The sequence below is a fragment of the Chamaea fasciata genome, unplaced genomic scaffold, assembly GCF_029207755.1.
Source record: "Chamaea fasciata isolate MVZ Bird 193981 ecotype frontalis unplaced genomic scaffold, bChaFas1.0.hap1 SCAF_15, whole genome shotgun sequence".
Lineage (NCBI taxonomy): Eukaryota > Metazoa > Chordata > Aves > Passeriformes > Sylviidae > Chamaea > Chamaea fasciata.
The window spans coordinates 17,487,761-17,626,454 of NW_027094100.1; the positions used below are offsets into that span (position 1 = coordinate 17,487,761).

The 138,694-nt window shown below is 49.8% G+C and overlaps 3 protein-coding genes and 2 non-coding genes across 11 annotated transcripts; all 5 read left to right on the forward strand.

The window, feature by feature from the left end:
* The first annotated feature begins 1,480 nt into the window (after window positions 1-1,480).
* On the forward strand, window positions 1,481-23,569 carry HSPA9 (heat shock protein family A (Hsp70) member 9). Of its 2 annotated transcripts, none has more exons than XM_066196895.1 (17): window positions 1,481-1,876; window positions 3,116-3,174; window positions 4,723-4,810; window positions 4,888-5,069; window positions 5,709-5,833; window positions 7,589-7,662; window positions 7,748-7,854; window positions 8,639-8,801; window positions 9,433-9,525; window positions 11,138-11,347; window positions 13,616-13,843; window positions 14,628-14,732; window positions 15,879-15,996; window positions 18,285-18,379; window positions 20,003-20,095; window positions 21,898-22,038; window positions 22,803-23,569. In XM_066196895.1, exons 1-17 carry the CDS (start codon window positions 1,796-1,798, stop codon window positions 22,860-22,862), a joined length of 2,022 nt encoding a protein of 673 aa, XP_066052992.1. In that variant the 5' UTR covers window positions 1,481-1,795; the 3' UTR covers window positions 22,863-23,569. The 2 variants fall into 2 exon arrangements, with proteins under 2 accessions (XP_066052992.1, XP_066052991.1); XM_066196894.1 differs by having other exon boundaries at window positions 1,741-1,867.
* Window positions 14,093-14,164, forward strand: LOC136297610 (small nucleolar RNA SNORD63). The gene has a single exon (XR_010723199.1). It is a non-coding gene; the product is annotated as a small nucleolar RNA SNORD63 (small nucleolar RNA).
* Window positions 15,224-15,292, forward strand: LOC136297611 (small nucleolar RNA SNORD63). Its single transcript, XR_010723200.1, has one exon. It is a non-coding gene; the product is annotated as a small nucleolar RNA SNORD63 (small nucleolar RNA).
* Window positions 23,570-24,796: 1,227 nt separating the features above from the next.
* On the forward strand, window positions 24,797-50,694 carry ETF1 (eukaryotic translation termination factor 1). Its single transcript, XM_066197107.1, has 10 exons — window positions 24,797-25,067; window positions 38,816-38,991; window positions 39,744-39,883; window positions 43,107-43,245; window positions 44,141-44,331; window positions 44,814-44,943; window positions 45,308-45,463; window positions 46,031-46,095; window positions 47,203-47,350; window positions 48,665-50,694. Exons 1-10 carry the CDS (start codon window positions 24,982-24,984, stop codon window positions 48,745-48,747), a joined length of 1,314 nt encoding a protein of 437 aa, XP_066053204.1. The 5' UTR covers window positions 24,797-24,981; the 3' UTR covers window positions 48,748-50,694.
* Window positions 50,695-59,799: 9,105 nt separating this feature from the next.
* FBXW11 (F-box and WD repeat domain containing 11) lies at window positions 59,800-116,727 on the forward strand. Of its 6 annotated transcripts, none has more exons than XM_066197005.1 (15): window positions 59,819-59,893; window positions 67,977-68,056; window positions 70,418-70,525; window positions 92,947-93,009; window positions 94,040-94,265; window positions 97,454-97,640; window positions 98,439-98,529; window positions 105,785-105,922; window positions 106,468-106,586; window positions 107,101-107,350; window positions 108,418-108,536; window positions 109,051-109,161; window positions 109,682-109,760; window positions 111,196-111,384; window positions 114,360-116,727. In XM_066197005.1, the coding sequence occupies exons 4-14, from the start codon at window positions 92,959-92,961 to the stop codon at window positions 111,355-111,357; spliced, it is 1,533 nt and encodes a 510-aa protein (XP_066053102.1). In that variant the 5' UTR covers window positions 59,819-59,893; window positions 67,977-68,056; window positions 70,418-70,525; window positions 92,947-92,958; the 3' UTR covers window positions 111,358-111,384; window positions 114,360-116,727. The 6 variants fall into 6 exon arrangements, with proteins under 6 accessions (XP_066053100.1, XP_066053102.1, XP_066053099.1 ...); XM_066197002.1 differs by lacking the exon at window positions 70,418-70,525 and adding an exon at window positions 75,496-75,597; XM_066197004.1 differs by lacking the exon at window positions 70,418-70,525.
* Window positions 116,728-138,694: the final 21,967 nt, after the last annotated feature.

The window sequence follows — 138,694 nt, forward strand, 5'->3', positions numbered from 1 at the left end:
TTCGTCGCTGCCTTGCCGTGGCTTGGGAGTTGCCAGTGCCCGGAATGAAGCTGTCACTCTCCCGGCGTGTGACTCAGAGCCGGCTGGAAGCAGCGCTAGCACGGCCGGCTGCTGCCCCTGCCTGGCCACGGGAGAAGCTGGCACGGGCAGCCTCTTGCCAGAGTGCGGGTGGCCCGTGCAGGACTCGGGTTTACATCGGCAGAGATGCCCAAGGGATGGGCTCAGGCTGTTGCGAGCCAAGGGGACACTCTGGCGATCATGCGGCAGCACTAATCCTGCCCAGTTACAGCAGCTGGGACTGACCGGCTGGGACTGAGAAGCTCAGGCCGTCAGAGATCCAGCATTCCAGGAGCCTCCCGTGCCTCTGATGGCCTCCAACCCTGCAAGACCCTCCCTGCTTTCCACCGCCTCCCTCCCTCGGAGAACCTCCCCGGCGCTGAGACGCCGCCTCCCTCCCAGCAGCTTGCCAGAGTGTCCATTTCTGCCGAGAGCCCCCAGCCCTTCAAGATCTCGCGCCTGCCGAGACCCGTCCTTCACTCCCAGTTCCTGCCTGCCTCCCAAAGAGTCGCTCCTGGAGGCCTCGATCCCTCCCGGCCTCTCCGGAAGCCCTTCTGGCTTCTGGACACTGAGGAAGCCCTGGACAGCTCTTCCTGCTCCCTTGGAGATCAGCATAATCCCATGGACAAGGACAGCACCAGCACGTCCCAGAGCATTGACACGGCCAGGGAAAGCCGCGCAGCAGAAACCGGAGCCCAGCTGGAGCCAGAGAAGCCTTCCCAGGAGTCAGGTGGCAGAGCCACAAGTATCCTGCAGCCACTGGTGTCCACCACAGGCCGCCCAGGATGCTGTGCCTGAGCCAGCCAGGGACAGCCCGAGCTCGGTGCCACAGACGGTCCCCAGGAGACCATGGAGCTTCCATGATCTCCAGGAGGCTCGGCCGAGACGGGCCCCGGACCCCAGGCGGGTGGTCACAGTCCTAGGAGAGCCCTTCTGGGATAGGTGTTAAATACATTAGGATTCCCCCAAAGAGCTGTCTGAGTGTCCCTGCGGAGAGAGGGCTCCTGTCTTGCCAGCAACAGGCTCAGTGCTGGGTTTGGCTTCGGGCTGGGAATGCTGTGGAATTCTGGACTACTTGGTTCGGTTAAAAGTCCTGTTTCTCCTGTGGGGCTGAGCAAGTACCAGTTGCAAGCCTCACAGGTATTTTTCCCAAGCGCACCCGGGTGCACAGCCCTTTCGAATTCTCCGGCTGACAGAGGTGTGGGGCTGAGCTGCGCGCTGCAGGTTCCTGTGCCGGGTGCGCCCGAGCGCTCCCAGCCCGCCGGCCCGGCCACGCCGAGGGGCCGGAACCCGACGGCGCATGCGCGGCAAGGGGCGGGACGGCCCCGGAGCATTGGCGCTCCGTGCGATCTGCGCGTGCGCAGAACGCGGCCTGACGCAAGGCCGCTGCAATCGTCCTGCGTTTTATCCTGTCCGACCTTGAGTGCACGGCCCCCGCAGGACCAGGGCTGTCACCTACTGCGCCGGTGTTTGCTGCGCCGCCTCGCTGCCTTCGTACCGCTCCGGCAAGCGCCTGCCGGTACAGCGACACTCTGTGTCGGTGTCGGGAAGCCGGCGTGCAGCTGCACCGCCGGTGCCGGTGTCCGTGCGAGGCGCCGAAAGCGAGCGGCGGCATCAGGCATTATTGGGGCAGCCTGCGGCGGGGGTCCTTCGGCGCGTCTCGGCCCCCCCGCGGCCCACGTGGGTGGAGGTTTCCAGAATAGCCGCGGCCCCGCGCGCCCCGACCGCCGCCGCCGCCATGCTGAGCGCGAGCCGCCTGCCCCTGCTGCTGCCGCGCGCCGCGCCCGCGCCGCCCGCGCGCCCCGCGCAGGTCAGTTCGGTCAGTTCCCTGAGGGGCCGGGCGGCGGGGCCCGCGGGCCGGGAGCCTGCCGGGGGAGGACACTGCGGGGCTCCGGGGGAGCGGGGCCCTGCGGGCCGGGAGCCTGCCGGGGGAGGACACTGCGGGGCTCCGGGGGGAGCGGGGCCCTGCGGGCCGGGAGCCTGCCGGGGGAGGACACTGCGGGGCTCCGGGGGGAGCGGGGCCCTGCGGGCCGGGAGCCTGCCGGGGGAGGACACTGCGGGGCTCCGGGGGAGCGGGGCCCTGCGGGCCGGGAGCCTGCCGGGGGAGGACACTGCGGGGCTCCGAGGGCGGCGGAGGGCGCTGCCCGCGGCCGACTCCGGGCCCGGGCCGCGGCTCCTCAGTGTTCGGATTTTGTTAAGAGAAGGCTGATGTGGGTGCGGGCCGATGCGGCCCTGGGGGGTGTAGAGGAGCCTGTTTTACGTGTTTGAGTCTGTTTTGTGTTAAGGAGGTTTGTAGTAAGGTCGCTTGATCCTTCACCATCCGTGTGATGGTGACCGCGGGGATCAGGCTGGCGAGGGCCCGTGGAGGCGATTTAGGGACAGGCGGGTACCGCCAACCCCTCCGCGCTGTGCTGGCCCTGCTTTATCGCAGCCTGAGCCACCCATGCACTGTGCCTGGGCCTTACGGCTTTAAATATCAGCAAAATAGTCATGACTCGGTCCCCTTCGCGCTAAGATACCTCGTTACGGGTTCGTTCTTGATCAGAAAGAGGGATAATGCTTCCCGAACTCTTCCGGATGCTGCTTTGCACGTGCTGAGGGGCGGCCAGGCTGGGGCGTATCTGGAGTTGTGCAGCAAAATCTCAGCTGCATGTTCCTCAAGGGATGCAGTGGGGCATTTGTTGCTGAGCAGGCACAGAGCTCTGAGAAATGGGGTTAATGTTTATCTGCTGCTGTCCGTGGAACGCAGAAAGTTCAGTGTTGACTTATTGAGATGTCTTTTGCCACAGATTAACCTGTATGAGGGAAATACCTCCGTTCTAGTCATAGAAATTAGGGTTATGGCAGATTAATTAGTGCAGTAATTGGGAGGGGGAGGTTATGTCAGTCTGAGTCTTGCTCACGTTTTTCATTTCTTTGCAGTTAAGTTTTTACAGGGGGTATTTTATTCTTTATTAGGACAGTGTTGCTTCAGACATTGTCTGCTTCTGAAAGCCTTGGTTTGAAGACCTCCTGATGTTTTAAACTGAATTCTCATTAGTGTGTCTCTGTTTTACAGACGTTTTGGAATGGCCTCAGCCAGAATGTTCTCAGAGCAGCATCCAGCAGGAAATATGCGTAAGTGTTCCTTGAGTGATCATGTTTGGCTGTTGGTGTTTATATTTATTTTCTTCCTGATCCCAGAACTGGTTATTGGAGCCAGGGGTTGGGTAACAGAGCCAAACCAGCAGAATAAAACTGGAACCTCTGCCTGTAACTTTTCTAAGGCTGTTTCTTTATTTCTTGTTTCTCTCCAGGGGAGCTTTGAGAATTGCTGTTCCCTGCTGCTCCCCACACCAGCAGTGCCCACAAAACTTGGATTTTGCTGAGATTTGTTTGGTTAAAATCAGCCAAACAAAAAGTAATCCAAACACTGATGGAACAAATTGTTTTACACCGACATGAAATGAGTGATGCCTGGATCCATTCCCCGGCAGATAAAGTTCATTTTAAACACGCATTTGAATCACTCATTTTCCTTGCTGCAGGATAATGGGAGAAGGGAGCAGCTGCTTGTGTGGCTTACTCGGATGTTTGTGGCTGATGCTGATTCAGGCCCTGGGCTGGGAAAATCTGTTTGTGTTGGGAAAGCTGGGTCTGTCTGGTACAGCTGAATGTTCCAAGCTCACTGCTTTGTTATTGGAACTGTAGTTAGAGCCCCTGGCAGCCTGGGCACAGAGAAGGTGACGTTCCTGGAAATAAACGCAGTCCTGCTCTGCTGCAGAATGCCTTCTCCATCTCAGAACGTGGCTTTGTTTGTGAGCAAAGTTGTGCACAAGCAGTTCTCTGAGCTTCAGAAGGGATTATGCACTCTTCCCAGAGGGGAGGAGGGAGTTCAAATTTTTCTTGTATGGGAACTACTCCTGTTTTTCAGGATTAAATTCACCTGTTGCTCCTGAGGATCAGGAAGGTGGTTTGCTTTGGCTCTGGTCCAGAGCACCCTGCATAGGCCAAGTGATTTACCACTGTGAATTCTTCTCCACACGCTAAGCAGTGATAAATAAACAAATGCAATTTATTAGTTTTTAAACTCCAGGTGAATGTTTTCAAACGAATTTGAGCACCAGGGTTGCCCAGACCAGCTGGGGCTGCCCCTGGATCCCAGGAAATGTCCAAGGCCAGGTTGAATATTGGGACCTGGAGCCGCCTGGCATGGTGGAAGGTGTCCTTGCCCATGGCAAGGGGGTGGCACTGGATGAGCTTTAAGGTCCCTTCCAACCCAAACCAGTCTGGGATTCTGTGATCAAAAGTAATCCTAAACAACTCCTGTAGGAAGAGTTGTCTGTAGGGACAGAGTTAGTTACAACTTCTATACCAGACTCTTAAGAGTTGTTGAGAAGATATAAATACATATATGTAGTGAAGACATTCTGGGGAAGAATAATATTTTATAAGCATAATTTTAACAAGCAAGGGTTTACTTGTAAGTGGTCTGGTTCAGAACAGAGGCACAAGCTTAAATTGTAGTGTAGGAGTCAGAAAACACCTTAGGTCAGGATACAGCTTGGATTTGGTTCAATGTTTTATGCAAAATCGCTTTGTCCTGTCTTTTAGACCGAACATTTTTTTGCTATGTAATTGTTTTCCTTTAATGGTTATTTTACTTTCCCCTGCTGCGCTCTCCAGCTCAGAAGCAATCAAAGGGGCCGTTATTGGCATCGACCTGGGTACCACCAACTCCTGCGTGGCCGTTATGGAAGGGAAGCAAGCGAAAGTGAGTAAACCAGGAGTGTTACACACGGACTGTCCCCGGAGCGGGTGTGTGGGTGTCACAGCTCCCTTTGTCCCCAGGTGCTGGAGAACTCGGAGGGTGCCCGGACCACGCCGTCGGTGGTGGCGTTCACGGCCGAGGGCGAGCGCCTGGTGGGGATGCCGGCCAAGCGCCAGGCGGTCACCAACCCCCACAACACCTTCTACGCCACCAAGCGCCTCATCGGCCGCCGCTTTGACGACTCCGAAGTGAAGAAGGACATGTGAGTGAGGGGAAGGTGCCACTGCCAGCCGCAGGGTGGCAAATGCCACGGGGTAGCGTGACCTGCCCTGGGGGAAGTTGTTGTGCCCTCAGCTCTCAAGGTTGCAGTGCTGCTGCCTGAGGGCCAGGCTGTGTTTAGCTGCATTCGTTGTTGATCGCATTAAGGTTTCCAGAGAAGAAGAAAAAAGGCTTGCTGGTGCTTGCAGTGCAGACTTCTCTAATTCTTGAGGGTGTTTGCAGTCAAAGCTGTGTGATCATACCTCAGGCCTGTGATTAAATGAAGTGTCTGATTAAAGCAGCAGAGAACAATGCAGTGTGTATGCTCTGCAGGGCTGGTGCATAGGCATGAGTCCTGTCTGTGCATTTGGTGACTTAATTCTCCTTTTTTGAGACCTTAAATAGGATGTAATATATATTTTTCTGACTTATCTCAAGCACTAATAGGGTTGGTATATGTACATTGTTTGAATTGTATAAGTGTTGGCAGCAGCAACTGTAACTTCTGGGACTCTGGATCTGGGGCTGCTGCTGGTGAGTTCAGTGTTCTTTGTTTAGAACTTACACATATTCATCTGCTGATACTGATGGTAACGGGTTTGTACTGCTGCAGAAACTGAGTGTGAATTCTCATGGTTTTCAGTAAGAACGTCCCGTTTAAGATTGTCCGTGCCTCCAATGGGGATGCCTGGGTGGAGGCTCATGGGAAGCTCTATTCCCCCAGCCAGATCGGTGCCTTTGTCCTCATGAAGATGAAGGAGACTGCAGGTTGGTACAGCTTGTTCTTTGCTGTCTCTGTGCTTTATGCATGGAAGTGCTGCAGCCAGAATGGTGCTTTTGTGGTACCAAACCCTTGCAGAGCAGGGCTGTGGATGGGGGAAGGGAACAGGGTGGGCTCCTAGAAAACCTCAAGGAATATCAGTGTCTGCCTCAGTCTTGGATCTTTGGGAAAATATCAGTGCTTTACTTAAAAGATACTCGTACCAGAATTGGTTGCTGATTGAGTTGATTCTGATTTTAATTGAATTCACACTTACTCAGAAGGGGGAGCTCCATTTTCTTGGAAGCTGCAGTCGTTGTGCCTCCCTGGCTGCAGCTGAGCACAGGCTGGGGCAGCCAGGCTTGGAGTGGCTTTGTTCCTGTCAGCTGCTGGGTATGTGGCACAGAGAGAGTGAGGGAGTGTTCAAGGGACCCCATTGTTGGGTCCTAATAGCTAATTAGCCAGTGGTGACTTCAGGTCTGCACTGGGGAAAGTACCCATTGGCCTGGAGAAATGTTCTTCTTTTTCTCAGTTCCTAAAGTGGTTTCTGGGGAAACTGAATGTAGTACAGAGGGAACAGTCAGTAGTGCCTTCTGCACCCTCACTTTTGTCCAGTGAGTGTGAGGAGGGCAGGACTGAAGCTTCATCCAAAGGTTATTTTACTTTCTGTGTTAGGTCCTGGGCACTTGCTAAAGCTCCACCCAGTAGTAAAATACAAGTATGTGGTGTGTGAGCGTCTAGAGGTGGTAGATCTGACTTAGAGAGCGATGTTCCTCTGCCTTAAGCAGGGTTCTCCTTCCTGGAGGAGTGTTGGCTTTTGGCCTGGGTGCTACATGACTTCAGCTGTGGCTTTGCAGGCAGCAGAGAGCAGTGCAGCGTGTAAGCTGTGTGTAAGCTCTGTGTAAGGTGGCTGTGTAGCCGTGAGTCCTGTCTGTGCATCCTCACTGCATCGTGCACATTTGTATTTTTAGCAGGTCTCAATGTGCATTTGATGACTTCCCTTTTTTTTTTTTGAGACCTTAGAATAGGGTGTAATAAATTTTTCTGATTTGCTGTCTCAAACACTTATAAAGTTGGTATATGTACGTTGTTTATACTGTCCAAGTGTATGCAACAGCAGATTCTATAAATGGGATGAAAATGAGTAACTTCTGGGTGCATCACATGTAGAACAATGCAGTACAGCTTCAGTCTCACTCTGAAAAGACAAGCTCTCAGATAAATTCGTTACAGTGGCATCCAGTCACTGATGGAGTTGCAGAGGTGCATTGCTGTGCTGCTAGAAGTCTACAAACTGTTCTGTGTTTTGTGGAAGGGCTGGAATTCTGCACAGCTCCCTCTGCATCTTCCCAGAAAACAGCAAGCCTGTCTTCTGTTAGTTAAGAGAAATAATTTCGAACTAGGTACTAATGGAGCAAGACTATTTACAAAAGCATGTAGTGGTGGGACAGGCTGGGCTAGATTCAAAGAGACAGTGGGTTTAGGTTAGACATTAGGAGGAAGTTCTTCCTGTGAGAGTGGGCAGGCCCTGGCACAGGGTGCCCGGAGAAGCTGTGGCTGCCCCTGGATCCCTGGAAGTGTCCAAGGCCAGGTTGGACATTGGGGCTTGGAGCAGCCTGGGACAGTGGAAGGTGTCCCTGCCCATGGCAGGGAGTGGAGTGGGATGGGCTTTAAGGTCCCTTCCCACCCACTGTGTCATTCTGTGAGTGATAACTTGGTGTTTTTACAAGGGTAACTTCTGTTTTGTCTCCTTTTTCTTCCAGAAAACTACCTGGGACATGCAGCAAAGAACGCCGTGATCACGGTCCCTGCTTACTTTAACGATTCTCAGAGACAGGTACTCGTCAAGCTGGGAGATTTTGGGGCTCATCAATTGCATTCAGTTTCTCTCAGCAGTCAGCACTCTCCCTGTTCCTCCTCAGGCTACCAAAGACGCCGGGCAGATCGCTGGCTTGAACGTTCTGAGGGTGATTAATGAACCCACAGCAGCTGCGCTTGCCTATGGGCTGGACAAGTCTGAAGACAAAGTGTAAGTGCCTGTGCATAACACCAACCTTCTGAAATAAACCTGCTGGGATTGGCCTCCTCCGCTTCCTGGAGCTCTAAGCACTGCTTGGAGCTCTGCCAAGGTGGACTCAGAGCTGTGGTGAGAGCTCTGTAATGTCACCTCTGTTCTCTGCCAGCCAACTTTGTTAAAGAGAGAGAGTTCATAACTTGCAGCTACAACTTAATTATCCAACCTGAGTGTCCATTTAATTACCTTACCGACTGGTGGCAGGGGTGGGTGTGGCTGAGGACAGCTGGGTACCAGAGGTGCTGATGGGCAGCAGGGGAGCTGTGCTCAGCTGTGCCAGCTGTCCATGGCTTGCAGCTCCCCTGCCTGCATTCAGCTCTTTGTTGCTGTCAGGGATGGTTACAGAAGTGCAGGCTTTTGTTAGATGTTATTTCTGAGGTAGTGATAATGCTGGGAAAGCCTCACATTATGGAAAAAAAAAAAAATTCATAATTCTGGTGTCCTTGCTCTTGTCATTGGATGTGAGAGTGTCTGGTTTTGGAGAGGCAAGAGCTGTCATCTCTGGAAAAAAATGGGCAAAGTCAGGCTTTGTGCAGCACATCTTCCAGGGACCCCCCACGTGGACTCTGAGTGCTCAGGGGATATAGACATTTTGAGATTGTTCAGTGCTGTCTTTAGAGAGGCTTTGAACTTGTGTGGGCAAGAGTGTGAGTTCTGCTCCTCATCTCTTGAGGAGAGGGAGTTCTGAGTCACTCGCCTTTGTCTAGGAAGTAACATTGTCCTGCCTGTCTTCCTGCAGCATTGCAGTCTATGACTTGGGTGGTGGCACTTTTGATATCTCTGTGTTGGAAATCCAGAAGGGAGTCTTTGAGGTGAAGTCTACCAATGGTGACACTTTCTTGGGTGGAGAAGATTTTGACCAGGCTTTGCTACAGTATATTGTGAAGGAGTTCAAGAGAGAGGTAAGGTGTCACTTGAGAGCACAGTCCTGTGTTACGCTGCTTTTCAACCTTGCTTCTGTAGAAGAATGAGAATTCTCTTGAGTTCTTAGGACTTGATTTGTTACCTCTGGCACAGCTGGAATTTAAGAGGATTAGACACTGCTTAGCCTGGCTTCCACTTCTTACACTTGTTTTCTTGAAGTGGAATATTCCTTTCCTGGGAGACAGGGAATGGCAGAACTTATGCCTTTTTTCTCTCTGGTGTAGCAGGACTGTACACAGTCTGCTTACTTTTAAAAGTAAATATCTGTGATGTAATTGAATGTGACAGGGCAAATGCAAACAAGGGTTGCTGGGAGGAAGCTGCAATGTAATTCCAACTCCTTTGCTAATTCAGTCCTGTCTTATTCTCTGCTGCAGCAGCCTTTCCAAGCTTCAGTCTGTACCTCACTGTATGATCACTCGCAGAGCAGAGAGGGCCGGCAGATTGGAAATGCTGACTACCCCTGCCAGCAGGGAGAGAGCAGCACAGTGCACATGGCAGTCTGCTCTAGAAATAGCTTCTCAGTCAAGAGCTCTGAGAAGGTGAACTGCAGGGAGGTGACCCCTGAGCAGGTGCTGAGAATCTGTTAACCCTGTTTTTGTCACTCAGACGGGAGTTGACCTGACTAAAGACAACATGGCCCTTCAGAGGGTGAGAGAAGCATCAGAGAAAGCCAAGTGTGAGCTTTCGTCATCAGTGCAGGTACGTGCCTGGATCCAGAGCGTCCGCTACAACACTGCAAGACACTGAGTTCTGCACTGGGTTTATTTACAAAGCTCTCTGACACTGTGATTTCTTCTGTGTAACCCAGTGGCATCACTGGCACAGCAGGTCACTGAGCAGGGTGGGCTTTTAGAGCACAGGGAGCTGCTGGAAACTGAGTTGTTGGGTGCTGGGTTTTGCCCTTTTTCTGGCACCTCATCTTCTGATCTTGCAGGAAGTCTGATCTTGTTCCCAACCTGTTCTGTGCTTCAAAAGTGTGATGGGTGTCAGGGAATTGAGCTAGTGCTGCTGGGTTACTAGAACCACTTACAGCTCTGTGCAGGCAGTTCCAAAACCTTGGTGCTACTCATTCCACTGAAACAGCTAATTTGTTTAGTAATTCCTATACAGAATCTTGACTTATTTGCCTATAGATGAGTTGTCTGGACAATGGGCAGCAGCCACCCTCCCTCCTTTTTTTCCATCAGCTTTGTATATTAATGCAGTCAAGTGTGTCTTTTATTCATTACTGAATAAGGAACTGGAGAAACAGCAAGTTGGGAGTGTAATAGTCCTGGCTAAGTGAAATTAAGGTCAATTATATAGTAATTGAAATGGGGAGATCTGCCAAGTTCTAGGTTCTGAATAAGCATCTTTAATTTTATCTGATGGTGGTCTTTTTGCTGGCCAGTGGATAGCTTGTAGCAAGGAGCTGAGGGCAGTCACAATGGCTGCATAGTTCTGCCAGAGACATAGCAAGCTCTGTTTTATGAGTTCAAGAGCTGGCAAATGCAGTTTGTTCATACGAGGAAAGACTGAATTCCTTAACTCTTCAGCAGTGAAGTGAAAACAACTTGCTTTTGGTCCCATTTTCCCCTAATACTTTCGTCTGTGCTGTGTATAAAGTGAGTGCACACCTCTAGTCAGCAGCATAGCTTAAATTCTTCTGTAAACTCAATCTCTAGAGTTTAAAGGACTAATGTTTTAATTGCTTTGGATTGTAGTGTCTCCTGATGTTAGCATGACTCAGCACTTGAATCAGATGATTTCAGTGTAAGATTTGCTTTAAAAATCTGGCATGTGACAAACAGCCCTAAGAAGTGGGGATTATGGTCCCTTTCTCTAATTCACTTTGTGTTAAAGGGCAGCAGAGTGGCTGTTGAACATGAGCTGTTGGCATTTAGAGAACAGCCAGGAGGGAAGGAAATACCTTCAAGGAGTTTACCTGGTGTGGGATGTGAGTCAGTTGGCAGAATCTTTGGAACTCTGCAGATGGTCTTTCTTCTGGGTTGTGCTGAAGGAACAGCACTAAGGCTGTCACTTCCAGTGTTTCTGCTCTCACTTCCTGGCTGTGACAAATTGTTTTGCGCAACAATGAAAGACCTTGAGGTAACGCAGTATTAAAATTGGGGCTTAACAGTAGTAACCATGAGGTGTGGAACAAAATAATTGTCTTCTTTCTGAAATGTCAAACATAAAAGTGTGCCTGCTGCCACTTAAACTGGGCTGGAGGGTGAACAGGCATGCAGATTCCTCATACAGGCTAAACAGAACCTGTAAGCTGATGTAGAGCCCATTCCTCGTTTTCCCTGAGCCTGTTTCCGTGCTACAGACTGACATCAACCTGCCCTACCTGACCATGGACGCCTCCGGACCAAAGCACTTGAACATGAAGCTGAGTCGGGCGCAGTTCGAGGGCATCGTGGCTGACCTGATCAAGAGGACAGTGGCCCCCTGCCAGAAAGCCATGCAGGATGCTGAAGTCAGCAAGAGTGACATTGGGGAAGTCATCCTCGTTGGTGGCATGACCAGAATGCCAAAGGTATGAGCTCAGGGCCTGTTCAGGCAGGGCTGGCACACCAGCCCTGTGCTTGCTGTTTGGGGGATTGGAACAGAGGAACTGGGAGTGCTCAGAGCAGACTCAGTGTGAGGATCCCATGGGAGCACTGCCCAGGACCTCTCGTTCTGTTTGCTTAGCTCAGCTGGGCCCTGGGGGCTGGAGCTGCACTTTGCAGAGTCAAGGGGGATGTGCTGGGAGGCGAAAGTCCAGCTGCAGCCTGACATTCTGGTGTGCACTGGACACGAGCAGCATTGCTGAGAAGTGTGGGGCATTGCCTCTTGTTGAGGACTTAGTCTTGTAAAGGTACATTTCAGTGACAGCCACTTGTCAGCAATCTTTGCCTTCCAAGGGATTTCCAGCACGTCCAGCTGTGAAGAACCTGCATGAGCAGAACCTCTCTGGTACCTGCTGGTTGTGTGTACCACAGAGCTACCTGTGGCAGGCCCGTTTACCTGCCTCTTCCAGACACTCCTTGTGTAAAGCCTGGCCCTTACATTCTGTGGAGATAAGCACAGCAGGTAGCTCTAAAGCCTGCTGTGCTGACATGCACAGTTTTGCAGATAAATGCTGTCTGCAGGTGATGTACTGCTCCTGTTCCAGCCATGCCTACTGCTGCTCTTCCATCCCAGAGCTGAACAGGGATGTTTGCAGTTCCCTCCAAGGGTACAGCCTGGCCTTTCCTGCAGAGAGCACCAAAATCTCTTTCCAGAGGGATCACTCAGGCATGGACTATTTGTTGCTTTGTGATTTGCAGGTCCCCTCTAGGACAGTAGTTGTGCATGGTCCTGCTTGGGGTTAATTTGGGGTTTGGTGGGAGGGTTTTTCCTCCCTATATTAATGAGCCTGGTTGCTGGAGGTGATACTGGTGCGAGCAGAAGGTCACCTGGGCAGGGGACCCAGAGCAGTAAGATAAACAGAAGCTCCTGCTCTGGCCAAAGCTCAGGTGGAGTAACTTTGCTGTATGTTCCCAAAGTCCTTGTTGTTCCAGCTGGATAAAGGAAAAATGGTGTGCTTACCTATGTATAAAGTGATGACAGACACAAAACCTTTCCTGAAACGTTATATATCCTTTAGGGGTGGAAGACAGAACTCTTAAAGATTGATTTTTATTTTTCCTTCTTCCCCTCATAACCCCCAGCATGTGTGGCTTTGAGCTGACAGAATGCTTTCCTGAGTACCTATAGTTACAGCTCTGCCTCTGAAATTGGTGCCAGTGTGTTGTACACAGCCAGGCCTTCTCTTGGGTACCTTGTTCTGCTCTCTTCCCCCTGCTCGGAGGGAATGTGGCATCTCTGGAGCTCTCCCATGGCCGGTACTCCGGGAGATGGACCGTGGGTGGTTACAAGTATTGTTTTGTACTGTAAAATACACCTCCAGAGCAAAGACTTGCATTTAATTACATGTTCACACACTGAGTCCTCCTCTGTAATGAGCACTCTGGGCAGGTGTCTCTTGGCTGCAGTGCTCGGTTGGGTGTATGCTTCCAGCCATTTTCCAGGCACATCCCACTCACCTGTGCTGGTATGCCTAACACCTGTACTTGGAGAGGAGACCCAGCCCCACAGCCTTCCCTTGTAGGACAGAGGAGGGCAGTTCTGAGCTGTGCTCTGGGGCAGGCCCTCAGTGCATTCCTGTCTGGATGCTTGAGCAGGAAATCTGTTTGGATTAAGAGCACAGTCCTTGGGAATGGGCCGAGCAGTGCAGAGGTGACAGCAGAGCTTGGTGTGTGGGCAAAGCGCATCTCCTCTGCTGAAGCAGCCCACTAAATAAAGAGTTGGAAAATACTGTTCTTTATACAATTCCCTTTTTTTTCTCTTTACTGCACACAAACAGCATGAACTGTGCTGCTGGATTTTTTACCTTCCCTGTGCTCCTCCACAGCTGTACTGTCCTTGACAGCTGTGTCCTGCTCAGTGTTGGCTTGCACAGTTCCCAGGGGGCAGTCCTTGATTCCCAGATAAGCCTGGAATGATCCCCTGGGAACGTGGCTAGGCTATGTGAAGGCACTGATGGGAGCTGCCTTGCAGCTGGCACACAGAGCCTCTGGAGAAGGGGCTGTCTGGGCTGGAATGAGGGCATCCAGTGCTGTGCAGGAGGGTGGACAGTGGGGGAGCAGGCACAGATCTGAGGCTCAGTGTTTCTGTCTCAGGCTTCCATGGCAGCATCAGCATAAGGACACAGAGCTAAGCCAAGGCTGCTATGGCCGTGGTGGTTCCCTCATGGATGAGCTTGTGCTGTGTCTCCACTCAGGTGCAGCAGACTGTGCAGGAATTGTTTGGCCGTGCTCCGAGCAAAGCGGTCAATCCTGATGAGGCTGTGGCCATTGGAGCAGCTATCCAAGGTGGGGTGTTGGCTGGCGATGTGACAGATGTGCTGCTGCTGGATGTAACTCCCCTCTCCCTGGGCATTGAGACCCTGGGAGGTGTCTTCACAAAGCTCATCAACAGGAATACCACCATCCCCACTAAGAAGAGCCAGGTAAGAGTTGATTCTGGCTGGGTAGGACTTTGCTGGTGCTCTCAGACAACTCAGGAAAGGCCACCCAGAGCATCCCAGTAGATAGTTTTGCCTCCTCATCTGACAAGAGAAGCAGTGGAGAAATCAGATTTAACGTCAGCCACTGAGTATGTCTGATTGTTGGTGTGCCCAAGAAGGGAGGGCAGTTGAGTTAATGATGCCAAGATAAGCCAGGATGTTTGTGACCTAGTGAGGGTTGTTGCAGTGTGTGTGCCATGATGTCAATTGTCAACACATCATTCTGAAGAAGGATTGTGTGGAGCCTTGCTGGGACTGAGCACCACGCCTGTGTGACAGCCCTTGCTTGGCTGAGTGCCTGGGAAGGGGTTATCTTTCCTCTGCATTGTAGTGTCCTGGTGACTTGGGTGTGATCCTTTCCTTCCCTTGGCCCTGTCTGGGCCTGCTGCTGTGTGCTCCCTCTGATAACACCTGAGCTGCCTGGGGCGTGGGCTGCAGCCTGCTGCTTCACAGGAGATGTTCTGGGGTGTGGTGGCTGCCGTGGAGCCTTCTGCTCCCATGGAGGGCCAGTTTTTGTGTCCCCAGGTACAGGGGACAAGACAAGAGTGAGCGTGGCTCTTGCTAGCCTTGATGCCCTGGAGTTTTGTCAGGGGAACATGAGAACAACACGCATTTCATGATTTTCCCTTCCAAGTAGCTTCCTTTTATTCCTTGTTCAGTCAGCTTGTAACTGTAGATGTTTGTGTTCTAATTAGCTGTACAGTAACTTCCTGTTCCTTTTCCATAGGTGTTTTCTACAGCTGCTGATGGGCAAACACAAGTGGAGATCAAAGTGTGCCAGGGAGAGAGAGAGATGGCCAGTGACAACAAATTACTTGGCCAGTTCACATTGGTACGTTGGCTTCTCTATTCCTGCTCTTAGAGTTGACCTTCTTGGAGACATTCTTCGTGTCAGCTGCCCCCTGAAGGCAGTGTTGAGGGGGAGTCATCTCCCAGAAGACATCTGACCCCTTTGTAGTACAAAAGCAGCCTCCAAAGGCACAGCCTGGCCTGGGGCAGCCTTTCTGTGGCTGAGGACCAGCTGGCATTGAAGATGGAGCCCAGAGTTTCTGAGCACTCCCGTGTGGCACTGGGGCTACTGCAGCTTTAGGGCCTGGTCACCAGGAAGGGCTCTTTGGGTATAAAAACACCTGTGCATATCAGTACCTAATCTGAATGCTGGCCTCTCCTCTGGTGTAGCAAAGGTGGGACCTGGAGCAGCTCCAGGATACCTGCAGTCCCCAGGGGAGCCTATTCCAGCCTAGAGAGACCCTGGGAGCGGAATCAGTGTGAGCCAAGGTACCTCAGGGTGTTAGTTTGTTGCTCGTTGGGATTGCAGTGTGTGTGCCATGATGTTAAACTGTCAACACATCATTCTGAAGAATTGTGTGGAGACTTTGTGAACTGAGCCCACATGCCCTGCTCCCTGGGCAACACATGTGCTCCAGGATTGCTGGGAGCAGAGGGGGGCTGCTCAACCAGCTCCCTGAGCAAAATGGGTTTGGTCAGTGCTGGCAAAGTTTGGCCCTGTTCAACTGTTCAAGTTTGTGTGGGCTTCCTAGGAAGAGCCCTGCAGAAAGGAAGGGCTTTGCCTTTCTTCTGTACTTTTGAAGGAAGCTGTGCTGCCTCTCACTGTCTTAAAATGCTTCCCCAGAGGTGTCCAGTGAAATTTGTGTTCAGAAGTGAGGAAATAGAGCATCCTGCCCCAGCTATGGAAGAGGGGCTTGTGTGGCAAAAAAGCAGAACTTGTACCACCTTGGAACCAAACCTAGGGGTTCTCTTGTGGTTTCTGTGCACTTGTCCAGGGCAGAAACCTGCATCCTGTTAAATTTGTCAAGGTACCGGTGCACAAGATGATGCCAACAGGTACTTAAGGTCTCAGCTCTGAGGGCTGGTTAGTGGTTCATTCAGTATCAGATCCCCAGGGTGATGTGCCCAGCCCTCGTCCCCTGAGCTCTGTCCCTGTGGGAGCTGATGACCAACTCTTGTCCTTGCTCAGGTTGGGATCCCTCCGGCACCGCGGGGAGTGCCCCAGATCGAGGTCACCTTTGACATCGACGCCAACGGCATCGTGCACGTGTCAGCGAAGGACAAGGGCACCGGGCGGGAGCAGCAGAGTGAGTGCGCTGGGCTGGACAGGGAGGGGAACAGGGGTTGCTGAGGGTGACACTGAGTGACGCCACAGGGAATGGGGTCAGCTCCAGTGCTGCTTGGATGGTGTCCCACAGTCTGGTGTGGGGATGGAGAGTGTGGCTCCATGCTTGGGTCACCCCTACTCTTTTGCCAGTGCAGCACAGATGCAGCTGAAGTAATCTGAGCCTGTGTCCCTCCTGGAAGGGAGAGTGGGAAAAGGGATAAGTGAGAGCTGAGCTGTTGGTTTGTTCTAGGGCACTAAAGCTTCTGTAAGCCTCTGCCCTCTCCTCCTCTGCTGACAGAGGCTGCTGCCAGTGGATGCTCTCCTTGCATGTTAGGCAGGGATGAAGCACCTGCCTATGCCAATGTCAAGGCAGCCCTCGCTGGCAGGGTTTCACCACATTCCAGTTGGTTTTGCCCCGTGACAGTCCTGCCTTAGTGTTGCCATTTGGAATAATTGCAGCAACACTTGTGCAGAATGTAGCTGTTTCCTGGGTTTCCTGCACGGATCAGCTGCGTCCCAGTGCCCAGGTGTTGGGCATGCAGGTTGGCTCACTGAGGGCTCACTGATATTAGTGGGCCATGCTCTGTCACCAAGGTGTTTGGGGCAGTCACGTGTGCCCTGTGTTACCCTGAGGGGACAGAAATTGGGGTTTGGGAATGCAGCACTCTGTTTGAGCTGTCCCTGAGCTGTGCTGCTGGAAGTGCTCTTCCTTTGGGAACACACAGGGATTGCTGTCTGTGAGCCTGGCTGCATGAAGGTGCCAGCTTTTAAGGAAGAATCAAATCAGGAAGATCTCTGACTTCAGGGTGTATCATGTATAGCCGAGCAGACGCAGCCTTGTGCCATGACCCTGTTGGTTTGTAATTATTCCATTATAAAGATGTGGAGATTGGGATATTTTTGAAGCAGCAGGTTTTCCCTGTAACCACCTTGTTCATTTTCTTGTGCTTAGGCTGGAAGTGTCTCTAGCTGGCAGGAGGCTCAGGGAGTTCAAGCTGTCAGTGTATTCTGCTCTGTGGTGCAGTGAAATGTTCGCCTCATGTGCTGGGGTAATTAATGACACAGTTGACAGTTTCTAAAGCTCTATGGTGGGTTCAGGAGATCAATTTGAAGCATTTACAGTTTCCCCTGACAGAAAATAAAACTCTTCCCCCTTGTAACTGGAAGCCTCTATACTGCCCTTTAGCTGTTTCTTGGAGAGAACCCTTGAGCAGTGAAATGCTCCAGTTAGCAGAAGTATTAACTATGCACAGCTGGAAGGTGTGTACTGCTTTTAATCACACTGCTTCGCTTTTTGGCAGCAGTTTGGCACCAAAACCACCCTGCTTGTTACTTGGATTTCCTTGGAGATCTTGGATGTGTGGCAGCCTTCTACTGCTGAGTAAAAAGCTCCTGGTGACAAGCAACCAGAATTACTTTTAGCTGCCTTACCTGTAGGTAGATGTCCTAATTACAAAGCTGAATTGCTCATCCCACGTCTTATCCAAAGAACACCTCTTTATGTGTGTCTTTGTTCAGGGTTTTGTACCATTGACAAATATTCCGCAGAAAAGTTCCTTTAAATGGTGATTGTAGCATGCACTTTTATGGGCATTGAGGTATTTTTGATATTGGTCCTCTTGCAATGGTATTAGACTAATTCCTGCAGTAAAGCCTGAATCTTAGACTATGCATTTTGACACTAATAGAGGGAAAAAGACCAAGGAGGTCCCTTTGGATGTGTAAGAGCCTGCCTATAGAATCATGCTCCATTTCCTTATTAAGGGCAATGTGAGGAACTGAGTGGGGAATGTTGTCTTACCTTGCCACCAAGCCTGGACTGCTTTCCAATCGGGAAAGGAATCTTTGGTGAAACCATTCCTTCTTTTTGGATTTTTTTGTTGGGTTTTTGCTGGAGGGTTTGTTTGTTTGTTTGAGGGGTTTTAGTTTTGATTTTTTTAGTTCTGTGGTTCTAATCTGGGTTGCTCCTTTGGTTTGAGGGCTTTGGTACACCCTCACTTTTCAGGAGGATTAAGAAGACTGGCCAGAGTGACTTGCAGACCAGCAGGCAGGGAGTGTGTGGCGGAGCTGGGGAGTTGCAGGTCCAGGAGATGAGGCTTTTACCTTGCTGGCAGCATCAGTGGCTCTTTAAAGAGTCAGTCTTTGTCCTGCCCACAGGGCCTCCCTGGGTGCAGCGTCTCTGAGCAAGGCTGCTGCTGTTAGGCTGGGGAATAATCCTCTCCTCAAAGGTGAGAGCAGATCCTTTATTCATATTCTTCTCTGCTGCAGTTGTTATCCAGTCCTCTGGCGGCCTCAGCAAAGATGAGATTGAGAACATGGTGAAGAACGCAGAGAAATATGCGGAGGAGGACAGGCGGAGAAAGGTAACGGAGGGTTACAGGACCTTCAGGAGGCAGAGGACCTGCTGCTTGTACACTCTATGCTTTGAGCTGTGCCCAGCCCTGCGGTGGCTCTGGGCTCTGCTCTGTGAGCTCTTACCCGAGTCTCTTCTCCTTTCTTTACTCAGTTGACACTCCAGGGTTGCAGGAGGGTGTTTGCAGAGGCATTTGGGTCTTGGGGTTGAGTACCTTGCTCTGTGTGAGTGCACTTTACTGCTCCCTGAGGAATTTCTGGGACATGGAGGCAGCAGTGAGCAAACCCACCTGCCTGCTGCTCATAGCAAATAGCTTGTAAGTGCTGGTGAGGGTTTTTGTCCTCACTGCTCTCCACTGTCCCCCTGGCTGTGCATTTGGCTTCTGGAATGCTGTGTCCGTGTGGGCAGTGCTGGCCTCAGTGCAAGTGAAGCCAGGAGGAGATGATGAGCCCTCACTGGCCTTGTTGAGGAAAGACTGGCACTTGCCATGGAGGAGTGACTGAACCTGTGATACACACAGGATTAATGGTTGGAACTAACTGGTTTAATGAGGGTAGTACTAATGAATTATGCAACTAAATATAGAGCATTGATTTTTTAGCAGACATAGCACAGGCTGGCTCTGGGATGTGACACCAGCATATGTTTAGTGATTGCTGAAACTGGCACATGGAATTGATCCACTTTGTGTCCTTCAGTCTGCAGGAGCCTGGCTCAGGTGTCTGGGCAGTGCTGTAAATCTTGCCCCCAGTAGGAAAGGGATCAGAAGAGGACTGAAGGGGAGAAGGCATGGAATAAATGCCCAGGAAGTAGCAGTGCCTGGCCTCAGAACCTCTAAAGCCACAAAGCAGTGGCTGATGGGCATTTGTAGGTTAGCTGGAGAACCTTCAAAGACCTTGCTCTGAAAGTCCCACTGTTTGAATAACCTCATCATTGCCATGGAGCAGAGGAGGTCTGGCATCTAAAGAGGCTGGACTGAAAACTCTCCTGCTGCCTTCTTTTGGATCTTAAATTGCTGGATAAGTTCCTTTCTGTTATAATCCTGAAGTGGGACTCGCCCCTGTCCAGTGAACTCACAGAGCAAGGTGATCAGGTTACTTTAACTAACACTTCTCTTGACTGGACTTGTATAACTGTAGTTTTCAAAATTGCCTCATTACGCTTTTCTGATCCTGGTTTTACTGCCATGAAAGCATCAGGAACGCATAAATGGGAGTGTTTGTAATAAGGGACCATGAGGAAAATCACCCAGCATTTGAGTTGTCTCTAGTGCCCCTATTGCTATATTCTCCAAAAAGCTCTGCTGCTTTCCCAAGGAGCAGAGTGTGCTGTGCTGTCCCTGAGGTGTCTGTCTTTTCCCCTGTGCCAGCAATGGTGATGCATTGGTCACTTGTAGTTCAGGAGAGTGACTGTGAATGAAAGCCTGAGGGCTGGCTGGCACAGACTCCTCTCAGGGCCCTGTGGGGCCACAGTGCACCTAGAAATGGTTTGCTTGCATTTCTTCTTGCCCTGGTGCCATTAAGAAGGACCCTGGGGGGGAATTTGAGTGGGGCTTGGCAGTTTGGGGCATGAAGTGTCACCACTTGTGTCACCAGTGGTGTGGGCAGCAGCCCTGACAAGCTCTGTCCCCCAGGAACGTGTGGAGGCTGTGAACATGGCCGAGGGCATCATCCATGACACGGAGTCCAAGATGGAAGAGTTCAAGGATCAGCTGCCAGCAGATGAGGTAGGTGGTTCCTGATCCTGGAGTGCCGCAACACATAAAACTCCTCACAAAGTCATTGCTCACATTCCCACTTAACTCCCAGCTGGCTCTGGTCAGTGACTCCAGCTCTGGTCGTGTTTCCATGCTGGGTGGAGGTGGCACGGCCCTGCACCTCTGGCTGTGGCACTCAGTGGGAGGGGTGAGTGCGGCTGAGGAGAGGATGGACAGACATCCTGAGGAGAGCAGGGTTTAGGTGCTGGCAAATAACCTATGGCAAAGTGCGAGGTCAGTGTCACTGAGGCTCCGAGTGCCTGGGGAGTTGCTGATGAGAGGTTTCTGACAGAGCTGTGTCCTTGGCGTGGCCTTGCAGGGCTGTGATAAGGACTGTGCTATGGCTGGCTCCTCAGAGGGGGCTTTGCTCCAAGGCTGGAGATTGTGGACACTGCCTGCCCTTGTTAGCACAGGGACAGGCAGAGCTCCTGTGCTCTCCTGCACAGCACCCAAGAACCTGGGGGCAATGAAAATGGGTGTCCACTTAACTCCAATTTTTCTCTCTTAGAAATGAAATTGGTATTTAATATCCAAGAGTGCTTTTTACACCACTTTAAGGCGGTACATTGTGAATTTCAGAAGCCAAGTTTAGAAGAGTGTGCCCAATTACCAATTTAAGAAGTCTGGGAAGCAGAATTAAAGGGCTCCTGGGTGCTCTGAGGTGTATGAAGGAACATGATTACAGTCTGTTGGTAGCTGCTTCTGGTCAGTTAAAGGCTGTTTCTCTGCCAGCAGATGGGGACAGGACAAGGGGCAGTGGTTTTTAAGTGCCAGAGGGCAGAATTAGATTGGATATTGGGAAGGAATCCTTCCCTGGGATTGGGAGGGTGGACTGTGGGAGGCCCTGGCACTGGGTGCCCAGAGAAGCTGTGGCTGCCCCTGGATTCCTGGCAGTGTCCAAGGCCAGGTTAGACAGGGCTTGGAACAACTTGGTCGAGTGGCCATGGCAGGGGTGTGGAATGAGATGATCTTTAAGGTCCCGTCCCACCCAAACCATTCTGTGATTCCCTGATATTGGCTGGCTCTTGGTTTGGAATGATGTGAGAGAGTTTCACGGGAGCACGGAGCCTGAATCCCTGCTCTCTGCAGGGACTGTTCCCTGTGGCTTCCCTGGGGAGGTGGGGGCAGCCGGTGCTGGCTGGGTGCTGATGGTGGCCGTCACTCCCTGTCCCCGTCCCGTGGTGTGCCACAGAGCTGTGCCTGTGTCCGTGAGCCCTGCAGGCACAGCCGTGCCCAGGAGCCCTCCCCAGCAGCCTGCCAGGGAAGGAGGCAGTGCCAGCCTGTGCAGGGACTGACAGATGGCTCTGGGCCAGGCTGAGCCTGGTTTGTTCTGAGCTCCTGCTCCACAGGCAGCACAGGGACTGGCCAGGGCTGGAGCAGCCCTGCTTGCCAGCTCCCCAACAGGGCCTTAAATATCCATGGAGACTAGCTTGCTGTGCCCTGCCCTGGCGTGGCTGTGCCAGGTGAGCTGTGCCAGGCACAGAGCACAGCCTTGGCCAGCTGTCAGGCCCTGCAGGGCTCTGTCCTTGGCACCTCTGCCCAGACAGCAAACAGGGCCCCATTAATGCCAACTGGGACACTGTTAGTGAAGTGGACAGGTGCCCACTGGGAACTGGGCGCAGTCCTAGGCCCTGCAGACTCACTTCGAGCCTTAACTTTATGGCTTCTGGCACAAAAAGGTAGTTGTGCTGTGGCCAGCAGGAGGTGAAATGGCAGGATGGAGATTAACAATGAACCAAGTGCAGCATTTCACGTTTGTGTCTTCTTTGCAGTGCAACAAATTAAAGGAAGAAATTGCTAAAATGAGAGAACTTCTGGCTCGTAAAGATAGTGAAACGGGAGAGAACATCAGGCAGGCAGCAACCAGCCTGCAGCAGGCTTCCCTGAAACTCTTTGAAATGGCATACAAGAAGGTAGGTGCATGGCCAGTTCACTTTCAGAGCCCTCCGATGGGGAGGGGGGAGTCAGGGCACCGAACTCGGCTGGGAGGTGGTGCTGAGCCTCTGTGCAGTTCCCTCTGCGTGACACTGGCTGAAGGCCTGAAATCCTGGCCATGCTTCCAGGCTGGGTTCTGTTACTGTACAGCATTCCATGGGAAAGGGGAAGCTCCTGGTAAGGAGCATCCAGAAGAGCAAGGAGGGGGAGAGGGCTTTCCTCTCAGTGCATGGAGTGCCTGAAGGAGTAAAGTAACTCCTGAACTTACTTAAGGGTGATTGTAAAACATGATTCCTGTTCAGTCTGCCTGAAGCCACGGTAAAGCCATTGGGATTTACTTCTCCACCTCCTTCCCAGTGGAAGGCCCTCCCACCCGCTGGCACCTGTCCAGGGTGTGCTTGCCTGTGCAGGGAGGCGTCCCAGCATGGCAGTGGCACAGTGCCCAGGTGACCTTGGTGCTGAGGTGTCCTTACTGGGGACAGTTGCTTTCCTGATGTCAAACCAAATCTTCAGTGCTGCAGTGTCAGCCTGTTACATCCCACGGGAAAGGGAATAATGAGAAGATTGTTTCCTCCCTCTCAGAGCTCGGGCAGAGATGAAGATTTCCCTTCTCAGTGGACATTGCTTGTTGCACTGAAGGAGGGTTCTCCAGGCTGGAGTTGACCTCAGCAGCCAGCTAGGGAAAAATGGCCAGGAGAAGCAGTTTGTTGTTACCACAAGTAATAAACGTGTTTGTTCACAGATGGCCTCGGAGCGAGAGGGTTCTGGAAGTCCAGGAGATCAGAAGGAAGAGAAGCAATAAGGAGTCTCTGTCTTGCCTTGACAAGAGAATGATGAAGAGGTCGATTTTCTTGATGCTTGGGGGAGAAGGGACCTTCCTGAGCAGCAAGGGGCAGAATTCAGACTTACTGTGTTTTTGCAGTATTCTATATATAAAATTCTTCAATGTATAAACTTAGTGATGTGTCTGCTAGATAAATTGTCACTTGATAAAAGTTAATTCATGCCAGACAAAGTTACAAGTTTGGCCCTGGCGTGTTCCCCTGAGCACCTGGGGACTGGCTGATCATTTAATACTTGACACAATGGTGTAGTAAATCTGAGATCCAAGCTTGGAAACCATGTCATGAAATTGGAGGGCGGAGATGGAAGCTGTCCAGGAATGGGGAGGAGAATAAGGCCTGCATGCCCCCTCCTTGTGGGTCTGAGTAGCTGGGAGCAGGTGGAGGCTTGTGAGCAGCAGCGGCAAGGCTGAGGACTTTGCTAGAGACCATTTAGCCCTGAGCTAGGCCCATGCCCTTGTTCTGAAGGAAAGGGGCTACTTCAAACTTACCTATAACATTATTTCTTACAAAAGAGGCAGTGTGAAAGTTCAATACTTTGCTTGTCTGAGCCTTCTGCTCCATCCCGCGTCTGTTCTCTGCTTATGGTAAAACGATTTCCTTGATAATAAAACTGTTACTGGATCCATTCTGGATTTTTTTAAAATAAAAGCAGAAAAGTGTCCAACATGGAGTTCCTGGCCTTTGATGGAGAACATGAGCACTTTACTGCCTATGACAGCTGCAGAGGGAACAGCCAGGCAGCTGTAAATTCCTGGAATTTGTGCTTCATTCACAGGCAAAAAGGTGGTTTCTGGTGTCAGGTTGAGCTCTTCTGAAAGTGTCAGTGCTGTTCTCATAAGGTGCCCCAAGTCCTGTGACTGCAGTAGCAGTGGGACTTCATCCTCAGCCACTTTGTGCTTGAGCTTAGCCTTTCTAAATGCCCAATTTACTTTCAGCAGCCCAGCCTTCCAGGGAGGTGCATAAATGTAGCTGTGTCCCCTTTTCCCCCATCTCTTACTCTGCGTCTCTTCGGCTAGAACAAAAACTGGATTTGCAGCTGCTTTGTCCTGCCAGCTCAACTACTAGGAGAGAGGAAAGGATGGTTTTTGTTCTGGCATTCAGACAGTTTCCAGCAGGGGGGACAGAGATGGCCCAGAGTGTGATTAGGGGTAGTCAGCGTGGGTTCATTAAAGGAAAGTCACGCTTGACCCACGTGATTGCCTCCCACAATGGAGCAACCCCTCGATGGAGGAGGGGACAGCACTGGATGTTGTCTCCCGGCTTCAGCAAGGCTCTGACACTTTCTCTGATGGAATCCCCATGCGCAGGCCCGGGCAGTGTGGCTGGATGAGGGGACAGTGGGACGGGTAGGGCACTGGCCGAGGTACATAGCCCAGAGGCCTCTGCCGAGCGTGTCCCGCAGTGCTCAGCACTGGGCATTGATTACCGCGTCCCTCCTGCCTCGCGCGGGGGGCAGTGCGAGCTCTCCGGTGACACAGAGTCCCCAGGAGCGGCCGCTTCCCCCGAGGGAACGGACCGCGCAGCCAGGTTGTGGGGTGTCCCAGGGCCGAGTGCACGCCCTGCTGTCCCCCGGGGCCGCTGCCGCCCGTCCGCTCAGTCCCCGCTCGCTGCCGGCCCCGCCCCGGCCCCGCCGGCCCTCAAGGGCCCTTTAAGCGCGCGCGGGCCGTTCCGCTCAAGCTCTCGCGAGATCCGCGCGCGCGCTCCCACCCCGCCGGGCGGCCCCCGGACTACGCGCCCCACAATGCCCCGCGCGCGCGCGCGGGGAGGGGCGGCGGCCAATGGCGCGGCGCCCCGCTGCCGGCTCCCCCCGGAAGTGACGTCAAGTGCCCCCCATGTGAGGCGATTGCAACACATGGTGCGCGGCGCGGGGGAGCGCGAGCACCGCGTGCGACGTCAGCGCCGCGCGCCGGGGGGAGCGGGCACCGAGCGGCGGGGCCCGACCGGCACCGGCACCGCCCGGGACACACCCGGCCCCAGCGCCCCGCTCCGCGCCGCCCGCCCGCCCCGCGCCGCCGCGCCCGCCGCAGCGCCTGCCGCCGCGGGAGGAGGAGGAGGAGGAGGAGGAGGAGGGAGAAGATGGCGGACGATCCCAGCGCTGCCGACCGCAACGTGGAAATCTGGAAGATCAAGAAGCTCATCAAGAGCCTGGAGGCGGCCCGCGGGTGAGCGCCGGGCCCGCGGGGCCGCCGCCCCGGAGCGCCGGGTGTCCCGGCTGGAGCGGGGCCGCGGCCGGGCGCTGCCCGGGCCCGCCCGGCGCGGGGGGACGGGAGGCGCAGCCCCGGCCCGGCCGCCCCTGCCCGGCCCCCGGGCCCTTTGTGCGGCCGCGTGGGGCCCGGGGGCCGCCCGGGGCCGGGGGTCGGCGGGAAGGGCGGGCCGGGGTCGGGCGGGCAGGGCCGTGCGGGACGCGGAGAGGAAGCGTGACCGCGCTTCCCGCACGGGAAAAGGGCCGCGGCTTCCCCGGGCTCCGCCGGCCCCGGCGCGGCCCCGCAGCTGCTCCCGCAGCCGGCCCCGGGCGGGGCGGTCCCCGCGGCCCCGGCGAGGGTGGCACAGGTGCGTGTCCCTGGTGCCCGCCCCGTTCCCGGCCCGTCCGGCCGTCCCGCGCCAGCTGGCACCGGGAAAAGGCGGATTCCAGCCGGAGGAGACGCTCCTCTGTCCCCAGTGCAGCCTTGGGCTTCTCCCACGGGACCGGCTGGGCCGGGGAACGCGGCGGGGTAAGGGCAGGGAGGTAGGAGCTGAGGCAGCACTTACTCAGTGCTTTCCTTACTAACAGTTATTTGATCTTTCTTACCCCTTCCCCTCCCAGCGAAGGTGCTCAGCTCCATTAACCTGAAAGCAAGCTCTTCCAAAGTTTGGACTGTGGGAAGTTTTAAGTCTCTTATCCCGCTTTAATCTTTGCACTTTAATTTTTTTTGGTGTCCCCCCCCCCCCCGTCCCCCCCCCCCCCAGAATGTCTGTTCCTGCAGCCTGCCCCATGCCAAAAGTGCCTGTTTGAGAGGGCAGCTTGGCAGTAGCTGGTTCCATTGGTTGGGAGCCCTTGTGGGCCTGAGGAATTGTGAGACCTCAAGGTTCTGGGGCTGTAAAATGGCAAAGAAAATGTGTCTCGCCAGACAACCTGATAAAATAAAAATGAAGGGTCAGTCCTTAGCCACCCTTGTGGCTCCAGTTTCCACAGGCTCACCTGAACAGGTGTTGCTGTAGCTGGGGCAGCGCTGGCTGTGCCCCCCCAAAAGCCTGGGGCCAGTTGGCAGAGGCTGAGCTGCTCTCTTGCCATGTCCTTAGTGCTGGTGCTTGTTCTGTGGAGTGGAGTCATTCAGCTGAAAACTAACCCAGGCAGGAGGGGAACCCGAGCCAGTCGACCTGAATATATTTTACTCTGATTTCTGATGCAGCTGTGCAGGTGGGGTGGGTGGGAGAAGGGAGTGGGGAGCCTGGGCTGCCCTTCCCTGTGGCACAGTGGACTTTGGCTGCCCCAGCTGATCACTGGGCTGTGCCTGTGCATGGTGTGGGCAGCGTGGGTTGTGCTCACAGGGGTCCCAGGAAGCTGAAAGGGCTTGGGAACGTCCAGGCATCTGCTGGAGCTTGTGACATAGCTTCGTGCAAGAACACTGAGAGAGTCTGAGTGGATTTTGGAAATGCAGAGTTGGAGTTTTGTCTCTCCCTGGTTACAGCCGTTCTCAGTTCAGTGTCAGCTCTTGTGTTGTTTGGGATAGGTGAGTGTGGCAGAGAAGGTTCCAGCAGGTGTTGGAGCGCTCCTGGGAGAATGAAGGGCAGGTGTTTCTTGTGGGTATCATCTTCCCGGGGCCACAGCCCAGGTGTCTGTCCTGTCTTCCCTCTTCCAGCAATCCCTGGAGCAGCTCTGCGGTGCAGCAGAGATGCCACAGGCACAGTTGGATCCGTGTAGGGGATTTAGCTGTGCCCCCTGAATCCAGCACATCTCCTGGGTGTGGATATACTGCTGTCCCTTAATTTAATCTGTGCCAGCTGCCAGCCCAGCTCCTGAGGAAGGTGGTGCTGGTGCCAGCAAGTCTTCTCTGAGCAAGGTGATGCTGCTTCGGTGTCTTCCAGGGAGTCCTAGCCAAAATTATCCGGGTTTGAGTCCAGTAAGGAGAAGAGGGGTTGCAGCCTCAGCCCCCAGCAGGCTCAGGCTCCGAGGCAGTGGAACAGGCTTTTCCGGCCTTTGGAAGAGTCGCTTCCTCTTCCTGTGGAGTAGGAAGACCTGTTCTGGGGTGGGTTAGGGGGCAGAGCCTTGCAGCAGGGTGTTGTGGAGGGCCAGGGCCCTGCTGGCGTCCCCACCTTCCCTTACTCATGTGCTCCATTAGTGACCCAGCAGCAGTGTCCCAGTTTCATGTGCTGGCTGTTCCTGCAGGGGATCAAAGGGACGGGAAATGGAGGAAGCTGGAGTTAGACATTCCCTTGGCATGTGGTGGTTGGGGCATCTCTGCTCTTAGCCAGCTCTTTTGGTAAAATCTCAGTGGAGTCTGCAGGGTGTTAACCAAAGTCAAGTGAGCAGGAGAGCGAGGAAGTGCTTTTATGGGATTGATGAGGAAAGGGGCAGTGCTTGGTCAGAGCACCCAGGGGAAAGATTAAAACCTCAGCTTTCCCAGAAGCTGATCAGCTGGAGGCCCGCAGGGGTAGGTCTGCCTCTCAGACCTGGAGGTAACATCCTACCAGGAATGCCTTGTGTTATTTTCCCAGCCCTGCTAAGGAAACCTGGCTTTCTCATTGATCTCTATAGAAAGAATCTGTCAATTCAAAACAACGAAAAATAATTTTTAACTGCCTGACCCCACCTCAAAGCCCTGTCTCTGCTGACAGGGACTAGAAGGAGATGTTATCTATGTCTTGCTTCCTAAACCGGAAGTTATCTCCTTCCAGCTCTCCAAAGTTGAGTTGGAAACTCAAACTGTGTGATCCTGTACAGAGTGGCTGAGTTGGTGTTTTTGATTTGGTGAGGTGGAGGGGAGTAGCTGGGCTCTGCACAGGGTGTGAGGAGGAGCAGAGGGATCAGTCCAGCACTGCAGGCAATTAACCTTTGTGGCCAGAAGAAGATGGGAGTAGAAGGCTGCTGCTGAACCAGTTGTGGCCTTGTCAGAAGTTTAACCTTGTCATTCATCTCTGAGAGCTTGGAACGCTCAGACTTTCATCAGACATCTCTGCTTCTGCCCTACTGAGGGGTTCATTCTCCTTTCAGTCCGCAGTTCGGTTTTGTAGAGGAGGTTTGGGTAAACACTGGGCCCCCCAGAAGCTGCAGCTGTGTCTTTCTCTGTGGAGCTGCAGCAGCCCAAGTAGAAGCAGCATTAGCCACTCTGTTTATCGTCTCTCTCCGGGCTTTTCTGCTGTTGCTTCATGCAGTTTTCCAGTGTCAGTGCTAAACTGACAATCCCTCTTTGTTCCTTTGGTCTCTGCAGTTCTGAATAGTTAGCTGGGCTATGGGCAGGGTTTTCTGCTAATCTAAGCTGTAAATGCTTGGCAAAATCAAGTATCAGCAACAACAAGCAGTCTCTTTGCTGGGAGAGGACCCGAGATATCACACTGGAATCATGTTTGGAAACTTCTCCACATCTTAGAAATGCTTTCTTCTGCAAACACCTCTGCTTGGAAATGATACTGACACCTCCCTGGCCAGATGGGCTTCCAGACCCCGGGTGAGAGTACGGCTGGTGCAGGGTGTTGAGCTCCCTTACAGTGAGAAAACCTTCAGGTACCTGCTCTCTGGAGACATCTCCCCTGTCCTGAGCTTGCTCTGTTGGGAACAGGAGCCCTTGTTGGTTATTTTACTGGATCAGGAAAAGAGGAGGTGAAGGTCGAGGTGTCTCTGAAGGCGCTGACTGCAAACACAACTGAGGCTGGTGTGTGGCAGAGCATTTTTCCAAATTATGTGCTCTGGAAGGTGGGTCAAACAGGGCAAAATGCAGGAATGAAAGTCTGAAGAAGTAACATATTTTGGTTATAACTGTAAGAAGTCTTTCAAAGCTGGAGGAGGGAGAAATGGCAAGAGGAGATGTCTTGGTGTCTCCAGAGCCTTGGGAGGAAAGCAAAGTGTTGCAGTTCGTTCCTGGGTTTGGATTCTGCCATGTTGAGACTTCCATCTCCATATGGGAGAAACAGAAAGTGAGAGAAGTAAAAGTAAAGTCACCACGAAGGACAGAGGCCTGAAAATATTTGAGGGTTCCTGCAAAGCGAGACACAGTTCTGCTTGAATTCCTGGAAAATGAAACAGTTCTGCTTGACGGTGGACAAGCCCACCTGTTGCTTAGACAGAAAAGATTTGCCCGGCATCATTTGCAGATGGGGTCTGTCTGGAGTTTTGCTGGTCCTGATGGAAAAGCCCAGCCTTGGAATTAGCCACAAGCTGCTGCTGTTTCCCAGCCTTGTGGCACAGGAGGCTGTGCTTCTTCACACCTTCTTCTGGGATGTACTGGGATGGTGCTGCTCTGGGAGCTGGCAGCTTGGGAGGGCTGAGATGTACTCTGACAACCTGCTGGTTCTGGGGGATAAGGTAGTCTTGACCTGTTCCACTGTGAGGATGGTGGCCTTTCCAGAAGTGGCCTGAGAGCCCACCTGGCTGTGAGTTAACACCTCTGTGGGCAGAGCTGTGGCAGCTCCACTGCTGGGGAGCAGTCAGGGGATGACTGGGGTCAGTGACAGGTGTGTCCCGTACAGCTTTGCCTTGTTCCCAGCTTCTTTTGAACAAAGTCCTGGGAGGCCGTGGTGCCGGGGTTCTCTGGTGCTGCCTCAGTGAGCTGTATTTCTCTCCTGAGTTAGGCAGAGCTCCTGCAGCTCTCTCGTCTGGGTGGATTGTTCTGCTGGTGGTGCTGAAGGTGGAATTGTGCTGGGATAACTGTGGGACAGTATCACAGCCAAGTTACCTTTAGTGTGGATCCTCCTGCTCCATGCAAGACACAGCAGAGCAGATTTAGGTTGTGCTCCTGCTTCAGTGTGACACCACCACCACACCCAGGCAGGTACCAGAGCAGCTCTCTTGGCTCAAGGGGGTGTCATACACCAGGAGGAGCGTTGGGTGAGATCTGTCAGCACTGCCTGGTGTCTGCCTGCACTGCCAGAGACGTGTCAGTCCAGAGGCTCCCTCCCCTGCTCGCAGCCTGGCAGCAGATCTTTCTCTGCCTTCTTTATCAGGATCTGTTTGTTGTTGTGGCTGTGCCTCGGGTCTGAGCTGTGGGTCGGGTTAACTGTTGATACAGGAGCTGTTTGTGCAGCTTGCACCTTGGGATGGGGGGTAGGATGGAGGCCTTGCCCCGGGCCTGGGTGAGCTGGTCCATCTGGGAAGGGCAGAGCCATGCCAAGGTGGTCGTTGGCTTTCCAGCTCGTGCTGTGGTGTTTGGGTTGCAGTGCTGTTGTGCCAGTCATGGGATAGCCTTGAGGATCTCTGTGAGCTGCAGTCTGCAGTGGACCTCTCTTGCAGAGAAGTCCTGCTCCAGCTGGAATTGAGCTGGGCTGTCACACTGTGGGAAATACGAGACGTGGACAGGACAAGGGCTGGAGGAGGAGGGTCCACAGGAACTGAGCTTTACTGACAGTGAGTTTTGTGCTTTGACTTGGTGATCTGCCATTAGTATGGAGTGTTTAGGGCAGAGTTTGTGGTTTGAGTTCTTACCCAAGGCAGATTGCTTTCTCCGAGTTGTGCCTTCTCATCCTGCCTGTGGCAGGGGGAGTTCCTGAAGGAGGTCATGTTTCTGTGAGAGGCAAAGGCTGTAATGTTAATACTGCCTTTTGCTTCTGGTGGTGTGGGGAGAGGATGGAGGTGTTTGCAGAGAGGCTGGGATAGAAACAGTCCAGCACAGAGGGGAGAGCTGAGGGCACTGTGGCAGGAAACCACGTGGGATGTCCAGCAGCTGCTTCCACACCATTTCCCTCCTCTGTTGGACCTCTTCAGGCTGCCAGTGTCCACAGTGCTGGGCGAGAAGCTGAATGTGGATTTCATGTAAGCAGAGCTGATCAGAACTGAGCAGCGTGCCTCCTGTTTCAGTGGTGCTGAGAGTGGGTGGTCTGAGAAAGCTGTGCCAGATGGAAAGACAGCTGGAGCCAGGGGCAATGTCCAGAGGGTTATTGACATCCTGCTGGTTGCCCCGGTCTAATGGTTGTAAAACATACCCTAGGCTCTCACCTGCCTGCTGTACATGTTCCTTTCGAATTACAGCAACCATTAGGAAGTGCTGTTTGGCGAGTGCTCACCAACAAGTGGCTGAGGAGGACCTGAGCTGGAAAAGTGGCTCCAGATCGGAACTCCAGCAAGTGTCTGTGGCTGTTCAGCAGCCTGGTACCTCTTTTACAACCGTGTGAATCATTAGTGAGCAGTGTGATTCATGCACAGATCATCATTCACATCGGGCTAATGAATGAGCCCCTGAGGAATGACGTGGTAGGAGATGGGAACGAACGAGCACCTCAAAAGAGGACAGACTTTTTTTTTTGGCTCTGTGGCAACTGGATTTCTTTTCCCCCCTGTTAGCCACCTCTTCCCATGTAGCTCTGGGGCATTAGCATCTTAATAAGCAAATCTGGATTTGTTTTCACTCCCTCAGTGTACGTCTTGTACCCAAATGGCCCATTAGCATAATGCAACAAGTCTTTTAAACTTGGAGCATTAATAATTGGAGAAGGAGGAGGGAGAGCAGGGGAGCTGTGGCAAGACTGAGCCTCCCGGTGAGTCACAAATGTCTGAAGTGCAGAAATGTCTGTTCCATTTCCCAGTAATTGGGCATCCAGGCTTTCTGCATGAGGTCAGATGCAGCCAGTAAGGCCTATTCAAAACATGCCTGTGCAATTATGTTTTGTGGTGTGCTGCTTTTGATCCAAGGATTTTGGAGAAGCATTGATTCACCTTCTCCGTGGGGTGTGCAGGATGCGCTTGTGCTGATTCAGTGCTTGGGCTGAAGTTGGGGTCGGCTCCTGGAGCTGCTCGTCTGATTTGGGATGGGGGTGCAGGTGGTGGCCGGGGCAGCAGTATCAGAGCCGGCCCCAGGTTGGGGACAGCTGCTGATGTGTCCCTCTGGGCAGGTGGTGCCTGGTGGCCAAGGCCCAAGGGCTCGCTGTCACCTGCTACCTCTGCAGCTCTGAGACACATGAGAGGCTGCCAAACCTGCTGTGTGGAGGAGTAGAAGTCCGTGACCTGATTCTCGTCTCACCTCCTTTGTGTCCTGGGAGTGAGGGAGGCTGAGCCCAGGAGGCAGCTCCTGGCAGACGGCTGGCGGCTGCTCAGGGGGGAGCACTGCCTCGCCTGACCCCTGCTCGGGCTCCAGTCAGGCTTGCCTCTGCTCCTTTGCCGAGCAGCCATTTGCTGCCTCCCTGTGGGAAGCTTTCCCTGGCTGCTGGAGTTAGGGGTGCACTGAGGATATGAGGCTCACTGTGTTTTCCAGGGTGGCTCCAGGCTGGGTGCTTCTCTCCCTGGCTGGCACTCGGAGCTTCGTTGGCATCTGGAGGCCTTTGCTCTCTGAGAAGGACAGTGGGTGAGGGTAGGAGGGCAGGATACCTTTCCAGGATAGTCTGAGTGTCTGCTTCAAGCTGTTTCTGGTTACGTGAGGTGCTTTTTCTATCCAGTCTGCCAGCATTCGAGGAGAATGATGGACGAGATTCCTGTCATGGGCTTTGGAGCAGGACTACAGAAGAAGAGCCTGGCATTGTATGAGCCATGGTTGAATAGCTGCACGGTCTCATGCTGTGCAGTTAAGTGGTTTTCCTTTGTCCAGGGGAGAGGTGGCATTCAGAGACTGATGGAGGAATTCGGTGTCTGGAGTGTTGATTCAATTCGGGGGGGGGGGTGGGCTCGATTTCTCCAATTGATGCTTATGAAAAGGATTCCTGAAGAATGAATTACTTGGTCTCCTGACTCTGCACATACTCTCCTCATAGCCACCCTGCCCTGATCTTGTCCTTTTTCTCTGCTTCTGAGGTGTCATTGGATCCAGAGAGGTGAACTCTGCCTTACTTTCGCTTGGGAACTGGTCCCTTCCATACCTTCAAATCCTTCTTTGGATGACTTGGAAGCCTTTGAGGAGTGACTTGATGTCACTATTTAGGAGATGATCCAGAGTTCTGCTGCATGCATGTACTGAGGGATCCTGGACTCTTGAGATTTCCTGCTCTTTCCTAGCAGCTTTTCCAGGAAAAGTTGTGCAGCTCTTGCATCTGCTGTTGTCTTTCTAGATTTGGCATCTCAAGTGGACTTGAGCCACTTTCTGTTTGATGAGGGCTTTGTCTTATTAAAAGACATTAAGTCTTTAAAGGGCACAGCTGTGACTCGTTTGTTCCACAGCCATAATTCATAAGTTGCAAGAGCGTGTGTAGAACTTCCCTCTGGCAAGGTCAGCGCTCTTGTACACAGGGCAGGGATGAGTGGGGAGTGTCTGATGGCCTGGGTGTTGTGAGGGAACCCAGACCAGCAATTTTGTACTTGCCTCTACCAAAGGACATTTCCTTGTTGTGGCACTCCATTCAACATCTCTGCTCAGGTACAGCATCAAACCCCTCAAGTCTTCTTTCCTCACATCACTGATTTTGTGGCCTGTGCCCTGAACTTAGACTTCTCTGAAGTACCGTGTGCCTGCAGCACTGTGGATGTGGCTTCAGAAGCACCTCTGGGATGTGCCTGATGGAGTTCTGCCTTGGATTGCAGAGATTCTGCTGGCACCTGCCTTGCAGCTGGCTGTGCATGGAACTGCTTTAGCCATCACATAACTTGGGTAGCCCTGGCTGTCCAGGCATCTTGGGCTTCCTGGGATACGTTGTGCCTGCCCAGTAGTGCACAGTCCTGGATGGAGAGCAGCAGAGCTTACCTGGGGAGGGTAACATGGCTGGGAGCAGTGTGTGGCAACAGTTGTTTCATAGAAAGCTTCATGGCTGTGGAATGTGGTTGGGATCAGATTATGTATCTGGGAACTATTGACTCTGTGCTCCTGCTAGTCTCTGACAGTCACACACAGGCCTGCTGCTGCCCTTGGTTCCTGGGCAAAGCAGGATGCTCATGAAGGATGCCCTGTAAAAATAAGCCCATTCTGAGTCCCAGGGAATGACTGCCCTCCCTTGCCTCTATCCCACATTCCACAGTGTGCTGTTAGTGTGAAATGTTTCACTGTGGAACAGCTACAGCTCAGCTGCTGTTTTTCAGGTCTCTTCTGATAGCACAGGGCAGGCTAGTCACTGCTATTTATATAGCAGGCTGTGAAATTAATGCTCTCCTGTGCCAGCTCATAGCCCAAATTGCAGGAGACAAGTTGGCTGGCTGCTCCTCCTCAGAGTGCCGGTGGTTGTCTACCAGGTGGAGGGGAGTTGTGGTGGCTGCTGGCGTGGGGTGTGGCAGGACCCATTTCAATGGCACAGCTCTGTAAGGTGGTAGGAGCCTTTTGGAAAACCACTACATCACTGTCTAATACCAGCTAAAAGCTGAAGGTCTAAAGATGTGCTCAGCGGTTCCTTCTGGTGGCAGGAGAATAGGAACGTGGTGACAAAGCCCGGCAGGTGGAGGTGGCCACCCGGAGCAGGAGGCTCCTCTGGCAGCTGTCATGGAAAGCAGCCACAGGGTGCAGCCCCTCCCAGATGGGTGCAGTGCCTGCTTTGTGCTCCTGGCTCCTGCTCTGGTGCCTCCCTGGTGCTGGAGCACAGCGCACATGCACAGGGCCCCGCTCCTGGTACCGAGCGTGGCCTGGGCTGGGTACAGGGACGCAGCGGGTGCCACCATCCTCTGGGCCGTCCCTGCTCCTGGGAGGGACCCAGCGGTTCTCCTGGCCTGCACACACAGCACAGGGAGGGCTCTTGGGTGATCCCACCTTCCCTTGCAGGGAAAGGAGCTGCTCGGGTGCCGCAGCAGCTGCCTGCAGGAGGAGTGGCACGGCTCTCCTCTGCGACTTCCTGGGACTGGGTTAGTGGTGGTTCAGCACTGCCCACACTGCCACTTGCTCTGATCACCTGTCAGCAGTTGCTCTGAGGTCTCTCTGTGTCTGGGGAAGCTGTTTGGTGGCACAGTTGTCTGAAATTCCAACTGTAGTAACGTTGGAGTTTTAATAATAGAAAGGCTGTCCTATCCACAAGCCTTGATTTTCTGAAGAACTTGCTGTCTCCAGAGAGCAAAGTGTGCTTATTTTTGCTTCCCCTCTTCCCTCAAACAGCCCTCTGGCACACTGTGGGAGAAAGGTAGAGCTCACCTGCTGTGGTGTGGGAAAGTTGGAGCTTTGATCCTCATTCTCTCTCGTAGACATACCTAATGCTGCTCCTGGCAGGTGCTGATAAATCTGAGCTAATTCCCTGAGCAGTACCAGCAGTGCAAGCCTTCTGCCTCCCCAGAGCTGGCACTGAACTGCCCCCTTGGTGGCTTTTAGTGCGTGGGCTGGTGCTCCTCATGCTCCTGACGATTTCCTCTGCCCCAGTCCCCTGAGCAGTGGCACTCGTGGTGCTGTCCTGTGGGCTGGGATGCTGCTTCCCTCCAGAGCAAACCTCCTGCGGCATCCTGGCCTTGGATGGCACTGGCAGCTCTTTGGCCAGAACAGGGACAGCAGCTGGCTGGAGCCCTGCAAGCCCCTGGCCCAGCTCGGTCTGAAAGCATCAGCTCCCAGCTGCTCCGGTGGACCTTGTGTGTGCTGAACCAGGGGACACCTCAGCAGTGCTGTGAAATCAGGATATAGTCTGGGATGGGATCCATGCTCCCTTTGGGAGGGCTGTGGGTGGTGCAGGGCAGAGCCAGCTCCTGGCGCGTTTGACCCGGAGCTGTCAATGTGAGCAGTGCCCCTGATCTCAATAGATCACTTGGTTGTCCCCCACAGCAGGTGTGTGGTGCAACCATGCCCCCCTTTGGGAAGCCTTAGCATGGTTATGGGGAAATTCCTTACCTCATTCCCAGGCAAGTGTACTCCGGAACCCTCAGCTCCAGAGGGGACAGAGTGGGATTTGCAGAAATACCTTTTATCTTGTTGAGGCTGCAAAGACCCAGAGGAGACTTAGAAATTACCTTACTCTGTAGAATAACCTATTTTTTTCTGAGTGTTTTTGAACAGCAGCTTTCTTAGAAACTCTTTGCTGCATTTAGTCTCCTTGGGATGAGTTTAGCAGATGCACCACAGGGTTTTTAGACCCTGCCATGCTGCATTAGGGTGACATACAGGTACAAGCTTGCTTCGAGAGAGGAAAGCTGCTCTTCCATGGTCGGCTAATGAGGTGTTGGCAGAGTGTGAGGGAGTTCTGCAGCCACCGAGTGCCGGTGCCCATCTGCTTCAGCTGGTGTCTTGCTGGTCTCAGTCTTTGGTTGTTTGGTTGTTTAGTGACCCCTTGGGGTACTGGGGGCCTGGGGACATGGTGACAAACTGGCTGGCTCCTTGTGCGTGAGGCTTCCAGCAGCCTGGAAGGTTGCTCCTGTGGCAAGCTCCATGCCAGCTGTTTTGCTGGATTCTGCAGGAACTGGTTAGAGCCTGAAATAGCTCTGGCTGTGTAAATAGTGGCGAAGCAGGCCAAACCCAAGAAGTGCACTTGATGTTGGTAGTGGAAGGTGCTTTTGGATACAAATCCAGACTGGAGTTTGCTGAAGGCAAATTTGCCCAGGCGCAGTACTGTGCTGTGTTGAACTAACTGGAGATTTAAATGAGGGGGAGTGCATCCTCTGAGACCCTTTTCATTTGTTTGTTTGCAGTAAAAAATCACCAGGGCTCGTGAAGGCCACGGTGTTACCTGGGGTGGTAGTGCTGTGACCCTGCCCTGATGGATGAGGTGCTGTGTGTGGGATAAATAACTCCCAGTTCAGTGGTCCCAGTAGGATCCAGTGGGTGCTCAGTGCTGGCACCAGTGTTTGTGGGGCAGTGGAGCACAGCACAAGGCCAGGGGCTGGCATCTGAAGGGTCACTTGCATTTGAAAACTGAAGGGAGCTTTTCAAATGACTTTTTCCTGAGGAATTGCTCTTGGGAGTGCACACCCAGCCTTCCTCCTTGCTGTGCACAGGGCTGGGGAAGCGTCTGGAGAGTCAGTCCTGTGAGGAACAGCTGAGGGAGCTAGGGGGGCTGTGCTTGGAGGAAAGGAGACTCGGGGGGACTTTCTTGCTCTCTGCAAATTCTTTTAAGGAGTTTGTAGGTGGGGGGGATTGGGCTCTTCCTCCAGGCAGCTTGTGACACGACTTGCTCCCTGCTCTTTCCCCTCTGTCCTCAATTCAGGAACAGTTGTATGAAATCTCTTCCTAGCAGGAGAGCTATGGAGTGCCCAAGGGGTGTAACAGTCCCACTCCCACCTGCCACACTGGGATGCCCTTAGGGAACACCAGAAGTTAGGTGTGATGGGCAGAGCTTTCTAATCTATGGGAAGTCCTACGACTTTCTTCTTTCAGAGGAGGAGATAACTCAGGAGTGCTACTTTCAGAAAAGTGGGGAAGAGTTGTTTTCATTCTGATCAGCCTCTTGCTCAAAGGAGCCTGCTGGGAATGATAGCCATTATCTGTCCCCTAGGGCTGGTGCCATTCACTGGGGTGGGTAACTGCTTTAATTGAGTGGGATGTGGAGTATGCTTGGCTGGGGTGACCTGGAGGCCTGAGAACTGCCAGCGTGGCTCAGAGCTCCTCCTGGGAATAGCACGGCCGGTGTGGCTTTGTGACTTTGACTGGTGTGTATGGGGAGCTCGGATATTAAAACCAATTAGTTGTCTTTAAGGTCAGGGACTTACTTGACCTACCAGCCTCCATTTCAACTTGGCCTGGATTGAGGATCTTTGGGAGAGGGCTGTACAATTTGTGTAAGGAGGCTAATGAAGTGATGCTTTTTAAAGCACTTCCCCGCTGCCTCTGTAGCCCAAACACTTCAGCAGGACACTGGTGCATGACAGCCTGAAACAGCAGTGAGCAGGGGCTGGGGTAGCTCCTCCTCCCATAAGAAATGTAGAAGAGCAAAACCCTGGGGTTTGATGTCTGAAAAGCACTTTGTTGGCTCTCTGACTCAGAATCCTGAGAAAAGGCTTTTTCACAGAGCTTAGCTGGTTTGCCCTTGAGAGGGCTGGAGGATGCGATGAGGGATTTGATTTTTATGCCATTACTCTAATGGGAAGCATGAGGTCTGGGTTAAATCTGAGACAATGCAGAGGCAGCACTTCAGACATCTGGGATACTTCGCTGGCAAATGGAAGGTACCTGCTGGAAGGCAGATAGGAGCTTCCCCAATTTTCCTTTTGGCTTTGGGTGGATTTGAACCACGAGGCAGCTTTGGGGATTAAGATTTCTGCGGGACCCACCCCAAAGCCCTAGGAAAAACGAACATCAAACTTATTTTCCTTTAATTTAAGCCCGTTCTGTGATTTGTGGGGTCTTATCTGCTGACTCTGTGCCTGGGGTTGGTGCTGGTGAAGCAGCAGTGTGTGCTTAGCACAGTTTAGCTAAAGCAGCTGCCGGAGCTGATGAGCTGCTCTGGGAAGAAAAGTGATAGTGGGAAAGCAGAAAAAACTTACTGTGACAAAGGGATCCTTCCCGTTCCGTTTTTTTCTATTAATCTGAGGAAAACAACATGTTAAGACAGCACTTGGGCTGCTTAGTGCTCCAGCTGTCTGAGAACAAATGGAATGGGCTCTAAGATGTCCTTGAAGTATGTGGCTGCATTGTTTTAAATAATCTCTTCTGGGAACTGCTTCCATTCCTTCTGCTGACAGTCACTGGTCTGTGCAGCCCTTGGTCTGTACATGTGTTCATTCTTCACAGAGTAGTGCCCCAGAGTAAACAGCTTCTGGAGGACTTGCTTGGTAGAGGCTGAGCTGAAGAAGATCGTATTTTGTTTTCTTTTTTGTCCTCTTCCGTTGTTGTCCAGCAGAAGGGGAGTTACCCCAGTAACAGTGAAGAAGCATCCTTGGGGGAGGGAGGAGAGAACTGTGTATGTGAAGTATGGTGTGAGGGTGCTTGTTGCTTTGCTGCCTGCTCACATCCCTTTTTTCCCTCTCCAGCAATGGTACCAGCATGATCTCGTTGATCATTCCCCCCAAAGACCAGATCTCGCGAGTGGCAAAAATGTTAGCGGACGAGTTTGGCACTGCCTCCAACATAAAGTCAAGAGTGAATCGCCTTTCAGTACTGGGAGCCATTACATCTGTACAGCAAAGACTGAAACTCTATAACAAAGGTAACTTCTAGCTTGTATGGATGCTGGCACACTTCCCTTTCTTGGAAGCAGCCTTAAGTTCCTGCACTATGCAGTTTTCTGCTAATCAAATCTGTTGGCCTGTGCTGCTGTTTTGCACTGATATTCCAGGTATGTTGCCCTTGGATGGCTACTTCAGGGGTGGACTTTGGGACTAGAATAGTAAGGTGGTCCTTGTCTTGAAAGAGTGGGGTCATGATTCTGTTCTTAGCGCTGACTCTGCTAAACTTGGCCAGACTCGAGAGCTGGATATTCTGCAGTAGTTCATTTGTGTTAAAAGTAGTGATTTTCTGTCAAGCAGAAACTTCTGTGTGCCTTATGCACTGAGCAGCTGCCATCACTTTGTGAGGGGCAGACCCAGGTCATCTCAGATGAGCCCCAGAAGAGCTCACTGTTACTGCCTTTGCACTGGCCTGTGGCCTTCCCTGGGATGGTCACTCTGCAAATCTCTCTGTGGGGACCAGCAAAGCTTCAGGGGCTGCTCAGCCTTTCTCTGGGTACTGTGAACTTGCCAACTCCTGGGTTTAACAGGCAGGTGCATGTCTGCTACAAGTGCACTAAATGAGTTTGTTTCCCATTGTAGAGACCTGGGAGGGAATGAGGTGGGAAAAATGAAAAGTTTGGGAGCTTGAATTTCAGCTCTGCTCTGAGTCTCAAGGGCTGGCAGTCAGTTTTTGATGGGTACAGCTTGCCACGTTCCTTAGTGATCTAAACCTGCATTGTGTCGTTTGTAGTACCTCCAAATGGTCTGGTTGTTTACTGTGGAACAATTGTGACAGAAGAAGGAAAAGAGAAGAAAGTCAACATTGACTTTGAACCTTTCAAACCAATCAATACGTCGTTGTACTTGTGTGACAACAAATTCCACACAGAGGTAAGGACTCTCCCATTGCAGGAGCCGAGGTCTGGGCACAGCCTTGCTGTGCTTGAGCCTGGAGAGCAGCAGGAACATGCCCTGGGGAGGCCACTGGATGGCTTGGGACTGGCCAGAGGTGGGGAATGCCTGCTGGAAGGAGCTGAGGGACTGCCCAGCTCCTCCCACCCCTGAGTTTGTGTAACCCACCGACAGGAGCTCCACTCTGTACCTGGAGGAAGGGTGGTTTTTTCTTACCCACAGAGGCCCAGAGATATTATTCCAAGTCAGCCTTTAAAATACTGCCAAGATAATATCAGTGTTCCAGTCCTGCTATCAGATGTGTTAACTGAGAGCCTTGATGGAGAACTGGCATGTGCCTAATCTGTCTGGGGGGAAGTGGGATTATTTTTATCCGACATCTGATTAAGTTAAATGAATGGTTTGAGGCATATTGAAAGAAACGTGGATTACAGCAGTCAGTGTATTGCTTCTGAGGCTGTTTTGGCTCAGGCAGGTGCAAAGGTCTCAATGTTTGCACTGCCCCTCACATCCTTGATGTTCCTCATGATAACTGTGCGGCCTGAGACTTGATTGCCTGTTGTCAAACTCGTGTGACATGGGCTTGGCAGGCCCTCCAGTGATGTAGTTCTGCTTGTCTGCTTGGGTCTGTGGAGATGTGATCCATAAGTGGCTTCCAGAGGGCAGGAGTACAGCAGGGAAAGGTGTGCTTGTTGCACGGGTGAGGTCCATCCCTACTGTTCTGTTTCCCACGGAGAGGGGAGGATGAAATCCCAACATGCCTTTGACCTCCCAGGAATAAAAACCTGTGCACAGGCACGGGTCTGGAGTTCTGCCGGGTCCATGTGTCCATAGATGAGTGAAAGCCAGAGGCAAAGAAGAGAATTCAGTAGAGAGCCAGGATGCCAAGCCCAGGGAAGCTGGGCAGTGGGAGGGTGCTGGGTTTCCTCCTGCCCTGTCAGGAGGTGCATTCGTTTGGTCTCTGCAGCTGCTGCCTCAGGGCACTGATTCAATACAGAAGTGCCCAGCAGGCTGTTCCCAGGAGCAGTTGCAAATCCACTGGTGCTGGTGTGTGGCACTGCTCACCAGTGTGGCAGTGACCTGAGGGGAATTTGTGGGAACTGCTGCTCCCGATGGTGGGATCACTGCCAGCCCTTCCCTACACGGGCTCTGTGCTCTCCCCTGGCTGTGGGGTGTGGGGTTGTTTCCCTGGGGATTGCCTGCACTGCAGAGTCAGCTGGGGCTGGAGCAGCCTGCTGGGGGCTGGGAGCTCTGGCTTTGCCCCTCTCTGGCTGTGGAGCTTTGAACCCCGTGGTTCCCCCAGCTGAGCTGACAGCCAGGGCAGCTGCTTGGGCGCCCACAGCTTTCCTGGGAAAGTCTGGGTGTGAAGGAGCAGCAGGAGGAGCTACCCTTGGGCTACAGCTGCAGAGAGGAAGCTCAGTCCAGGCTGAAGGAACAGAACAAAGGCAATAGTCCCTTCTTGGTGCTTGACCTGTCAAACGGTGCAATTGCTGACAGAGCTGATCAGGGCATCACTGATCATTGGTACTGTACGAAAAGAAGAGGAAATCAAGAACATCAGAGCTGTAGTCATGTGCTGCCTGGCAAGAGCATCTGATAAGATTTCTTCTAGATATTTTATTGCCTGTGTGAAACTGAAGTAACTCCCCCAGGAGGCTGTGAGCCCTGATATGTGTCTGAGAGGTAGGATTTACAATGGCTTACTTTGATACCTTGGCTGGAGCATTCATCCCAGTCACACGTTTTGCTTGGCTCTGTCCCAGTTAAATAGATGGCAGTGTAATATGCCACTTCCTCCTCTCATTCATCCCACTGCTGAGGAATTAATACAGAATATTTACTTTGGCCAGGAGATTCCTTTAAACCTTAGCCTCTGTTTCTTCTAAGCTTGAGAGCTGCAGTCTGGGTTGTGTGGATTTTGGAAGAGGATGACTGATAGGTTTTATCCTTTCAGTTCAGCCCAATAATCAGGCTGACAGCCCTGCAGGCAGCTCAAGGTCCCGTGCAGTAACCCAGCACCATCACTTTCAGTGTTAAACTGGTGACTTCAAGCAATCTGGAGTTTTGACAAGTTCCCCATCCCACTGATGTGGTTTTGCCAGCCAGAAAGAGGATTCTGGCTATTGCTTTTTTGGGCGTGTGTGAGTGAGCAGAGTGTGTGTGTGTGTGTGTGCGTGCTGGATGTGTCTGCCCACTCAGACAGCCCCTGAGGGAACAGCAGCTGAGAGATTGCCTTGAGAAACTTTGGGTGCTTGGGCAACATCGACTCGAAAACCTTGATACTGCACTGTGCTTTGGTTGGGCAACTTGAATGACCTTAAGGGAAATATTCAGCTGCCTTTTTAAAGGGAGGAAAATTGAAGGATAGCTTCTTTTTGCAGCGAATGTTCTGGCTGTCTTCTTCACAGCCAGTTATGCACAGGGCAATTATTGCTGCTGCTCCTTGTGCTCTGTAAGGCTGAATTTGCCCCAGCCACTGTAGATTTATTTCATCATTCTGCCTGTGGGACTTGAAGTCAGCAGGTGCAGCAGACCAGTGGTGATGGTAGGGAGGCTGTGTCAGTGCTTTGGAGTACAAAACTGATCTGACAATGAACTGAGCAAATCCTGCTTTCCTGACTGGAATGCCAGGAGAGTTAGTGGTCCAGTTGTGCCAGCCAGAGATGTGAGGCAGCCTCAGAGAGGTGGGTTCACACTCTCCAGAGCCCATCTCTGGGGTTTTGCTGTCACACCTGCCCGTGACCTCAGGTGGGGAACTGGCAAAGCCGGGAAATTGTGATCAAGATTAAACTTGAGTTTCCTTTGTGCTCTTGGCAGTGTTGTATGGGATTATGTATGGAGGGAATTGTTCCCTGTGAGGGTGGGGAGCCCCTGGCACAGGGTGCCCAGAGAAGCTGTGGCTGCCCCTGGATCCCTGGAAGTGTCCAAGGTCAGGTTGGACAGGGCTTGGAGCAGCCTGGGACAGTGGAAGGTGTCCCTGCCCATGGCAGGGAGTGGAATGGGACGGGCTTTAAGGTCTCTTCCAACTCAGACAATCCTGGGATTCTGTACTGATCTGGAACGGTTATGGCTCCTGAATGTGCTGCTTTTCCTCCACGTTGTTAATGAAAAAACACCCACAAGCAGCTGTGAGCTGGGGCTGTGCTGTCCCCGGTGCCTGTGTGAGCCAGGCCCTCCCTCACAGCCTCACTCTCTGTTCCAGGCCCTCACGGCGCTGCTCTCCGACGACAGCAAGTTTGGCTTTATTGTAATAGATGGGAGTGGGGCACTCTTTGGAACTCTCCAAGGAAACACACGAGAAGTGCTGCACAAATTCACTGTGGATCTTCCAAAGAAGCACGGTAACACACATGTCTGTCTCTGCTGAGTGCAGCAGCCTGTCCTGGGCTGGGATGTGAGCGTGGAAATGGGGAACTTGGCCCGTGGGGGTTTAGCTCTGCTCAAGTCTGTGCTCCCTTGGAATCTGACAGCAAAGCCTCCAGTCTGAGCCTTCTGTCAGAATTAATGAATCACAGTAAAATGCAGTTGGTCTTAGAAGTGGCACTTTTTATTTCTTGCTGCATTTGACCCTTTACTTGGTTTTGGGACAGTTATAACTGAGTATTAGTAGCACAAGTAGTAATCCCACTCAGGGGAGGCAGTAAGGTTCGATGTGCTGGTGTTGCGTGCACACCACAGTGAGGAGCAGTGGGCTGCTTTCTGCAGGAAGCCAGGGGCCTCGTGGAGCAAGGAAAATTCAAGTTCCACTCTGTGGTGCTGTGTTGTAACCAGCCACTGGTGAGCTGAGCAAATTGTCTTCTTGTTACTCCTGGCCTACTGTCCTTTGTAGAGTGGGATGGGACAAAATGAAACAAAACCACTGCCCCCAGTGAGGCTGTGCAGCAGAGACTGCTGGGCTGCGCTGCATCAGCAGGGCTTGAGGCAGGCGCACAAAGGAGATGGCTTCTCCTGAAGGTACAGGGAGAAAGAACGTGCCCAGATGTTCCATTTTTACAGAGTTGTGAGTCTTTATAGAAAGAGAAGAAACATTTTTCGTTTGTGGAGAAAAATCTTCTGGTGGGAGTGAACCCTCTTTATTCTCTGAGTGTTCCATGGGAGCCCCTGCCTCAGCTCGTGGCAAACTGAATTCAGGAGGCTGCAGCTGCCCTTGGCTTTGGTTATTCCGGGCCAGCTGTGTCCTGAGGATACTGCAGGGGTGCAGGGGGTCCCTCATGGCTGCCCCATCCCTCCCTGCAGGCAGAGGAGGTCAGTCTGCCCTGCGCTTCGCCCGCCTGCGCATGGAGAAGAGGCACAACTATGTGCGCAAGGTGGCCGAGACGGCCGTGCAGCTCTTCATCTCCGGGGACAAGGTCAACGTGGCCGGGCTCGTCCTGGCTGGCTCGGCTGACTTCAAAACTGAACTGAGTCAATCCGACATGTTTGATCAGGTGAGTGGCCTTTTCTGAGCAAAACCACATGTGTGAGTGTCAGTGGTGACCTGGTGATTGTAGCAGTAGCTCTGATACGAGATGCTCCTCCAGAGGAATGTAACTCTGGTGTCTGAAGAGATTTGATCAAAACTAAAAATGCCATGTATCCAAAGAAGTCTCCCATTCCTAATACCTCCTGCAGGGAGCTGAGAGCTCCTGTTCTTAAAACAGGGCCAAAAGAAATCTGTCCTCCCTGGTTTGGAACTGGCATTTGCATTCTTTGTGTTCCCAAATCTAAAGCAGAAGCTTTATTGGAATTAAACTCCAGTAAACTTAATTTGTCCCTGTTGCCTGAAAATTGTGGTTCAGTACTGTGCATTCAGAGGTCCCTCTGCCTCAGGTGAAGTGCAGTAATGAGTGCAAGTGACTCCCGTGGCAGGGTGAGGAGGCTGGCAGCCCTGCTCTGCTGTGGATTTATGTTTTCGTGTCTCCTCTTTCAGCGGTTGCAATCCAAAGTGCTCAAACTAGTTGATATTTCATATGGAGGAGAAAATGGCTTCAATCAAGCAATTGAGTTGTCAACTGAGGTCCTCTCCAATGTGAAATTCATCCAAGAGAAAAAGCTAATAGGTAGGTGATGCACTGCAGCCTCCTGCTGAGCCAGGTGTGTGGCACTGAGTGTGCTGCTCTTGCTCTCGCCCTCCTGGCAGTGCCCTTGTGCTGCCCCAGCCCTGCCATGCTGGCTGAGACTGGGACTTGCAGCGGTTCTTTTTGCCACCTGGACACCTCAGGGGTGGCAAATTTGAGGGGGTTTTGTTGGTTTCCTTTTCCTCACCAGACTTCTTGGACCTCCTCTATCCTTCCATCAGAGATCCCCTTAGTTCCAGGCCTTCTGGTGGCAGTTGCTTCTCACAGTTTCTTGAATTCAGATGACCCTTGTTTGAAGTGTGTGTGCTGTGCTGAGTGCTCATGGCAGGCTCTGTGTGCTCTGCAGGACGATACTTCGATGAGATCAGCCAGGACACGGGGAAGTACTGCTTTGGTGTGGAAGATACACTAAAAGCTTTGGAAATGGGAGCAGTAGAAATCCTGATAGTCTATGAAAACCTGGATATCATGAGATACGTCCTGCACTGCCAAGGCACAGAGGGTACGTGGTGCTCTGGGACACTGGAAGCTCTCGGGGTTTAACACCTGAGGAGCCTCACTGGGATGGGTTTGCTGGAGGAGCTCCCTGAGGACATCCGATCGCAGCCATGCTGTGCAGGTCTGTGTTACTTTGCAGGTCACTGGCCTGCAGCTTCCCAGCCCCTCTGGGGGAAAAGCTGGAACGAGCAGGGTTCCAGTGCTCAGAGGGAATTGCGGTGCCAGGGAGGCACTTGGTGACAGGCCCAGCCTGGAACCTCCTTCCAGCTTTGTGAGTGTGATACCAGAGGGGAGACTGAAGTGACCTTGCGGCCAAAAACACAATTCCTGTGCCTGCAGACCAAGGCTGGGCCTGCAGCAGGACCTATCCCTTTCTGTGTTGGCTCTGCAGCTGCTCTCTGCTGCTGTGCCCTGTGGAGTTGCTCACAGAGCTTCAGAGAGGAAGGAAGGCAGTGGCCATGCCCAGACCCCCTGTTTTGTAGTTGCTGGCTTTGCACAGTCTCCTGCTGTCTTTAAACTGCGTCTTGTAGCCTTACCCAAACTAATATTATAATTTTTTCTCCCTTCTCAGAGGAGAAGATCCTGTATTTGACACCAGAGCAAGAGAAGGATAAATCCCACTTCACAGACAAGGAGGTATTTCAGCTTTGAGGCTTCTGGGTTCATTCTCAGTGTGCTGGTGCAGAGCTCTGGACACCTGGGCTAAGGTTGTCCCAGGCACCTGAGCACAGTGACCTTCTGGCACTCAGTGACACCTCAGGGCAGGAGCCCTGTGCAGCCCCTGGGTTCTACACCTGCTTTTCTCCAGTCCTCCTTGCTGCCAGTGCCAAGGCTGTGTAAAAGGGCAGTGTGGGATCTTTGACCACCACCAAATCATCACCTGCAAGGGTTTGGTGGCCACCATGCAGGCAAAGCCCAGACCGTTGAGTGCTGCTTGTGGGGCACTGATTTGGTCGTGCAGAACCACTGTGAGGTCGGGAATCATGACCTGGATCAGGTGCCAAGGGACTGTCTGCTTTGGGATGTATTTGTCATGGGGAACTGTCATTTGCTGCCTGAGTTTCCTGCCTGTGCAGGTCAAACAGCCCTCGTGGACCAGGGGTCTGTGTTACCTTGCAGCATAAACTGGGAAAAAAAGTGTCCCTTGCCCAAAGGGTGGGGATCTGTCCCACTTGGGTTGTACAGTGGGGCCGTTTCCAGCTGTTCTCCCTCCTGGAGGGAGGACTGGCAATCCCTGCTGTGCATGGAGGGTTTGCAGTGTTAACTGCAGTGAGGTGGTTTTATTTCACAATATTCACTGCACTTCCTGCTTAGAAAATGGTGCCTTTTGGCTCTGCTTGCATGGATCAGTGTTCCTGCCTGAGGATAGGGCCTGGTGGATGAGGGAGGTTGGAATCTGTGCAGGGAGCAGAGCAAGTCTGAATGAGCAGTGAAACCGAGATGTAGCATGGGGTGGCAGAGGAGCAGAAGAATCAAGGCAGTTTTTCTCCCGCTTCTTCACTAAATTTCATATTCCAGGCCCAAAACACTGTCAGTGATGAATTTTGTAGCGCCAGGAGCTGGTGGTTGTGCCTGCCCTTGCCTAGTGCAGTTGTGCCAGGAATGTCCCTGTGGAGCATGAGGGCTGCTGTCCCTGCTAGGGCTGACAAAGCCATGGAGCCAGCTTTGGGGGGGATTTTCTCAGTGCTGAACACACAGTAACAGGGTTTTTTTATTTATTTCTCCCTTCCAATGTCTCCACAGACTGGGCAGGAACACGAACTCATAGAAAGTATGCCCCTCCTGGAGTGGTTTGCAAACAATTACAAGAAATTTGGAGCAACATTGGAAATTGTTACAGACAAATCACAAGAAGGATCCCAATTTGTGAAAGGATTTGGAGGAATTGGAGGTAAACTGCAAGAGGAAAATGTGTTTCTCTTGTTTAGTGATTGGTTTGATAATCTGGTGCCAACACGAGTGGGATTAATTTTATTCCTGTTAGTTGTGAAACCAGTTCAAGAAACAGTTGTGTTCACCAGGGTGGATTCATTCCCTGTCCAGCAGGATGATGGTCCTTGTTGGGCCCTGTCACTTTCCAGCTGTGTTCCTCACTCCCTGTGTCCTGTGGAGGGCTCAGGGATGGGCTGTCCCCCTGTGCAGCTGCTGGAGCTCAGGAGGGCTCGGGGCTGCCTAGCTCTGTCTGCACAGGGGCTTGGTGGCAGCCCCTGCCCTGCCCAGGGGGCTCTCACAGCCACCAGTCCTGTTCCTGAAGCACTTGGAGCTGTGGCTCATCTCTCAGAGCCTCCCTGTACTTTGCTCCCTGACCTTCTGCTTCTTTCCGAAAGAAAAGTCCATCCTCTGGAGCAGTGGGGCCTCTGAAAGCCAGTCCTGCTCTGGAGCTCATTGAGCATCAGCCATGCCTGGCAGAGGTGCAGGTGGTTCCTGTGCCAGTCTGACTAATCCTGGGCGGGTTTTGTCCACACCAGTGCCGTGCTCCATGTCCTGCCTGGGCAGGGATTCCAGGGCAAAGCTGTGCCACTGGCTGTGCTCAGCTTTGATGGCTGTGAACCGGGGGTGGTGCATTGCAAAGAGGAATTTCTAGGGCCCAGAGAACACCAGCTGGGAGCAGCAAACCATGGATTGTTTGCCTCCATAAGGATCAACAGGTTTCCAAGTTTTCAGGGTTTGTAATTCCAGGAGTCTCTCATTTCCTGCAAGACTGTCTTCAGCCTCTTTGCATGGTGGGATCCTCTTTGCTCCCATGCCCTGTAGGCTTGAAGGGAAATGTCCTTGAAAATCTCCTTCACTTAAGTAAATGATTCCAGGGATACAGGATTTCCAGAACCCCGGGTTGGTGTTTGGGGTGGGAAGAGGAAAACAGCCACTTAATCTGCTTTTACTGCATTGTAAAAGGAGCTGCAGTGGCAGCTGCCCTCTGGACTGTACTGCCAGGCCTCGGTCTGAACAGTGACACTGGGACCAGTGATGTGCCACTGGTGTTTTGTGGAGATGGAGCCCTAGAACACGCTCAGCTTTTCCAGGAGGAGGCTGGGCAGGTGGGTGCTGCTTCCTTTGGGCAGTAAATTCCCTGTGGCATTTCCCAGAGCAGCTGCCTGTCTGCTGCCAGGCCTCAGCTGGGCGTCACTGGGAAGTTCTGGAAGCAGGGCTGGGGAAGCTGTGCCTGTGGGAATGCTGGGGAAGCTAAAGGCTGTTTCTTTGGCAGGTATCTTGCGGTACCGGGTGGACTTCCAGGGCATGGAATACCAAGGAGGAGACGATGAATTTTTTGACCTTGATGACTACTAGGTAGTCGAGCTGGGTCCGGCAACACGTGCCTCGCCCCTCCAGCATCCAACCCAAGGAACAAACTCATGGTGGAAAACACAACAGATCCCTGCCTTAGAATTGGAACATTTCCAGAACTTGATCCACGAGCATTTGGATTTAAGAAAGCAAAACCCTACACTTTGATTTGTCATAGTGTCAGTACAGCAGCAAACTACTAAGTTCCTATATGCCACTTTGGACTAATTTAAAAAGAATCCCAGTTTTTACTTTTACTCAATGGTGAAATTGGTTGCTCTTGTATTTTATGGAAATGATTTTTTTAACCTTCATGATACATTAACTGCTGTAAACCTCTTCCTTCCAAAATTAATAGAAGTAAGATCCTACTGCTTTGTTTCTTTATACTTTGATTGGAGAAATCAATTGCTGCATTTGGCAGCGCCGTGACCCATTTACATGGCATTCTCAGCTTAGCCTGCAGAAGAAATTGAACAAGGTTGGAGCCATAATTCTCCTCAAAAGCTTGAGGAGGCACTCACCTGAGTGCTGGTTCGTTACACGTGGCTTGCAAATTCTGATGGTTTGGGGAGGCTCACCAGCCAAACGTGCTTTAATCTATTTGCAGAAACACTGCTCTTACAAACTAGGAAATGCACTTCATGGATTGCAATGAAAATGCTGCTGGAGTCTTGGGCTTAATTTGGATTTGAGCAGTGCAGCCTTCAGGAAATTTTTTTTTTTTTTCAGTCTTGACAAAAATAAACATGAGATTTCAGTGAAGTAAGGTACACTTGGCTTTTTGTTCCTCAGTAAGTTTTTCTTTTTGCTTTAGGACTGCGTAAGGTTTCCTTGATTATGTGAGTTTGAGCCCACAGGTCTTTAATGGAAGTGGGTGTTTGACAGGAATACTGAGTCAGTGAAGGCTGAATTAGTGCTGGGAGTGTGGAATATTTGATTCTGATCCGTGGAGTGCTGGCACAGCCCTGGGAACACCCAGCTCCCAGCAGAGTCTGTCCTGTGGGGATGTGCCCTTCAGGGCGTAAAGGATCACCTCTGGATGATCCCAGACTGCCCAGGCTTTGTGTCCTGCCTCTTCCACAGAGCATCCATAGGTCAGGGAGCTCATCCTTGGGGTGTGTCCAGCCTGCGGGTGACACTCTGAGGGTCAGGGACCGTGCAGGCCGTGGGAGCAGTGGCTCAAGGGCAGGTCCTGTCCCAGGGGAGCAGTGGCACAGCTCAGGTCCTGCTCCCTCCCTGGGGGCTCTCCCAGCGTCGCTCCCGGTGCTTCCCTCAGGAGCAGCTCCTGTTCCAGCTGCAAACCTTTGCCTCTTGTCCTGGTTCACTTGAACAGAGGGAGCTTCTCTTCAAATTTCTGCCACGCTGTTGTTTGAGGTCCAAAATTCCTGTCCTTGTGAGCAATACCATTTGTCCCCCTGGTCCCTAATGTGGCCGGCGGCTTCGCTGCTGCCCTCACATCCAAGCTGGAATCTCTCCCAGGAGGAAGGGCTGGGTCTGCTCAGGGCTGAGCACAGCCCTGGCCCTCACAGCAGTATGTTCTGGATTTTGCCATTGTAAATGGGTCTAATGTGACATGACAAGACCACAAAAATTGGATGTAAATTTACATTTTTGAATATACTGCTTGTTGTTTCACATGATACATTAGGGTATGCAGCTCCTTTTTGTAGTTTTTATTTTTACTATTTAAGTTTGGAAATGATGCCAAATTTTTGTATTTCTTTAATCAATGTGTTCTCTTCAGTGATATATATTGCATTATATATTGATCTGTATATCAATATATACTGATATGTATTACACTTACACATGCAAACACACTCAGTGGGGGTGGGAGATCCTAGCCTTCGCATACTATATAGCCTCTGCAGAGAGATCCCAAGCAGTGATATCTTGGTGTTGTGATGTACAGAAATGGAGAAGAGTATTAAACCATATTTAAGAATATAGTACAGACTCCTGGTTTATTTTCTCTAGTCCAGGAAACTCCTGCTTTTTGCTCTCAGCTTAGTGCCAGCTTCAGGGCTGGAGGATGGAGGCAGCTCTTGCACTGAGAGAAAGAGCTCTTGGTTTGTGTTTCTGGATCTTTTTCTCTGTGCTGGCCCTGCTGAGGCCCCTGAGGGCTGTGTCCTGTTCTGGCCCCTCACTGCAGCAAGGACACTGAGGGGCTGGAGCGTGTCCAGGGCAGGGAACGGAGCTGGGGAAGGGGCTGGAGCCCCAGGAGAGGCTGAGGGAGCTGGGAAAGGGGCTGAGCCTGGAGAAAAGGAGGCTCAGGGGGGACCTGGTGGCTCTGCACAGCTCCCTGACAGGAGGGGACAGCCGGGGGGGTCGGGCTCTGCTCCCAGGGAACAGGGACAGGAGGAGAGGGAACGGCCTCAGGCTGGGCCAGGGGAGGCTCAGGGTGGACTGCAGCAGGAATTTCCCCATGGAAAGGGTGCTCAGGGATGGGAACTGCCCAGGGAGGTTTGGAGTGCCCATCCCTGGAGGTGTCCCAGGAAGGGCTGGAGGTGGCACTGAGTGCTCTGGGCTGGGGACAAGGTGGGGATGGGGCACAGCTGGGACTCCATGGGCTGGGAGAGCTTTTCCAGCTTCAGGGATTCCATGGTCCTGTGTTTCTCCAGCACACTGAGTTGCTCTTCGAAGCTGGAGCTTAAAACTGACTTCAGAAGGTGGGAGAAATCCAAGCAAGAGTCCAAGGGCAGGTGTGCTGTGTTGTGCTGTGTTAGCTGGGGCGCTCTGAACACCCGAGGCAGAGGAAGGACAGCCTGCAGCAGCAGCACCCTGCCCTTAACATCCCAGAACCCCACGGAGTTTTTTCAAGAAGCCTTTTCTGCTCTGCCTCTTGGGGCCGGGCCAACCCGGACAGATGAGTCCTGGCCCCCTGGGCCTGCCCTGACCTCTCTGGCTTCTCCTGTGGCCAACCCCTGTGTGTCCATGGCTGTCCAGGGAGCACCTGCCTCCTCCCCCAGCTCGGCAGGCAGTTTGTGAGGGACATCATTAATGTCAGGGCTTTTAAAAGATGTTTTAAGTCCCCTCTCAGCAGGTGTTGCTTGGCTGAGATTCTCTGGCCGAGGCTGAGCCTCCACTTTCCACGGGAACAGCAGGATTTGGGTGTGAAGCTCTTGGCCTGTTGCTGTCATGCTTGGGCTTGTGCAGAGTTATTCCTGGGAGCTGAGAATTCCAAGTTTGTGCTCTGCCTCACACAGTCTCTGATCTGCAGCTGTGGGGCAGGCAGGTCGGACAGCCTAGCTTGTTCTCCATTCTCTGGATTCCCAAATTTTGGACATGGGAGGTTTCTGCAGGAGCAGATATAAAAGTGATGCACAAATGTCACACTGTCTGTGACCCAGGTACATGAAAGTGATACTGTTCATCTCGTGGGGTAGGTAAAGGCATCAAGCTGAGCTCAGCACCAAATTAAAAATATAAAAATAATCCCTTCAGTAGGTGCAGTCAGGGGAAGCTGCTGCCTGCGGACAACTGTTCCTGCAGTCTCCACGCTTGTGCAGCCAGGCAAGTGGGTGTGTATTGTTTAATAAAATCCCAAATATTTCTCACTTGACTCTGTACTGGCAACACCAAGCCAGGTTTCTGCCTTCCAGCCGTGTATTCCAAGAGGAAGCAGGAGCAGCGAGGCCTGGCTGCTGTGGAGGGATGCCCAGAGCTCTCCTCCACTCTCACAGCTGTGCTTGGAAGCTGCTCTTTCCTCATGGAGCTTGGCTGGTTCCTGGCTCTTCCCCTGCACGTTTCAGTGAGAGCACAGCTGTGTCTGGGTGGCTTCGGGTGCTGCTTCCCCTCAGTGCCTGGCACCTGGAACTCTCCCAGCAGCTCCTCACTCATGGAGGGATGAGGCCTCTGCAGAGAGACGTGGTGAAACTTTTCTTCCTTTCAGCTGCCAGGATCAGGTCACTGGGTCCCTTTCACCCTTCAGAAAGCACCTCTGCTGCAGCCTGGCTTTTGTTTCAGGTGCATTGGGGTTGCTCTGTCCCCAAAAGCGCCCTTTTTCACACTGAATATTGCAGTGCAGCAGGTGGGTTCTCCCTGCCCTGTAAAGGAGAGCATCCCCTGGCAGGGCTCCCATCCAGGAGCCTCAACTGCCTCCAGCACATGGGATTGCTGCTGGAATCGGGCGGGGAGTTTGATGGGGCCACGTTTGGGCACTTCCAGCAGGTTTGGGGCTGGAAGCTGAGCAGGACTGGTGGCTTTCTGCTGGGGAATAACTATTTCCCCAGAAGAGATCCAATCTTGATTATCTGGGACTGAGAGAAAAAGTCACTTCCAGGATGTCACGTGGAGCTGCTTCTGTGGATGTTGGAGAGGTTCAGAGGGCCCATCCCTGGGTTTGGATGCAGGGCTGGAGGCTCCTTGTCGTGGGTCATCAGCTCCTGGCTGCCTGAAGGGTTTTTTTGCCTTGTGCCAAAGGCTTCAGCTCTTCTGACAGCTCAAGCTGTGTGTGCGTCCCCGCCTCAGGAATACCCGAAATTTGGGGTGTCTGTGTGGTGAGGCCACCCTGCATTCCCTGCTCAGTTTGCAGCTGGCACTGTGTGCCCAGATATTCTGATAATGCTCTTCTGAAACGGTCCTTTTTGTCTGGCTGTAATTAAAGCTAGAATTTGCCCTTTCTGAGTTGTTATTTCAGGAGCTGGAGCTCGGCCTGTGCTGTTGTCACTCGTGGGCCACAGATGCCATTGTCCCGGGCCCGGCCGGCGGCGCTCGAGGCAGCTCTGGAATTTCACTCCGCTATTTTTAGTTGGTGGTGAAAAATTGCACTTCCAACACTTTTGAATTGCTGTCAGTGCTTAAATAAATCAAAGGGCAGGTCCTGGCTGCTGTAAGGAGGGGGATGAGGAGGTGACCTGGAGCTGCTGCAGGGCTGAGCTGGAAATGGGTGAGGTGGGGGGCTGGGAAGGGGCTGTGGGGGGGTCAGACACTGCTCTGCTCTGCCACTGCTCTGCCACAGCTCTGCCACTGCCCTGCCACAGCTCTGGCACTGCTCCGCCACTGCCCTGCCACTGCCCTGCCACTGTCCTGCCACTGCTGTGCCACTGCTGTGCCACTGCTGTGCCACTGCTGTGCCACTGCCCTGCCACTGCCCTGCCACTGCCCTGCCACTGCTCTGCCACTGCCCTGCCACTGCTCTGCCACTGCCCTGCCACTGCCCTGCCACTGCCCTGCCACTGCTCTGCCACTGCCCTGCCACTGCTCTGCCACTGCCCTGCCACTGCCCTGCCACTGCCCTGCCACAGCTCTGCCACTGCTCTGCCACTGCTGTGCCACTGCCCTGCCACAGCTCTGCCACTGCTCTGCCACTGCCCTGCCACTGCCCTGCCACTGCCCTGCCACAGCTCTGCCACTGCCCTGCCACTGCTGTGCCACTGCCCTGCCACAGCTCTGCCACTGCTCTGCCACTGCCCTGCCACTGCCCTGCCACTGTCCTGCCACTGCTCTGCCACTGCCCTGCCACTGCTCTGCCACTGCCCTGCCACAGCTCTGCCACTGCTCTGCCACTGCCCTGCCACTGCCCTGCCACTGCTGTGCCACTGCCCTGCCACTGCCCTGCCACTGCTGTGCCACTGCCCTGCCACTGCTCTGCCACTGCCCTGCCACTGCCCTGCCACTGCCCTGCCACTGCTGTGCCACTGCCCTGCCACTGCTCTGCCACAGCTCTGCCACTGCCCTGCCACAGCTCTGGCACTGCTCCGCCACTGCCCTGCCACTGCCCTGCCACAGCTCTGCCACAGCTCTGCCACTGCCCTGCCACTGCTCTGCCACTGTCCTGCCACTGCCCTGCCACTGTCCTGCCACTGCTCTGCCACTGCCCTGCCACTGCCCTGCCACTGCTGTGCCACTGCTGTGCCACTGCCCTGCCACTGCCGTGCCACTGCTCTGCCACTGTCCTGCCACTGCTCTGCCACTGCCCTTCCACTGCCCTGCCACAGCTCTGCCACTGCTCTGCCACATCCCTGCCACTGCCCTGCCACTGCCCTGCCACTGCTGTGCCACTGCCCTGCCACTGCTCTGCCACTGCCCTGCCACTGCCCTGCCACTGCCCTGCCACTGCTGTGCCACTGCCCTGCCACTGCTGTGCCACTGCCCTGCCACAGCTCTGCCACTGCTCTGCCACTGCCCTGCCACTGCCCTGCCACTGCCCTGCCACTGCCCTGCCACAGCTCTGCCACAGCTCTGCCACTGCCCTGCCACTGCCGTGCCACTGCTCTGCCACAGCTCTGCCACTGCTCTGCCACTGTCCTGCCACTGCCCTGCCACTGCTCTGCCACTGCCCTGCCACTGCCGTGCCACTGCCGTGCCACAGCCCTGCCACTGCTCTGCCACTGCCCTGCCACTGCCCTGCCACTGCCCTGCCACTGCTGTGCCACTGCCCTGCCACTGCTCTGCCACTGCTGTGCCACTGCTGTGCCACTGCCCTGCCACTGCCCTGCCACTGCTGTGCCACTGCCCTGCCACTGCTCTGCCACTGCTGTGCCACTGCCCTGCCACTGCCCTGCCACTGCTGTGCCACTGCCCTGCCACTGCCCTGCCACTGCTGTGCCACTGCCCTGCCACTGCTCTGCCACTGCTGTGCCACTGCCCTGCCACTGCCCTGCCACTGCTCTGCCACTGCCCTGCCACTGTCCTGCCACAGCTCTGCCACAGCTCTGCCACTGCCCTGCCACAGCTCTGCCACTGCTCTGCCACTGCCCTGCCACTGCCCTGCCACAGCTCTGCCACTGCTCTGCCACTGCCCTGCCACAGCTCTGCCACAGCTCTGCCACTGCTCTGCCACTGCCCTGCCACAGCCCTGCCACTGCTCTGCCACTGCCCTGCCACAGCCATCCGTCTGTCCCCGGTGCAGGTGTCCCCTGGTCACTGCCCTGGTGGGTGGCTCTGGGCTCCTCATCTCACTGTGCCCCTTTTGGGGTCAGTTCTCTCCCCTTTCCTCTGTGTCCCCAGGTGTCCCGTTGGCTCTGCCATAGCTGCAGCCCTGTGGCAGTGCCCTGTGCGCAGCTCTGCTCTCCCCAGAGCCACCACAGGGCCCATGCTGGATGTGGCGGCTCTTGGGCAGCTAGAATGGAGGCAGGAGCTGCTGAAGGACCTCTCTAAGTCCAGGTGAGTGAATGTCCCTTGTGTGGGACTGGCCCCTTCCACCCCAGCCACCTCCAGAGCTGAGACAAAAGCTGTTTCCCACCCACAGTTTCTCCTTGGCAGTGCCAGGGCAGTAGTTTCCTGAGAAGCTGCTTCACCAGTTTGGCCACTAGGTTCCCACACGGGCACAAACACCTCTTCCCTGGCTGAGGAATCCTCACAGCTGAGTTTCCCTGCCTGGCTGTTCCCTGCCATGTGCTTGGAGAGGCCCGGGTGGCAGTGTTGCTGCTTTGCTTCCCTGCACTTGGACTCCAGGACTTGCTTGGAGTGGGGAACCTTCAAATCAGCTTGGCTGAGGCTCCCAGGATCTCCAGTTCCCCCGGAGTTGCTCTGCTCCCAGCCTGTGGAAGAGGGGCAGTGGCTCCTGGAAGGACCCTGGTGACACTGGGCTTGTCTGGGCTGTGCAGCTGCCAGGGAAGCTTGGCCGGCTCCAGGACAGGCCAGTGTGGGAGGAGGTCGGGAGAAACAGTTCAGCTCATTATCCAGAAAAGATGTAGTGAGACAAAATCAAACTGTCTCACCCCCAAACTCCTGCCCCAAGTGTGCTGTGGTGCTGCCAGGCCGCGTGGGACACAGAGAGTGTGGGAATGACCAGGGAGCACATCCTTCCCTGGGACGGTGGATGGGCAGGGAACACGGACTGAACTCACGGCTGTGCCAGCGGAGTCAGCCCAGGGGGATGGGGGTTTCTAGGGTTTTTCTAAGCACAGGATTGCTTTTGCTTCGATACAGCGAGGCTCGGGTGACCTCTAAGGAATCCCCGCCCTGTTGCACACGGAGATATCTCCAGGTCGGTGGCGCTGGGACTTTCCCTTCCACTTCCCCCTCATCCTCATCCTCTCAGGAAAACTGGCAGAGCAAGTTCTCTTCCACTGGAACTGCCCCACCGCCCTGCTGTGCCTCCACCTGAGCAGGGGCCTCATCACCACTAATTAGCAGCTTTGTCCCTTAGTGGCTGCTGTGCAGATGTGTGACACAGATGTGTCACACACCCGGGGAGGGGTCACTGGCACAGCCTTGTCTGAGCAGGGCACACCCAGAGACTGCTGCTCAAATTCCTGCAGCCAGGTAGGCATGGGAATATTGTGCTTGAATCATGGAATCATTTAGGGAGGAAAAGACCTCCAAGATCGTGTCCCAGCTGTGCCCCATCCCCACCTTGTCCCCAGCCCAGAGCACTCAGTGCCACCTCCAGCCCTTCCTGGGACACCTCCAGGGATGGGCACTCCACACCTCCCTGGGCAGTTCCAATCCCTGAGCACCCTTTCCATGGGGAAATTCCTGCTGCTGTCCACCCTGAGCCTCCCTGGCCCAGCCTGAGGCCGTTCCCTCTCCTCCTGTCCCTGTTCCCTGGGAGCAGAGCCCGACCCCCCCGGCTGTCCCCTCCTGTCAGGGAGTTGTGCAGAGCCACCAGGTCCCCCCTGAGCCTCCTTTTCTCCAGGCTCAGCCCCTTTCCCAGCTCCCTCAGCCTCTCCTGGGGCTCCAGCCCCTTCCCCAGCTCCTTCAGCCTCTCCTCCTAGGACTTACTCTTTCCCAGTGAGTTTCTATCTCAGAATAAATTTATCAAAACCTGTTATCTCATTATGCCTCGGACACGTCACTCAGTCCTCGTGAGGTCTGAAGTTGTGAGTTGGTCAGAAGCAATTTTAATTTACAGGTACAGGGATTGATGTCCCCACTCCTGCTTTCCTGGTGTTTCCACACACGCAAAACATTTGATGTTTTTCTATGCTTTCCTAAATTAATTTCTACGGTTTTCTCTTTCTCTCACATCATAGGAATTGCTTTTACCACACCATTAACAGCAGATTGCAGGAACTCCAATTTCATCTGATGTCTCCTGCCAGAGTGAGTCCCATCCTGATGTGCAACATCCATTGCTGTAGTGCAGGAACCCTTGGAACTGCCAGGATGGCAACACTGATTTGCTCTTTGTACAAATTACTGGAAGATTCCCCCCCTTTTTTCCCTTTTTGATTTTCACCTCATTTCCTCTGCCCTGAAAATCCTTCCCATACTCAGAACACCAGGCTGTGCTTTGGAAAGCACCAGGAGTGTTGTGCTGTCAGCAAATCCCTGCCCTGGGTATATTTAGACTCAGAGATGCTGATTTTTTACTTTGATGTCCCAAACAAATCACTGCTGCCTTGGTTGATGTCCAGAGCTGATCCCAGGGACAGCAGAATGGAGCTGGATTTTGTCCCACCTGTCTCAGTGACACCTCTGCGTGAGGATGTTCCACAGTGGGTGGAATTCCACCTTCGTTAGGGGTTGTGATGGGAAGGTGGGAAGGATCCAGCTCAGCTGCCAGCAGGGGCCCAGCTTTGGCAGGAAAAGGATGGATTTTCCATGGTGAAATGGAAAATGAGGTGTGCCAGGGTGAGGAGCAGTGCTGGTGTGGGCAGCCCTGCGTGGGTTTGGGTTTCTGGCTTTGCTCAGAGGAGCTTTGGGGCAGTGGCATCTTTGGGCTTGGCTTTGTCCCCACAAATGGAAATGGGGACACTTTTGGGGCACATCAAATTGTCACCCCCAGGCTGTGACCAGCAGCAGGGTTTGATGGGGCGGGACACTTGTACCTCTTGCTTTACCTTTTAAATGCTCTAAAAAGGGTTTAGATTTCATGGTAAGTATTGTTCTAAACAATTTTGAGCGGATGAAGGACCTTTCTGCTGACATCAATGTCCTGTGGAACAGGTGAGCTGTCAATAAGAAAGGACTTTGCACCATTTCCATTTGTTCATCCTCCATCTCTTCACCATTTGGCAGAGATTTGAACAGGTAACAGAAAAAAATGCTTAGCAGGAAGCTGCAGGTCCGTTTTCATGGCAAGCCCAGTGCTGTGCTGTCACAGCACACTGCTGCTCAGGATAGTTTTGCTTCCAATTTCCAACGCCTACGAATGCAGTTGGTCCCTGCTGCGTGCTCAGGTCAGCCTGAGTGTCCTTGGTCCCCAAAGCACCTGAGCTCTGGATGGCTCCTGGATGCTCTGTGGCTCCGGTGGCAGTGGCACAGTGTGCAAGCAGGATCCAGAGCTCAAAGGCTGAAAAAGCTGCTCACTGCCAAGGGTTGAAGTCAGCTACATGGAAATGTCCAGTGGTGCCAGCAAGACCCGGCCTAAGGCATAAATTAGGACTTATTAAATACAACTCTCTGTTAATTAAACAGTACAACATGCAGAGCCATCTCATGAGTCCATGCATCACAGAATCCCAAGCTGTTTTGGGCTGGGAGGTACCTCAAAGCCCACCCAGTGCCACCGCTGCCAGGGGCAGGGACACCTCCCACTGTCCCAGGCTGCTCCAAGCCCCGGTGTCCAGCCTGGCCTTGGGCACTGCCAGGGATCCCGGGGCAGCCACAGCTGCTCTGGGCACCCTGTGCCAGGGCACGGAGGGAGCGCACAGGGGGAGTCTCCAAGGCGCTTTCCATCCCCCAGCGTCCAGCCCCAAACCGCCGCCTCGGCTTCTCCCACACGGTTCTGCCCCGCTCGGCAGTCCCGGCAACGCGGGAGACGAAGCTCCGGGCGCTTCCGCTGTCGCACGGAGGCGCTCGCTGTCGTTCCCGTTCCCGCCGTTCCCGTTGTTCCCGTTGTTCCCGTTGTTCCCGTTGTTCCCGTTGTTCCCGTTGTTCCCGTTGTTCCCGTTGTTCCCGTTCCCGTTCCCGTTCCCGTTCCCGTCCGGGCCCCTCAGGCCGCTCCCGCCCGGCCCGCGCCGTTCCCGGCAGCCCCCGCGCGCCGCCCGCGCCCAATGGGCAGCGCGGGGCTCCCCGGGGGGCGGGGCCGGGCGCGCCGGGGCCCCGCCTTTTCCGTGCGCCGTGACGTCGCGGTGGGCGCAGCGCGCGTGCGTGTGCGCGTGCGCGTGGCGGGGGCGGGCGGGCCGCGGCGGGGCCTGGCGGGCGCGGGGCGGCGGCGGCGGGGCCGGGCCGGGCCGGGCCGGGCGGGCGGAGCGGAGCGGCCGCCGCGATGGAGCCCGACTCGGTTATCGAGGACAAGACCATCGAGCTCATGGTGAGTCCCCCCCGGCCCCCGCGCACACCGTCCCGCCCCCCCGCGGCCCCCCCCCCGCCCCGGCTCAGGCCCCGCCGGCGCGCCCGGCCCGCGGGTCCGACGCCGCCGCTGCGGGGGCCGAGCCCGGCCCCGCCCGGCCCCGCCGCCCCTGCGGGGGGATCCGCTCGCTCCCGCCTCCGCCGCGGCCCCGCGGCCCGCCCGGGGCGCCACGAGCGCCTCCGTTTCATTGAAAATAAATAAATAACAGGGATTAACCCCCGCAGGGGCAGAGCCGGGCCTGGGGCGCGCAGCGGCGCGGCCGCGCTGCGCGAACCGAGAGCGGAATGCCCCGGGCGGGGGGGCTCCGGCTCCAGCCCCTCCCCGCGCCCCGGGGAGGGATCGAACCCCGCCGGGGGCTCGGGCTCCGGGCCGGGGCAGCTCCGGTGCTGCAGCTCCGGGCCCGCGCTCGCCGAATTACCTAACGAGACCTAATTGGTGTGGTGCATACACCCCTAATTAACGCTTACGCCGCTAAATTCGCCTTAGTGGAGAGGTAAGCAGGTGGGAGCAGTAGAAAGTGGTGGGGTTTTTTTGGTTTGTTTTTTTTTTTTTTAATATAAGAAAATTAGATCTCTGTAGGCAAATACCAGAGGCCCCTCGTTTTACTGCCTTTAGGCATGAATCAAATTAAGTTAGAAGTTGAGAGAGAATAGTAATCGGTAAACATCTTCTAATTTATTTGTTATAGGCATAATTGCTTTTTCTCCTAAAGCGTAATTTGCTTTCACGTACAAAATTTCATGGAGTTCTCCAGAACTGAGGGGCAGAATGCAAATAATTTCCCTTAAGGCACTCTGAAGGTGAGCTGGGTTCAGTGGAGACATAAATGGGTTTTTTAGCCAGTGGAGTTGTTGCTAATCTACCTGATCCAGAAAAGATGAACTTTATTTAAATGTGCCGTCTGGTCTCAAAAAGCGGAAATAAAATGAAAAAGAGAAAAGGGAAACCTACAAAGCCTTTGTGTATCTTTCATTATTTTTACTGATCACTGAGGGCAGGGGCTTTAAAGCTGTTCACAGAGAGTCTCCTCCCCGGTGCTGTGATCTCTCCCCTGCCCTGAGGAACACCAGAGCCGTCAGTGCCCTGGGCAGGGAGAGCAGGGCTGGGGCAGCTCTGTGGAGATCCGCCTCAGGACCAGCCTCCCACAGAGATGCCTCCGAAATTCCCGAGGTGGGAAGTGTGCTCCGGTGGGTTTTTCCCTCCGTGGCACAGTCACCAGCACTCCTCAGCTTTGGGTTCTTTGAGGTGCTCAAATAGCATTCCGAGCTGGAAGGTTTGGCTCTGTCAGCTTTCAGAAACCCACACGTTTCTGTGTTTTGGCAAGTGCTCTCCCATTTTAGTGTCTCCTCTTTGCGGCCAGGTTGTATCAGGAGGAAGCAAATGGGACTTTTACTGGTGAGTGTTGTATCCTCCACTTGCTGGAGCTGGGAAATGTGCTAATCCATGCAAATATCAGTAGGGTTAGTGGGAGTTTTAGTATGTAGTAGGAGGTTTTAGAAATACACTTTTCTCTCTTTCACAAGAAATGGATAAATATAAAAATGGAATAAGATTAACAATTAATTCTGTAGTTTCCAAGAGAAAATGGTGCTCTGTACAATGGAGTTGCTAGTTGAATTTAATGTTGACCTTAGCGGAGGCTTGCAATGTTTGAGTGGGGATGTTTCCCTAAAATCATCGAAAATCATCCATAAATGCAGACGTGGAGGTTTTGCCCTCTGGTGTGGTGCAGAAGGGCAGATTCTCCAGGAGATTTGTTTGAATCCACAGGGCAGAAGCTGTTTGGGCTGAGTTCCCTGTTGGGGATTTCTGTGTGACCTGGAAACGTGGGAGTCAGTGCCGTGGGGAACATCCCAAACCCAGAATCATTTCTGCCTGGCAGGCTTAGGGGGATGCTGTTCTTTTAAAGAGTGTTCCACATTCCTAAAAGCAGATGTTTTCTGCCTCTCTTTGATCAGGGATATGGCGTTTGGTGCACTTGTGCTCAATCTCTTCGCTCCAGTGCCAGGGATGAATCTGTAGTAAATACAGGAGCAAATGTGTGATGTGAAAGTTCCGAGGAGCAAATACGCCATAATTCTGAGGGGCTGATAAACAAAAGCTATTGTGTCAACATGTTAATTGTATGTCAGTTTCAGAACACGCTGTTCTAGCCTTCAACTGTGCCTTCCCTGGATAGATCATTTGCATTTATTTAAAGGAAAAAATCAGTCATGGAAATAATACTGTTCTATTTTTAAGGCTGGAATCTCAGAGAAATATTTTAAGGTTTCAGAGTGACAATTTTGATTTGCTGCATGAAGTTTTAGCGAGTGTGTCCCTCAGGACAGCTGAAGGCTCCCCGTGCCATGTGCTGGTTGTGTGGATCCTGTTGTTAGTCATTCCCAGAGGGATGAGCATTGAGTGATGCCATTCCACGGCTTCCATGTGTGGGTGAGATTCCCGCCGAGGTTCAGTGGGCCTGGCTGGGATGCCCCGGCTGAGGCTCACGGTGTCTGGCAGGGTTGGGGCTGGTTCACTCGTGGGCTCAGGGAAATGCTGGCTGTGAGCAGGCCACTGAGGAAGTAATCCAGAACAGATGGAGGGCCAGCCACAGTCACTGAAAGGGCTCTTTCTGCCCCGGTTTTGGTTTTCTCAGTGAAATTAGATAACTGGGACCTTTTTGCTCTTTTAAAGAACCGTCAGCAATGCTTTGTGAAGTAAGTTTTGTTACCTGCAGATGCGAGTTGTGTATCAAATCTGCGTTCCATTGCATCAACCCTGTCATTTGCATTTACCTTCAATACCTGCTAAAAGCCTTGTGTTCTTTTTTTTCCCAGGAAGCTTCCCGTAATTGTTATTTAGTGTTACCAGCAGCTTTCACAGTGGGGGAGTTAGCTGCCTAGGTTGTACTGAGGTGGTTGTAATGGAATACATCAGTGTGGCAAGTACTTTGGGGGGCTTTTTATACATTTATGGGGTGGACTGAGTACAGCATGAGATGTGGATGGCATCACAAAATAAATCTGCTGCTCCCAGGCTCCTGTACCCACCAGCCACCTACGGGAGATGGCTCCTGTGTGGAAATTCTCCCACTCACTGAGCTCATGACCCTCATGTTTCACTGTGGCCTTGCTGCCCAAGCTGCTCTCAAAACACATGTCCCTATGCTGGCAGGTTAAATTCAACATTCACCACTCTGTGGTAGGAGCATGGGAAGGTTTGGGAAAGGCCATGCCTGGGAATAAAATGGGCAAGCTGTTGTTCACACTGCTATCATTTGTATCCTGAAGCTATATATATGGAACGGATCTTCCTAATGCATGGCCTTCAGTGCCTAGAATGCCTCTGTCTGGCTCTCAAAAAGCATATCCAGTGCTTTAAGTACCTTGATAAATAATAAATGAAGAATTATAATTTAATACCTTGCCAAAAATCTTTCTGTTTCTCCAGGACTTTGGTGTGAGGTGGAGGTGTTCAGAGGTACCAGTCTGAGAAGGAAGCGTTTCACACAGGCCTGCCTGAGCAGCAGCAGCTCCTGCTGTACATCACTCCAGGGGTACCTGAAGTACCTTGGGTTACTGCAGATGGAGATGGTTGTGCCCCCAACTATTTAAAGCTTAAAGTGCAAAATAAATCCCAACATTCTGCTTGGAAGCTAAAATACAAGCTGCTGTATATATATATCTCAGTAGGGCTCTAGTGCTCTGGCTTTTTTCTTCCCTGTCACAGTCATTGCAAGCCGTGCAGGCAGTTGATTTGTGGGATTATTGTTTTTCTACATATTCTTAGAGGAATCCTTCAAGGAGTTGACTTTTGTAGTGACACAGATACATGCAATAATCATCTTTGCAGCTGAAACAAAGGAGGTACTGTTCTAGCTGAAATGTGAGTGGTTCTTAATTGAAGCCTGGGAGTAGATGGGAGTGTTAGTGAGGCATTTGTAAACCTGTGTGTAACCTAGATGTGCTTTCTTCAGCGGGACAATGATCTGTTTGCTTTGCTGGTGTCTTTTTCTAATCTTCACTAAATGAGCAGAGTTGAGAGCTGCATGTTGGACAGTAAAGCATGCAGGGTTTCATACATGGGCAAAAAGGCAGTGGCTGGAGCAAACAGCTAAAGAGGTGGTGGTGGGTTGGATGGGAGGAAGGCACAGCCTTGGGATGAGTCTTGGGGCAGGAGGTGTGAGGTCTGTGCTGCTGCCAGGCTCTCGGAGTGACAGTCCTGTTTCAGAGAGGGTCTCACAGAGGAAGGATGCAGATCTGAAAAGAAGAGATTGCTGGGGCTTTGGCAGGGGTGCAGAAAAAGGAAAGGAAGAGCTTAAGAACATGAGTTAGAGCAAGGCAACTGTACTCAGAGCCAACGGAGTGGTGAAAGGAGGGAAGTGGACAAAGGAGTGTGGAAGGCTTTATTTTTTGGGAATGGAAAGCTGAAGGAATGGCCTGATTGGGGAAATGGGATGGCAGAGGGAAGGAGGCTGTAAAGATGCAGAAATGTGTTAAGGAAAGTTATCTGAGGTTTGTGACGATGGTGGCAGCAGCCATCAGATTATTCAGGTGAAGGAAAGCTGCAGACGTGCCAGCTGTGGGGAAACTTCTGAAACTAAATTGCTTTTGGTTCTTAATAAAAGGAAGTTACCAGTTCTTGGGGGGGCTAAGCCCTGGTGTTTCACCAGAGGCTTTTTAAATCTCATTTGAGACTCAAAAATTTCTCACCTCATGATGCAGTTACATTTTCTAACATGACAAAAGTCTCCAAGCTGTGCCCCGTGCTGAGCTAGTGAGGTGCAGCAGAGGAAGTTCCCTGCAGCCTGGTACACTTGCAGGGCTCCTCCGTGTGAGCGTGACCGGGCAGCTTTTGGCTCCACAGGCTGCCCCAGAACTCTGCCTTGGGGCAGAGCTCCCGCAGCAAATCCCTGCCCAGGTGTCTGTGTGGAACGAGATCCCGTCTCTGCAGGCAGCTGCTGTGGGTGCAGCTGCCCTCTCTGAAGTGCTCTGGGGTTGCTGCTTTGAAACGCCCTTGTGCCTTTGCTGCGTGTCAAACGGTGCCAGCTGTGTCCCTCAGGATACAGAGCTTGGAGCACTGCTAAGATTTGGGTCACCGAGGAGTGTTGTGAGCAGCATCGCCGCAAAACAACCTGCCTTGTTACAAGTTGTACCCTCAGAGAGACCTGGGAATGTTCTTTGAAGGATGGTTGTACCGTTTCGTTTCATGTTTTTTAAAACACCTCTGCTGCTTGTTAAATGAACTTGTCGTGTGTCTCTGGGTGTGCTGGGTTTATTGCTGTGCAGTTTAGAGCTTGCTGGTGCTTTGGCATTTCCAGTTGCCCGTCCCTGGGCAGCTCAGAGTGCTTGTGCAGCAGCGTGCTCAGGGAGATTGCTGATGGCTTTCAGATGAAATGGATGTTGCAGCAAATATGCCAGTGTGAGAGGAATGATGTGTGGGAGAGAACAAGAGACCGTGCTTATGAGAGGGCTGCTCCGTGACAAGGAATTTTTTTTTGTTGCAGGGCAAAAAATGAATTGAAAGGAAATGAGAATATTGACTGAGTTGTTTAAATTAATGCTTTGAATGGGTAACAATCCTTTCCTTGCAGCTTTTTCCTTGGGTGACATCTTCTTTATACGAATGCCACTGTTTATGTTGTTACATAATCTGATTTAGTGGTTTGATTTTTATGGCATCATTATTCACAGAAAATCCACTTTTTCTAGAAAATCCCTTCCTTCCCCAGTTTATTGATGTATTTATGAGCTCAGTGGTGTGACATCTGACAGCCTACTCCGTTTTCCTGTACCACTTCCACACATTTCCCAGTATGAGCGATGCATGAGCGAGAGCAGATAATGCAGAAGTAACGTAATGCCATTAGTGTTTTGACAACAAAAAGCACTGACTCTTTCTGAAAACTTAATTTGCTTCTCATGCAGGCTGAATTAACAACGGGAATGTTTGAAGGCATGTTGTTTCTTTGGTGCTTTGTTAATCCACATCCCCGCAGGACTTGCATCCTTGTACTTTCACCCCAGGAAATTAACAGTTTTGTTTGGGATCAAAGAGTAGTTCAGCTTCCTGGGCCCATTTGTAGGATGAATACAGATGGAAGTTTGTAAGATGTAGGTAGGGACCTACTTGCTAGGAATAGGGAGTGATGTGTATTCTGGGTAAAATGGAAAAAAAGGCCTTTTGGGTCAACTTCAAACTGTTGGCAACACTACTGAATTTCGGTTTGCTCGCTGACTTAGAGGAGGAGACTCACCTCGTATATATATATTCAGTGTTGCAAGTTTGCTCTAAGTTTCATTCTTTTGAGGAGTTCTTGAATGTGGAGTTTGGTACAAAAGTTGTGCCACTGTGCACTGTTTGCCTTTTTGAGAGGTGCGAGGTTGTATTTCAGCATAGTTTGCACGATGGGTCTGTTTTCAAGGCTTTCAACCTTTGCAGTGAAGCCAATTTTCAGTTTTCAGACAAAAATGCCGAAAGCTCTTTGAAAATCTATACTCAGAATTTGCAAAACTTAGTGAGTTCCAGCTTGGACTTGATAGAGAATCTCATTGGTAATTCTCGTAGGGCAGGGGAGGACTAGCCAGGAAAACTTGTTATTCAGGCTCTCTCCAGCACAGGGATCCTTCTGAAGACACAAATCAGACCTGTGCTGTTACACTTGCAAATAATGGTAAAGTTTGCCTTCATGGAGAAGTGCGTGCCTCTCCTTCCAGCACCCTGCTGGCTCTGCAGTGACTTAGCAAATCGGTACATTTATATAATTTGATAGCTGGCTTCTTGCTGAGCTATATTGTACTCTGAAAATTCTGAGTCATATGCCTTGACATCCTAGCACTTTCCTTGGCAGCCTTAAAAATCATGCATTGGACATGGTACTGGGCCTACAGTGCTGCTTTGTCCTTGAAATGCTGCCCTGGGATTGACTGCCTTTGCCAGTGGCTGGAAAGCAGGAAATCACCCCACCATGAAGATGCTCCTTTCTTTGGGGAGCTGTGGGCAGTCAGGGGCAGTCCTGTCCTCATGGAGATGGTTTCCTGGAGACAGTGGCAGTTTCTCCACCCTTCCGTGGGTTGCTGGAGTTTGAGATGTGGGGCACAGCAGTGGAGGCTGAGGTTCTGCTCTCTGGAGGGGCTGCAGAGCAGAGGAGAGACGGTGAGAGGTGGTGGTGATGAATTCCTCTGGGGATGTTGCAGCATTTTGTTCTCACTGCTGGTAGGGGAAGCTCTGTAGCCATGGCCCAAAGTTTTTGAAGCTCTTGGGGGAAGTTGCATGGTTTGGTCTCTGTAGGCTGAGCTTTCTGTTGCACATGGAATGTGAGTTTTCTGCAGACCCCATCTTCTCTGAGCTGTCACTGTACCAGCTGCTTTAAAGTGGTCACACTCTCACTGTGCTGCTGGCAGGATTGGCTGGAGGCCTTTTATCTCCCTGCTCAGCAAGAGGGGACTGTTTCTTGTCTCAGGAGTAGTGTAGTGTCTTACTCTCTTCTGGTTCTAGATTGTTTTCTGGAGACACAGCAGTACGGCAGATAAACTGAATTCAGTGCTCTTGTTCAGATCAGGAATGTCTTGACAGCTCCATCTTTGTGCTGCAGACCTGTAAGGCAAATGAGGTCGTTTTGAGCCTGGAAACAGGGAAATAATCATTGCAGTAAAGTGCTTTAGAGGCTGTTTATGGCACACCAGGAGAACTGCATCGAGCTGTTGTGCAAAACTGTTCCTGGAGCAGGCCTCCGAGGTGTGGGCTGGTGGTTGAAGCTTTAGGACTTGCTTTGTTATTTGCTTTGTACCTTCTTCTCATCTTCCTTAATCTTAGCAAGGTGAGCTGTGCCCCAGAAGACTTGTTGGGGTGACCTAGGGTAAGGGAAGGAGCAATCTCCTGTCTGTAAAATGCGTTTCTCTGTCTTAGATCCACCAATCCGACAACCCCACTAACGTAGGTCCCGGTCTGGGCAGGTGCCTGGGCTGCCTTGTCTCTAACAGCATTAGCAGTAATTGGGATTTCGTTCAAGAGAGAAGTAGATACACCAAGCTGAAGATGATTGGCTGCTCTCTTTTAACAGACAAGTCTGAGAAGGAAAACCCATTCGAATCCCCTTTCATTCTGGATTGGTGGATCTGAAGCCCAGAAACAAAGTTTCAGGTAAGAAGTCACCCTGTACTATATCTTGCTGCTTCTGCTTAGATGAGTTTGTCAACACATTCAGTCTCTCGCTTTAATTGCTTCATGTCCCCCAAGTGCTAGGGCGCAGGGAGTCAGCTGCTGAGCTTGCAGTCAGACAGGGAATGGCCAGGAAGTACAAGAGCAGTTCTGGAGGCAGTTGCCAGTCTGCTGTGGAATGCAGGCCTGGGAACACGAGGTGAACTTCTGCGTGTGCAGGGCACGGAGCCACTGACTGCCTGCCACATCCTGCTTCTGGAAGGAGAGAACAGCCTTGCCAGTGACTGCCTTGCCTCCTGTGGAGTTCGGGGAGGTCCCAGCTCTGAGTTCTGTCCTGTCCTCTGATGGCTCCATCAGAACTGGAGAGAACTTCTCTGGTTATTCCTAGGACAATTTCCTGTAGCTTTTCCTGCTGAAATGCCATTTGAAATTCTGTTGTGGGCAGCAGTTGGAGTCTGTCCTAAACCCTTCCTGAGCTGTCAGTGTGAAGGTGTAGCCCCAGCTGTTTTGGGACAGATGTAGGGCAGGGGTGGCAGGAGGAGCCTCACAGCCACAGTGGGTTTATTTCAGAGTAAGGGAGAGTGATTGTACTTGGAGTCACGTTCCTCTGAGATTTGGGATGCCTGCAAAAGGCTGCAACAGGTTATCTTGGAGACGAGTTTGGAAAATGTTTCTGTGCCTCAGGAAGGCAAGCTGGGTCCCTGGCTGGCAGTAAAATGAAGTTATATAAATTCAGTATCATATCTGGTGTGAATGGGGGAGCTGCACCTCCCAGTGCCCAGCTTTACTGTAAGTTGGTGCTTTGATGGACTTGAGAACTTATTTCTGAAGTCATGTGAAACAATGTACCTGGATTCCTGTGGACAGTAACAGCAGTAATGCTCAGCCTTTGTGTCTTCTCCTTTGTAGGCAGTTACTGCAATGAATGGTGTGGCCTCAGTATTTAACCTCCTGTAGCTGAAACTCCTGTAGGTGCTGTTGATCTCATGCATGGTTTTAGTTCTGTGTTTGTTTTGCTGGTGTGGTATTTTGTGCCAAAACTGTATTTGAATTTAATTGATAAGTACATTTATAATGAATTACTTGTGCAAAGGGTGCTGCTGTTTCCTGGTTTGATTTTTCAAGTAGTCAAATTTTATTTGGTTAGGGTGGAGAAGTCTGTTTTAGTGTGACTCTTTAAACTAAACCGGAGGGAGAATCTAAACGAAATACTTATTAACCTTAGGCTGACCATTTCTTGCATTCTCATCTAGTATCAAATTAAATTTGTTCCAGATACCCATCAGACTCAATTTGGAGTTAAAACTGTAAAATAACATCTTTCTGTGGAATATTTGCTGTTCAGGGTGTGCCTTTTTCTAAAATGAGAGAACAGGGAGGCAGAAGTGAACTTGGCATCTTTAGTGATGAAAACTGAAAAAGAGGAAATAATTTAAAATACACTGAGCAGAGAAAAAAAAGAGGAAGCATAAATGAGTGCTCCTGCTGATCAAGATCCTCGATGTTATTTAATATTGCTTAACTTTTGGAAACATCAGCCAGCCCTACGAAGGCAACAGTAGAGCTGAGCAGGTTGGAGGCTTTGCTCTTGCCCGTGTTTTGAATGCTCAGAAATGTGAGGCAACTCTCAGAGCTGTGTCAGTATTCTTGTGCAGCCTGGGATGTGCAGCCCCTGCCTGGGAATCCTGGGCTTGTTCCTGGCAGCCCAGGCTCTACAGGCATCAGAACTTGTCAAGTGCTTCTACCCTGCCTTTGCTGTTGTAGGATTTATTGTTAGCTCTGTTAGGCCTCTAGCCTTGGAAACCTAGTACAGAAGGCTCTGAGACAGATTTTAACATGTTAGACAAGTTTCAGCCGTGCTTTTCTCTCTGTTTGACTCCCTGCAAGTTTCTCTTGCGTGATTGGCAGTGCTGGGTCTGTGTTCCCCACTCAGGATTTGCCCTGAGCTGTTGGCTGGAGATGTGTGTAAGTCCCTGTTTTGCTGCAGGAGAGCAGGGTGAAGTGTTTTGCTTTAGAAATGGCCTTTTAATGTAACACAGGGGATGTTAGTGAAGAAAGGTGTATCACACAACTGTGGGAGCTGGGGTGTATGTACATGAAGGAGGCAAGGGCTAACCTAAATGCTGTGTATTTTGGGAAATTGAAATTATTTCAGTTAATGTTCGGAGTGACTTATGCAAACATCTCAGGATTTTCTTCCCAGTCCTTTGTATCTTCTTGAAAATGAGCTGCTGCATCTCATGAGTCTTATCCTGATGAATAAATTATAATGGAGTAAGATGGTTATTCTGTTCAAAGAAAACATTTAATCTTCTCTCCACTGAACCCATATTCCTTTTGTAGCATTGACTGTGTGTAGCAAACACACACTTTGATCTTCAGGAGCAGAGTGGGACAGCGTTATCCATCAGCCTCCTGTGAATTCAGTGTCCTATCTAAAGCATCGCTGTGGTAATGAGGAGAATTTCTCTGATCAATTATTTTCCCTTGTCTTGCTTTAAATTTCCTGATTCCTCACTTGGTGTTTTCCCCTAAATGCAAGCGCTTACACGCAGATCTCGGTTGGCTGTTGGAAGGGTGTTCCATTGAGCAGTTTTTATTGTGAATGGCAATGATTTGGCTTAATTGATTTTCCTAATGGCACTGTGACTCAGCTATTGGGTACCTATTTTTTTAGAATGATCTGACAGCAGTAAAAGAATAATCAAAAAATTTTCACAAGTTAAAATGAATCTTCCACTCTGTGGGTATTTATTATTGAGAAATTCACTTTTGCATTTGTAGTTCATGGAAGAACAGAAATAAATACAAGAGTAAATTACATCTAAAACAACTCTTTTGACCTGAGTCCAGTTCTACTGAAATTGAAGCAGATGACTGGAATGCACATGTAAAACTCCCTGGAGTGTGGAAATGTGTTGTAAGGGTGGTACTCCGACAGCCTCCGAGTCCCCCAGGCCCAGGGAGGCTGCCTTTGGCTGTGGGAAGGGCAGTGACGTGATGGCACCGATTCCAACAGACTGGTGTGGAGCACGTGGGCACAGGGCATCTCCCCGGGCACAGCCTGGCTGTGGAGCGGCAGCAGGAGGAGTCCCGAGTGCTCCTGTTGGTCAGGCAGTCTGTCTGGGCCTCCAGAGATGTGCTGAGGTGCAGGGACCGTCCCCTGCCAGCTGGGCTGTCCCTGGGGGAGCTCGTGTCACTGCTCCCTGCATGTCCCACACAGTGTTCACACAGACCCTTGGATGTTCTGCTTTCCCACCTGTGCACACTCGGGGCACTCCTTCCCAGCCCAGGGCTTCACCACTGCTCTGCTTGGCCCTGTTTGAGTAAAACCCTGATGGGAAAAGTACCAGGTAAGATCTGGAGGAAGTCCCAGCCTGCAGACCGGGAGGGAGTTGGAGTTGGCTGCTCTTCCTGCCGCGTGTAAAATAATGCTGAAGGCCTTGAAACAGTGGTACTGCTCGTATTTTTTATGTCTTAGTGTGGTTCATGCTGATTTTTGAGATGTGAGCTTGCCATTAAGTTGGACGTGGGAGCGTAAGGCTTTTCCAGACTGTCAGACTGCCCTCAAATCTAAGTTGGCTTTTCAGAGCATCCCTTGGGCTGCATTAAACTGAGCCCCCAGGCCATGGAGAGGGGTCTAAGTAGCACCACTTAGCCATAAAATTATCAGTATTAAGTGTTGATGGCAATAAAGAAATACCAATTTTGTTGGTCCAGGCCTAAATCAAAGTAAACTAACAAGGAAATCACCAATGTTGAGTAGCATGTGAGCTACTTATAGCTAAAAATCTGAAAAAAAAAATCTCAGTGAAGGTTGAGGTTATTTGGTTGTACCTTTTTTGCATATTTTTGCCTTAAGACCACAATTTCCCAAGCTGTAAACACACCAATAAATTTGGATTCCCTAAATTATGTTGTATAAATAAAATAAATGCAGTGAAAGCTTCCGAGGTCGTAATTTTAATATTTTATAAAACTTGCAGCATAAATCTGGGTTATGTAGATGCTGTCATTTTTGATTATGACACTGCAGTATTGCCATGCCTGCGTTGCAAAGGTGTTCTGATTCCCTCAGGAATACAGGCTATAGGCCTGTATTTCTTGAGCAATTTGATGGACTTTAGAGGATAAATAGATGGTTTTTTTTTTAAGATATACAAAAATGTGAGGATTTCTGTGTGATATTATCAGATGCACTGAAAAAAAACATTTCTGGGTATTTTACAGTGCTTTAACCAGACTGTGCTGTAACTTGGGAGAAATCCAGAGTGAAGGAAAACTTTGGATAGTTCAGGGACTGAGAGGGTGTTCTTTATATCTCCATCCTAAAAGTTCCCAGCTACAAAGTTGGTTTATTGGATACACACTGGTGTGTGCTTTGCCGTTAATATAAGAAGTTTGTAAAATTTAAGTCTTAAAGACATTGAAGCATCTTCCCTTTTTACTGAATATTTACAGGTTTCACTGGGAATGCAGCATTTTTTTATAGGCTGCTTAAATTTGAGATTTAAGATTAAAACGTGAAGCTTGAAATGTAATTCCTGGGGCTAGACCACCAAAGCGGTTCTTTGTGGATGGAATTTACATCAATCATCTAGTAATGAAATTAGAGTACAAACCTTCACGAGCACAAAGCATTGAGGAGATCAGAACGAAGGTTTCTGTCTGTTCCCTCCTTGCCCTGGAGCTCACAGCCCCTCTCAGCTCTGCAAACAGATCCTCCAGGTGATCCACAGTCCTCAGAATGTGAGGCAGTTAAAAGTCTGCATTGCTAATTCCCTTATTCCTTAAAATCTGGGTTTCAGTTGGCCTTCCCTTAACCTGTGCAGTTGTGTTCTCTGTTCCCATTGAATTCTGTGCCCGTTGGCCACTGGCACTTTCCCCTTTGCAGACTTTATGAAATAGTGCTGCACCTCCCTGGGCTCCTGGCGAGAGAAGGGCCAGTGCAAAGGGAAGCTCTTGGAACATTGTTAAGCTTTTATTCACGACAGGGTCAAGCAATAACATGTCAGGGAAGCACCCAAATATTTGCCCGTTCCTGTTTTGGTGTGAAGTGGGACACAATATTTAATTTGTTGCATTGTGCAATAGCAGTGCCGCAGCAGTGTCCGGGGAGTTTTCTAAACCCTTTCATGCAGGGTTTCGTAATGCTGTGAAAAGGTTTTTGTGTGGCTTAACCTTGGCATGGAAGTGGCCTCGGTGTCTAATGCATTTTGAATTAAATTTTTAAAAATGTTCTCAAGTTACCCATTTTCCTCTTAAGCACTTAAAATTCAGTTTATTTAGCTGCAGTAGTTCCTACCCTGCCCCCCCCCCCCCCCCACACATAATAACCTCTAAACCAGTGATTTTTAGCTTATAATTTGTGGACACCTACAGGTGTAGATTCATAATGAACATTATACTCAGCTTTGTACACCTGATATGAATGTCTCAGGAGAGGAGTTTGCTGTGTTTTTTATCAATGACTTTATGAAGTCGTGATCCAAGTGACTTTTTTTAACAGGCCTTTATGTTTAAAAATGTTCTTGGGTTTAATCAACACCTGCTGCAATACCCTGAATTTTGCTGGTTCAGTGTTGCAGATCCACCATGAAATATTGTAGGAACAAAGAATACGAACAAAGAATGAAATACATTGGAAGGGGAGTTTCTTGAATTATACGCTCTTGGTTTTAAAAACAGACCAATAAAAAGGGTGTCTCTTCAATCAGTGGGTTTTAACAGTACATCCCACTTTTTTTGAAAATATGAAAACCTCTTTTTTTTGGTGTGTTGTTGAAGTTAAGGTAGTTTCCCTGTTGTCACTGATTGACTGTCTTAGAAGTGTCCTGGGAACTAAATTTCCAGTGTTAGTGTGAGGACATGTCAAAGTTACATCCTGCAAAGTCATTACAGATATAGTGGAGTAATTACTTTATAGCTAAATCCCATTTCTCTAAACATTAAATAAACTTTAAAAAACTTTTAGTAATTGAAAACTGTGGGTTTGTTTTGCTGTTAACGAAATAATAATACAATAAAACATCACTAGGACTATTTTTACCCCTGTCCATAAGATATATGCTCCCACTCCTGCCATGCCAAGTGCATAGCGCAGGACATCCCTATGGAATCAGCACCTTCCTGCTGGATAAGAGAGGGAATTTCAACGTGTTTTGGTGCTGCTAGGGGCATTCTTGTGCTGGTTTTGCTGTAGTTTCTCTCCTTAACATGGAGATGAAAAGATAAGTCTTTTGTTTTATTCATAAGCTATGAAACAAAAAAAAAGAGTTTTTAACCCCTTCAGGTGCTCTGGGCTCTTTCCTCCTCCTCAGTCTGGGCACAAACTGCTTTCCATGAGGCTTCACCTCCAGTTATTCCACTTTCAGCTTTGACCTGTGCAAGACTTTTCTTTTAAAGTTTCGGTGTTGTATCTAAATTGGAAGCCTGTGTGGAAAATAGTGAAAGCTTAGTCTTTAGTGCCAAATACTGGAGCTGGGTTTGTGCACTGCGTGATGCTGAGGAATCGAATACTTTTCCCTAACTTTATTGGGTGTATGTACTACTGTGTCCTTAAAAGGACCAGGGAAATAATATTGGGGAACTAGAAAAGTCTTGGGGAGTCTGTCTGTGTCAAATTCCTTTGGCTTTAGAAAAGAAAAAAAAGGGATCTCCAAACTTTTCCTAACTTCTCGTGTCAGCAGTGGGGAATTTGGTAGTTTAGCTTGGGTGGCAGGATGAGTAGTAAATGTAGCCAGGGGATAATTTGGCTTCAGGATATCTTCAACTATAATTCCAGCATTTTTCCCCAGTTCATTATGATTCCTCGACTAAGCAGAACTTGGTCATGCAATTTGAACTTAGCTAAATGTGGTTCCTCTCTAAAACGTGCTCCCATTGTCAGGTTGTCTGTCCCAGCGCAGAATGAAGAACCACAGGTTGGTTGAGAAAGCTGAGACACTGGGAGTGCCAGACCTTAATTCCCAAAGCTCCTCCAGGTGGATTCTAAAGCCTTGCCACCCCAGTGGCACCTCCTGGCCTCCTTCCCCAGGGGGACTGTGCAGGGCACAGCTGGGCAGGGATTTTGGCCAGGCTGGGTTGCTGGGTGACGCCTGTGCCCGAGAAGCTCTGCTGTGGGCAGCAGGGTGGGTGAACTAAAACTCTCCTGCTGCTGGGAGTCAGTTGAAACGTTCAGCTGGGCACTAAAGCCACGAGGTTACAGAGGGGGAGAAGGAGCACAGGCCAGAGGGGTGGCTCGTCCTTGCTGGCTGCACAGGATCTTCAGTGGTTATTTTACCCTTGGCCGCTAACTGTGATGAATGTAGAAATAACATAGATAAGTACCCACGTTAACATACTAATGAGTTGCCTGCCTTGAGTGATTTGTTGTGGCATCTAACTGCTTCTTCTCTTCCTTCCTTTTTGTCACCCTGCAGTGTTCTGTGCCAAGGTCTTTGTGGCTAGGCTGCTCCAACCTGGTAGAGAGCATGTGCGCACTGAGATGCCTGCAGAGCATGCCCAGTGTCAGATGTCTCCAGGTGCCTTTCTTCTTTCTTGTTGTAAATGTTATGCTGTTGAACTTGTGTTAAACTCTCAGGACTCTGTTTAATCAAATTGTTATGTCTGCTGAATGTTTTTTGTGCATCCTTTTCTGAAATCTTCTACTTAACTGCATTGTAGGAGTGACTCTTTAAGGGCTTTCTGTGCAGTAGGGCTGGGGGGATGAGCTGTTGTGTTTTATTGCCTGTTAACTGAAGTTGTGATATCAGTAGCATAGTTCTGCATGTTGCCTGCTACGTTTTGCTTTCTTGTTTAACTTTAAAATAACGTAATGAGCTTTGCCATTTCTCTTAAATTGCAATGAACTGACCAGCCTGTGATATTTGTGTGATTTAATTTAGAAAGGATAAGCTTTTTATTTGCTCCTAAGCACGGTCCTGGGTGTAGCCTTACCTTAGTCTTTGCACATGTTTGAATGCAGAATAGTGAGCATGGTGCCCTGGGGTCTTTGGGTTGCCCTGTTAGCTCAGTTTTTTAACTTATAAGAAGTGAAGAACAAGGGATGGGGCTGGAGGGAAGAGTTGGTCTGCATAGAAAACCATTAAATCCTAAGTTCTCTGTTGTTTTTCTTCTAGTAAGCTGTTGGAGCTGAGCCTGCATAATTTATAGATGGGGAATTGCTGCTTCATTGGTTTGGGAGGCATTGAAAATGATGAAAAGGGAGCTTTTGGGACCAGTTAACGATTTTGAACTCCCAGGGTATTTACCTTGGAAGGAAATGCTGAACATGTGTAGTAACTGTGGCACTTCTCAAAGTGTTTCTGAATGTAACAGGATTATTTAACATTAATCTGTTTGGTAACATAAGAGCATTATTCAGTGGTTCAGTCTTTCATGTGTATAAAATGAGTACTTAAAAGAAATTGCTTTTTTTGTGAATGAAAATGAACAATTGAGTTTTGTGTGTCACTCCATTTGAGGTCAGCCACTGGAGAACATCAGTGTCTTACCTTAGAGAGTAACCTGTTATTTCAAAACCTCTCCTCTCACCTGCAAAATTTGGCCACTTGAAATTCAGCAAATCTGATTTACAGTACTAGAAGTTCCTTCAGAATTTTTGTTAAAATAGAAATCTGTTTTTCAGTTTGAATGCTTTGTGTTTCCAGTTTTGAAAGAATATTCAAAGAAAGAACAAAAACTCATGTCCAAGACAAACTCATACCTGGATAACTCAGTTTTATAGAAATGAACACTCGTGGCCAAATCATGCTTATAGAAGAGCACCTACAGTCATGCCAGGGCAGAGTCCCACAGGTTTGGCATCTGTCGTGGCAATATTTGCAAGCTACTTCTAATTTTGACAGGTGGGATTGTTGGGGTGTCTGCAGGGCCAGGGGCTGGACTTTGATGATCCTTGTGGGTCCTTTCCAGCTCAGAATATTCCATGGTTCAATGAAACATTGTACCAAAATAAAGGCATTTTTCTTTTATTAAGGTTGGATTGATTTTGAAGAGCTGCAACCAGGAAAGGCTTTGAGAGGTTTGGAAGTGCCTGTGCAGGATTATTTAAAAAAAAAAAAAACAACAAAAACTTCTCCTTTTTGGTGTGTGACTCAGTGATGCCTGAAGAGGAACTTGGAAGCAAAAGTGGCACCAGCTGCTTTCCCTATTTATTATTTTTGGCACTGTGACTTGCCCTTCATTGTTTCCTGAGCTCTAAGCCCACACAGAAATCAGGTGGGGCGCAGATAGCAGGAGCTCTTGGTTCTGTAGGGTGAATTGATTAATAGGAAGTGCTGGAAGGGAAATACAGAAGCTCCTGGGTGATTCACAGAAGTTACCTGGGATTGTATCTGCTGTGTGTGCTGTGTGTAGAGTAACCAGGGAACAGGGCAGAAAGGGGGAAGAGCAGTCTTCACTCTGGAGCCTCGGAGGATCTCTTCAGGAAGCTCTTACTCAGTCCTGGGGCTTCTTCAAACCTTTAGGTTTTTGCAGTCACCTGCCATCCACCTAAAGGAAGAAATCAGGGATTAGGTTTGCTCTGCCTTTCGGTGGTGTTGTTAACAATCATCAAACCTAACAAGGCTGTTTAAAGTCGTGCTGTAGCATTTCAGCAAAGCCCCTCTGCCCATGGACTGGGGGAGGTGTTCCGGTTCTCAGTCTGGGTGTGTATTCTGCTTTTCCTCATGCAGTAAAATACCTTCATAGTACCTGCAGTGTGCTGGAGAAATATTTGCTTTCTGCATTCTGTGAGCTTTTAGTGAATGCAGAAGAGAATCAGGTAATTTATTAAAAAATATTTATTCCTATTTGTGATACGTGAGGTTTGCTCTCCTCTACTCTGGCTTTTGGTTTAATTGATATTATTAGGAAATAAAGTCCCTGACACTTAACACTTGTTTCTGTTGGAGAAGTACATATTAAATGCCAGTTCATAATACTTGAAACTGCTACCAGGCCTTCGTTTTAACTGCTTAGTTACTTCTACTGATGTTTTTGTACACGAACACACACTGGTATCCAAGAGCTCCTGCTTCATTTGCTTTGATATGGATTTCTCTGCAAGATTAAAACTAAAACTCTTGTTCAGGTCTTTAGGGAAACTGCTTCTTCTAGCGGGTGTGTGATGCAACCCTGTGGATACAGCACCTTCTGTGGCCTCATCCTTGGAGCATGGCAGGGTTTTGACTGTGTTTTGTGGTGCTGATTTGGGAAATGGCTCCAGCAGGGCTGCCAGGCAGAGACAGGCAGGGTCCGGGGCTCTGTGAGCAAACACCTCCAGTGTGAAGTGAGCACTACTCATTAGGCAGCAGAAGATAAGAGCCCAGGCATCACTTTGAATTGTTGCATAATGTAGGAGGTGAGGAAATAAGTCTTGGGAAATTAATTATTAGATATAATGAAATTAGCCCAGTAACCAAATACTGCCCCACCAAGTTTCTTCCCTGTTTTCAATTACACTTTTCTTCCACTTCTGTTTTTAAAAAAATCATTTTATCTCTCTTCTAAAACTCTGCTTAGGTTTTGTCGTGCTTGTTTACACCCTCCCAAGGTCTTTGGGGTTCTAGAAAAGGCTCTTTCCTACATCTTTCCATCTATTCTTGAAGTTTTCAGCTTAATTGCATGTAGTGCCCTGCTCCTCTTTCCCTCTTGTGTTCATGTGTGGGCTGTGTGGCCTGGAAGCTTGAACAGAGTTAGTTCACTGCAGGAACAAGAAATGTCTCACTTCCCGAGCTGCCAATGGGAGATGTCAGCTTGTTCCTCCACAGGCCAGATCTTCACATTCCTGCAGTGGCTTTTTCAGACTTGAGGCTCCCTTGACTCCTCCCAATTCTCCCAGTACTCCGGAGGCTTGGGATAGCACCCCTGGCTTTCCTGTCCTTTATCCTTGGCTTCTGCCCAGTGGGATGTCCAGCTCCATAGGTGCTCCTGCGTCTCCATTTTCCTTTTGGTGGAGTCCCTATCCCCAGAGGCGGCACTCAGTGCTCTGGGCATCTAACATAAATTTTCCTTCTTTCAGTTTAAACACAGAAGTTTCCAGAAGGAAGTTTATCTTTCTGTTTATTGATGTTAGAATTTAGCATTAACTTGCTTAAGCTTCTGTTTGTTTTTCTTTACTGATTTTGAGCTTCTATTGATGTTTCTATTCTGATACCAGAGGGAAGCACAGCAACAGAAAGTGTAGTTGGAAAAACTTGTAGCTGAAAGCTAAGAATTGAACATGAAAACTTCTTCGTCCTCTTTTCCCAGTACAAATTCAGCCACAATGCAGTTTTTTTTGAAATGACAGCGTGTGCCTGAGATGGACTCTGCTCAAACCTTCTCCTCCAGAGCATGAAATCACAAATGGGAAATGATGAGTGGCCTGTCTCTCTGGAGCCTGCATCCCTTTGGAAATGTTATTCTCTGCAGCTGTTGAAATGAGTTGTCATAACCAGACAACTGCTTTGCTGCTTCTGTTAGGTCTGAAGTAGTTTACAAATACCTCTTTGACATGTTTTCTGGTATTTTGACTCAAAACAGTGGAACTGTTACGATTTCTTTTTGGAAACAGTCCAACAGATCCATTAAAAAGAAATACATATTTGATTTCTTTTCTTTAAAGGAACAGAATGTGCTCTCCAATATCTAAAATATTTGATATTTGTGCTTGTTCCCTGTGTTTAAACAGACTTTTCAGAGACACAGAGCTTTCAAACCAAGGCCAGCGGTGTAGAAGCAATTAAAGCTACCCATGGTGGGTCTCGGGCAGTGTGGGCAGGGAGATGGCCTGGATTCCCCAGTCCTTAAATCCGAGGTAAAACTGGCCAGTTTTCCCTCTGGTAATCAGCAGTGGTGCTTTCCAGTGTTGTTCCCTCTGGCTGGAGTCTCCTCTCAGTGAAAAGTGATGCCAGTTTGGGGTTTGTTTTCAGCAGTTTCTTTTAATAACTTTTTTTTTTTTTAGTTCTCAGTGTGGGTGTTAGAGATTTTAAGGCCTGATCTGAGCTCAGTTTGGTGGCAGTTACACATACTGCAGGTATTTTGCAAAGGGTAACATTGCATTTTATTCCCCCTGGTGCTTCGGTGCTTGGCTATCCTGGTCGTCTCCACCATATCCCAGCCTTTTTCTTTTGGAGTGCCTAAACTGGGATGACTACTCTGGAGGGAGTCTGTGCATCCCTTACAGTCACTGCAGCTCCTTGTGGTGCTCCCTGGTGGTGTGGCTAGCCATGGCTTGGTGCTGGATCCAGACACCAGGAAGATGGGGAAATGTGAAATGCAGGGATTGCTTCTCCCAAGCATGATTTATTATCCGAAGGGAAAGATTCTGATGAGCACTTCTCTGGTGTCCTCCGTGTGTCTGAGTGCTTTGGGCGATATGGCTTTAGTTTTTAACTGAGCCTGTTCATTCTTGGAGGCAGGAAGGGACCTTTTCTGTCTTGGGTCAGTTCCTAGTGTTTGTTTGGAAGTGGAAGTGAATGGTTACTCACTGGAGTAAATCCCAGGACTGAGCTCTGAGCCAGAGCTCTGCTCTTTGCTTTCCTCGGCTGAGGAGCAGAAATGTGTCCCTGATGTGTGAGAACCAGCACAATGGAGTAAATATCTGTGAGTTTGGGTTCCTCATTTGCCCAGGACACGGTGTACATCCGTCACTTGGAGCTGGCTGTGGCTCCTGCTGAGGATTCCAGCTGTATTCCCTGTGGTCAGCAAAAGAGGGGTGGGGATTCCAGCTGTATTCCCTGTAGGCAGCAAAAGTGGGGAGCAGCCGGTGAGACCTCGTGGCAGGTTGGGGTCACCTGTGGTGGCCTCCCCTGGCTGGCACCATTTGGGTGCTGCCAAGCACTGACCTTTCTGCTTGTGGGGAAGGAGTTTTGCTGCTACAAATAACGTGATGCACACGAGTGCTTTTTTTGGACTTTGTTGTTTTCAGTGGTTTTTGGAGAGCACTAAAGGTTATACTCTTCATCCGCAGGCTGCCAAGTGTGCTCGAACAGAAGTCACCCGTTTCAGAAGCCTGCTCCTCTTGGTGGGCAGTTCTCTCATCGTGGTCTTCTCTTTAGAAGTTGCCAGTATTCCGAAGTCAGTAATTGACTGAATCACTGGTCTTTTTGAGGCAGATGAGGTGGAAGTGGTGGTATGAGTCCCTCTGAGATGTGTCACTATGCTGCTGCTGCAGGCGGGACTTGTGAACACAGCAGAAGTCCTGGGAGCTTAGAGATCCAGTCGTTACTCCTTCGGGTGATTTGCTGGCCTGCCTTTTGTTAGTGCTTCTCTCCTGTTCCCTTCAGAGATCCCAATCTGTCCACTCCACGCTGGGCAGGGTGTGTCCCTGTGGAGGCCGGCTCTCCATGGTGAATTCATGGGTCACCACAAGGCACTGGACCTTACCTCGGTAAATCCAGTGCCCGTTGCTCAGAGCTGCAACAGTGAGTGCGATGTCAGACATTAGTTGTGTCCCTCAGAAAGCGCAACTCAGTCCCAGTAAACCTGAGAGATTTCACAAGTGGTGGGCAGGAGCTGTTATTGCTGATGGCTCTTCCAAAGCGTCTGCAGAAGGGATGCTGTTAGCCACAGCCTCGTGTTGATGCTTTCTCAGCCTCCTGTGGGAGAGAGGAGTTTTTTCAGTCTCTGTTCCTGTTACGGTGGAAAGGAATGTGTTAGGAAACGTGCCTTGCTCCCTGCCTGCCTTCTGGCAGTGCCATGCTCGTGCTGGGAGGGATGGAGGAGGGAAATCTGCCTGAGGAGAGGAGGAGATGCAAAGCAGTCTGTTTTGGGTGTGTGTGTCAGTCCTCTTCCTTGCAGGTTTTGTCTCTTTCCCACAGAGGAATTTTCTAGGAAGCAGAAATACATAATCAACTCTTTCCCACCAAAGTTGAAACTACATTTGTGCAGTGTCTTTGCACTGCAGACTCCTCATCAGACCCCCCTGGCAGGAGGGTGGGTCCCTTGCTCAGGGGAATTGAGCAGCTGTGTGGGTACCAGTGTTGATGGTTTGGCTGATACTGATGGTGCCACTCTGAGTCACCATCAAAAGGACTCTTACCCTTTCCATCTGACAAACTCCTGGGTGCTTAGCAGGCTGCCCATTCCCAGCTTTCCCTGAGCCTTCGTGATTTGCATCTAATGAGTTGTTTTGTGGGCCTTCAAGACTGACATTTAAAAGTCTTCACATAGATGGTTGGTTTCTTGTGATCCTTTAAAATGATGGGAGAATCCAAATACATCAAGGGAGGCATCAGAGTCAAGCGTAGCACAGCTGGCTACAGACACAGCAGGGGATTGAGCAAATTATACAAATCCCCATCTGACAGGTGGAGGAAGTGCTACAGCAGAGAAAGAAGGAACTACAATATGAGCTTTTTACTCCTCTGTGTAATATATCTGTGGCAAAATAGTCCCGTTTTCAAAGGCTCACTGTGGAAAGGCTTGGCTTTGTGGTGCAGGCTGGTCTCCCACTGCTCCCAAGTGGATTTGGGATTCCTCAAAAGTTTGAGGTGATGTTGCCCTCGAGGAACGATGCTGTAACTGATCTGTGTTGTCCTGCAGTGTCTGTGAAATTCCATTTCAGCCTTGCTGACTGCAGTTACCCTTCTCAAAGGCCCTTCAGACTGTGGGTCAGGCCCCAGGAAGCAGAGCTGGGACTCTGAGACTGTCGCTGTGCTCAGAAGCGAGGGCCAGCAGCTTTCCCTCCTCAGTGCCGTCCTGCCCAGGCCCGGGGAGGGCACAGCGCTGGGGTTGGGGTGCGCAAGGGGTCAGTTGTCCTGGCTTTGGTTTGCCCCCTGCCACAGCTCTGCCACTTTCACACAAGAAGCTGTGCTGTGACATCAGGCACTGATGTGGTATGGATTGAAAATAATCTTCCAAACCCAGGAACCTGAGACGCGGGGCAACTGTTCCTGCTGTTCTCAAATCCTGTTCTGTAGAGTCTGACAGTGAGGTGCTTTTGTATTCATCGAATGGATCCTGAAGTAGTAGAGAGAGAAGTGGTACCAACCTTCCAGGTCAGGAACATTTACCATCCATTATATAAATCATGTGAAATCTGAATTATGCAATTGCACATGCTTTTGAGTAGCCAGATAAAATCAGCACTCGAGTGCAGAGTGTCTGCCTAACCCCAGGCAAGGCTGGGTGGATAATCAAAAAAAATAATTTGAGTATTTTTTTTTACATCTTGTATTACTGAATTTTTTTTTTTTTCCTTTAGCTGCAGTTAGGCTGCAGCCTTGGTGGAGATAAGGTTTTCTCCAGGTTCTGGGTTGCTTGGATATCAGCAGTTCCAAACCCACATTTGTATATAAGCAAAAGCTTGTGTTTCAGACAATTAGTAAATGATTAGAATTTCCTGAGGAGTTGTGAAGATTGACACACTTTCATGAGCTGCCAAGTCTGGAATACACTGCCATACATCTCTGGAGGAAACAACTGTACTTCAAACAGGACAGGATTCTTGCTTGGAGTAGCTCGCTGGTTCTAGGCTGCAGTTTTATTGAATTTTCATGGTGGTGGCTGCTTTTTCTGTATTTCTTTTGTGTGCAAATACCTTCTATTTTGCAAAAGATGAATTATTGAGGCTTACTGCAGGTTTAGTATTTCAGACTCTTCAGTGGCTTTGAGTAACCTTTGTGTAGCTTTTACTGTAAAAGTTTGTATAGAAGCCTGTTCAAAACCTGCTTAAAGTTCTGCAGTGTCTGAGGCCCTTGAGTGTCCCCTCCCTTTCACAGCTCTTCAGACCCCTCGTGTTGGGAGTTGTGCTTTGGACTGGCAATTTGAAGCAGCTCCCTTTGGTTTGATATGGAAACAGCAGGAGAGATCTGAACCTAAATCCCCTCTGGGAAACCAGGAATAACCTTTGAAGTATTTTAACATTGCACCAGGCAGCCAAGTTGCAAATGTGTAGTTAATCTTAAGAGGCTAATTTATTTTTGATGAATTTGAACTGAACTTATTACTAGCTTAGCCTGAAATTTGCTTCCCAGATGTTACTTATCCTACCTTTAATCTGGAATACCGTTAACACTTATTAATTGTGTGGGGCAGAGTGCTGTCTTCTGCCTTGTTGACCCGTGAGTGTGGTGCAGAGAGAAATGTCCAACTTGTGGAGCTTTCGGAATTTGATTTTGCCTTGCCCTGGCGTGGGGGTGTCCACACAGCCCCTGGGGTTTGGGGAAAGGTGCTCCATGGGAATGGCAGAGCTTGTAGGAGGGGATGGGGCAGGTTCTGGGCTGTGAAGCAGCGGGGCTTGATGGAGCAGTTGAGTTGCAGGGATGCCTCAGCTGTCTCTTGAGTGTATCGGCTTCTCCTGGAGTCCTGGAATTCAGCTGCTGTTCTGTGCTCTACCCTCGCTCAGATGTGCTAATCTGAGCAGTCAGCACTGAAATGCAACTTTAAATAGTTTGTTTTCCTTTTACAAGTCCTGGAAATGATGAGATGAGTGGATCTGAAGAGGTCTCTTTGTATCTGCTCTAAAAGGAAGAAGAGCGACGATAATCTCGAGCCAGTATTTTCCTTTCAAGTTTTCTTTTTTGGATGCTTTTTTAATACAGGAAATAAAAGCTAAAGGGGCTCTTTACTAGACATTGAGACAGTTTCTAAGGTATATGACTTAATGTTTCCATTATAACAAAAAAAAAAAATCCCAAAAGCTTGACATACCTAATCCTCCTAACTGGCTAACAAAATCCAGTTATTTAGAGTAGCTTTTGACACAGTTATAGGTGCAGATTTTCTGAACAAGTGTGTCATGGTGTAGTCAAAGCTTTAGAAACTTAAGCACTGCTTTTCCTTCCGAACTTTCAGTGAGTTCACTGTCTTAAGTAACCTGGTTTGAAGTTTGACCTGAGTCTTAAAAGTGCAGAGGAAAAACTGTTTTGCTTTGGGATGAATTAAGATTAAAGGTGCAGATTCTACCTAAATGAGTTTATGTGGAAAACAGGTGAACCATTAGTGCAAAACTACTACTAATAATTCCATCTGAGAATTTGTGGTGACTTCTCTTCATTTAAAAAAATCACTTGAAAAAGCAAACCAATACCTTGCTCCTGACATCAGTGTACCTTCCTACAGCCAGTTTGTCAGGGCTGTGTTTCTGGTTTAAACATTTTGCTGGTAAGAAAAGTTAGGCAGAAAGGATTTATCTTTTGATGTATTTGGCCTCTAAAGTAGTGAAAGTTAATTGAGGGGTGTTTTAGGCTGGTGACTGCAAGTGTTGGCAGTGATGTATCAGTGATAAGCCTGGTGCTCTGGTACACAATTTGGGTACGGAGATTTTGCTGCTCTGGCAGGAGTGTGGATTGGGATTCTTGCACATATCAATGTCAGCCAAGGAAAGCTGAGTGTCTGGACACTAAAGGCAGGAACTGAGACACTTGGAAAACAAACACCACTCGTAGGCTGAAGGTGGAATTAAAGCTCCTGTTGGGCTGGACAAGGGTGGGAAAATGAATCCAGTTTTCATCTGGGTGAGCCGCAGGTGAGAGTTTGCAGGGAGCCTTGCTGGCTCCTCTTACTGCTGGCTGCTCTTGCACTAGCTGGGAGAGTATTGCAATTACTATTTTTATTATTAATTGAAAATTTCCCCCTGGCAGCACTAGCTGAGGACGTGAGCACCTTAACGTAGCCCCCAGCCCTGGCCTGGCTGCAGCGCCAACTGCTTTTGCCATTTCTTCCTGCTCCTGCGGCAGTGGTGCTCTCTGTCTGAGGGGCAGGTGGACAGTGAGTGATTTCTGTCTATTTGGGCTCTGGTTTTCCATCCAGCACAAGGGTTTGCACCGTGTGCAAGTTTTGCAGGCCGTGCTTTGGTGCAGGGATGAGTCATCAAATTGCTCCAATTACACAATTCCCTGCTCATTGTCCTTGTACATGCAATGTGTTTTTATAGGATGGATACGGGCAGGTTTGGGTTACTCTTTACTCCAGATGCTCAGAACATTAAAGGAGAGCTGAAGGTGTCTTTGAAACAGTTCTGTAAGGAAGGTGTTGTTAATGTGATTCTGCAGTACCTGTTGAGGTAATGCTGCCCTTAAGAACTAACCGGTTACTGCGTATTTAAAACCCAACAAAACCAAACCAGACCCCCACTGGATGTCTCTTGGGATCGCAGTAATTACATTGTTTTTCTAGTGACATCAGCTTGCCGTGTGGAAATGGAGGCATGCTGGAAAACAGCTCTAACTTGGACAGAAGTGTAATTGTTTTGTTTCTCACGACAACCTAAATTGAACTAACAGTCAGTCAGTGACTATTTTTGATGTAGATCTTTTTGAGAACGTGTAATGCATTATTTCAGAAGTTCTAAAAGCCCCAGAGTGATTTTGCTGTTACAGTTTTCCATCAGCTGTGGTCCTTCACAGGCTGGGGTAAGGATTAAATTCCTGCCCTGCTAGGCAGGCTCAGGCTGCAGTTTGGGCACACAGCTGCCTGGTAAAAGCATGTACCATCACCAAAGGCTCACTGGTGCAGTTGGAGTTGTTGCTTAGTGTTTTATGGAATTGGATCAGAAAAGTAATCCTGAGCTGCTGAGTATTTTCATGTGTAATTTCAGTTTAAAAACAAGTTACGTGGTGTGACTCTGGGCACAGCCCACACTGACCTGACTTCTGAGGGCCACCAGGGTAATCTGAGGGATGGAGCACTTCTCTGATGAGGAAAGGCTGAGAAAATTGGGATTGTTCAGCCTGGAGAAGGGAAGGCTCCAAGGAGATCTGAGTCTGACCTTCCAGGAGCTGAAGGGAGAGCTGACAAGAAACATGGAGAGAGATTATTGACATGATTTTCTTAGTTACATGTGAAGTCAGACATACTGAATACTCAAAGAAATACAGTTTTATGCATTTATATGTATATACATACATACAAGATTAGCAAGTTAATTTGTAACGATTTTAAGGTGAGGACTGTTACTCTTGAAACAAAGTGAAAATAATGCTACTAATTGCCAATCATCAAAAGCATTGGTGATTAAGCAGAGTGATCTGCTTAGTGGCTGCTTGTAGTCTTTGGAACCAGCAGAAATAACTGTTCTGGAACATTCAGATAAGAATGGCTTGAGATTTTACCTTCTCTGGGCAGAAGCAAGAGCAAGCAGTTCTTAGCTTTGAGGAATTTATTGCTCTGGCCAAAACCTCCTGCAAAACAAACCCTCGAGAGGTGTCAAACTGGGGTATGAAAGAGCATTAGGTATCTTTTAAAAACTTACCATCTATAACTTGGGGTCAAATTTAGAGTTTGTAGCAGCTTGAAACACAAACTGCAGAGCTGTGGTGCTGAATTCAGCATGTCTTCCTTGCTACTTTTTGGTGGTTAGTCAGAGGGCAAATAAAAATTGATGCCCTGTTTTCAGTTATGAGGGTTTTATTCTATTTTTGCCTTCAGCTGTTGGCTCTTGGTAGACTCTTTAAGTATTTTAAGTATATTTTTGTTTGAACTTCCAGCAAAAGCTACACTAAAATAAAACCTAGCAACTGGGAGAGCAGTGAGCTAGGTAAGAATTGAAGCATGTTCAGCCTAATTCATGCAGATCCCCAGTGCTTACATAAATAGTTTAGTTTAAGCTGAAACAAGCAGTTACGAATACAGACATCAAATACAGACATGGCCGCGGTCAGCAGAGTGAATCCTCATGTTTGGTGGACAGCATCTGGGGGCCAAGGAGGCCAATGGAACCTGGGGACATCAGAATTTTTGCATTTCCTCGCAGACAGACCTTGAGGAGGGTGAGAAGGAAGGGATTTGGTCCTTGCTGTGAGAGGGGTTGGTTCCCATCTTGTGCAGTCTAAGTTTGGGGTTCTCTAAATTAATTTTGTATTTGTGCTACAGGACATTTCTAGTAAGAGCCTCTTCATAGTTCAAAGAGGAAACTCCCTTCTTATCCCCGATCAAGATGTTGTTAATGAACATGGTGTAAGAGGTCCCTGGGTTGGCAAATGCTGCCCATTTCTCCTCAAGGAGAGGCTCACATTCATTTGGAAACGTTCGGAAGCGTTTGGCAGCTTCTGGCTCTATTAAAAGCAGGAAGCCATGAGGGGCACGTGCTCATCACTTTCAGCTGGTGCAGATGGCTTCCCAGCTTCCTCCCTTGCTGTTGGCTCCAGCTGCCCCAGAGGATGGTGGATTCCTCACTTTCCCTGGGAAATGTGTGCTGGAACCTCCAGCAGTCCCTGTGTGGCAGAGCTGGCTTCAGGAGGGGATTGAAGCTCCAGCTCGGTGTACTCCACCTGAGTTTGACTCCGAGGTATCCAAGTATGTATTAGTTATTTTGTGTTGGTTCTTCAGCTTCTTCAAAGTCAGATGTGGTTTGTTAAAGGACAGCAGAGCCTGTTCAGCTGAATTGTTTTAGTTGGTTTTCCTGATTTTGTAACTTTTACTGAAATTTCCTGGGGTTTTTTTCCAGAGAGTGGGAATTTTGTGAGAAGTTGGACAGTTGAAGACTTAGTTGGGTCTTTAACCAAGATGGGAATTACTGGTGTAGTTTCAAGGGCAGTGAGACATAGAGGTTCTTACTTCCTTTCCCTTTTCCTTTCATTAAAGCTCAAATATAAGATTCTCTTCTTTTTTTCAAGGCAACACACCTGTTGTGTTGTTCTGTCCCTCCATCCTGAATCCTTTCTTTGTCAGGGAAAACTTTATCATCAGAGAAACTTAGCAGTGTTGTGAGCCTTGCTCAGTGCTGAAACTTGTGTGTCCTGCCCCAGTTCCCAGGATTTCCTGCTATCACTTCCATAATTGCTCTCCTGATACTGGAGCTCAAAGTGGGTTAAGAACACAGCTGCACCAGGCTGTTCCCCTGCCCAGGCGATTAAGTGACTCAAGGCACTCCCAACTCCTGGAGCCTGGTGCAAACCCAGGCTGAGAGCAGCCTGCTGGAAATCTGCAGCAGCCTGTCCAGGTTTGCTGGATTTCTCCTGGAAAAGGTGCAGCTTTTCCTGCACCTGCTGTGAGGGAAGGGAGCCTTGCAGTGCCACGCACCTGCAGGAGAACATGGGGTGCTTTTGCCCCTCACAACCTCACATCCATAGAACTGCTGTGCTTCAGCCATCAGTCACTACCTGGTATCCAAGGATCTTAATTGATACTCCAGTTTACGGAGTTTTGGAGTACCTACAATTTCTTTCCCTTTGGGGATCGTTCATGGTTGTTTCTATTTCGGAAACTTTTCATAATCTCCAAAGGGAATTAGCTGGATGTAATTAGGCTTGTCAGAACCTCTTTTTCTCCAAGTAACTTGTGAACCTGTTTTTGCCATGGTTTTCTGCACCCCAGAGAAATCCCAGAAACGTGAGGTATTGAGGAGCAGAAAGACTAAAGAAAGCCTGAAGTTTCTGCGGGACTAAGCAAGGAATGTGGGATGCAAATCTCCAGGAAATGAGCTTTTAAACTTGGCCAGGTTGTGGAGCAATGTGTGAATTTTACTGCCATTTCTGGTTACAGTCAGTGGAAATAGAGGCTGGGGCTTTGCTCAGTGCAGCTCGATTTAGTTGGGTTTTAACAACTGTGAGGCAGCAACAAAACATCCCAGCTTGGCCCCATTGTTATCTCTTGGCTGTCACTGCTGTTCCCAGTAGGAATGGAGAGCACTTACTCAAGGCTGACTAATTAAAGAATGACAGCTGGTTGGAAATAATCATTCTACTTTTGCAAGAGCCGTGAGCAACTTCACAAGAATCTCTGGAAAAAATGAACATATAAACCAGATGAATTGACAATATTTAGAAGCTCTGCTTGCACTGTGAGAAGCTGCAAGGCTCCTGTGAGGGTCGAAATCACGCCTGGGAAATGTCTGCAAGGGCAGCTTGGCCTTTGCTGGCATCGCTGAGATGAGATGTCGGTGCTTCCGTCAGGCCTTGGAGCTGTTCAGCAACAGAGCTGCAGGGAATTGGAGTGAATTCTGTGGTGATGCCACTTCAAAGCCACTTGGGAAACTGGCTGTATGTGGAGGTGGGTGGGGTGAACAAGAGGTGCCGCCGAGGGAAGGGAAGAGCTGGACTTGGAGATGCCTATCTGTGTTCTTGCACAAGGGCTGAAGCCCAGGAGCCAGGACTGCTGACACCAGCTGTCAGGAATTCTGAAATCCTTTGTGCTGGGAATGGACAGGGCAGATCAGAGCTGTCTAATTGCTTCTTCCAGACAACAGGGCAGGATCCACCCATCATCTCCTGGTCTCCAATTAGTAGGCTTAAGTGCTGGAGAGAGAGACTGGAGTCTGAATTTGGATGTGTGTGATGACCCCAAAATAAAGTGTTTTAAGAGAGAAGCAGAACGAGTTTATTAGGAAGAGAAAGTATAATAGGGGAAAAAAGCTACGTATTTGGGAGCAGAAAGGGAAAGGATGAAGGATTGAAAAGCTCTAAAATACAAAATAAGAAAGTGTGGAATTAGTCAGGATGGGAAAAGAGAGAACACAAGAAGCTGTAGTAATAGATACCATTAAATTAATGCACCTGCCAACTTCCCGATGAAATACTTGGATACTGTGTTCATTTCCAGCCTAAAAACCAAGCTGTGTTATCTGCCCTCACAGTTATGGCTCAGGATGTGGGAGTGTCTCTGGGCAGCAGTGCAGTTTGGGGTGCCCATCCCTGGAGGTGTCCAAGGAAGTGCTGGAGGTGGCACTCAGTGCTCTGGGCTGGGGACAAGGTGGGCACTGGGCACAGTGATGGTCCTTGAGGTCTTTCCCATCCTTAATGATTCTGTTACCCTGTGACGTTCCAAGGCTGTAGCCTCTCCCCAAAGCCTGCTGCCCAGTTATTTCCCTGGGCAGCAGTGGAGGCACAGTGGAATTGAGCAGGGGCACAGCACAGAGGGCAACTCACTCTGCTGTCTGTTGGTGTGGAAGTCTGCTGACTTTGGTGACATTTGCGTCCCTGCAATCTGTGTCACGGTGCTGCTGTGCTGTAGTTTTACTGGCTGTTCCCAGAATGACATCATGTTTAGGAGGCAGTTCTTAGTCTCCATTCCTGGGACAGCTGAGATATTTGTTGATAAAGGAAGAAATGCGGTGGCAGAGTCCCACCATAGCCTGCTGAAGGAAAGTTAGGGGGGATAAATGGATAAAAGTGGGATTTCTGCTGAATTTGCTGACCCAAGCCACCTGTTAGATATTCTCAGTGTTCCTTCTTGCTTGTAGCTCCCAGGATCCATGGGTTTATTTAGCCTTCAGCTGCCAAATGAGATGAGATGTTCCTTACTCATTTAAGGACACACTAATTGGATGCACCGTTAACAACATATAATCACTCTAATGATTATTTTTAGCTATTCATATTGAAATAAAGTAAAATCAAAGACACCCAGCATAGTTCCCTGGTGGCGTGTTTGCTTTCCAGAGTGGTGTAACTGGTGTGGGCTGGCTGGGTCCCAGTCAGCGAGGGGCTGCTGTGTGTTCCCTGCTGTGGGAGAGCACCCCTTCCTTGCAGCCCCAGTGAGAGAGGCTGCTTGGGACCTGTGGATAATTGGGATGGCCCTGCAGAGACTGTGGCTTCAAAAACCACGGAAGGTGTGGCTGTCTGTTCTGTGTATGTCCAGAAACACTAAAGTCCATGTTTTTGTGGAGTCATCCCAAACATGTCTTGCATTTATGCCTTTCTGGATTCTCCTCCAGCCGCCTCCTGGGCTTGTTCATGTCATTGTCATGTGTGTCAGAGCCAGGCAGTCGAGTCTTTCCATCACCTGTGGCCACAGTTTTTATCCTGTCATCCAAAGTCCACGTGCCACATGTGTTTCCACGCCTTGAGGGAGGGCTCAGGGTAAGCTTGAGGCGAGGCAGGTGGGCAGGGGAGGAAGGGTTGCTATAGACAGGATACTGCTCATTTTTCGGGTTCTCTGGGTTTGTGCAGCATGTCCTTATGGAAGAAAGAGGAGGAAATGAATGCTTTTGAGATGAACTTGTGTTTTGAGTGGGAGGGATGTAGTTTCTGAGGGTTTACCCACAATCCATGATGGCAGGAGTAAGGGAATGGTGTGACTTATTCCACTGTGTTTTACCTGAGCCTCTTGTTCCCATTTCTGTTGGGACAGAGGGGAAGAAGGCTGAAATAAATACAGACAGTGTTTGAGGACACTCAGTTTGTCCTGCTAAACCTCTGCCAGTCTCCTGGGCATGGCGATGGGGAGGGCAGGGCTGGGGGAGGCTGGAGCTGTCTGGGAGTGAGGGACTTGGGAGCAGGGAGGAGGAGACGGTGGCTGTGCCATGGACAGTAAAAGGGAGCAGCTCATCAACAGGGGCAGAAAGGAGGGAAAGATTTTGGGGGACAGAGGTGAGCTCAGAGAAACATTTGCAGCTGAATGTTTATAGAAATCCTTCCATCTTTTGTTGGTGTAGGAAAGGGAGGGAAGCAGTAGTAAGGAGCAATTCTGATATGAGGAGTGCGCTGCAATAAAGGCAGAGGCGACTGCCAAGGGTTGTAGACACAGCCTGGGCAGTGAATTGCAGAGATGATCTGCAGAGAATGATCCCTATTCCTAGAGCTGGAGAAAAAAAAGCATATTCTGTTGCATGTAAGTAGTGTATAGTGATTTTTTTTTTTTTTTGCCTAGCTGTATGCAATTTAACTTTGGCAGAAAGTGCTGGTTGAATACATTGACAGGTTTAATTGCTTTGGCTTGAGTAGGATGAAAGTGAATTTATTTCCCAGTGAGAAAAGCGTTGAAAGGCTGCATGAAAATCTGTCAAAGGAAATTGAAGCGGGGTTGGGGAGTTACCTTTACAGTAAATGGAATTGATAAACATGTCAGTTAAAAGGGGAATTTATTTATAATACTCAGGTTTTGTGGCCAGAAGTCTTTGAGAATTCCATTCACTGGGAAAATGAATTTTATCTGTTTAATTGATTTGCTTTTTTGTAATGCTTGTAGAGCAATAAGTTGTCACAGAGTAAAAAGCTGAAGTACTATTTGTTCTTCTTTTCCAGAACACGTCAGTAATGGAGGATCAGAATGAAGATGAGTCTCCAAAGAAAAATACCCTGTGGCAGGTAGGACTAACATGGATGTAGAAGGAGAGGTGCCAGGATTTTGTATGTTCCTGCTTTTGAGAAATGTCCAAATCTTGGGTCTGCATAATCATCCTTGAATGTTGTTGGCTGTGTTCTCCTAAAATTAGCTCAGCCTTAAGTGAAGGGTGATGCCAGTGGATAATCCCTGAGAAATTTTGAGAATACCAGTTTTGCTCAGATTTTGTAATTTGTGCCGACCTTGGAAGGACAATGCTGCGTCAAAGCATCCTCGGAAATAAAGTTCATTTATATTTCTGAGCACGTGACTGTTGTTTAGAGAGAAGTTCAGCATGGCATGGACTCACAACCCATTCGCTTTGAGGAAGTTTGGGAGTATATTGAAGCTCCCAATTGGTCTCCAGCAGCCCCTTGGCTCCTGAGGGCCTCATGGGAGCTGGCATCACTCTGTGCTCACTAATTAGCAGTGACTCCTGCTGGAGTGTTCTGGGGCATCCTGATGTGGAGCTGAAGCTCCCAGGATTTTAATGAGGTGTTCATGTGGATGTCCCAAACATTGACAGGAGCTGTTTTGCAAAAACAAACCAAGCCCTTGATTCTCAGCCTTTATTTATAGACAACCAGTGCAACACTGTCATGAGGGTCTCGAATTCTTATCTTACCTGCCAGAATCTGGGCAAAACATTTGTGGAGACAAACTGCAATGGGCCCAGAAACCACTGCTTTGAGCTGGGAAAGGTAGTTCTAAAAACAATTATGTCCCTTGCAGTTTACGTGGTAAGAGGTGTAAGGGAAGAATTCAAGACTTTCAGTGTAAGAAGTAATTTAGGAACAAAGTCTATGACAGACTTTGAAAAGTCTGAAATTCATCTGATGTAATTCATTTTCCTGAAGAATGTGTTTTAAAATTCAGTTTTGATTATTTCCTCACAGCTTCTTACATGTTCTTCCTTGAGAGAGTTTTTTTTTAAGCTGTTCCTATAGTTTATATATAAGTATCAATATTTAAGGATATACCAACATATAAATAATGTTTCTTTTCCAACCCCAGATAAGTAATGGAACTTCATCTGTGATTGTATCAAGAAAAAGACCATCAGAAGGAAACTACGAAAAGGAAAAAGACTTGTGTATAAAATATTTTGACCAGTGGTCTGAATCAGATCAAGTGGAATTTGTGGAACACCTCATTTCCCGAATGTGTCACTATCAGCATGGACATATTAACTCTTACCTGAAGCCCATGTTACAGCGGGACTTCATCACTGCGCTGCCAGGTAAATCCACGGCTGGGAGCAGGGCTTTGCTCTGGGGTGTGCAGCCTCCTGGGCACATCCTCCGCATCTCCATTGTCCCCGAGAGATCCAGTGCCCCTTCCTAGTGCAGAGAAGGGCAGCAGGGTGGCTGAATCCCTTCTGTGATTAATTGAACTGGCCACTGGATGCCAGTGTTGTTCCACGTTAAAATATTTGGACTGGTGTATCCCAAAGAATTTGTGCTGGAGTCGGAACTGAGTTGTGAACAAAAGTTGTGTATCTGCAAGCTTTGGCCTGAAGTCCTTTTTCATACAGAAAATACTACTGCAGAGGTATTTTAGTTTAGGACGTCTTAAATTTTAATGTTGTGCTGAGTTTCTGCTTAGATGAGTGCATCTAGTTTGTCTACTCTTGTTGCTGACCTGAGAGCAAAAACACGTGAGGATTTTTATTGTGTTGTCCAGCCCTAATTCCTCCTTTCAGTTACTCACAACCTCTTCTGACACCTGCAAGTATCAGGCTGTTTTGATATGTTCACATAGGAAATCTGAACAGATGGGTTTTATACTTGCTGTATGCATTTTTTTCACAAAAATGCAGAGCAGCAAGAAATGGATATATAGAATCTCGAGGTTGTAACCTGCTGGTAAAGTTGTTTTTATTTTTCCATTAATTTTTACAAGAAATTGTACCTCTGGATTCTTGCTGCTGGGGATGTTGATTCAATTGATTCTTGGAAAGGGAAATGTGAGGACATTGTTTGTAGAGTGGGAAAGAGGCCTGGGGAAGTGATCAGTGTGTTCTGTGTGCCCCTAGCAGCCCACTGGCACAGCTCCACCCTGCGGTGTGGGAGCAGCCTCTGGGGTTATCCCAGGAGTGCCAGGGCAATGCTGAACACGGGGTGGAAGAGGAGGCCATGCAAGCCTTAAAGCTAAATCCTAAAAACCCAAATCTGCTGCTCCTCCAAGGACTGACTTTGCAGACCCTTCATGTGCAAGTCGGATACTCAATATTTTATTTTGTTCGTTTTTATACCTCAGGGCTAACACAGTTATACAGCTCTTTCATGTTACATATTTCTGCCTAAGAAAATTTTGGGATCTTTATAAGATGACACTTGTTTACACCACATTTGTATATATCAAAATACATCTTTACAACTTCTGTTGCTTTTTCCCAATATAAATACTGGGAATTGTTCTCATATTCAGCCTTGAAGGTGCTGTGGCGTGCGAAGAACATCTGTCTAAATTTACCCAGGAACTTAATCCCAGCTGATTGAAATCAATCCTGTGTTGGGCTGCAATCACATTAAAGGATAACTGGAGAACCACTCTTAAGGCACATGGAGGCATTTTTGGGGTCATCCTGTGCAGGGCCAGGAGTTGGAGTTGATGATCCTTATGGGTCCCTTCCAACTCAGGATATTCCATGATGTCTTTTTAAAAGATGGCTTCACTTGTCTTGAAGAAGTCAAATGCTTTTGTTTTAAACAGGAGTAGTTTTTGCTTACTGCTGTCCTGACCAATTTTACACCTGTGAGAATGTAGGAAAAATGGAAGAAGAGTTGATGGAATCTGACTTCCCTTGTTTTCAGGGACAGAGTGGTAACTGTGGTGTGTTTTCTGATCTAAGTGGCTGTTTTGTGTCTAATGTTGATCACATTTAGAGAGTTGACAACCCACATTTGGGTTTCATTTTCATACAAAGTGGTATTTATACACGGACCTTTGAAATCCCTGTGAATTTCAATTGTTTGAATTTATTTTTGAAATTCAACCAAACCTTCAGCTGCTCCCTCTAATCAACAACAGCTTTTTTTACCATTTCTGTAAAACTGCAAAGACTCTGTAGAGGCATAAGGGATGGGTGTCATGTTTTCCTTTGAAAAGTCTACCAATAGATGTCAAATTCATTTTACTTCAGAAAACGAATCAGTTTTAGTACCTATTTCAGAAATTTCCTTAAACAAATCACTGTCTTTCAATGTAAAATAGGGATATGCAGCTATTTCAGGCCTTAATGTGTCTTAAACTTAGTCCTGCATGGTGTCTGACATCAAATCTATTCTTGAGATTTTTACTGCTAGGAGAAGTGCACAGATTTAAATTGCTACATTCAAAAGAGATGTCAGCTGAAATATTTACCCTAATTAACATAATAGGAACAGGTCCAAAGCACAGACACGAAGGACAGGCCCACTAGACTTATGTTATAGTTCTCTAAATTATGTAGAATAAATCAATAAACGAGTAAGACTTACGTATAGTAGTTCCTGCTTTCTGCTGCTGTTCACTTTTATGAAGGCCATGTGAAATTCAGTGTGTAGTGGAGGACTGTATGAACACACTTTCTTCAAGCTTTAAAAAAAATAACAGTAGTTCCTTTGATTTGTCAGGACTATTTGAAGCCTAAAGTGGGCTGTCATGAGATAAAGTGGAAAATTAAAAAAGGTCGTCATCTCCTGGTTTGAAAGATTTTTTTCATGCTTGGCCAAGGGGTGTATGTTACTCATGAAAATGAAGTTATTCAACATCTCAGGTTCAGGGGAGCTTTGTGGAAAGCAAAATTGCAGGTCCTTTGAAATAAGGAACAGACTTAGCAGTGACTTTTTCACAGGGAAGAATTTCACTCCAATATCCCATCTAACCCTGCCCTCTGGCACTTGTCCTGGCACTCCAGTTCCTGAGGCAGAGGAGCTTCCTTTAGCCCTTTCAGATGCTGGCAGGGGCTCTGAGGTCTCCACACAACCTTCCCTTCTCTGGGCTCAACATTCCCAGGCCTCCCAGCCTGGCTCCATAGGGGAGCTGCTCTAGTCCCTGGAGCAGCTCCATGGCCTCCTCTGGACTTGCTCTGACAGTTGCATGTCCGTGTGTTGGGGTCACCAGAGCTGTGATCCTTGCTACAGGTGGGATTTCAGGAGAGCAGAGTGTAGGGGAGAATCCCCTCCCTGGGCCTGCCCATGTTGCTTTTGCTGCAGTGTTGTGCTGATTATCCTTCCGGGGCAGAAGGACGGTCCAACAGGCAGGAAAGACATAAAACCTTGGAGATGCTTTGGTGTCTCTGTGTGCACTCACCTGTAACTGGTGCCTCTGCCAGTGGTAGTGTTCTCCTGTTTCTGCTGGGCCCCAAAGCCCTGGATTCTCAGTGTCTTGCAAAGCTGGTTTGGTTTTCTGTGCACTCACTGACTGCTCTTCATTTCTTTGTAGAGCAAGGCTTAGATCACATAGCAGAAAACATCCTTTCCTATCTCGATGCCAGATCCCTGTGTGCAGCAGAGCTGGTGTGTAAGGAGTGGCAGAGAGTCATCTCGGAGGGGATGCTATGGAAAAAGCTCATTGAGAGAATGGTACGCACAGACCCGCTCTGGAAGGGGCTCTCGGAGAGGAGGGGTTGGTAAGTACCTGACCTCACCTGCTGCAGTGTCCTCCTGCACAAATCCCTCACAAGGAGCTCTTCCCAAAAGGAAGTTTAGATTAAATGGGTATCGCTGAGCTCCTGATCTCTGCTGGCACTGGGGATCAAAGCTGTCAGCTCCCCTTTCTGCTCTGGCTTTGTCCCTGTCCTTTTGTGCTCCCGTGTCTGTCACCATTTTTTCTTGCTTGAGTCTGTGCAAATTTGGAATTTGTGTGTTCCAGGGAGAACTATCAATTCCATCAGCTCACAAAAAACAGTAGCAGCACATTTGCAGGGCTTTTTCTCAAGTGAAGGATTTCCAATTAGACTTTTTTTTTGTTTGGTTTGTTGTGGTTTGGTGTCTTGTTTCTTAAAGTGTAAAATCGCAGCTTGGGCTGCAGAAGCCTCTCAGAGAAACCCTTGCTGTTTGTGGCAATGGAGTTTTCCTGTCCTTCCCAAGTTTCTGGAGAGCTGTTCTGCCTCAGAAACCTGTTTCCCTGTGCTCTCTAGTGGTATGCCTGAGCAAAGGCATGTACTGAGCAAGGGGATGGCACCCTGCTGCCTGGAAACCTTGTGGGGCAGGGAATCAGAACTGGAAAACGCTTGTTATCTTTTTAACCTTGGACATTTTAAATATTTGTCAAATTGCAAAGTCACAAGGGTTGTAATAGTGATACTAAAATTTTTTCCAATTATTTCTGGGAATATGTGCTGAGAGTTTGTTCTGGGTAGGCTTTGAATTCCTGTGAAGTTTGGATTCTTTGTGGTACGCTGAAAACTGTTTCTCCTTTTTTCTAGGGATCAGTACCTGTTTAAAAACAGACCAACAGATGGGCCCCCCAATTCATTTTACAGGTCCTTATACCCAAAGATAATCCAGGATATAGAGGTAGGTGTTCTGATCCATCCTGTCTGCAGGACAGATAATGGTGCTGATTTTGGGGTTCCAAAGGTGGTGAACGTTGGAGCAATGAATCTGTGTCACTGCTGCTCTTGGGATGATGTCAAAAACACCCTCAGCAACTCCCTGCCACAGCAGGTGCATTGGTTTAGGTGTTAACATCAATTTTTTTGCATTTAAAGAGTTTGGGAACTCTTCTGAGACTATGGATTTTAATAAAATAGCAGGTTCAGGACACATTACTCTGAGATAATTCCATTTTGCTGAATGTTTAGTATATTGGTCACACTCACTTAGAAGGTGATCTGAGGTTGATGCCTTAAACACCAGTTATTTAAAATGTAACTTACCACTTCTAATGCAGTGACTGAATGTTGCAAATACACCTTTGGTCCCCATAGGGGATTTTTCCTTTCTGCTGTGGTTTGATGGGAACAATCATCAGTCCTATGATGATGAACCCACAGGGGCATCGGTGGTAACGAAGCTTCAGATATAAAATTTTGCTTATCTTGTTTTGAGATTTACAGAGCTGGGTTTGCCTGGTGGTTTGGAAATATTTCTGTTAAATCAGGATCATCCCAGTGTTCCACCAGCAGGAGAAAATGTCTCTTGCTCTGTTTGCTGTACCCACCACAAAACTCTGAAGTTACACCACAGACTGTCATGGATTTATTTCAGGATGGGAAATTATTGGTCTGAAATTCATTAGTGGGGAAATGTGTTTTGATGTTGAAGACAGATGTGAACTAATGGAATCACTCTGCAGAATGGCAATTTGTGCTGCTTGGCACTCAGGAAACAAAATTATCCTCAACTGTGAACCCAGGTGTAAAATGGTTCTGCTGGAAGCCACAATGTATTTTCCAAATACTTTTTATAAACCTTGCTATATAATTTGTAGACATTTAAAGATAAAGAGCTGAGCGTAAAATACACCCTGGGCAAAATATGACCGAACTTGATATTTACCTGTGAGCTGAATGATCCACTTTGTTATTGGAGGGGAGATGTATTTTCCCTGTAGGGAATGAGAGTGATACTGCAATGATAAGAAGCCTGTGGGATAAAGAGCTTTTAGTGTGATATTTTCTTGCTTTCTGCACAGTTTTGGCCTAGTTCTGTAAAGAAAATGGACAAAAAGCAGCATGAAAATGTTTACATAGAGCACTAAAACAGTTTGGCCTTACTGTAACTTACACTTTTAATGTTATTCTTCTAAAACTCATTTGTGTAAGTGGAACATTTGTGTAGGCACTGTTGATATTATGGATAGAAGGACTCCTTGAAGATGTTCTGAGGGCTTTTGAATTACTCCAATCTGCTCTTTATTGCTTTGGTTCTTTAGTTGCTGTAGATTTGCTTTCCAGTGCACAGAAACAAAGCTCCTGAACTGAATACTTCTTGCTAGGATGAAGCAAGTAGGAAAATACCAACCCCTTTGTGTTTCTCTCATCCCCAGAATCAATAATAAATATAAAAATAGTCAGTCTTTGAATAGCTGAGTGTGGGAAAAGAGTAGGATTTAAAGTGTATTGTAGCAATGAGTGTTTTTCTGCCACAGCAGATTTGCCCCTGCTTACCTATTCCCTCAAGCCCTCTGAAATATTCCTGTTTGCCAGGACTCTGAGCTGGAGCGGGGTTGGTGTTTGTGCTAAAAGTCAAGGGCCCAATAATTCTTCCAAAAGTCTATTAGAATTTTTCTAATAAATCACCCTTTAAAGTACTTCTCACAAATTGCTTCCCTAAAGGGCTGTCAAAAGCTGCTTTTGACACTGTTTAAAATGTAGAGAGTGAGTAGCAATTACAACCAAACTTAGCTTTAAGATGAACTTTTTCCTCCTCTTCCTGTTTTTGTTGGTCTTCCGAAGTTTTGTACTTTCCCCGTTCTTCCATGTTTCACAGCAATATGCAGAAGCTCTTAAATAAGACTTCCATCTTAGATGTGATGAAGAACTTTGTGTCTCTGAATATCAAAATGTTTTTCCTTCAAATATTTGCCTGGGTCTTTAATAAGATCTTCCTGTTTCTGTCAGAGGGTCAGAGTTTAGGGAGACATATTAGCATTTATAGAATTATATACCTGTTGTTAAAAACAAATCCAAAGGATATGATTTTTTAATACAGTAAAATATATTTGATGTAGCACAAAAATCCTGTCCTTTGGTATTTTACCACAAAGATTAACCAAATCCTTCTAGATTGTTTCCCAAGAATGAGAGTTAGGAATTTACTGCAGCTGGTGCTGAATTGGGTTGTGGGCAGAGATAAGCTCAAAGCAGAATGTGCTCTCTGACTGTAAGAATTTGAAAAATAATCCCAAACCTGAAGTAACAATTGGAAGAAAAACTGAGGAATGATAAACAGCAAATCTGAATTCTTTCCCTTGGGCTCTGCTTGCATTGTGGGTCGAAAGTTCATGCAACCACGAAGTGGTGGGAGCTGAAGATAACACAGGCAGAGGTTTGGCAGAGGGAGCTTCCCTTGCCTCCCCAGAAATGTGGTGGTGCCAGTGTCTGTTTACTTCATGCCAAACACATTTTAGGAACATAGTGTCACTTCTGAAGTCATTTGATTTGAAAAGAAGAGGACAGTTAGAGATCAGAAACCAAATTCTTGGAAAGAGATGGTTACTCCCCACTTCCACTGTGAAGGCAAATATTTAATTAGGTTTCATTTCACAAGAGGCGGTCCAGTCCCTCCGAACACCTCCAAATAACATGTTGAACTGCCAGGGTTCTTTCGGAGCTTTTTCAAAAGGGAAAACCTTTTTGAATTTGGGGGTTTTCCTGGAAAACTGGACTTGGTGTGAGCCCTTGTTGGTGGAGAGCCCCCAGCCGGAGCAGGGAGTCCTACTGGGGGCCCTGTCCTCGGGCAGAGTGCCAGGCAGGGAAGTTTCATCCTGCTGATTCCAGAACCCTGAGTCCATAGAATTTTTCCATATTATTTGTGAAGCTTGGCCAACTATTGTGTTGTCCCCTCAGGATTAGCACAAGTGTCTATTTCTGGTGATGAGTTGAGACGATTTCATTTCATAAATGTTCTCCTTATCTTGAGGCACATGGTGAGTGCCCTCGGTTCATTTCCATGGAGACTTGGGTTCACCTAATTAAGATGAGAAGAAAAATGTGGTTTTTTCAAAGACTTTAGGAAAATGTGGTGCCAGGCCATCAGATAAACACTCCGTGTTCTTCTGATTTCTGAAAATGTTCAGGTTTTAGGACTGGAACTGAAATTTTAAAGCCCTGGGACTGTTTGAAAAGGGGAAAAAATCAATTCTTGCTGTCAATCCCTGCCAGCATTGGGAAACGGCTGTTTATGAAGGTTGCAGGGTATAATTTCTGAGGGAAATGGGTTTGTTTAGTACTGTTTTATGTGCATGTGTGGAGAGAATCTGGTCAGTATTATATGCCTAGAAATTTTTTTAGCCAGCCTTTGAAATCTCTATTTCACAGACACTTTCCAAAAAGGCATTTCTTATAAATAAGGCTGGCCAAGGAGAGGGGAGGCTTTGGAGCAGGAAGGGACCAAGTTCTTGTGGTGCATGGCACAGATTGCAGCTCTCTCTTCTGAGCAGGGCAGAACTCCCCTTTCAGCTGCCCCAGCCGTGGGGTGGAGCCCTGGCTTGGCTCCTTTGGTTCCCTTTGCCCCACGTCACTCCTTTTTAACACAAAGGGGCTGGAGAGCAGCCCTGGAAGGGGACCTGGGAGTCTTTGCTAAGCAGACCCTCTCCACTTCATCATGAATGGATTATTAAATCCTCTCTACCCTGGTGGCACAAGTTCATTTACTTGTGCCTTCTCTCTGCCATGGTCAGGAGGGATTTTTTTTCCCCCCTTTGGAGAATGAGAAGAACAAAGGGTTGGATTTTCATGGCCTAATGCGTCAGGAGAAATCCCTACGTACGTAACAAATGTGGATGTTCCTTTTGCTTTTTCCTGCCCCACTTGTCCTGCAGGAGAATTGTGTATTCAGAGGAAACAGAAACTCCTTGGTTTATGGGATTAAGATAAACCCACTTACTCTGCAATAACATTCACAAGGATAAAAACGCAATTGTTAGCCAAGAGGCTGAATACAGTGTACATTATCCAATGGTTTAAAAAAAAAAAAAAACCAACCCTGTTCCTAGTAGATTATCCTTAGCACTTCAGTGTATAGTTAATGTTCCAGCTGTTAATGCAGATGAATTGCATTTTTTTCACTGTGCATCTTTGCACCAGTGAATGTATTCTGGCATGGTCAAGGCTTGGCTATCCCTCCCCATCTTGGACTATTTTCTGTTTGTACTTTTCTCACTGAACGCCTTTTTTCCTTTCAATCCATTTGTGCACCACTTCAGCTGCCAAATTGCTCTCCTGCTGTGGCAAATGCTTTGGCAAATGCTTGGTCTTTATCCCTTGTATGTCCAGATATTGTTGGTGGTGCAGCATTTGTGAGCTCCTCACTGCTGTTGCTCTGGTGAGCTTTTAGGAGAGTGTGAGAAACTGTGGGTGTGAACTCAGGAGACTGTTCTGTCTTTTAATGGGAAACCCAAGTTGAGAGGCAGAGGAGACTTCCGAGGGCATCTGCAGAAAATACAGTAGTGGGTGTTGGTGTTGGTTTGGAACCATAAATTCACAAACTGGGGGATTCTTCAGCCCTGACTCCCTGATGCTCATAAGAGTCCACAGACACAGTGATCTCCTCACCCCTCATACCTGCTGTCCTCCCTGCTCAGTATATCCAGTTAGGATATCTCCTGGCGGGATGGTGCAGCTGAAGACTCTCACTCCCTGCACCACGGAGCAATTACCAGAAATTCCGTGCAGCAGAAGCTTTGGTGTGGTTGCCAGTTCTTCATTAACAATGTTTCTCTCGGAGGGTCCTCCACTTGCCCACCCACTCAGTCTCTTCAGTCATCCCAAATGTTATTTCTCTGGATGTGCACATCTGGTTTCACTCTGCTGCCCAGGGAGGTGCTGCTGTACGTTCTGTGTGTCGTGGCTGCTTTCCCAGCATCCCAAGAATTAAGGCAGCGTGAGGGGATTGTACAAGTTCTCCAAACACAGGCACTGTTTTCCCACAGTAGCCACACCACATAATGGTTACATGGGATGAAATCTCCTTACGGAACTGAAATGGGCACGTGTGTGCCTTACTGGCCTCTCAGAGATACACAAGACTTTAGTTTTCTTTATCTGAAAGCAGCATTTTCCTATGGGAAGCAGCTGAAGTAGCTTCCTATATGAACCTGTGAGACTTGAGCCAGCTGGTGTCCCCAGTGCCTGGTGAGCAAACTTCCACTGCATGCTGCTCTGTTTGGGAAGCTGTGTCCAGCAGCATTTCTGATTTGGGGGGTTCCTGGTGTGTTCTGGAGCTGTTGGGAGTGCCTGTCACAGGAAGCTGAAGTGTGGAAGTGCTCACTGGGCATTCATAGCTCCTCTGGTACATGCTTGGTGCAAGCTTAGTGCAGACCTTTCCAAGATCAGGGCTTTGAGGAAGCTCTGCCTTAAGACTATTCAGAACTGAGTATCTGAACATAAATAGTTTCTAAAACTGTTTAAATTGGCTGACTGGGATCTCTGATGCCTTACCTCCTGTGTCTCCAGTGGTACTATTGCCTATTTAAATCTGCTCCCTTCAGATCTATAATTATATTGGTTCCTGTTGTCAATGCCTGCAATGCTCTCCTGTTTCTTAGGATCAGAGGAGTTGAGGAGCTGCAGTCGTGCCCTCCTAACCCAGATGAGATAAAGCTTGGCAATTGCCTGTCCTTCCCCCTCCAACCCTGCATTCCACGCTGAGCGAGGAGATGGGCTGGGCTGATCTCTCCAGAGCAGTGTTAGGTTTGAGCCCAGTTCCCAGTGTGACAATCAGCAGGGCCCTAGCTGGCCAGGAAAGCTGATCCCAAACGGACACCCCCACAATCCTGATTTCATTGGCTTCCCCACCAAATTGGAAGGGAATAAGGGGGGGAGAGGGGTATGACTGATCTGTCAGCTGCTCCTCTGGGAGCATCCCTTCATATTTGTGATTTAGATAAATTCCTGGGGCACGTCAACTTTGCATTAGGACTGGGTATAATTCTCTCCAAATTGCATAATGGGAGACAATTGGAGGAGCAAACACGTGGAAGACAAAGGGGAAAATCGGTCTTCCCTCGAAGCAGATGTGTTTTCCTAGATTGGGATGTCACAGTCACATCCACTTCTGTCTTTCCTGAGGGTTCAGCCAGTTTTAATCTCGAGGGAGCTGCAGAGGTGCCTGCTACTGCTTAGGAGTTAGGATTACATAATAAATACGCTTTTCCAAACAAACTGCCAGTCTGTCAGCTTCTCCCCAGGTTTCCATGCAGTATTTGGGGAGAATCCCAGGGAAATGGCTAAACAGATGGCCTGTTGTGGTGAAAGCATCCCAGCCTGCCCAGGTGCTGCAAGTGCTGGCCTGGAGTTCTGGGCATATATTCTCTTATGGTTGTGTTAGGATCTTCCTGTCCAAACCCCCACATTTCTTTGAATCTGGCATTGGTTTTCCAACAAGGAATGAAGCTGATTAAGACCTGAAAATCATGCTAGTTCTGCTGTGAAATGGTTTGCAGCTTTTTTAAGGTGTGACAGGTCTCTCTCCTTAAAAATACCTCTCAGAATGAAAATGTTGAGAATTACTCTTCACAGATTTCAAGTGGGGGGGAGGAAAGCAAGTTTGGGCTATTTGAAACCTTATAGTTCCTGTTGAACTTTACTTTTATCAGGGTTTTAGGTACTTCCAGGAGGGTTTCATATCTCAAACCTCTTTCCAAGGTGTGTAAGTACAATTAATGGGTGATATGGCTGGGTAGGGGAAGGGAAGGCCCAGGAAATCCCTTCACCCACGTGTTGGACTCAGCAGTTCTGTAATGTTGGTCACCCAGGTGAGGCTGAACAAGGCACCATGTGAGCTCCTGGTCTCATTTTTGCAGCTTTTGTTGGTTGGTCACATAAATATGGGGAGTAAGGATTCTGGAATGTATCTGTAATGGTTCCTTGTGTAATTCTCACTAAGGCTGGTTGACCATGATTTCCTCCATAAACACAGCCTTTGTCATGACAAATTATTGAAGTGCTAATGGTAATTCATTGTGGTTTGTGTGTATTTATTGGGAGCAGGAGAGAGATTTGTCCTTCAGATTCAAGGATGGTGTGTATAAAAGTGGGAAGCTGGGGGGTGTGGGACAGACCTTCTGCAGCCTGAGGCCCAACTCCTGTTTTTGCCCTCTGGTCAGACTATAGAATCCAACTGGAGGTGTGGGAGGCACAACTTGCAAAGGATCCAGTGCCGCTCTGAGAACAGCAAAGGGGTCTACTGTTTACAGTATGATGATGAGAAGATTATCAGTGGCCTACGAGATAACTCCATTAAGGTGAGCACTTCCCTTTGTCCTTTCCCTGGGTGCGTGTGGGGTTCTGCCCTGGGAGCTGCCTGTGCTTCCTTGTCTCTGCATGAGACAGCGGCTGTGTGTGGTTGGTGAGGGTGAGATGTCTGAGCCTGGCAGAGTCCTCACCTGCACTCTGCTCTGGGAGTTTGGAGCACTGCCAGGGATTACTTCCATTGTCTCCGAAGATGTGCCCTGAAATCAGTGTTCCCCCAGGAGGGGGAGGTCTCTGTGTGCCACTGGCCTCGGCTGTGGCTGTTTCATTGCCAGGACTTTGCTTCCATGCTCATCTTCCCTGGCACTTCCTTTGGCCAGACAGGATTTGATCTCCTCATGGTGCTTGGTTATTTCACTCAAAAGCTTATGTCAAGACTTCCTTAAGCTAAAGGGAAGGACAGGGCCCACTCATGGGGCAGACTCACTCCTCATGGAGTCTCGGGGTTTCCTCCTTTCTTTGCAGCTGTGACAACACTCAAGTCTTGGATCCACGTTCTTGATGTTGATAAACCATTTACCCTTCTTGTTTCTAACAGATTTGGGACAAAACAAGCTTGGAATGTTTGAAAGTATTAACGGGACATACTGGCTCAGTTCTTTGTCTGCAATATGATGAAAGAGTTATTGTAACTGGATCTTCAGATTCTACAGTGAGGTGAGTGTTAAGTTCTTGCACAAAAATAATAATCTGTAAATATCAGAAAACATCCCCAAAATGAATGTGATATTTGTGTTCCAGAAGCAAGATACTCATACTTGACAAAGCTTCATATTAAATATATATATTTTAAAATCTATTGGGTTCTTTTAGCATTAGGAATTTTGAAAGAATATGACCTGAGGGATTCAAGGCATATCCTGAAGTTTTGGAGTGGCTGATGGCCAACTATACAATAATTTCTTCAGTTAGGGTTTCTTGTACTGTGCTCTGACATGTTGTAGTTGTGACTGTTACAGAGAGGGTGTTCGGTACACGTGGAGCACGGCCTGACTGTAGTTCTGCCGGCAGTGAGGACACTTCCAGCACCCATCTTCCTGCCTTGCCCGAGGCCTGCCAGGGGCTAGCCAGCCAGAGCTCTCCCGTGGAGCCTGGGGCAGGCTTGTGCCCGTTCACACCCTGCAGAGCCATCAGCTTCCCTTGGGGATGACAGCACTGTTCTCTCCCGCAGGGTCTGGGATGTAAATACTGGGGAAGTTCTGAACACGCTGATCCACCACAACGAGGCCGTGCTCCATCTGAGGTTCAGCAATGGGCTGATGGTGACGTGCTCCAAGGACAGGTCCATTGCTGTGTGGGACATGGCCTCCCCCACGGACATCACCCTGCGCCGCGTCCTGGTGGGACACCGCGCTGCTGTCAACGTGGTGGACTTCGATGACAAGTACATCGTGTCAGCCTCAGGGGACAGGACCATCAAGGTAAGTGACAGAGCTCTGCTCCAGGGCTGTGTGGCTCCCGAGGAAAGCCCCGGAGCAGCTGAGGAGCAGTTCTGGCCCCGTACCTTCCTGGTGTCTCTCAGTAAGCAGTGTCCTCTTGCTGGCTCTTGGTGACTTTGGGCACACAACTGCACTGGAATATTTTCATGGCTTCTGCTGTACAATTACAGAAAAGCAAAGCCCATTTGCTGTTTGAGCTCTTTGTCTCGAGATCAGTCGCTTTGTTAAATGTGGCATATCCTGTGCCTTTTTCCAGCGGTATTTTTAATTTCACTTGGCAGTTCTGTCCAGACATGAAATTTCCTCAGCAGTGCCTGTCCTCACCACGCCTTCCCAGCAGCTCAGCCAGGCTGTGCCATGTTTGAAGGATTCAGAACCTGGATTTGAAGGCTGTTACATACCAGAAGATTTGAGTTACCCAGAGTGCACTAATATAACAAAGGCATTTCCACCCTGCCCTCTCTGAACCAGAGCTGCCTTGGCCTGGGCCAAGAAGTTCTTGGCAGTTCCATGTCCAAATCTCTGCCAGAGATCCTGCCGCACTCTGTGTTGGAAAATGAGCCACTTGATACTCTGCATTACAACTTCAATTACAGTTCATTAAAAACGGGCAAAGTTGATTGAATCCTTTAATGTTAAGACCAAGCTTAAAGGCCATTTGGACCTTCTCTTACTAAGAGCTTCCTAGTAATTTCTTTGGTTAAAAAATGTGAGGGTTTTTTGTTTGATAACTCCAATTTTAAAAACTATTCTTACCTTACGGAGTGTAATCAAGGTTTTGAAATCATTTGGAGCACTCTCTGCCACCTGAAAATATTTTATATACAATGCCCAGTTCTTCTCAGTGCCATAGCAGTGCCTGTGGCTCTGTCACTGCTGGGTCCCCACTAGTGCCTGGGCCCTGCTCTTTGCCTCGGAAGATGCTCTGTGGGTTTTCACTCCTCTGTCAGCCTCAGGCCTCTCTGTCTATGAATTCCTAGTGGCTTTTTGTGCAGTGCAGAAGCCTTGTTTGGTGCAGCTCTCAGGGAGTTTGTCCCGTTTGTCCCCAGGTGTGGAGCACCAGCACGTGCGAGTTCGTGCGGACCCTGAACGGGCACAAGCGCGGCATCGCCTGCCTGCAGTACCGCGACCGCCTCGTGGTCAGTGGCTCCTCGGACAACACCATCAGGTGGGTGCCACCAGCTGCTGGTCGTGTGTAACAGGGGCCTCCTGTCCTGAAAACGGGATTTCCCTCAACTCTGATGCTGCCACACCTCCTTGGAGTGGCTTGCCGTTGGAGCAGATGGTTTATGAATGGGGCTTACCTCAGTGTGGGAGTAAACATTTCACAACCCCGTCAAAGAGTGGGACACTGAGGTTTCAGAGTGAGCAAAACCCTTATTTACTGCTTTATCACCTTGTCGTCTGCTGGGAGAGATGAGGAAGACATTGCTCCCTGGTTTTCTTATTTTCTGAACTAATCAGTGGTTTACAGAGAGTAGAAAAAACTCTGTGTCCAGAATAACACATCTCTGAGCTTTACTTGCATGGGATTTTGAATGATTACATTAATTTTGATATGTGTACTGCAGCTGCTCTGAATGACACCTTTTAAAGCAAATTACATACCTCCCACAGCAAACCAGGCAGTAGCTGCTTAACCTTGGGTGTGGGAATCAGCCTTTCTTCTGTTTTCTCCCCAGGCTCTGGGACATTGAATGTGGTGCCTGTTTAAGAGTATTAGAAGGCCATGAAGAGCTGGTTCGGTGCATCAGGTTTGACAACAAGAGGATTGTTAGTGGAGCCTACGATGGGTAGGTCTGAAAGCAATTCCCAAAATTTAGCCTTTCTCTCGTGGGGCTCTCAGGAGTCTGCAGACCATTTCTGTGGGGCTGAGGGCAGGACTCTTCTGCAGAGCACCTCTGGCTTGCTCAGTGTCGGCAGTGCATTGTGGATTCACAGCACTTACATCCATATCCAAATTCCCCATTTCTTTCTCTCCCTGGAGAGTTCCTGAAAACTCTTCTGAAGCTGGGTTTGGCTGTAGCCTTTTATTTGGGCTCAGTGTCTGCCTGGGGTTGGTGGGCCCAGCTTCATTCCCACATTGCAGAGGGGAGTGTGCAGTGTCAGCTTGTCTGTCACAGCCATCACAGAGTCATCACTGCTGCTGCAAAGAAACACAGAACTACCTGGCTTTACAAGCTTAAGCATTAGTATTTCTCACAGCGTGCTTGATACTGAGGAAGTAGCTGTAGGGAAAGCCTGGCAAGCTTTCCGGGGCTTTGGATGTTATTTTCTATGTTTTCATAATGATTTGCTTCTCTTCATTTTTAGGAAAATTAAAGTTTGGGACTTGCAAGCTGCTCTTGACCCTCGTGCCCCAGCAAGTACGTTATGCTTGCGTACGTTAGTGGTAAGTAAAAATTAACTAATTTGTGGTTGTCTGGGGTGTTTTAGTACATTATTGTGGGAGAGGTGGGAATGTCAGGATGGTTTATGAAGTCTAGACGGCTTAAGAATGAAGAAAAAATTATTGTCATATCTTGAATGATTTGCATCTGAGCTTAAATGAAAGATCGAGGTTTTTTGGTTTGAGATTCTCAGATACTCTTAAAAGAAAACTAAATCGTCGTGATGCTGAGTATCACATCACTCTGGTTATTGGTGTGCTTCCCTAATACCACTGTAGGGCTGGTTTTAAATTTCCTCTTATTAAAAAAGGGGCAAGAACCTTGTGAGCCTGTCCCAAACTTTTCTCCTAACCCTTCACTTTGGAAGGAAGAGTTGGGAAGGGAGAAGGGAGGCTGAGTCCAACAGATTGCCACAGGAACTCTCAGCCCTTCAGAGGACTGTCACATTTAAGGCTTAAGTTGCTTAAGTTACGTTTTTCTTTGTAATGAGGGGTTTGGCTTACGACAGCAGACTTAATTAAAAATAGATGGAGGAATGAATTCCTTGTTCTTTTCACCCAAATGTGTGGGGAACTTTACTTCAGGAGTCAGTCTGACAAGCCCATAGCAATTCAGAGTCCTTGGCTGTAGGTGATGCTTGTGCTTGGCCTTTCCAACACTTGGAGAAGTGCTTATGTGGCTGGAAGTGCTTCTCCTTTTTCTTTCTCTTCAGTAGACTCAGTACAGAGTTGACAGTTAGCTATTCTTTTATTTAGTTTTAGTGAAAAAGGGGTTTTTTTGTGTTCTGTGGGTATCCTGTAGCTCAGGTTGGAGATTGAGATTACTTTGCCAGCTTGGGCTAGCTCTCCAATGAAGGCAGAGTCCTCACTTCAAATTCAATGAAAGTGGACAAGCAGGACTAAAGGGAGAGCCTTTTCTGGGCTTCTTGTGCCACTTAGAGATCTGTTGGAAGAGCTGCTGGAGCATGTGCTCTCCTTCTTATGGCAGTGTTTGAATTCCTGGCTGCCGGTGTGTGAGCCCTGAGGATCCTCTCAGCAGGGTGGAGCTGTAATGTGCTGGTTTGCAGCTGCACAAAAACAGAATCAGCAGAGAATTCTGCAGGAGAAGGAGCCCTGGCAGAGCATCAGTGCCAGCCAGGGGCCAAAATTGCTCCTCCTTGGTGGACAGACAGCTTCCATCTGGAATAATCTCAGCCTGTGGCTGGACTGGGCCCATTGAGGGAGGCTCAGGGTGCAGCACTGGATTTGGGAGCCGTGTGTTTTCTGTAAAGAATTTACCCACAAAAGCAGCATTTCTTCAATCTGTGTGTTCCTATGAAGTTTTTTTAGTCAGCACCGCAGAGTTTGCACACACCTTGTGTTCAAAGATTGTTGTGTGATAACGGTGCACTGCAGTGTTTCCCTCTTGCCTTGCTGACTGCTTGCCTCTTCCCCACAGGAACATTCAGGACGTGTCTTTAGGCTCCAGTTTGATGAATTTCAGATCATTAGTAGTTCCCATGACGATACAATTCTGATTTGGGATTTCTTAAATGTGCCACCGAGTGCCCAGAATGAGACCCGCTCTCCATCTAGAACATACACCTACATCTCCAGATAACAGTCTGCACTTTACTGCCCTCAGAAGGTAAGGCTCCGTCGTTTGATGGATCTGGGAAGTGTCTGAAACCTTCCCTCTGCCTGCAGCTTGGCTTAGTCACACAAGCTGAGGTTTTCCTTAAGAAAATAAAGCCTTTTTATGCCACTTCTTTCCCTATCTAGTCCTTGTATGGTCATGCCCCAGCATGTCCTGTTGGCTTCCCCCTTCTGGAATCCCTCCTGGTTATAATTGGGTGTTCAGGCATGTTAGAGAGAGCTGTCATGTGTTCACAGCATTGCTGGGAATTGAGGAGCCTTGATGTGTGGCACAGGCATTCCAGCTGTCCCATGAAATGGGAGCTCTTGGGAGCTCTCCATGTAACCTGCTGGCTGTGGGGAGCTGTGCAAGGAGGAGTGCAGCTTGTCTGCGGGGATCTGAGCCTGGGGCAGGAACAACAGCTCTGTGAGGAGCACCAGTGGCAGAGAGAGCTGCCAGAGCTCACCCGCACAGCTCAGAGCTGTCTGAAACAGAGCCCAGAACTCTCTGGAGTTTGGTTCCCTTTCCCAGTCACTGCAGTCAGTGCTCAAAGCCCTTTGTTGGGAGTGTGGATTCTTCTCTCTATTGCTGCCAACAATTGCACTTCAGACTACACCTGCCTGTGAGTGCTGGGGCTTACAAACACAGGCACTGCCCTCCAAAGCACAGCAGGCTCTGCCAGTGCTTCTGAGGAACTGGAGACACCCCAAGAGGAGCTGGGAGTAACATTGCCCCAGCAGGAAGGATTTCTTTTATTTGAAGTAGATAATGAATACTTACGGTGTGGAAAGCCTTCCTGTAAGAAGGGGTTTCCATTATCTCTCTGGATAGATTTGTCCCTGCTGTGGCAATGTGTTCCTCAGGTTTTTGCACTCCTGCAGGATCTCTGTATCTGGCTGGTCAATCCCTTGTGGAGACACACTTTGAGGTGCTCCTCGTAGAAGATGAGTTTTCTTTCACCTCGGGAAGGATTGGCTGCCCTCCCTGCTACTGAACTCCTTTTAAAACCGCCAGGGCAGTGCCCTCTCTGGATCTGACGCTGGGATCTGTTGGCACATTGCTTTGCAAGGGGAGGTCTGAGCCAGCAGTTGGCCATTGCCAGGCTGAGCTGCCTCTCTGTATTCCTGGAATAAGGAAGAGCTCTAATGCTGTGAATACGAGCCATGTGCAGATCCCAGCTAAACCTTCCCTTCAGAGTGGGTTTTAAGAACCCTGCTGCAGGGGGAGCTTAGTGAAACTCATGGGACTGCTCGTCCTGCTGGGGCAGGACACCTGGAAAGGCTGCATTTTATAAACAGTCTCCATCTACCTTCCTGCCTCAGTGCTTGCTTCTGTTAACTCAAATGATAATTTGAGATGGACAAAATCTGTTTTTAAATTACAGATTGGGCAGGGTTCTTTAAAAGCCACATATAGTGTGTCTTAAACACAAAAGAAACACAGAATCGTAGACTAGCCTGAGTTTAAGGGACCCACCAGGATCATCAATCCAGCTTCTGGCCCTGCCTAGACACCCCAAGAATCCCCCTTGTGCATCCCTGGAATGGTGTCCAAACATTCCAGGAGCTCTGGCAGCCTCGAGGCCGTGCCTATTCCCTGGGGAGCCTGGGCACCCTCTGGAGGAAGAAACTTCTCCCAAAATCCAGCCTGAGCCTGCCCTGGCCCAGCTGCAGCTGCTCCCTCAGGTCAAGAAATGAGGAGTTGTATAAAATTCCTGTCAGTTCCTTGGGCAGCACCGTGCTGGTGTCACTTGGCCACGTGGCACACAGAGCTCCATCTGTGGGTGTGCCAGGGCAGCGGGAGATGCCTTTGGCAGGGGGATCCGCTGCTCACATCCTGCACACTTGGCCGTTGTGCACAGCTCAGTCTGCCTGGCCCCGGAGGCACAGCTGGGACCATGCAGCCCCCAGGTCCTGGTGTTGGTAATGACAGTCCCTTAACAGCTATTTCCTTTAGTGCAGAGATGCTGTGATGTCACTTTTTGACAGGTTTGTCTGACTTCAGAATCCAAAAACCCTAAATCTACATAAAATTATGGTCAAACAGATAATATTTCATCATGACATTTAATGAAACAGTTTTACAAGCTTCAGACAACACAGTCTTGTGAGTTTTGAAGCAGCCTGCACACGTTTTTACAGGCTTTGCAGTGTGAGGCTCTTCAAAGTGGATCAATTTTGACAGTCCTGGCAGTTGGCTGTGAGAGTTCTATTGCTTTCTGTTGAATTCCTGTTGTTTATTGAAACATGATAAAAATTGTTACCATATGATAGTCTAATATTCTGGTATTAAGCATTAGGCCTTGGGCTGAGGGAAGGGAAGTCAAGGGGAAGTGCCTAAGGATGTTTTAACCTTTCATGGGAATGTCATATCAGAAGAGGGAAGTTCTCCCTAATCCATTAAAGATGATTTTGGGAAGTGGCAGGTAAAATCAAAGCTCAGATTTAACTACACTCAGACCTTACACTGCCTCCAAGCTGATAACAGGGCCATCAGGCTGGAAATGGGAATATCAAAGTATTTGAGGTTTTTGTCTGTTTTTCTAGGAGCTGCACTTGCCTCCTGTGCAGAACTCTTCCTCTGCAGTGTGAGGAAGAAAGGACAGTCCCGTGGCCATTTTGGGTTGGGTTCAGGGGGCTGAGCTGTGGAGGGTCCCTGGCTGTGCCCACCAGGCTGGGACTGTGGCTCTGTGTAAGGAAACTGCCTGTGGGTCTCTGCCAAGGACCAGAGCCGTGCAGAGCCTGGCTCTCGCTGCAGTGGGGCTCAGGGCACACCCCAGAGCCCATGGAGCAGCTCCCCTGCAGGAAGGGCTGCACTGGGGAGCTCCTGGCCAGCAGCCCTGGCTGTCCTGCATGAGCGTCCCCTCCTGCATGTGCTCTGCCCTTCCCCTCTCAGCCTGGATGCAAAGGATGCTGTAGGTCTGAGCACCTCAGGATGCTGTTTGCTATGAGCCTCCTCTCAGTTCACCTGTCTTTTGTCTTTTTCAGGGTTCCACAGTCTTGAACTACTGGATTTTTGGCTACTACATGCCTGAAGATGATTGACAGCTAAAGTCAGAATTGGTTCTAGATGCTGTGTAGATGCAAAGCAGCACAATTCTATATCTAAATTTCTTAATCTTTCCTGCTCTCAGTGGTCGTCTTTGAATTTGCTACAAATTCACTGACTCGGAGTAGATGAATTTCAGAAGCCTATCCTTCCCTGCCGTGAGAAATCCAAAGCTTCACATGTAAATTGTCCGTAGAAACTGAACTCTGATGGCTTGTTTTTCAGATATAAATCAGAAGTCAAGAAAGGACTTGGCCTAATTTATATTGCTTTGCACTTTTGTCTGACTTTAAAGAAAAGAAAAAACATTCTCCAATGAAATTTGGGTGCCAAACACATGCCCAGAATGTACAGAGCTTTGCTTTCCAGTCACCACTGTCCTTTAGGCGTTCCCCATGGCAGGTTCAGAGCCCGTTCTGTTCCGTAGGTGTACGTTGGACTCTTAGAAATATTTCTGACTTGCTCAGTAATATTTTTGGATTACAGTTTACTTGTTTCTGCACCAATAATTTCTTTTAAATTAAAGATTCCCTGTAATTCAGGCTAGGTTATCTGAACTAGTTGTATAGCACTGTCTTTTCCTTTGCCCTGTGCTCTGTACTCGCCGTCCTGTGCTTCCTGATGTTTGCTGTAGTCCCCCTCCTCCCTGTGTGCTTCCCTCATCTCGGATACTGTGTAAGCATGTAGATACCTTGTACATACAGCAGAGCCTCTGGTGCCAGCCTCAGGGTGTCCTGACGCTACACACTAACACTCAGCGTGGTGGCACTTGGCAGCAGGATGTCCCGACCCCTGGCACTGGTGGTGACATGATTACCTAGAACATTGTCTCTGCAAAAGGAGGTTTTCAGTATTCATTAGTCGGGTTTTTGGTTTTGTTTTTGGTTTTGGTTTGGTTTTTTTTTTTTATGGGAACTACATATTTTAAAATGTAATTTCTAAACTTTTTAAAAATTAAAAACTGTTTAATTTATGTTCTGTATCTTATATTTTTGTGCCGCGGGATTTGCAGCTGTGTGTCCCTGACACCAGTGGGGCCTCACAGCCCCTGCTGATGTCCTTGGTAGCATTAGTTTGGCTGCTCAGTGGAGAAGAAACCATGGGCCAAAGTTCCATTATTTATGTTTGATTTGTGGCACGTCCTGACCGTGAGAGGAGCCCGTTCCAGTCACCGCTCTGCTTCCTGTGCCCGTTCCTGTGCTGGTGTCCCAGGAGGATCGGCTGCTGTGTCCTGGCTCCTCCATGCTTTTGTTAAGGAGTCTCCAGAGCTGCTTCTTCAGTTCTCACAGTGTCCCCTGTCACCTGTGTGGTCACACAAACGCCCTGCGTTGTCCTTGGGTCAGGAGGAGACATGGAGCAATGCAAAGTGAATTTTCCGTCGGCGTCAGCCCCGTGACGTGTCTGTGCCCGCGTGCGTGGGGGCGGCGTGGCCCGGCTGTCCCGGGGAGGGCACGGCCGGCACGGGCTGTGCTGTCATTCCTTGTCTGTGTCTGTCTGTGCTGTTCTGTGCTGCCAGCAGCTCTTGGCTCTGTTGGGTTTTTGCCTTTCCCTGTGCCGTCCTGGGGCCGGGCGATGCCCAGGGACAGTGGGGAGCTCGAGGTGTCACCAGCCAGCCCCTCACAGGGGTCACTGCAGGGGCTCCCCTCCCCGCCTTCCCGGGAGCCCGGCTCCCTTCCCCGTGTTACTCCAGCTATTTATTCATCCAGATGAGCGAATGTGATGAAGTCCAGAAGAGCAAACTCGCTCCTGAGCGTCCATGAGGTCACATTTTGGTAAGCTTGACAGTAGTTCGTGCAAGTGTCTTACTTTACCCTTCTCATCTAATAGCTTTAATATTAAACTGTTTAAAAAAGAGAGATCTGTCGCAGCCCTGAAGAAAAAGATTCTTTGTTTCTGGAGAGCGGAGTCCTTTTTTTAAAAATGCATGTGTAAGATTTAAATTCCTGTTTTTCCTTGGGAGATAATGGTATTTGAACATGCAGTCTAAACTTCTTTGTGCTTTGTGTAACATAGCAGTGGACTTTTGTGATTGGCACCCAAGGAACTTGACTCCTGGGATTCATGGTAGTGGTCCTGGCTGCACTCTGGACTTTGTTTTGCTAACCATAATTGAGCAACTGTACATTACTGCGATATTAATGTTTCAAAGCACTGGGATAGTCTAACTTGTAATTATGTTTGCCAATTATCTGTTTGGAAAGTTGGTGTATGAACAGCTTCTTGAAACTGTTAAATTGTACAGATATCGTTCATGATCTAAGGCTTTGTACTGTGGAATGTGCTTAATAAAAAAAAGTTTGAACTTAATTTGTCACATGAATGGATGAGTGACATCACCTCAGCAGAGTTTGGGTGTGAGTTCAGGATGGGTTTGAGCAGCCTGGCTGAGGGGCTCCCTGCCCCATAAATGCCCTTCCAGCACAACCCCAGTGGAAGGCACAGGGCATGTGGAGCCCAAACCCATCTGCCACAGCCCAGCTCCTGCCCTGGCACGGGGGGTGGCAGCTGCTGGTCCACCCTTCCCTTTCCTGCAGACCAGCTGGGAGGAACTGTGAGACCTGGAACTGAGCTCATTTACGCATCCCCGAGGTCTGAACCCCACTGCCTCTGCAGGAACATCACCAGGATTCTTTCTTACTTTACCAAGAATGCATATAGAATTTTTAAAATGCTACCCGTCTCCTGGCTTGTTGAAGCAACCTCCATGCCTTGAGCTGTGGAGTCTTCGAGGGCTTGCTCTGACTCAGGAAAAGCTTTGCCTTGGGCTTTCCTTAGCTGCTGTGCAGTGACTTGTTCAGTGTTGGGTTTGGTGGGTGTCTGTGGGAGGCGCTGACCTGAAATGGTTTTGGAAGTGCCATAAACTCTGTGCTAAGAATATGAGCAGCTCTGGCTCAGCATTGGCAAATCCAGGCCTCAGGAATGGCTCCAGTGCAGCTTGCCCCACTCTCGATTCTGGGTAGGAGTGCTGGAAGCAGCGTTGCTGCTGTCAGGCCGAGGCTGCCCCGGAGCTGAGTGAGTCCAATCCCCTCTGGTGCCAGGAGTGCAGTGTGGAAGTGCAGGCTGGCTGAGCTCGTGGCGGGGTTCTGAAGGCTTTGCTGGGTATCATTATCCAAATAAGCCACAAAAGCTCTGGGATCAATATGCAGTGTAAACCTTGAGGTCAGGCTTTAACATTCCAGCTCACCTGGGTGGCCTTTGGGTTTGGTTATTCTGTGGGTTTTCCCTTTGCAGTTGCAGCCTTTAGCAGTTGGTTCTAATTCCCACCAGAGAACTTCCCAGAGAAGTCGTGGAGGCCTCGCTCCCCTGGGTGCTCCCACCCATCCTGGAGGGATTTGGGGCCCCTTTGGACTCTCCCCTCCTGCCAGAGGGTGGGAGCCACATGCTGTCCTGAGCATGGGGTGCCTGTGGGGCTGGGCAGTGCCCTGGCTGGGTGGGCAAGGAGGGCAGGGCTGGGATCCAGGGGCCCCCACAGGCACTGGGGTCTCACTCAGGCCCAGCATCTCCTGCCAAGCCCTTCCCAAACTCCCAGGGCTGCCTATGGATGGGGTTAGAGCAGCACAATTCCAGAGGGAAAACTCCATCCAACCTGCCCTTGGACACTTCCAGAGATCCTGGGGCAGCCACAGCTGCTCTGGGCACCCTGTGCCAGGGCCTGCCCACCCTCCCAGGGAACAATTCCTGCCCAAGATCCCATCCAGCCCTGCCCCCTGGCAGTGGGAAGCCATTCCCTGTGTCCTGGCCCTCCAGCCCTTGGAAATTGTCTCTCTCCATGTTTCCTGGAGCCCCTTCAGGCCCTGCAAGGCCACACTGAGCTCAGCCCAAAGCTTCTCCTCTCCAGGTGAGCAATCCCAGCTGTCCCAGCCTGTCCTGCCAGCAGAGCTGCTCCATCCCTCTGCTCATCCTGGAGCCTCCTCTGGCCTGGCTCCAGCAGCTCCAGCTCCTTCCTGTGCTGGGCCCCGGGGCTGGGGCAGCTCTGCAGGTGGGGTCTCACCTGAGCCCAGGGGCAGAATCCCCCTTCCCCTGCTGCCCATGCTGGGGGTATGAAGGGGGAAAGAAGACCTTTGGAAAAAACCCTTTTCTGTTCCCCATCCCAGCAGAGCTTTTGCTAAAAATCCCAGGCCAGGCCCAGTCTCCAAGCATGCAGCCTCTCCCTTGGCTGTGCTGCCAGACACAGCTGTGCCCATCCTTGCAGTGGGAGACACTCCCGTGGGATGCTGCTCTGGCGCCGGGCTCTCCGTGGTGTCTGCACGGGCTGTCCCTGTGCCACAGTGCCGAGCACAGCCCCTGCTCTGCGACAGTGACAGGATTTGGGGCTGCCCTGCCCCGCAGCCCCGGCTTCTGCTGCTCGACAGGGGAGGGGCAGGGAGCCAGCATTGGCTTCTCCAAGCTCCAGCTTTTCCCTGGGTACTTTAAAGACATTCGTGCAACGTTCTGAGGTGCTGAAACAGGACGCAATCACTCAATCAAAGTCGCTAATCACCCATACACGGAGACCAAACAGTTCTGGGCAGCAGGGGCTCCACAGCAGAGATCCTGCCCTCTGAAGAAAGGCTTTTTGTTCTGCAGCAGAACTGAATTCAGGGCGGGAGATGACAGAAATCAGCGCTGATTATCCAAGCCTGTAGGTGACATCCTCTTGGGATACGTCCAGGCACTGTAGCAGGATGAGGGACCGCAGTGAGTCGAGGCCTCTCCGGTTTCAGCTGTCTGAGCTCGCTCAGTCTCCCTGGGTGTTTCTATCATCACTAAACCCGTGGCAAGTGCCCATTAAAGTCTGTGAGCACTGACTGAAATGGTTCACTTTCATCCTTAGTAGATTTTTGTTTTGTTTCAGTAATGAGGTTCTTTTAATATTGTAAACAGTGATTTAACAAATCAAAACCACAGCTGAACCCAAGAGAGATCCTGCAGAGTTTTCCTGGTGCTTTGTACCTCTCTGCCCGGGAGCTGGGTGTATCCAGCCAGATGTGTCTTTGCCGTCTGTCTTCCCCAAGCAGCAGCAGCAGCGCTGTGGGAGCGGAGACTGGGAGCCGTAAGTGGTTACGGCTGCCTCTGGGAAGGTTTGCTGGGACCACCCTCTCTCCCGTCTCCTCTTTCCCACCTTTTGCTCGCGGCTGAGCCCGGAGCAGCCCCTGGCCGGATAATCCGCCGTGGCACAGGGATTCAGGGACGGTCTGTGGGATTTCTGTATCAGCACAGGGAAGCTCCGCGCCCGCGGGTGACCCCGATGCTCTCGCAAGTCTCTCCCGCCCCTACTGAGCTCCGCAGGTCTTGCACTCCCCACCCTGCGGCTCCTCGGGGGTGGATTGAGTGGGAGAAGACCCTGGGAGTGCTCTGCAGACACCTCGCTGACCCCAAGTGCCGGGGCTGGTTTGGCAGCAGGCAGGGACATCCCGCTGGCTCCATCCCAGCGCCCCTGGGCACCCCGGGCTCCCCCCCAGCCTGTCCCCAGTCCCAGCAGCCGCCACGGGACTCCAGCTGCGCAGGGGAAGGTCCGAACCACCCGCATCTGATCTGGACACACACCTGGCCCGCCAGACCGGGCTTGCTCGGAGTGAGGAAGAGGAGGGAGGCGCAGCGCGTGGCCGCGGCCGTTTCCCCGAACCTTTCCCTTCGCCCGGATGGGAGAGGAGATCGCTCCGGATTCCGCATGTGGAGAGGGAGGCGCAGACGGGCAAGCGCCTGCTCCGTCCGACCCCTCGCACTGCCCGGTCCCCACCCCGGCCCTCGGCCGGGCGGCGCGTCCCCTCGGCCCCTCGCCCTCCGATCCTGGCTCCGGGGCCCAGGGCTGGGCGGGGGATGAAGGCACGGCAGGAGCAGCCCCTGGGCTGCCACAAGCGCTGGCGGCAGGGAAGGAAGATCTCCTCTGTCCCGACTGCGCCGATTTCGCGGCGAGGTCAGCGGGGCTCTTGCTCAGCACGTCCGGGGTGACGAAGGCAGGGGACAGTGACAAGGACAGCCCGGGCAGGTCTTGCCCCTTCCCGAGAGAGGCGGTCCGGGCTGCTGAGCCAGCCCCACACCCGGCTGGGACGATGCTCGAGCACAAACCCTGCCCGGACCTGCTGCTCCCCGAGGCTCCGCAGCCCCTCAGGAGCTCCGGGTGGCTCCAGGTGGAGCCCTGCAACGAGGGGACTCTCTTCCCTCGGGGGTGGCCGTGCCCCTGATCCTCCCGGATGTCCCTGGGAAGGGAAGCTCAGCCCCAAAGCCCTGGGAGCCACCTGAGCGCGGCCACCCCCGGGTGCTGCCCCGAGCGGCCGGCGGGGACGGGCGATGCTCTGCCCCTAAATCACATCTCGGGACACATAATCCTGACTGCACACTTTTTCCCAGACACTATCTTTCCATATAATCTTAATGATTCCTGCTGCAATAACAAATAGGCAGCCCTGAGAATAACTTCACACTTAATTGCTCGTGCCAAGAATCTCACCACTTGGCCCTTCTCTGGGTGTTTTCCCTCCAATCCATCTGCACAAACAGAAATGGGCCAGTTCTGTGCCTCAGGAATGAGGAGATAAAAAGGCAATAATTTATTTTTCCACCAAAGCTCGAAGTATTTTATAGAATTTGCTAAAGTTTTTGTTTCAGGAAATTTCATCATGTCTCCAGGAAAAAAAAAAAAAAAGAAAAAAGAAAAAAAGCACCTAATTGGCCTCAGATTTTCTAACTCTCTTTTCATTTTTGTAATATGAGGAGGTCTAGGTCATCTCAAGGTCACTGCAGTTAGTGTTGCTTTAGTGCACCTCTGAGGATACCTCGTTTCTGCAGCAGTTTTTCCTTGAAAAACAGCCCCAGCCTACTGCTGTAACAGCCACTTTCCTTGGCAACCAGTTGCATTCCTTTAGCATATGGAAATATTTTTTAAAACACATAACATATAGGGCTGCTTGTAGGTGAAATTCTCCAACAGAAACGGAGCAAATGTTTCTAAGCCCTTTGAATGGTTCTGTAAAAAAAAAAAAAAAGCTTTTAACAGAAAGCTGCCATTTCCCATTATCTACACTGGGATCTTGATGTCAAAATAAAATGCTGGTGGTTATCGAATTAATAAAAATGTTTTGCTTGGGAAAAATTTAATTTTGCCACCCTCCCAGGGCTTCCTGGTGTGTTGCCATGTTGGTTTACATGGCTTTAGGTGGTGAGGTCATTCCAGCCTGGGGTTAGTTTGATTTTTTTGGTCTATCTCAGTAAAGGTGTGGATTTCAAATCCTCTGTTTTAGAAAAACTTGATATGTGGTATCTTGAAAATGTAACAAACACTGAGTCTGCATCTGCTGGAGAAACAGAGTTTAAAAGAAAGAAGTGTTTGTACCTGAATGACCAGATTGTTCTGAACAGGTAAGGCCAAACAAAGAGAGAAGGCACCATCACAGAATCCCAGAATGGTTTGGGTTGGAAGGGACATGAAAACTCAGCAAGCCGAGCTGGATCCATGGCCCGAGTTACTGCTCAAGATTTTCCTTCAGATGGACCAGCACAGGCTGGAATTATTGGGGGAATTATTCAACTGCAGATTTAAAGCAAATCTGATGCTTTCTACAAGTGCCCCTACATTGCTTCCATCTGGGTTGGTCCCTTTGTGCTGCTGCTGTCAAAACCTGGCAAAATTTTGCAAATTCACCAAGGAAAAGCCCAAATGCAAATGAAAACTGGAGGGGAAGCCTGGGCAGGTGTGTGGAGGGAAAAGCTCCCGGTCCCTGATCCTTTAAACAACGGAGTATTTTAAATTTGCAGAGGAAGGGCAAAGTGCCTGGATCTGGGGGGAAGATAAACAGAGAGGATGGAGCAGTGAGATCCTCAGGGATCTGCCACAGCCCTGGTGCATCTTCCCAAGCCTCGGGAGGGCCCAGGGAAACAGGGAGCAGCTCCCAGAGCCGGGCACAGCCCACAGAGCTCACACTGCTGGGCCAGCTGCAGCATCTGCCAAGCTCCTGATGGCAGCTCCCGGCCTGCCAGGCTGGGAAAGGACCCCAGAGCTCGGAGATGCCACATCCAGGAAATTAATTACATGGAGGACTTGGAAAAAGCTGTTGTGGAAGTGGTTGTGTTCCCATAGGAGAAATTTTTTTTCAGGCAAACGCGTGGTTAAGCAGAGTGCTGGGCTGGACCCTGGGGCTGAGGGATCTCTGTGTTCGTTGGTGAAAACAGAAGGGAGATCCTGTGCTGCAGCTGGAGTCTCCTGCTGGGGGTTCCTGCTTCCCAGCTCTGACCTTGCCCTCTCTCTGGCACAGTGTGGGGAGTGTCTGTGCTTGTTCATCCCGAAAAAAACATTGTCTTTTCCCTAGCAGCACCCTCATTGCTTGTGGGAGGAAGTGTGCCCAGTGCCAGGGACACCTCCCACTGTCCCAGGCTGCTCCAAGCCCCGTCCAGCCTGGCCTTGGGCACTGCCAGGGATCCAGGGGCAGCCACAGCTGCTCCGGGCACCCTGTGCCAGGGTCTGCCCACCCTCGTGGGGGAATTTCTTCCTCAATAATCTCAACCTACTCTCTTTCAGTTTAAACCCACTCCCCGTCGTCCTGTTACTCCGGGTCCTGATGAACTGTCCCTCTCCAGGGTCCTTGCAGCCCCTTCAGACCCTGGCAGGGGCTGTGAGGTCTCCACACAACCTTTCCTTTTCCAATCCTCACACCCAGCAGGGTTTTTGGTGAGCATAGCATGGTTTGTTTGCACCTCCTGCCTCATCCTGGACACGTTTTGCCATATTAGGCAAATCATAGAACTGGAAAAGACACCAGTAACGAATCCCAAGTTTTTCTGTGGATGATTTCCTGCAAACACTCATTTCTAGGAGTCTGCTGGTCAGAACTGGCTGAACACCCCAGCCCAGTGAGCTTCCCTGAATTATTTGCCATGACTTGCCCTTGGCTATTTTCTGAGGGTGATTTATGGTGTACCTTGGGTGCTCTTCTCTTGTTTTGATTTTTCTCTCCACGAGCGGAGAACTGAAACAAGAGCAGTGAAATGAGGAAATTCAAGTTGCCACTTGGACTTCCAGAAGGAATTGCAGAGCCAGCACACGCTCATGGGAGAGCTGGCGAGACTCCCACTTCTTGCAGTGCCTCTGTGACCTCCTGGCAGTCCCTCAGCCCACTGCTGAGTGTTTAACTTGTCCCCCGTGACACAACCCAAACATGCTGGGCCGTGCTCCTTGCCAGCTCCTGCAGGCACAACAGCCATCCAGCTGATCTCCCTTTTTAAGGAAAACCAACATTTTCAGGAACCTCATGGACTGGACGTGTGTCCTTTCCCTCAGCCACGACTGTGGCGTGGTGTGAGGGCAGGACGGAATTCCTGGGAGCCACAGGACCAGAGTTTGAGGGCAGTGGCAACACAAACCCAAGGCAAGCTTTAATTCAGCTTATTCCGAGACAGTTCATGGTCACCTGGGCCACACCAGGGGCGTTGTTTCTCCACCAGCTGAGCACAAATCCAGCCCCCTTCATTCCCAATAACCCAGCCCCTGGTGATAGCAGGGTTGGCCGGGTCCTGTCTGGGCTGGCACTGGGAATTCTCCTCAGCTGAATCCCTCAGGCACACAGGGCTGGGGCTGCTCTGGCCCAGCTGTGCCCAGGGAAGGGCTGGGCACCACTGGGGTCAGCTTTGAACTGAAACAGAAGACAGTGCCCCCAAAGCCAAGGCAGAGTTCAGAGGCAGTGGCCAGTGCGGCAGTTCAGAGCCCAGCTCTCAGCAGGTTGCAGGGCTGCAGAGAGGCCACGGTGGATATGGAAATGCTTTCCTTTTTCAGACCTGGAAACGAGTTCCGTGCCATCCCTTGGTGATTTCAGGCCTGGTGGAGATGTGGAGCTGCATTAGCTCCTGTCCCAGCTCCAGGCAGGGAGGAGCTGAGCTGTGTCTGCTGTTCACACACAGCAGAGGAGCAGGTGGATTCTGGACACACACATCCACAAAAATGGCATTTTGGTGCCACAAAGGGCTGTCACAGCTCCTGTGAAATGCCTGGGCTGAACCTGGAATGCCAGAGCCGGGTTGCACATGGAAATGGGGCTGTGGAAGCCAGACCCAAAGGAATGGATGTGGGGGATCTTGCAGTCCAGGCTGCATCCCTGGCCCCAGGTGGAGGCTCGGATCTGCAAACAGAGCCACTGCAACACCTCACCTGTGTGAGCTGATTCTGCACCTGCTTGGTTAAAAGCCATCAGCAGTGCCCCTCCTGAGCCTTCCCTGGGCTGCTTTCCTTCCTGCAAAACAAACAGGAACTGGGCTGGGGGGAATGTTCTCGTGGCAGTTCTACACAGAACGAAAATGCACATACGATCTGGCATCTGCTTCTTTTCCCCAATAAACTGCAAAATCAACACACACAAATATGTTTATGTGAGCAGGCCAGAAAAACAGCTGGTTCATCAAAGCTGAGGGGCACATTTGGCTCTGCTGGGCCAGCGTTCAGCAGGCTCCCACCTATTTATAAAGTGAGGAAGTGGAGCATATTTGAACATGCAGGTGTATAAATATTCCTGCCAGCCCTGCTGGAGTGTTTGAAGTCTCCCTGAAGCCGCTGGTCTGACTCACCCCTTCCCAGGGAATGCTGCCTTGGAGGGAGCTGCTCTGCCAGCCTGGAGCTGGCACTTCTGGCAGCCCAGGACAGCCCTGTCCGGAGGGACTGTGCCCAGGACACCCCCAGCTCTGCCCTCCTGCAGGCCCTGGGGCCAAGGCAGAGCTGGGTGAAGCTGCCCTGAGCTGGGAGGGTTGGGGTGGCTCCACAGAGTTGCCGCAGGCAGATGTGGGGCTGAGCGTTTGTTTCCTTGACCTGGCACCCATGGAAGGAGGCTGCAGCTTCCCTGCCAACGTGGAAAATCTGGCTCAGTTCTGAAGCCTGGACATCAAAGCCAGTGGTTCCACTTATTGTTACAGCCCCCCAGTAATCCTGAGCAGGGAGAGCAGAGCAGCAGCGCTGGCACGGGGACACAAAGTGCAGATGCAGCACAAATATTCTGTCAGATGCTTCCCAGCCCTGCCTTCCTCTGGGTGCTGTCACTGCTGCGCATGGAAAGTAAATCCTTTCATAACAAAACACACGCACACCCCCAGCCCAGGCACACACCTGCACAGCCAGAACCCAGCACAACCTTCCCCACAAAGCTCCTGGAAGGTTTCTGTGCACTGTGGAGCAATCTGGGGCTTTATCTAAGTGGCAAGCAGCCCAGCACAGGCTGATGCTTCTACAAAATGAGTTTCCCCAAATTTCAGCTCCTTTTCTGTGTGTAGCTGGAGTGTCCAAAGCTCAAGTTATTGACATATTTTTCTCAGTTACAGCCTTTCCTTTTTGTCAAACAGGCCTTTTACATGGAAAGTTTAGAGCAGAATCACAGAATGGTTTGGGTTGGAAGGGACTTTAAAGCTCATCCGGTGCCAGCCCTGCCGTGGGCAGGGACACCTCCCACTGTCCCAGGCTGCTCCAAGTTCTGTCCAGCCTGGCCTTGGACACTGCCAGGGACCCAGGGGCATTTGGGTGACATGGGCTGTAAATAGCCTTGGGCTGAATCTTGACGTAGAAAATTGAGAATAATTGTTTCTGTGGTTCCTGGTGAAGGAGCTCCCTAATGTGAACAGTATTTCCACCAGGATAAAGAAAGTCAGGAATTATACCTTATAATCCGAGCTGAAGAAATCACCCATGGGTGTTATTGGATTTTCCAACCTTAGAGTTTATTTTCATTATATTATCAGAATTTTCTAATTCTGGTAAGCTTTATGGAAGAGCTTGTCCAGCTTCCACTGACTCTCAACAATGGAATAACCACCCCTGACCTGGATCTATTCCCACATCCTGCCAGTCCCACCTGCCCCTCGCTCATCATGACACTGATGAAAGCCACTAGATGTCACTGCTATATTGCACTAATGAAGTTAAAATAATATTTTTCTGGCAATAAATGTCCTGACTCATAAGGAAGTTGGTTTATAAAAGCTGTGGATAGTTTGGATTCCTTCCAGTTAAAAAACAAAACAAAACTTCTTTTTCTTTTCTTTTTTGTTTCACTAAAAATATTGGATCCAAGTTCAAAACGCTCATTTCACAAATAACATTGATTTGTATTTTAAAAGGAGGAATACTTTGAAGTTAATACCAAGTAAAAAAACGTGGTCTGTGGCTCTGTGAACTGAGATGATGGGAAAAAATGATATCTGAAGGTCTGCAGTGCTAAAGACGAGGCTTGACTAAAGGCAGGGCTGGAGATGGTCAGGAATACTCCTGTTCCTGTGCTCAACAGAGAGGGGGGCGAAGGGCCACTGAAATAACAGTAATAGCAGCAGCAATATTGTATTAATGCGCCTTTCATGTCCCAGGCTTCCCACTGCAGGGCAGGACAATCATCCCTTCACTCAGCAGCAGCAGGAACCGCCCTTGGCAGCTGCCAAACCCCACTTTGGGAAGGGCTGCTCCAATCCCAAACACCACCAGGGCCTTTGGGGAGCAGGTGAAGTGCATTTTAATGGACCAGCTCAGGGTTTGCCCACCGTGCTGGGGCTCGCTCAGATTCCTTCGTCTGTTTCTCTCTTCTGCAAGGGGAGAGTGCTTTGGGGTTGCGTTTTGTGTTTCAAGGCTTTGGTTATTGAAAAAAAACTGGCAGGTGAGCTCAAAATTTAACTGGGATGAAGTTTAATGTATCTCAAGTGGCTACCTGAGGGTTCCTTCCCCAGATAAATCCTTGGGGTTTTCTCCTGATGTCACCTAGGACAGAACTGGCTGCTGCAGGTAATGAACATCCTGAACTCCTGATAGTGGAGGATGCAGAGAATGTCCTAAGTTCTGATAAGAAAATGCTCAGAGGAGGTAGAGCCTCCCTTATCTGTCATGGGAAGCTTTTTTGAAGATGAAGGATGCAAAGCGGGATGGGATGGGATGGGATGGGATGGGATGGGATGGGATGGGATGGGATGGGATGGGATGGAAGGAGAGGGGTATTTTTGCCCCATGGGATTTCTTCACCTTCTCTCTACCCGTGAGTGACCTGGACATGTTTCCGCCCTTTGGGAACCAGCATTTTGGTGTGGATGTGAGAACACAAATTAAAAGGGCAGCCATTTCTGAGCCTGTCCCCACTCCTTCATGATTTTTTTTTTTTTTATCCCAGTAGAAGGAGCTGAAGTTATTGGCAATTTACTGAGAACTATTTCTCACAGTGAGGAGGAGCCTGAGTGCAGCTGCAGCTGAGCAGGGCCCCATCCCTGTGCCTGGGAGCAGGAAATGTGGCTGCTTTGGGATTCCTGCCCACGAGGATGGAGAAGAACCATGCTGTGGGTACCTGTGGGAGGGAAAACAATCAGGGTTCTTGGCACGAGTGAGTTTACTCTGTGTCCTCTGTAGAATGTGGGTGTGAAATGAGTGTTACCCATGCTCCGGGTTTTGACCATGCAGGAGCAGCTTCTTGGCTGTCCTGGACCAGCACCAAAGGTGGATAAGGCACTTTCTGAAGTGGCTGGAGCTGGGCTGGGCTCAAAGCCTGAGACGCAGCCCATTGTGCAGGGGAAGTGCCTCCTGGATGTCTGCTCTGCCCCAGCGATGCCTCTGTTCTCATGTTAATTAGCACAACTGCAGTGGGTGAATTTCTGTTTTGGGAAGGCTTGGGGACTAATGGTACTGTATCACAGCAGGCTCTTATTAATCACCTGGCATCCAGCAAAAAACTCACCCAGAGCCATGCCCAGACGCTCAGGGTAACTGGAACTGGAGGGAAATCTCTCCTGATGGGCAGTGCTACAGTTGTGTGTTCCACGTCCAGGTAAACTCCCAGCCAGAGCAGGACTGAGACAGAGAAACACAGAAAGGCAAGAATAACTCACTTCCCTGGCTCAAGTTACTGACAAAGGCATGAAAGCCTCAGGCTGGAGGATAAATTATGAGCTATCAACCCAACCAGAGCCATAATAAGAAGGGAGGAATCAGATGAGTAAGGCAATAGGGGAAAAGCAAACACTGTGGGTAATGGCAACATGAGGTTGGTTCCCTAGAAGTTGTCTGACCACATTAGATAGCAGAGCTCAGTGGCTGGGGCTGGGCCCAGTGTCTAGAGAATAAATCAAATGGGTTTTTTGTTGTTGATAAAACATTCTCTCCACAGCAGATGGATTTAATATTTCCTGGATCCATACAGTTCAAGCCCAGCAGTGGGAATGCTTTTCCAGGTCTGCACTATTGATGGCTTCGTTTCCAAGGGGTGCAGACTCCAAGAGCTGTCCCAGGAGTTGTTGCTATAAACTGTGGGTTTTGCCTCTCTCTCTCCTTTGATTCCTTCCTCAATTTATTGACTTTCTTTACTCCTGATCCATTCACTTCCCTGGACCCAGTTAATTCCTCCCACCCTTCCTCCCACTTCCTTCTCTCCCCTGCTCCTCCTTTCCTGGCACTTCCATGCTCTCTGCTCAGGGTGTGGGGAGCATCGATTGGGAAAGAAATCCTTGACTGTGGGAGTGTGAGGCACTGGCACAGGGTGCCCAGAGAACCTGAGGATGGCCACTGTGTTCTGTGCATGAACACATCCAGCTGCCACGAGATCCTGTAAACCCATAGGAACTGAGCTATAAGCACTGCCAGCTTCCTCAGTGGAGCTGTGTGATCTGACCCAGGCTCTGGAACAAGGGAGGTGTAAAGGATCTGGGCTAAACTCCCACTACAAGGCTTTTGCCCATGGGAATTTGCATTCTGCCCTCTCTCCTCTTTCAGCTCTGTCAGAGCAGCTGGATTTGGAAGGAACCCAACGTTCCATTCTCTGAACAAGCTGTGGGTGCTCTCCCTTCTGCCCTGTCAGGTCGCCACTGTGCTCTGGAGGGGGCCAGAGTGGTCGAGTTGGGCTGGGATTGTCTTCAGATAGAGAACTTTAATTTCAGACAAGAGTGGGACCTGGCACAGCCCAGGAGGGTGAGAGCTGCCCCTGCCCTGGCCAAGGGCACCATTCACACCACAGTGAGCTCTAATTACACAAGCAGTTAATTGGAATGGCAGGAGGACTGAGTGCCGGGGAGGGAAGGTGAGCTCTGGATGTGGAGAAAATACAAAATGGTCCTTAACTGGCTGTGAATCCTTCAAAGCCCGTCTTTACACACAAAATATATTGACCACAAACAAGTCAAGAAAAGAGCAACCACATTATAGGCCAAGTGCCCCCCAGCAGTCCTGTAGGACCAATTCTGCCCCCATCCTGAGCACAAGCTTAGATGTTTTTCAGCAAAAACTTCTATATACAACTAAGACTCAAGTTTACCCTCCCACGCTTTTTGCTGTCCTTCAACAGTAGAAAAGGGAATCACTGCAAAATTTTTTTGAGTAACAGAAAAAAACTTAGCTGTTAGTGATTAGTGGTTTATTTATTTTCTCAACAGTTATAAATGATCAACCATTTTTTTTAAATAAAGAAATTTATTGCAAAATTGCGCTATAAAAATCTGAGAAAGCCACAATCAAAACGCAGCTTGGATCCCGGGATCGGGGCTGGGTGAACCACAGATTCGGCCTCTGTTGCACCGAATCCCCCCAGTTCCCGATTTTGGTCTGTGCAGGGTCCGCTTTTATACAGTTCTTGGTTTATACAGTTGGTTGCCTCATCCATCTTTGTTTCTCTGGCTCTTGTTGCCCATTTATTCGGCTTCTTTTCTTGCCTCTGGTCTGGTGAACAGTTTTTTTTTCCGGGGAGGAGTAGACCTTTGTCTGAGCTTAGGGAACCTGGTATTCAGATGTACATCCTTGACGAGGTAGATAAAATTAATATCAGGTGTTGACCACCGAGTCACGATTGCTGATCACCGGGCTTATCTCGGGCAGCCTTATCTCTTCTGGGTGCCGCCCTTCTTTCTCCTGAGAAGGAGCCACTTCCCTGGTTCCTGGAAGAGGCAGTCCAATTCCTGGAATTCTTTTATTCAACTTAAAATGGTTTTATACAGCATATTATAATAAAACACGAATTAATTCCAGGGCATATATCACATCAACGAACTCATTAAGAGAAGCTGAATTTAATGTCTTACTCAGCCTGTAAAGCCTTCCTCCTCGTCTCCTCCAGCCCACTTCCTCTGAGTTCAGCACTTCCTGCAGGTAGATGTGGTGCTCACTGTGGTTCCACGATGACTAAGTTCTCCTGAGTTGTGTTATGGTTTAATAACAACAGGAATTAGGTTTGCTGCTACCAAAACCATTTTATTATGACACATCCAAAGACACGAAACTCTCTTGTGCAATAATAAGGGGAAAAAAAGAAATCTTTCCATCCACTTGTAGAAAAGAAGCCTCAAGAGATCAGTGCTATAATAAGAAGAAAATAAACATGATTCAGTTTAGAAAAATGCAGCTAATGCGTCTAAAGGAAACTGCAAGTACTTAATCAAACAGGGATTTGGGAAGCAGTGTTGTTAGACCTGACCTGGGAGTTACAGGGAGACAGCAAATGAGACATTAAACAGATAATTAAGCTTTTTGCTGAAATGGCACTGTCAGCATGGGATTTGGGATATTGTGATCAGCTGTGTGCATCCCAAATGGGTGGGGGGTACAAAGGAGTTGTGGGGATTGAGTAGCCATGAAATAAGCAAGTGAGGGACACAAAAGAACTGGAAAAGGAATCGGGGAAATAATTCATAAGAAAGCACATATTGAGAGTTTGACTAAGGGATGGCACAAGGAAAGGTAAAGGAGTTCAAATATGGGAAAGCCCTAAAGGGAAGAGGAGCTACACAGGAAAATGTATGAGGGAGAATCTGAAGGGTGTGAGGAAAGACAGTTACAGGTTGACAAGCAAGAAAGGACTGTGAGACTCCTTAACCCTCATAACAGCTACTCCATCCTTTCCTTTTGTTTCAAATAAATACATGGCAGGACCAGGAAATACTGGACTAGCAGCCGGAGTAACTTTGGGCAGCAAGAGAAAGAAGGGCTAAGAGAGCAGAAATGAGGTCAGTCTGTAAGCTCGGGGCTGATCCAGTCCCATCCCACTGATGCACTTTGGGGTTTTCATGTCCCAGCACCAGCGGGTCCAAAGGCTGGGTCAGGTTTAGTGGGGTTTATTCAGTTCTCTCGTGGAAGTGCTGTGAACTTTCTAACTGGGGCAGTGGCTGACACTGGAAAGATTCCTATTCCCTCCGAAGTTTGGAAGACAGGGTATAACCTCCCCTCCTCACCAGTTCTTCCAGTCTGGAGCTGCTCAGAGCTCCTCAGGGCTGCTGCTGCTCCCCAGGGACGGATGGCCAAGGTGCAGGGGCAAATGTGAGCACAGTGTTTTTTCTGCTTGGGTACTGCAGCCCCTCTGGCCAGAGATCAGGGATGAAGAGACAATCTAAAGCTTTTATTGGTTACAAAAAGTTAAAGGAATCTTTTCAAACCTTACAGTGAAAGGTTCACTTTGATTCATGTCTGACTTTCTCCAGCCTATTTGCACAGCTTTTCCTACTACACAGGGTATCAGATGAAAAATAAAATTGCTGATACCTGGGAGGTTTTGGGGCTGGTTGTGACCTCTGTCTGACCTGAGTAGGAGCCACAGAGACAGAAAATTGAAAGTTTGCAAGAGCCTGTGGAGCATGGGAGCAGAGCCATGACCTGCAAGTCCCCCTTGGTGGCTCCTGGACCTGGCAGCGGAGCAGAGGGAAGAGAATCAACATATGCCCACACGTCCCTGAGAAGGGAGAGCTCCCTGGGAGTCAGCACCTCCCTGCTGGGTGCAGGGTGCCAGCCTGAATTCCTGACATAGCAGCCTTCGAGCCACAGACAACTGCCAATGGAGCTCTGGCCCAGCCAGGCCAAACAAAAAGTTCCTCTTGAATATTAAAATTAGAAATAAGATCTCGCTCAGTTGGACATGGCAGTGAGAGCAGCGGCTCACACAGGAGTGGGGTCGTTCTGACAGGTCTAGGACGCTCTCCCCTCCTTTCCAGGGCTGCAGGTACCTGCCCTGCTCTGACCTGTCACAGCTCTGCTAATCCAGGACTGCCCACCGCAGGGTCTGGCTCTGGGGAGCAGCAATGCTGCCTCTGCTTGGGCATGAGAAAAACAAGAGGCAGTTTCATTTTTACTTAAAAGCTTTTTTTTAACAGTGCTTTGATTATGCACTGAACCTCCAATGTACATGTTACTTCTAGCTCTTTGGGGACAGGGATGTAAAGAAAGGGAGATGAGGAACTTGGAGGAAGCCAAGCAGCAGAGCCTGGTGTCCTGTGGAGTTGTGCAGCACAACAAACAAATGACTTAGAGAACAGTCCTGAAGTTTAAATACTGTTTGTAGCACAAAAAAGGTCTTTGTTCCATAACTCCCTTCTGCAAAATGGAAAAGTTCTCTGCCTGGATGGAAATCCCCTGTGTCCTCACGTGCAGGATTTTGGGAAGAGGCAGAGGGTGGCAGGCACACATGGAGAGAGGCCCTTGGTCTCTGCCTTACCCAAACACTGGTCACCACCTACCTACAACAACAGGGCTTGGGTAGGCTAGACAACGGAGTCTGCAGCTGGAAATAAAAAAAGAGCCCTGAAGATGACTTGAGTGATTTTGGCTGTTAATGGGCTTGTCCCCGGGGCAGATGAACTGGGACATGCACAAACAGCAAAATTTGTTCTTTCACAGTTCAAGTATTTTAGCTTTGATTAATAAAAATGCAGCAGATTTCTGCATCCCAGCAGAGCCTGATTTCTCTGTCACTGTGGAACGGTGAGCAGTTAAAGCTTCATCATCATCTGAGCCTGGCTTGGCCGGGGAGCTGTGCAGCTGCAGCTCTGAGAGCAGCGTTAGGCCTGGCTCTGAGATCCGACTGCAGTGGGACTTCGTGGGGTGGGAGGGGTGGTTGTTAACTTGAATTGCAGACTTCTGGGCTATTTTCTCTTTGATTCTTGGTAGTGAAATATTCTTTCCTCACTAAACCTTCACCCCGCTCCAGTCCAGCCACATGGGGGTGCAGGGGACAACGCTGCCCAGCGTGGTGCCAACGCTCTCCCGCCATGGCTGGGATGCTCGTGGGCATGCAGAACCAGCAGCGTTTGCCACTGGGTGAGACTCCTACATCAAAGAGCTTTATAAGCAGAACCTCCAATGTGTTTGAGGTTTGCCCATCGCTGCAGGATACTTCCCAAGAGCATATTTGCTCATTAAAAAACAGCCAGACTTGTTCTTGACGGCGTTATGGTTTGTTTGGATCCGAGGCTGCCTCCAGGATCAGTGGGAGTGTGCTCTTGGAAAGGGCTGTGCAGAGATGGGGAAACCTCAAACATTTTGGAGGTTCACTTTGGAAACCTCTCTGGTTTGGAAGCCCACCAAAAGCATGTCATGAGATGGTTGGAAGACTGGGTGGGGTTTACATCTGAGGATAGAGTGCAAAAGTGAGAATTGTTTAGCTTGGAAGAAGAAAGGGTTGGAGAGTATGTGAGTGAGGTGTTTAAGAAAGGTACTGTGGAAACTAATCCACTCCTCAAGTTAACTTTTCTCCCTAACATGAGAGCAAGGGGTCATTTAGCAAAAAATGAAACGGAAGTCATTTTATCATGGACTATTTAACTGGACTACTTGGAAGTCCTGATCCCCAGAGGCAAAGACAAGAACTGGTACAAACAGCTTGATTTAACAGAAATGCCATTGAGTTTGAGACTGTTGTGTTCCCCTAAGCAGTTTACCCTCTGTGTGATTTTCCTGAGAAGGTTTTAAATGAATTGGGCTCCTCAGCACAGCAGGGACAGGAGCTCCTGGAGCTGAGGAAGGGCCTGGAGCATCTCCGTGCCCAGGAGAGGCTGAGGGAGCTGGGGCTGCTCAGCCTGGAGAGGAGCTCCAGCTGAGAGGGGACATCAGCCCTGGCTGTCCCTGTGTGTCCCTGTGTGTCCCCGGGTGTCCCTGGGTGTCCCTGTCTGTCCCTGTGTGTCCCTGTGTGTCCCTGTGTGTCCCTGTGTGTCCCTGTGTGTCCCTGGGTGTCCCTGGGTGTCCCTGTGTGTCCCTGTGTGCAGGGAGGGCAGAGCTGGCCCAGGCTCTGCTCCAGGCCCAGCAATGGCCCCAGGGCCACGGGCAGGGCTGAGCCCAGGAATTGCCCCTGCCCAGGAGGCAGAACTTGTGCCCTGGGCAGTGCCCAGCCCTGAGCAGATTGTGCCCAGAGGCTGTGGAGGGTCCCTCCCTGGGGATATTGCAGATATTCCTGTGCCCTGAGCTCTGGGGTGGCCCTGCTGGAGCAGGGAGGTGGCACCAGGTGAGCCCTGGGGGCCCTTCAGCCTGACCCGGTCTGGGATTCTGGGAATTAGAGATGAGAATCAGCCCTAATTGGGGGCTTTTACAGCATTTCACTGAACAGGCTTCAATCCAAACATCAGGCTTTTCCTTAGGATCTGACCTAGCCCAGATTTTTGTGCGGCTTTGACAGAAACAGCTGGGACAGTCTTGGAACTGTTCAGACATTTAACAATGACTTTGTGTGACTGACGGCATTTTTGAAAGAACTCACATGACCAAATCCAGTCAGCAATCCACCACTGATGGATGGAAATGTGGACCAGGTGGGTGTTTTTATCTCAAGAGCTTATAGACCAAAAATCGCAACTGTCTTCTAATCAGCCTCCTGATAACAAAACAGATAACCAGCACCCCCTCCTCGAAAGGGGACCTTGTGCTGGCAGGTTCATTTTTTAGATTATCAGCCAGCAAAGACAATGTTAAATCCTGCCAGGGCTGGGATAGCACGTGGGTAATGGATACAGCAGTGGAAGCCCTCCCTGGGCCAGGGATGAGATGGGATTTCCCGAGCCCCGGCTCATGTAAATCCCTGTGATGAATGAACTCACCACTGGATGTCATTGTTTCTCTACAGGAAAGCGTCGGGGACACTTTAATTTGGCAGTAAAATTGTTTTTATTGTCTGGGTTTTTTTTTTTCTCCCCCAAATAGCAGGCTCCCACATGTGGGACATTCAGGTGTTTGGCACATCTTCCACTTGGCTGCAGCAAGCCCAGGAACCAGATTACGCCTCTTGTTTTGCTAGGGTGGGGTGGGTTTGCAGCCCTGTGATGGATTCGGTCTCTCCTCAGCCCCGCAGCCTCCGGGCCAGATCGTCAGCTGGTGTAAATTGTGCTGCTCGGAGGATTCCAGCGGCGGTGCCAAGGCAAACAGCCCGAGGATCCAGCCCGTCCTGCGGCTCTGAGTCCCCCTCCGGCCCAGCCAAGCCTTCTGCTTCCTCCAACACCTCCCTCACACCCCGGCTCCCACCTTTCCCTAAATGTTCTCTACAACAGACTGAATCCCCCCTTTTTTTCCCTTTCCAGCTCAGTTCACCGTTTGAAAGTTTCGCCCAAATTATGACGTCAGTCGATTTCCCATGTTCTTTCTGCTCTTGTTTGTGTTGCCTTCAAGATGCCCCTTCCAGGTGCAAATCAGCCTTAGGGAGAAGTGGTCGGCTGGAAAGGTAAACAAGTCACCTAAACACAACCCAGAGTCTTGTCCAATTTAACATCTACCTTGGCTTTTTGGTTGTTCTGGATTTGCTTCCGATCCCATCTCACTGTCAATTTTCCACAACAACTCCTTCACTTTTTTAAAATCTCAAAATATAACATAGAATCAGGGAATATTCTGAGTTGGAAGGGTCCCCCAGTCCCACCCCTGGCCCTGCTGACACCCCAACAATCCCCCCGTCCATCCCTGGAGCGCTGCCCAAAGGCTCCTGGAGCTCTGGCAGCCTCGGGGCCGTGCCCATTCCCTGGGGAGCCTGGGCAGTGCCAGCACCTCTGGGGGAAGAGCCTTTCCCGGCTCTCCATCCCAAACCTCCCCCTCCAGCCGTCCCCTCCTTCCCTGAGCTCTGCCCTCAGCTCCTCCTGCAGCTGAACCAGCCCAGTGCCCTCAGCCGCTCCTCGGGTGGCCCCTCCAGACCCTTCCCCAGCCCCGGCTCCCTCCTTCGGACACTCGGGAGCAGCTTTGGATCTCTCTGATCGTGTGGCACCCAAACTGCCCCAGCACTGGAGGTGAGGCCGCCCCAGCCCAGAGCAGAGTGGGACAATCCCTCCCTGGGTGATGTCCCCAGGACAGGGATGTCCCTCCTGGCTCCAAGGCACTGCTGACTCAGATTTGTGCTGGTCTAACTAACACAGAACATTAAAACTGTTTGGTATTGGAGTATTTCTATTTAGTATTTATATATATCTATTTATAATGTAATATATATATATTTATAAAAGGTATATTTAGTATTTAAGGAACATGGGATTTTACCTTGTTAGGTCCTGGCCTGAACACATATGGGAGAGGTTAATTTTAAAGCAGTCACAGCTAACGAAGGGATAAGGCTGCCCTGCCTCCTGTGCCGCTGCTGTCCCCACCATCTGTGCCATTCTCCAGGACAGAGTGGCATTTGGGACATCTGCTTCCTACACGATGAGAGCATTCCTGAGCAGGATCAAAACTTCCCCGTGCCAGTCCCGGACATCCTCTGCCAAGGTTCACTGCCAGCAGGAGGCTTACAGAGCTCTCTTCTCTCAGCGTCCTTACCTAGAATGAAAAGTGAATTAAGCCAGTTAATTTTTCATGGAGCGACAGACAAAGAAAACACCTTTGAGCATCACTCTGCTAAACCAGACCGGTTCTTTTTACTTCCTTTGTATCTCTCATGTGCCTAGTAGCTCAGGTAGAACAAGTGATGGATTTTGAAGACTGCTTTTCTGATTTCAGGTGTGGTGGCCTGCAGGAGAGTGAGAGCCTGCTTGGTCAGATGAGCTGCCCGTTGTTTGTTACTAAATCATTTTTAAAATAAATCCTGCCGCTTCACACTGTGGATTGTCTTCCCCAGAGAGGTGCACCCCAGGCCCAGGCCTGCCTGCACTGCAGTCAGTGATGGATCTGAGTACACCCTTCCTCTACACCAAATCAGGAACTGCTCTGTGAGCAAAAGCATGGAAGGGAAAGGAATTCAAGCGTCTTGTTTCACTTGAAGGCTCTGGAAGAGATGGAGAGCCTCTAAAAGAGGGCACACAGAAAATAACCAGTGAATACTGTCAGACAGTCTGCATTCAATCCAGGAGAGATTTTTGGTGTAACTGATGGTAATTTGTAATTAAACAGAGAGATGATGAAGCTGTTTGTGGGCTACAGGAATTTAGGAGATCTGTGAGGTAATGAAAACATGCAGCTTCAGAGTATAAGGATAGATGAATTATGATTAAATTCTTAATTTTCCTTCCAAAGAAAAACAGAAGAAAAAGACTTGGCATCTCACACAGAGTCCTTTGAGATTGGATAAACTGGATTATTTTTGAGTTTTAAGATAAAAGCGTGTTATCATTTCAAATGAGGCTGCAATGACACCACACTCTTACCAATTAAATTGCTGATCTTTGTGGGTTTGGGATCTTTGGGTTAAAACCACATGGAAAAATATTTGTAACTAGTGCTCCCGTTACCTGACTTTGTCATGAGGGCTGCAGCAGAGGAGGTTGTACTCTTCTCAGCCTTCACCATGGACGTTCTTTTTATATCCTTTTCATAATTTCATGTTTTATCTGGACGAATGGTGTCTCTGGCAATGGGATGAATAATGAACAAGGGGCTGCTTGGGTGTCTGATGGAGCAGTAAGCCCTGAATCCCTGATGGGTAAGTCTTTACCTCAGAGTGACTCTCAGAGGTCACCTTGTGTAACAGAGGAGCACTGTGAGCAGGAGATGCTCTTCTCAAAGCCATCTGTGTCAGACATCTGAAAAACTTCATGCTCAGAAGCTCAGGATGTCTGACTTTGGGTGCTGCGGGTCTATTCTGCTCTTCCACAGTGCCAGGGAGGAGTTCACTACTAAATACTTTGGTTTTTCCATAGGAATGTGACACCCAGCTCCTTTTTGGACCCAGCCTTGAAAAATGCCCCTTCATGTCCTGCTGGGGCTTAATTAAAAGTGAGTTGTTAATTGAAGGCAATTTGTCTCATTGCATGGGCTGAACTCCCACAGAGCACAGCCCCCCCTTGCCCCAGAGCCAGCTCCAGGAGCCACAGTCCCTGCTGGAGGCTCTGAGGGAATGTCTGATGCAGGAATCCACTGACAAAGGGAACAACAGCTCAGAGCCTCAGTTTGTCTGGTAACAAATGAAACTCCTGCCTGTTTTCCCAAATTGCAGCTGTGACCTGGACATTTTGCAGCTGCTACACCGCTAACTAGGAGTTCATGGTATTGCCAATGATAGATATCAAAGAAATAATTTTCAAGTGGTATATTTGACTTATCTTCTTGTTCTAGGGGCTCTAAAGTGGATTTCAGCCCTGTTCACTCACAGCCATGTCAGACTCAATTACCCAAATTAAGCCTGTTCCCAACCGCCTGAAACTATTT

What these genes read in the sequence shown, in the direction of transcription:
- HSPA9 (XM_066196895.1), top strand. Translation starts at nt 1,796, where the DNA reads ATGCTGAGCGCGAGCCGCCTGCCCCTGCTGCTGCCGCGCGCCGCGCCC. An exon ending in GAAGATGAAGGAGACTGCAG is followed by an intron (nt 5,834 to 7,588) that starts GTTGGTACAGCT and finishes TTTTTCTTCCAG; the next exon opens with AAAACTACCTGGGACATGCA. An exon ending in GACAAGTCTGAAGACAAAGT is followed by an intron (nt 7,855 to 8,638) that starts GTAAGTGCCTGT and finishes GTCTTCCTGCAG; the next exon opens with CATTGCAGTCTATGACTTGG.
- ETF1 (XM_066197107.1), top strand. Translation starts at nt 24,982, where the DNA reads ATGGCGGACGATCCCAGCGCTGCCGACCGCAACGTGGAAATCTGGAAG. An exon ending in GGATCTTCCAAAGAAGCACG is followed by an intron (nt 43,246 to 44,140) that starts GTAACACACATG and finishes CCCTCCCTGCAG; the next exon opens with GCAGAGGAGGTCAGTCTGCC. An exon ending in GCACTGCCAAGGCACAGAGG is followed by an intron (nt 45,464 to 46,030) that starts GTACGTGGTGCT and finishes CTCCCTTCTCAG; the next exon opens with AGGAGAAGATCCTGTATTTG.
- FBXW11 (XM_066197001.1), top strand. Translation starts at nt 59,849, where the DNA reads ATGGAGCCCGACTCGGTTATCGAGGACAAGACCATCGAGCTCATG. An exon ending in CCAGTGTCAGATGTCTCCAG is followed by an intron (nt 75,598 to 92,946) that starts GTGCCTTTCTTC and finishes CTTCTTTTCCAG; the next exon opens with AACACGTCAGTAATGGAGGA. An exon ending in GTTAGTGGAGCCTACGATGG is followed by an intron (nt 109,162 to 109,681) that starts GTAGGTCTGAAA and finishes CTTCATTTTTAG; the next exon opens with GAAAATTAAAGTTTGGGACT.